General features: G+C 44.8%; 1 protein-coding gene and 1 long non-coding RNA gene across 2 annotated transcripts; one reads left to right on the top strand and one right to left on the bottom strand.

The window, feature by feature from the left end:
- The first annotated feature begins 68506 nt into the window (after positions 1–68506).
- LOC121002840 lies at positions 68507–80425 on the top strand. Its single transcript, XR_005779337.1, has 3 exons — positions 68507–70905; positions 79420–79424; positions 80414–80425. It is a non-coding gene; the product is annotated as an uncharacterized LOC121002840 (long non-coding RNA).
- Positions 71454–119892, bottom strand: LOC121002833 (thyrotroph embryonic factor-like). Its single transcript, XM_040434440.1, has 4 exons — positions 119294–119892; positions 99096–99428; positions 75396–75613; positions 71454–73387 (listed from the first exon to the last, which is right to left on the bottom strand). The coding sequence occupies exons 1-4, from the start codon at positions 119463–119465 to the stop codon at positions 73172–73174; spliced, it is 939 nt and encodes a 312-aa protein (XP_040290374.1). The 5' UTR covers positions 119466–119892; the 3' UTR covers positions 71454–73171.
- Positions 119893–144179: the final 24287 nt, after the last annotated feature.

The following is a 144179-nucleotide window of genomic DNA, read 5'->3' as shown; positions in this document are numbered from 1 at the left end:
AATCAAATCGAATAAAAACAACAGTAGAACTCAGGGCTATGTTTAATAGTGAAAGTAAGAGCATTTCCACACACACAATGCGAAGGGAACTAAAGGGATTAGTACTGAACAGCTGTGTAGTCCTAAGAAAACCACTAATCAGTGAGACAAACCAGAAAAAAAGGCTTCAATTTGCTAGGAAGCATAAAGATTGGACTCTGGAGCAATAGAAGAAGGTCATGTGGTCTGATGAGTCCAGATTTACCCTGTTCCAGAGTGATGGGCGCATCAGGGTAAGAAGAGAGGCAGATGAAGTGATGCACCCATCATACCTAGTGCCTACTGTACAAGCCTGTGGGGGCAGTGCTATGATCTGGGGTTGATGCAGTTGGTCAGGTCTAGGTTCAGCAACAGTATGTGCTCCAAGAATGAGGTCAGCTGACTACCTGAACATACTGAATGACCAGGTTATTCCATCAATGGATTTTTTCTTCCCTGATGGCACAGAAATATTCCAAGATGACAATGCCAGGATTCATCGGGCTCAAATTGTGAAAGAGTGGTTCAGGGAGCATGAGACATCATTTTCACACATGAATTGGCCACCACAGAGTCCAGACCTTAACCCCATTGAGAATCTTTTTTTTTTTTGGTGGCGACTTTTTTTTTGGACAGGCAGTGTATATGTAATAAAACGTGCAGATGTTATGGTTGCTAGATAATCCAGGTTAACTCTTTGTTCTTGACATTTATATGGGATTCGGGTAGACCTAAACTAAAACTTGACACGGTCTAAAAACCTAAAGGGTTAGCAGGCGCTGACGTGCCTGGTTTATTTTTGTATTACTTAGCGGGACAACTCGTTTTAAATCTCTGATTCCTCTTTACCCAATTCTGAACATCACTAGGCACCTTATACCGGTCCTTAGATTAGCTAGACAAGTTTGGTTGCAATCTAAAGTGGAATCTCGCTTCACTGCATATATAACGGCAATTTCTTTATGGTGTAACTCTGGCCTCTCCTATTTAAATAGGATATCAGATATTCACTTTTGGGGATCTTTTGGATTGCTCACGGTGTCTCAAGTGTTCAACTCTACTAGTACTCTTAAAACAATTACGGAACTTAAGGATTAATTTTCGGTATCTGAAAGTGAAGTTTTCAAATGTATTTAGTTACATCATGCCCTTTCTCAGTTCCCACCTCTATTTAAAGACATCTCTTCTTATCCTTTGATTGGTTTACTCCCAAGGTTTGTGGGGTTTAGTGTCTCTCATATACACCTACCTGTTATCTGCCAAATTGTTATATGAACCCTGTATAGCTGAATCTAAATGGAAAACACGGATCCTCTCTCTCTCCTTGGAGCACTGGGTAACGACGCAACAATCTCAACTAGCAGTATTTCCTGCAGCAAATTACAAAATAATACAACTTTATATTATCCATCAGTGTTAGTTAACCCCAATGTGTTTCATATGGGCAGGATTTCTGCTAATGCTTGCCATAGATGTGCCGCAGGTTGTGTGGACTTTGTCCATCTTATTTGGTTATGCCCTTATGTTTCCTCATTTTGGACATAAATACTACAGTTATTACTGGAGATACTGGGTATACTGGTTCCACAATTACCTGAAATCTGCCTTCTTGGTATTATCCCAGAAGATGTGTGGTCCTATAAGGAACAGATCCTATTGTGAGGTGCTTTATTTTGCGCTAGGAAAGCTATTGCTATGAGATGGATGGCAGAAAGGCCTTGATCCTTATCACAATGGAGGAATCTGGTAAATAATATACTTTCATATGAAAGAATAGTTTATGAAAATCATAGACGACTCAATAAATTTCAGCTGGTGTGGGGAATATGGTGCACGTCTTCTTAAACCCTCTTTAATATTCAAAGGTTTAAAAGAATTATCCCATGACTAATGTAAAGAATTAAAATCAGACATCATATAGTACATGACAATCTCTTTCTAATAAAACTAGAACCAGCCCTGTACCTCACATGGACCCCATTCATTGCTTTGCTAGATTTATATCAAGCTGACAGCTCAAGGGGAGTGTCTTTTCTGCTACAGCTCAGGGGGCGTGTCCATGCTCTCCCTATCACAGCTCAGGAGGCAGTGAAACTGAGCATGTGCGGCCATCTCAGTAAGCAGGTCAAAGAAATAAGAAAAAAAAACAGCAGGTGGCGCTATACAAATACATCTTATTGAATAACTCGGTAACTATGCGAATTTTTTTATTAGATGCAACTACAAAATAATTCAGATCCAGGTGCTGGTTTGTAAATTGTAGAATATTTTTTGTGGGACAACCTCCAATGACTTAATGGCGACGATTTCCAATTTTTATTGTATCTCTTAGAAGATAGCATGTCTTGCTTTGCCAACTAGAACTTATGTTAGATGATACTTGTAACGAGCCTCTGCTCGCTCTATTCTGCTCTCACGGCACTCCCTGATGTGACCACAATATCTGCTGGTTCCGCCGATGATAATCCGGCCTCAAACGACCGCTCGTGTCGTTTTAATTCTCACAGAACTAACACCAGTCAGGCTGTATGTGAGTTCAAACTGACCAAATCTTTATTGAATGCATCACATATATTTATAATGACAGTTGGAACACCTCTTTCAATTGGTAAATTGTAAAACCCCCTCTGATTGGCTATGCAAATGAGGTAAGCAGAGATTAGTTCAAGAGCTTGGCTGGGAGGCAGATGGGTGTGGCCATTGTCACAGAGAGATTCAAACCATGACAATACTTGTTTGAACGACATGACAAGACAACGTGGTCTTAAGAGGCAGGAAATGCTCACCCCATATGCAGTTGTGCATCTATACCCGGGGGAGCAAATCCTGCACATGTGGTCTGTTGCTAATGGCGATCCACAGTAAAAAAAATACTTGCAATGGGGGATGCCCGCAGCGGACCACAAGTGCCACAAGGACATCCTACACCAGATAGCAAAATGTAATGTAATTGACTATATGAAAAAAACATTTACAAGAATAAGTGCACTACTGTGGATGATGCAATCAACCAAATCTGACTAAACCCTCACACTGATGTTAGAATGAGACTTTAGTCAATATATCCTTATATTAAGGACATACAGGAGCCCGCGTACCCCGTCAAGGTATCTCAAGTGGCACGGGACCTAACGCTAACCTACCTGTGCCATATGGGCAGTACCAGGGGCCAGTGGGCGAATTACGGGAGCGTAAGGTCCAACTCACAGCAAACAGCTCCCAGTTGCCTCCAGTGCGAAACCACACATACAATGGGAGGAGGGAGGAGGCTGTGAGTCCCACCCATGGCTGACTAATATGACGCAGGCCTCCCAGCTTCACCTAAATGTTGCCTTAAGAAGGAAATCAAGGCACATTCAAATTTGGAGTTTATACCTCTCCAGACATACATATACAAACTACATGAAAAAATAACGTCGTCTTAGGAGCCAGGAAATGCTCAACCCCATATACAGTTGTGCATCTATACCGGGGGGAGCAAATCTTGCACATGTGGTCAGTTGCCAATGGCGATCCCCAGCAAAAAATGCTTGCAATGGGGGATGCCCGCAGTGGACCACAAGTGCCACAAGAACATCCTACACCAGATAACAAAATGTGTGGATGTAATTGACTATATGAAAAAAACATTTACAAGAATAGGTGCACTACTGTGGTGGATGCAATCAACCAAATCTGACTAAACCCTCACACTGATGTTAAAATTTGACTTTAGTCAATATATCCTTATATTAAGGACATACCAGAGCCCGTGCACCCCGTCAAGGTATCTCAAGTTTCACGGGACCTAACGCTAACTTACCTGTGCTGTATGGGCAGTACCAGGGGCCAGTTGCCAGAACTGCCTGCCAGCAATCCGGATGCAAACTGATGGCATTTGTCAGACGGATCCGGATGCGGATCCGTCTGACAAATGCATTGAAATACCGGATCCGTTTCTCCGGTGTCATCCGGAAAAACGGATCCGGTATTAATTTTCTTGCATTTTTAATGCGCAGACCAAATGCGCAGACCAAAAAGCCGAGTCTGTTTTGCCTGAACACTTAATGCCGGATCCGGCACTAATACACTTCAATGGAAATTAATGCAGGATCCGGCATTCCGGCAAGTGATCAGTATTTTTGGCCGGAGAGAAAACTGCAGCATGCGGAGGTATTTTCTCTGTCCAAAAAATGTAAGAGGGACTGAACTGATGCATCCTGATGCATCCTGAACTTAATGCTCTCCATTCAGAATACATTAGGATAAAACTGATCAGTTTTTTTCCAGTATTGAGCTCCTGTGACGCAACTCAATACCGGAAAACAAAAATGCTAGTGTGAAAGTACCCTTAGCTGTAAAAACTATGATATATTGTCCTTTTGTACTTATACAACACCATATTATTGGTTATGGTTTTGTGTTTTTTATTTCCATTTCAGTGCTCCCTCGAGTATATTGCATATTTTTATTCTCTTTTGCTGTGTGGGTTATTTCTATGTTTCACTGCGTTTTTAATAAAATAAGTGTAAAAAAACTAAATATGGTGATCAAGATGGATGAAAAATAGGTAAGTATCAAAGAATTGTGACCATAATGTCTATGAGATGCTAGGGAAAGGAGTGGGATTACTAGTAAATCCTTCAATGGCAGAGAATGATCAAGGTCTCATGCACATGACTGTATTTATTTTGTATTTCATAAAACGTGGATGACGTCCTTGTGATATTTGTGTTGCAACCTTTTTTTTTGCTAACCCATTGATTTCAATGTGTCCGTGGTCTGCACTTTGCGGCCAAGTGTAGGACTTCACATGGATGTCATCCGTATTTTGCAGATCCATGTTTTGCAGACCGCAAGAACATATGGTGGTGTGCATGAGGTCTTAGTGAGTGCTTCAGACTATGTCACGGTGCTTAAAGAGGACCTTTCACTAGTTTAAAAACTAAAAACTAACTATATCAGTGGGCAGAGCGGCGCCCAGGGGTCCCTCTGCACTTACTAGTATGTCTGGGCGCCGCTCCGTTCGCCCGGTATAGTCTCCGGTGTCTGCAGCTCCCTCTGTTGTACTGGGCGGAGTTTTTGTATTAGGGTTGCAGCGCTGGCCAATCGTAGCGCACAGCTCATAGCCTGGGAGTCCCAGGCTATGAGCTGTGCGCTACGATTGGCCAGCGCTGCAGCAAGGGACAACCCTAATACAAAAACTCCGCCCCGTACAACAGAGGGAGCTGCAGACACCGGAGACTATACCGGGCGAACGGAGCGGCGCCCAGACATACTAGTAAGTGCAGGGGGACCCCTGGGCGCCGCTCTGCCCACTGATATAGTTAGTTTTTAGTTTTTAAACTAGTGAAAGGTCCTCTTTAAATTGAAAGCTAATAATATTAACAGTATTGCTGTTATAATCCTGACAGATTAAAAAATGCTGTAGGTTAAAAAAAATAAAAATACTGTAGTTAAAAAAAAAAATGTTTTAAAAGATTTCTTCAGAAAATCCATTAAGCCTATCATGTTTGCAGTTGTAAATTTAGAATATTCCTTCACATCTAATACATCAGGAAATTGTTATATAAATTCTGCATTTGAAGTGATCAAAACAGGAAAATCAGACCCAACAAAATTAATGTAGCAAATATCGTTAGATGGACTTTGGAGTCATTAACTGAGAGATATTGGGGCCTACATACACTGTGATATGCGACACTAAAAAGGGAAAGTCTTAAACAAGCTAGAACTGTGTTTTTGTGAAAAGAGTTCAGATTTTTCATGTTCATTATTTCAATAATCTTGAAAAAGCTTCCAACATCGATGTCAAGGGGAATACACATTTTGGCTACATTCAACAAAAGCAAGAGAAGTGATTTCTGGTATCATTAGAGAGAAGAGATGTGTGGCGGAATAAGAAGAGAGCAGGCACATTGGAGCAGAGACTTCTATCACGAGAATAGTGATCCATTGAAGGGTTTGTGTGGAATCCCAAAAAATGTAATTTAATTGTGTAAACCTTGTCTAATCTACAGATCATAATGGTGTACCTGTCATAGATATAGATGAGCAGCAGCCACCACACTTCCTATAGTTCTGTGTGCTGCAAAATCAGGAACAAATGTAAATGCTTACCACTACATGCTTCCCTGGGTTGAAAACTCCATCCATTACACCCTCCATCATCCCTTTGCTGTCTCCTCCTCCCACATAGCTTTGATATGACAAGCAGTGGACTTCTCCTAACCTGCTTGTGGATTGAGAGCATTGACAACCAAGATCACATGGGTCTGACATCACGACCATTCGGGCAGGGATTCTGACAGAGGGGATCATGGGAGAACTGGTCATGATGTCAAGGAAAATACAGTCTCCACAGAGATCGCAGCAGGGTGGATAAAAATCAATGATTTAAAAAAATAATAAAAAAATCAGATTTTTTTTTATTTAAATCTGATTTTTTTTAATATAAAATGCTTTTTGAGGAAAATATATTACCATCCAAAGGTTATTCCATCATGAAATAAATATTAGTTTTTTAATTATGTAGAATAAGGCTGTATATGGACTCCCATACACTGCGTGCAGAATTATTAGGCAAATTAGTATTTTGACCACATCATCCTCTTTATGCATGTTGTCTTACTCCAAGCTGTATAGGCTCGAAAGCCTACTACCAATTAAGCATATTTGGTGATGTGCATCTCTGTAATGAGAAGGGGTGTGGTCTAATGACATCAACACCCTATATTAGGTGTGCATAATTATTAAGCAACTTCCTTTCCTTTGGCAAAATGGATCAAAAGAAGGACTTGACAGGCTCAGAAAAGTCAAAAATAGTGAGATATCTTGCAGAGGGATGCAGCACTCTTAAAATTGCAAAGCTTCTGAAGCGTGATCATCGAACAATCAAGAATTTCATTCAAAATAGTCAACAGGGTCGCAAGAAGCGTGTGGAAAAACCAAGGCGCAAAATAACTGCCCATGAACTGAGAAAAGTCAAGCGTGCAGCTGCCAAGATGCCACTTGCCACCAGTTTGGCCATATTTCAGAGCTGCAACATCACTGGAGTGCCCAAAAGCACAAGGTGTGCAATACTCAGAGACATGGCCAAGGTAAGAAAGGCTGAAAGACGACCACCACTGAACAAGACACACAAGCTGAAACGTCAAGACTGGGCCAAGAAATATCTCAAGACTGATTTTTCTAAGGTTTTATGGACTGATGAAATGAGAGTGAGTCTTGATGGGCCAGATGGATGGGCCCGTGGCTGGATTGGTAAAGGGCAGAGAGCTCCAGTTCGACTCAGACGCCAGCAAGGTGGAGGTGGAGTACTGGTTTGGGCTGGTATCATCAAAGATGAGCTTGTGGGGCCTTTTCGGGTTGAGGATGGAGTCAAGCTCAACTCCCAGTCCTACTGCCAGTTTCTGGAAGACACCTTCTTCAAGCAGTGGTACAGGAAGAAGTCTGCATCCTTCAAGAAAAACATGATTTTCATGCAGGACAATGCTCCATCACACGTGTCCAAGTACTCCACAGCGTGGCTGGCAAGAAAGGGTATAAAAGAAGAAAATCTAATGACATGGCCTCCTTGTTCACCTGATCTGAACCCCATTGAGAACCTGTGGTCCATCATCAAATGTGAGATTTACAAGGAGGGAAAACAGTACACCTCTCTGAACAGTGTCTGGGAGGCTGTGGTTGCTGCTGCACTCAATGTTGATGGTGAACAGATCAAAACACTGACAGAATCCATGGATGGCAGGCTTTTGAGTGTCCTTGCAAAGAAAGGTGGCTATATTGGTCACTGATTTGTTTTTGTTTTGTTTTTGAATGTCAGAAATGTATATTTGTGAATGTTGAGATGTTATATTGGTTTCACTGGTAAAAATAAATAATTGAAATGGGTATATATTTGTTTTTTGTTAAGTTGCCTAATAATTATGCACAGTAATAGTCACCTGCACACACAGATATCCCCCTAAAATAGCTAAAACTAAAAACAAACTAAAAACTACTTCCAAAAATATTCAGCTTTGATATTAATGAGTTTTTTGGGTTCATTGAGAACATGGTTGTTGTTCAATAATAAAATTAATCCTCAAAAATACAACTTGCCTAATAATTCTGCACTCCCTGTATTGTTGAATGGATTAGGCAGTGGCTGAAGGACAGACAACAGAGGGTTGTAGTCAATGGAGTATATTCAGACCAAGGTCTTGTTACCAGTGAGGTACCTCAGGGATCTGTTCTGGGACCCATATTGTTTAATATCTTTATCAGCGAAATTGCAGAAGGCCTCGATGGTAAGGTGTGTCTTTTTGCTGATGACACAAAGATTTGTAACAGGGTTGATGTTCCTGGAGGGATACACCAAATGGAAAAGGATTTAGGAAAACTAGAGGAATGGTCAAAAATCTGGCAACTAAAATTTAATGTTGATAAGTGCAAGATAATGCACCTGGGGCGTAAAAACCCAGAGCAGAATATAAAATCAGTTATACAGCCCTAACCTCAGTATCTGAGGAAAGGGATTTAGGGATCATTATTTCAGAAAACTTAAAGGTAGGCAGACAATGTCATAGAGCAGCAGGAAATGCTAGCAGAATGCTTGGGTGTATAGGGAGAGGCATTACCAGTAGAAAGAGAGAGGTGCTCATGCCGCTCTGCAGAGCACTAGTGAGACCTCATTTGGAGTATTGTGCTCAGTACTGGAGACCATATCTCCAGAAGGATATTGATACTTTGGAGAGAGTTCAGAGAAGAGCTACTAAACTAGTACATGGATTGCAGGATAAAACTTACCAGGAAAGATTAAAGGACCTTAACATGTATAGCTTGGAAGAAAGACGAGACAGAAGGGATATGATAGAAACTTTTAAATACATAAAGGGAATCAACAAGGTAAAAGAGGAGAGAATATTTAAAAGAAGAAAAACTGCTACAAGAGGACATACGGTAGTTTTAAATTAGAGGGGCAAAGGATTAAAAGTAATATCAGGAAGTATTACTTTACTGAGAGAGTAGTGGATGCATGGAATAGCCTTCCTGCAGAAGTGGTAGCTGCAAATACAGTGAAGGAGTTTAAGCATGCATGGGATAGGCATAAGGCCATCCTTCATATAAGATAGTGCCAGGGGCTATTCATAGTATTCAGTATATTGGGCAGACTAGATGGGCCAAATGGTTCATATCTGCCGACACATTCTATGTTTCTATGTTTCTATATGTGTAATTTTTTTGGTAAATAAATTCCATTAATCCATTCACAATGTCATGCTCTTCCAGAGGTTTTTGTAAGATTATTGGGCAGTTTCTCTGCCTACAAGATATTATCACAGATGCTTGGTTTACTTTTGCAGTTCTAAAAATCTTCATCTACTTGCATATTATAAGTTATACCAGCAAGAATTAGTCTTTATGTAGAAAACTATGATTTAAATTGTGATTTAAATCATTTTGATTTAAATCAAATCCACCCTGGATCGCAGTCACGTGACCACTCTCCATTGTGAGACAGAAAAAGTAGCACAAGTACAGACCTGGCTGGAGAAGCACAGAGAAATGGAAAAATGTATACCCAGATAACCCCTTTAAACCTAAGAATGCAACGAAGGTAAAACTGGGCAGAATCATAAAAATGTGTAACATAGATCTTTTCTACATCATAGAAGTACACAGGGAATAGACAGTTTGGAGGGCATGGCGTCTTATATCATCTATATCATCTGGAGAAGATCTTTATAAGTTGTCTGTTATCCAGAACTGATAGAAGAACCATAGACCAGGAGTCAAAATGTATGGCATTGTTCATTTTTGAGCATGAGGTTGATTTCCTGCTCCCAACTGTATTGGCTGACATTTTTCAGTAGGTCCACCAAGACTGAGTAGACCTGGGAGAGCATGTGACATTTGAACCCAAATTTTAAAAAGATTCATAAGGTGTCTGGGCCCTCTGAAAGTGTGATGCCCAAGAAAGTGAACTGACAATTGAGGAAATGTTGGCGCTGCAAAGAAATTCAGGAATTCGTGTTAACAACAGTAAGATTTAGGGACCGTTTAGTCAAGGAAAGCTGGCAGATTAGCAACAAGCAGTCCTTACTCTACCCCTAGGGATTGGCCATTTTCTGGCTATTGTTAACCAATGTGTACATAAGATGACTGTATGGCACATACTATTATAGCCTATGTTGATATTCTGCACCATTCACTGTATTTCATAAGCCCTTCCCCCTTGTTGGGAAAGTCATTTGTGCTGTCCGCAGAGGAGTCCTGTCCTTAAAATGGCTGCTGATAGAAGGGCAGCATCATACTGTGGGGGACAGGGAGACTGGTCATGGTTGAGGGAAGGCTGAATAGAGCAAAGTACAAAGATATTTTTAATTTTAATGAAAACCTGATCTAGATTGCTCTGGATCTCAGACTGGGCCAAAGGTTCAACTTCCAACCAGACAATTACAATAGGCACACAGCAAAGACAACACAGGAGTGGCTTAGGAACTACTCCGTGAATATCCTTGAGTGGCTAAGCCAGGGCCCTAATCGAACATCTGTGGAGAGATATAAAAAAAGGCTCACATTCAAACTAACAGAACTTGAGAGGATCTGCTGAGAAGAATGGCATAAAATCCCCAAATCCAGGTGTGCAAAACTTGTAGTATCATACTGAAGAAGACTGGAGGCAGTAATCACTGCCACAAGTCCTTCAACTCCTGACTAAAGGGTCTGAATACTTATGTCAAGACAAGATTTTAGTTTTCCCTGTTCAATAAATTAACAAAGATTTCTAACATTCTGTTTTCACTTATTGAGTATTAAGTGCAGAATGCTGGGGAAAATATGTTACTGTTTTTTATTTTAGCACAAGACCGCAACATAACAAAATGTAAAAAAAGAGTCTGAAGACTTTCCGAATATACTGTATTTCTGTATTTCTATAATAATACTTGCATGTTATTTTTCTCAGACCTTCCACTAATATTTGATTCTGGCACTCGCATAGCGCTCATAATTACCAAATAGACATATCATCATCAGAAAGCTGGCACTAACTGACTTACATGTGGGATGACTTATTAAAGCACTGGAAGCCGCAGCCTCAGTGTTGGGCGGGCCTGCTTTGTCCTCCTACATCCTTCTGCATTAATACATACAATACTGAGTTAAGTGAATTATACAATGCCAAGTCTCTGTAGGGTTTATGCTTAGTATTACAGTGCTGTAGTAGGGGAATTATGTTTAACAACTTTCTTCAGAAATTTTTTGCTATTTTACCTTCTTTAGTAGAAACTATGTTTCCTCCATATGAAACACAGAGAGGAAATGCACCAAACAGAAATGCTACTGACTATACTGGGAAGTCATACATGCAGGTATTAAAAGCTGAGACTTTCGCCAATATGTTCCAGTCAGGAAGATATCGGAGCCCATCAATGCACCACGTCACGGTCACTCAGCATGGCAAAGGGTCCTAGCCGCTACTCTAACTATGGTGTGAACATGGTCTGGGGGTGATATAATTCAGCACACAGCCAAGCCTCCACACAAAGGCCCAGCATGAATACTGTGGTAGTACAATGTGAATGAGGCCAGGCCGTGAGCCACACCTATGCCAGACCATGTGATGGAAGTTACCAGGTGCAACAGAGTGTCCAAACACACTCAAATCTAACAAGACAAAAACACAGAAATGAAGTGGCAATTCTGGAGGAGCTGCTCAGCCCCTGACACTGTGGCGTGTCTTTTATTGGGGGAGCAGCCCCACCGCATGTGGACCGCAATAATCGACTAACCCCAGCAAAATATGCATACAATGGAGGACGTCGACGCGGTCCACATGCACCACAAGAGCAAACTACACAGAATGTAGCAAATAAACATATGAAACACAGAGAGGAAATGCACCAAACAGAAATGCTACTGACTATACTGGGAAGTCATACATGCAGGTATTAAAAGCTGAGACTTTCGCCAATATGTTCCAGTCAGGAAGATATCGGAGCCCATCAATGCACCACGTCACGGTCACTCAGCATGGCAAAGGGTCCTAGCCGCTACTCTAACTATGGTGTGAACATGGTCTGGGGGTGATATAATTCAGCACACAGCCAAGCCTCCACACAAAGGCCCAGCATGAATACTGTGGTAGTACAATGTGAATGAGGCCAGGCCGTGAGCCACACCTATGCCAGACCATGTGATGGAAGTTACCAGGTGCAACAGAGTGTCCAAACACACTCAAATCTAACAAGACAAAAACACAGAAATGAAGTGGCAATTCTGGAGGAGCTGCTCAGCCCCTGACACTGTGGCGTGTCTTTTATTGGGGGAGCAGCTCCACCGCATGTGGACCGCAATAATCGACTAACCCCAGCAAAATATGCATACAATGGAGGACGTCGACGCGGTCCACATGCACCACAAGAGCAAACTACACAGAATGTAGCAAATAAACATATGAAACACAGAGAGGAAATGCACCAAACAGAAATGCTACTGACTATACTGGGAAGTCATACATGCAGGTATTAAAAGCTGAGACTTTCGCCAATATGTTCCAGTCAGGAAGATATCGGAGCCCATCAATGCACCACGTCACGGTCACTCAGCATGGCAAAGGGTCCTAGCCGCTACTCTAACTATGGTGTGAACATGGTCTGGGGGTGATATAATTCAGCACACAGCCAAGCCTCCACACAAAGGCCCAGCATGAATACTGTGGTAGTACAATGTGAATGAGGCCAGGCCGTGAGCCACACCTATGCCAGACCATGTGATGGAAGTTACCAGGTGCAACAGAGTGTCCAAACACACTCAAATCTAACAAGACAAAAACACAGAAATGAAGTGGCAATTCTGGAGGAGCTGCTCAGCCCCTGACACTGTGGCGTGTCTTTTATTGGGGGAGCAGCCCCACCGCATGTGGACCGCAATAATCGACTAACCCCAGCAAAATATGCATACAATGGAGGACGTCGACGCGGTCCACATGCACCACAAGAGCAAACTACACAGAATGTAGCAAATAAACATATGAAACACAGAGAGGAAATGCACCAAACAGAAATGCTACTGACTATACTGGGAAGTCATACATGCAGGTATTAAAAGCTGAGACTTTCGCCAATATGTTCCAGTCAGGAAGATATCGGAGCCCATCAATGCACCACGTCACGGTCACTCAGCATGGCAAAGGGTCCTAGCCGCTACTCTAACTATGGTGTGAACATGGTCTGGGGGCTCTCTGTGTTTCATATGTTTATTTGCTACATTCTGTGTAGTTTGCTCTTGTGGTGCATGTGGACCGCGTCGACGTCCTCCATTGTATGCATATTTTGCTGGGGTTAGTCGATTATTGCGGTCCACATGCGGTGGGGCTGCTCCCCCAATAAAAGACACGCCACAGTGTCAGGGGCTGAGCAGCTCCTCCAGAATTGCCACTTCATTTCTGTGTTTTTGTCTTGTTAGATTTGAGTGTGTTTGGACACTCTGTTGCACCTGGTAACTTCCATCACATGGTCTGGCATAGGTGTGGCTCACGGCCTGGCCTCATTCACATTGTACTACCACAGTATTCATGCTGGGCCTTTGTGTGGAGGCTTGGCTGTGTGCTGAATTATATCACCCCCAGACCATGTTCACACCATAGTTAGAGTAGCGGCTAGGACCCTTTGCCATGCTGAGTGACCGTGACGTGGTGCATTGATGGGCTCCGATATCTTCCTGACTGGAACATATTGGCGAAAGTCTCAGCTTTTAATACCTGCATGTATGACTTCCCAGTATAGTCAGTAGCATTTCTGTTTGGTGCATTTCCTCTCTGTGTTTCATATGTTTATTTGCTACATTCTGTGTAGTTTGCTCTTGTGGTGCATGTGGACCGCGTCGACGTCCTCCATTGTATGCATATTTTGCTGGGGTTAGTCGATTATTGCGGTCCACATGCGGTGGGGCTGCTCCCCCAATAAAAGACACGCCACAGTGTCAGGGGCTGAGCAGCTCCTCCAGAATTGCCACTTCATTTCTGTGTTTTTGTCTTGTTAGATTTGAGTGTGTTTGGACACTCTGTTGCACCTGGTAACTTCCATCACATGGTCTGGCATAGGTGTGGCTCACGGCCTGGCCTCATTCACATTGTACTACCACAGTATTCATGCTGGGCCTTTGTGTGGAGGCTTGGCTGTGTGCTGAATTATATCACCCCCAGACCATGTTCACACCATAGTTAGAGTAGCGGCTAGGACCCTTTGCCATGCTGAGTGACCGTGACGTGGTGCATTGATGGGCTCCGATATCTTCCTGACTGGAACATATTGGCGAAAGTCTCAGCTTTTAATACCTGCATGTATGACTTCCCAGTATAGTCAGTAGCATTTCTGTTTGGTGCATTTCCTCTCTGTGTTTCATATGTTTATTTGCTACATTCTGTGTAGTTTGCTCTTGTGGTGCATGTGGACCGCGTCGACGTCCTCCATTGTATGCATATTTTGCTGGGGTTAGTCGATTATTGCGGTCCACATGCGGTGGGGCTGCTCCCCCAATAAAAGACACGCCACAGTGTCAGGGGCTGAGCAGCTCCTCCAGAATTGCCACTTCATTTCTGTGTTTTTGTCTTGTTAGATTTGAGTGTGTTTGGACACTCTGTTGCACCTGGTAACTTCCATCACATGGTCTGGCATAGGTGTGGCTCACGGCCTGGCCTCATTCACATTGTACTACCACAGTATTCATGCTGGGCCTTTGTGTGGAGGCTTGGCTGTGTGCTGAATTATATCACCCCCAGACCATGTTCACACCATAGTTAGAGTAGCGGCTAGGACCCTTTGCCATGCTGAGTGACCGTGACGTGGTGCATTGATGGGCTCCGATATCTTCCTGACTGGAACATATTGGCGAAAGTCTCAGCTTTTAATACCTGCATGTATGACTTCCCAGTATAGTCAATAGCATTTCTGTTTGGTGCATTTCCTCTCTGTGTTTCATATGTTTATTTGCTACATTCTGTGTAGTTTGCTCTTGTGGTGCATGTGGACCGCGTCGACGTCCTCCATTGTATGCATATTTTGCTGGGGTTAGTCGATTATTGCGGTCCACATGCGGTGGGGCTGCTCCCCCAATAAAAGACACGCCACAGTGTCAGGGGCTGAGCAGCTCCTCCAGAATTGCCACTTCATTTCTGTGTTTTTGTCTTGTTAGATTTGAGTGTGTTTGGACACTCTGTTGCACCTGGTAACCTCCATCACATGGTCTGGCATAGATGTGGCTCACGGCCTGGCCTCATTCACATTGTACTACCACAGTATTCATGCTGGGCCTTTGTGTGGAGGCTTGGCTGTGTGCTGAATTATATCACCCCCAGACCATGTTCACACCATAGTTAGAGTAGCGGCTAGGACCCTTTGCCATGCTGAGTGACCGTGACGTGGTGCATTGATGGGCTCCGATATCTTCCTGACTGGAACATATTGGCGAAAGTCTCAGCTTTTAATACCTGCATGTATGACTTCCCAGTATAGTCAGTAGCATTTCTGTTTGGTGCATTTCCTCTCTGTGTTTCATATGTTTATTTGCTACATTCTGTGTAGTTTGCTCTTGTGGTGCATGTGGACCGCGTCGACGTCCTCCATTGTATGCATATTTTGCTGGGGTTAGTCGATTATTGCGGTCCACATGCGGTGGGGCTGCTCCCCCAATAAAAGACACGCCACAGTGTCAGGGGCTGAGCAGCTCCTCCAGAATTGCCACTTCATTTCTGTGTTTTTGTCTTGTTAGATTTGAGTGTGTTTGGACACTCTGTTGCACCTGGTAACTTCCATCACATGGTCTGGCATAGGTGTGGCTCACGGCCTGGCCTCATTCACATTGTACTACCACAGTATTCATGCTGGGCCTTTGTGTGGAGGCTTGGCTGTGTGCTGAATTATATCACCCCCAGACCATGTTCACACCATAGTTAGAGTAGCGGCTAGGACCCTTTGCCATGCTGAGTGACCGTGACGTGGTGCATTGATGGGCTCCGATATCTTCCTGACTGGAACATATTGGCGAAAGTCTCAGCTTTTAATACCTGCATGTATGACTTCCCAGTATAGTCAGTAGCATTTCTGTTTGGTGCATTTCCTCTCTGTGTTTCATATGTTTATTTGCTACATTCTGTGTAGTTTGCTCTTGTGGTGCATGTGGACCGCGTCGACGTCCTCCATTGTATGCATATTTTGCTGGGGTTAGTCGATTATTGCGGTTCACATGCGGTGGGGCTGCTCCCCCAATAAAAGACACGCCACAGTGTCAGGGGCTGAGCAGCTCCTCCAGAATTGCCACTTCATTTCTGTGTTTTTGTCTTGTTAGATTTGAGTGTGTTTGGACACTCTGTTGCACCTGGTAACTTCCATCACATGGTCTGGCATAGGTGTGGCTCACGGCCTGGCCTCATTCACATTGTACTACCACAGTATTCATGCTGGGCCTTTGTGTGGAGGCTTGGCTGTGTGCTGAATTATATCACCCCCAGACCATGTTCACACCATAGTTAGAGTAGCGGCTAGGACCCTTTGCCATGCTGAGTGACCGTGACGTGGTGCATTGATGGGCTCCGATATCTTCCTGACTGGAACATATTGGCGAAAGTCTCAGCTTTTAATACCTGCATGTATGACTTCCCAGTATAGTCAGTAGCATTTCTGTTTGGTGCATTTCCTCTCTGTGTTTCATATGTTTATTTGCTACATTCTGTGTAGTTTGCTCTTGTGGTGCATGTGGACCGCGTCGACGTCCTCCATTGTATGCATATTTTGCTGGGGTTAGTCGATTATTGCGGTCCACATGCGGTGGGGCTGCTCCCCCAATAAAAGACACGCCACAGTGTCAGGGGCTGAGCAGCTCCTCCAGAATTGCCACTTCATTTCTATGTTTCCTCCATGATTTTCTTTGCCTAAGGCCCCTTTCACACGAGCGAGTATTCCGCGCGGATGCGATGCGGGAGGTGAACGCATTACACCCGCACTGAATACTGACCCATTCATTTCTATGGGGCTGTGCACACGAGCTGTGATTTTCACGCATCACTTTTGCGTTGCGTGAAAATCGCAGCATGCTCCTCTTTGTGCGTTTTTCACGTAACGCAGGCCCCATAGAAATAAATGGGGTTGCGTGAAAATCGCAAGCATCCGCAAGCAAGTGCGGATGCGGTGCGATTTTCACGCACGGTTGCTAGGAGACGATCGGGATGGAGACCCGAACCTTATTATTTTCCCTTATAACATGGTTATAAGGGAAAATAATAGCATTCTGAATACAGAATGCATAGTAAAACAGGGCTGGAGGGGTTAAAAAAAATAAAAAATCATTTAACTCACCTTAATCCACTTGCTCGCGATGCCCGTCATCTCCGTCTGACTCTTTTACTGTATAGGACCTGTGGAGAGCATTAACTATAGTTTAAGGACCTGGGATGACGTCACTCCGGTCATCACATGGTACGTCACATGATCTTTTACCATGGTGATTCACCATGGTAAAAGATCATGTGACGTACCATGTGATGACCAGAGTGACGTCATCCCAGGTCCTTAAACTATAGTTAATGCTCTCCACAGGTCCTATACAGTAAAAGAGTCAGACGGAGATGACGGGCATCGCGAGCAAGTGGATTAAGGTGAGTTAAATGATTTTTTTTTTTTTAACCCCTCCAGCCCTGTTTTACTATGCATTCTGTATTCAGAATGCTATTATTTTCCCTTATAACCATGTTATAAGGGAAAATAATACTATTTACAGAACACCGGTACCAAACATGCGCGATTTTTCTCACGCGAGTGCAAAACGCATTACAATGTTTTGCACTCGCGCGGAAAAATCGCGCGTGTTCCCGCAACGCACCCGCACATTTTTCCGCAACGCCCGTGTGAAAGAGGCCTAAGGGGCTCATGCACAAGGTCATTGCATAACCCCGCAATTTGCGGTCGCCAATGCACGGTCAACATCCATGCGGATTCCGCAGATGGATCCAGACCCATTCAACTTGAATGGGTCCGTGATCCATCCACACCGCAAAAAATTGAACATGTTCTACTTTTTTGCAGTGCAGAGGCACAGAGAGAAACACCACGGTAGCACTCCATAGTACTTTCATGGGGTTCAAGTGAATGGGTCTGCATCCTTAATGCGGTGAGCACGCGGTCGGTGCCCAATACAGGCTCGGCTGGGCTCATGCACGTGACTGTGTGTATTTTGTGGTCCGCAAAACACGGATCTGCAAAAAAAAAAAAAGGATGATATCTATGTGATGTCCGTGTTGCATCCGTTGTAACAGTGCCTGTCCTTGTCCACAAAATGGACAAGAATAGCACTATTTTTTTATTTATCTAGAACTGATTTTCAGCGCAGAATTTTCTGGCAGAAAATCTGCCACACGTGAAGACACCCTTAGGCCTCTTTCACACGGGTGTCACGAATTTGGGCCAGATAGGATGCGGGTGCGTCGCCGGAAAATTGCTCGCGGATGCTTGCGATTGTCACGCAACCCCATTCACTTCATGAGGCCTGCGTTGCGTGAAAAATGCACAAAATAGAGCATGCTGCGATTTTCACGCAATGCACAAGTGATGCGTGAAAATCACCGCTCATGTGCACAGCCCCAGAGAAATTAATGGGTCCAGATCCAGTGCGTGTGCAATGCGTTCACCTCACGCATTGCACCCACGCGGAAATCTCTCCCGTGTGAAAGAGGCCTTAGGCTGCAGGCCTGAGCCAGCCTGTGTGCAGTGCGCGACCTGGAACTGAGTGAACGCAGTGTACTCTGTTGCAGGCCGTGCACTGCGTCCATTCCGTCATCACCATTTAGTGAATAATTCAGTGAATGGCGATGGCGGGATTCACACAGTGCGTTGTCTGCGACAGAGTGAATGTCTTCTTCTTTCAGGACCTGCAAAAGGACCTTTGATGACGTAATAGAAAAAGATTTCTATCTTCATTCAGCAGGACCTGCGCTGACGTCACCACGTGATGAGCGCGATTACATCATCAAAGGTCCTTTTGCAGGTCCTGAAAAAAGAAGAAAGAAGACCATGCCGGATGCGCGAACAACAGGATGAGGTGAGTAAATATTTTTTTTATTTTTTAACCCCTTAACATTTTACTACTTAACCATGTTATAAGGGAAAATAAAATATACAGAACACCTAACCCAAACCTGAACTTCAGTGAAGAAGTCCGGGTTTGGGTCTGGGTACCACAGTCAGTTTTTTCTCATGTGCATGCAAAATGCATTGCACTCGCACAGAAAAAACTGAACATCGGAAGGCAATCGCAGTCAAAACTGACTGCAATTGTGTGCCTACTTGCACGGTTTTCCCGCTATGCACACGTGACGCATCTGGAGCAAATCCGAAACACCCGTGTGAAAGAGACCTAAATGTCAGGGAAAAAACTGTGTTTGGTGTCACAGATAGGTTTAATCAGTGTTTTTGAGGGGTTTTGCAGTTTGTGGTGGCTGGGAGTCTATAGGAAATATTAAACTCAAAATAAATAGGTGTTTTTTTTGTATTGGTGTTTTTTAACCTTTAGGCCCATTTTATTGGGGGGGGGGGGTCAATGGCTTTTTTTCTCTTTTATGCCTCATGCACACGGCCGTGTTCCTTGGCCGAGAGCGGTTCGTGGTAACACGGCCTGGATTCCTGTTGAGAGCAGGAGCGCACGGCGTCATTGGTTGCTATGACGCCGTGCGCTTCATGCCGCCGCTGCACTACAGTAATACAATACTATACGAGTGTATTACTGTAGTGCAACGGCGGCATGAAGCGCATGGCGTCATAGCAACCAATGACGCCGTGCGCTCCTGCTCTCAACAGGAATCCAGGCCGTGTTACCACGGACCGCTCTCGGCCGCGGAACACGGCCGTGTGCATGAGGCCTTAAATTGCAGCATGCTCTGGGTGTGACCTTTTTTTCAGGAGACTTTTCTATTGGGGGAAAAAAACATAAATTTCATTAGTTACACTTTTGTGTGACTAAAAAAATGAAAATACTTGTATGAAAAGTCAGATTTTCCTGGCATTTTTTTACAAGCCAAAAAAAGTATAAAAAGACTCATTTGCCTCATTTAGCATGTAGCACAGGAGGTGGTACACATTGTCTCGTGCAGAAATGCAGGGATGAGATCATAGCATTAGCAGTGGATGTGCGATTCATTTCTTTTTTTCTCCCATTATCTATAGTATAAAAAGACTGTCTGGGGGCATCATTATGTTACAGAAAACTTTTTACACTTGATATTAATCTTGATTTTGTAGTTTTTAAATGAGCACATATAAAAAGTAAAGCTGCCAGTAGATGGCAGTGAAAATCATGGATTTATTTAATGGCAAATTTACTTCTCTGTAAGTCATGAACGTTGTGACGTTTTTATCTTTTTTAATATCATTACTCAATAATTTTGTTGCAGCTTTTACCGTAATAACTCTCAGATTTAATTTCTTTTGGTTTAAATGATATTTTATGTTGTATAGCACTTTCATAGGGTGAGTACGCCAGCCTGGCAAAACAACCCAGTAATATTCTACCACAAAAAAGACTAGGTGTTATCAATGTGGTTTATGCACCAGCAGGCACGGTGCTATAATAAGGCAGACCAAGCGGCCGCCTTAGGGCGCTGAGAAGGGAGGGGGGGGGGGGAATTAAACTTTTTCTTTTTTTTTTCATTAATCACTTTCATGCCGCCGGCCTCCTGCGGCTGTTCTCCTCTGTGTGCTGGTCCTCATATATTTTCTCTGGGTCCCAAGTCCTGACAAGTTGTTTGAGGACCTTTCCCACTCTGCCAATCAGTGGCCGCAGCTGTGTCACGTGTCAGGGCAGTGATTTCCCGCTGAGTGGCCAATCACATGACATAGCTGCAGCCACTTATTGGCTGAGTGGGAAAGGTCCTCAAAGTCTTGTCGGGAGCACAAAGAGAAGATACCAGGACCACACAGAGGAGAAGGGGAGCTGCTGCAGACGAACACAGGCCCAGGTGAGGAGCATATATTTTTTTTTACACAACATTAATAGAGGGGGAAAATGTGCCATGGAGGGGGGGGGGGGTGATGTGACATGGGGGGGGGAGAAATGTGCCATGGAGGGGGTTGAAATGTGACATGGGGGAGAAATGTGACACAAAGGGGGTGATGTAAAAAGCAGGGGGTGATGTGACATGGAGGGGGAGAAATGTCACATTTCTCCCCCTCCATGTCCCATCACCCCCCTATGTCACATTTCTCCCCCTCCATGTCACATCACCCCCCTATGTCACATTTCTCCCCCTCCATGTCACATTTCTCCCCCCTCCATGTCACATTTCAACCCCCTTCATGCCACATTTCTCATCCCCCTCCATGTCACTATTCAATCCCCTCCTTGTCACATTTCTCCCCCCTCCATGTCACATTTCTCCCCCCTCCATGTCACATTTCTCCCCCCTCCATGTCACATTTCTCATCCCCCTCCATGTCACATTTCTCATCCCCCTCCATGTCACATTTCTCATCCCCCTCCATGTCACATTTCAAACCCTCCATGTCACATTTCAACCCCCTCCATGTCACATTTCAACCCCCTCCATGTCACATTTCTCCCCCCTCCATGTCACATTTTAACCCCCTCCATGTCATATTTCAGCCCCCTCCATGTCACATTTCTCATCCCCCTCCATGTCACATTTCATCCCCCTCCATGTCACATTTCAACCCCCTCCATGTCACATTTCTCATCCCCCTCCATGTCACATTTCAACCCCCTCCATGTCACATTTCTCCCCCCATGCCACATTTCTCATTCCCCTTCATGTCACATCACGCCCTCCTTTTTACATCACCCCCACCGAGTTGGGGGGGGGGGCACCAAAATGTAGCTTCGCTTGTGTGTGCAAAAATCCTTGCACCGGCCCTGTGCACCAGAAGTATTTTTCACAGTGTGATGTGGGCGGTACCAAGTGGGGGAGGCGAGATGGAAACCGTCTCTTTCAAATTCTCCCCACTGGGCCCTGCACTCAACGGTGTAGCAGAGAGCGGCTCCGGCTACACTAACCTGCGTGTTTGGCTCAGCTGCTCCTGCTTTACCAACCTGTGGCCGGCCACTCCTGCTGTATTCAGCACCCACATCGATGCGGTAAACAGGAATGTACAGTGTGATGTGGGCAATAGTAAGTACAAGGGGGTTCATGCTTAGCGGCTCCTGTGCCAAGCGGATCCTGCTGCCCACTCACGGAGGTAACTTTCGTGAAAATGGATATTTATATATACACAATCTATATACAGATTACAGTCGTTGCCTGGGAACAAGAACTCTGCCCTTAACCTCTCCCGACATCCACTGTACAGGAGCTGCGCCTGCCCAATCAGCGGCAGGGGTCCGGCTGTTCCTAACATGTATTTTAATGCATTACAGAGGGGGTCAGACCTTCAAAAGTCAAAGTCCCACAGTGGGACAAAAATAAAAAGTAAAAAAAAGTGTTTTTCATAATAAAAAAAATAGAAGTTTTCAAGTTAAAAAAAGAAATGCCCCTTTCCCATAATATTTTTTGAAATTGTAAAAAAAAAATTAAGAAAAACATTGCTGCATCCATAATGATCGGCTTTATAAAAATATCACATAATCTACCCCGTCAGATGAACACTGTAAAAAATAAATAAAAGCCAAACAGTGTAGTACCAAGCGATTTAAAAAAGTTCAATATACCCCACAATGATACCACTGAAAATGTCACCTCATCCTGGAAAAAATTAGCCCCTACACAAGACGACTCTTGGAAAATGGCAACACAAAAACAGCATTTAACAAAAAAAAGCTTTAATTTGTAAGATTGCAAACAAAAATAAAAATAAAAAATGCAGTGAAATGCAGTCCTGTCTGGCCCTGTCAATCAACATGATGAGAGTGCAGCTAGAGGAGTGAGAAAGGAGCCTCTAGGATTAGTGGCAACACGCCCATTGCTCCTTGAGGCTCAGATGCATAAAATAAAAGTTCATTTTTCACAAAAAAGAAGGCTCGTAGAAAGAAGGGACAAAGACTGTTAGCTCAACTGACATTAGCACATGTCTAAAATCAACCAGCTTAATAACTATGCTCCTGATGACAGATGCCCTTAAGTGAATATATATAATATACACTGAACAAAAATATAAACGCAACACTTTCGGTTTTGCTCCCATTTTGCATAAGCTGAACTCAAAGATCTGAAACATTTTCTACATACACAAAAGACCCATTACTCTCAAATATTGTTCACAAATCTGTCTAAATCTGTGTTAGTGAGCACTTCTTCTTTGCCGAGATAATCCATCCCACCTCACAGGTGTGGAATATAAAGGTGCTGATTAGACAGCATGAATATTGCACAGGTGTGCCTTAGACTGCCCACAATAAAAGGACACTCTGAAATGTGCACAGTTTTGCCTTACTGGGAGATAGAAAACCAGTCAGTATCTGGTGTGGTCACCATTTGCCTCACTTGCCTCATGCAGTGCAACACATCTCCGTGGCATAGAGTTGATCAGGTTGTTGATTGTGGCCTGTTGAATGTTGGTCCACTCCTCTTCAATAGCTGTGCGAAGTTGCAGAATATTGGCAGGAACCGGATCACGCTGTCATATACGCTGATCCAGAGCATCCCAAACATGCTCAATGGGTGACATGTCTGGTAAGTATGCTGGCCATGCAAGAACTGGGATGTTTTCAGCTTTCAGGAATTCTGTACATATCCTTGCACTATGGGGCTATGCATTATCATGCTGCAACATGAGGTGCTGGTCGTGGATGAATGGCACAACAATGGGCCTCAGGATCTCATCACGTTATCTCTGTGCATTCAAAATGCCATCAATAAAATGCACCTGTGTTCGTTGTCCATAACATACGCCTGCCCATACCATAACCCCACCGCCACCATGGGCTACTCGATCCACAACGTTGGCGTCAGAAAACTGCTCACCCACACGACTCCACACATGCTGTCTGCCATCTGCTATGAGCAGTGAAAACGGGGACTCATCTGTGAACAAAATGCCTCCTCAATGTGTCAAACGCAATTGAATGTGAGGATTTGCCCACTTAATTCGGTTACGACTACGAACTGCAGTCAGATCCAGACGTCGATGAGGACGACGAGCATGTAGATGAGCTTCCCTGAGACGGTTTTGTCACAGATGATGTTGCAGACAGCTGGAAGTTATGAATAAATGTCCGACTGGCTTGATCCCAAACTAAGGAGCATATAGGTGACCCCTATAAAACCCTAAGAGCTCACCCTGACTGCTAAGCACATACAAGGGTCTCAAAGGTAGACGATTGTATGCCCCCGTACCTAGACTGTGTGACACATGAAAACCCTATAATAGTGAGGGGACACGACCACCGGCTCCCTGCACTTCATACGGAGGGAGTCAGGTTCACCTAGAATCAAGCCAGCAAGGAAACACAATACATGAAAGGACTTATCTGAACAAGCAGTAGCAGAAGCCTCCAGCAGTGAACACTTCAATCCAGGAAGTAGTATAAACCGCAAAGTGAGGCAGTATGGGAGGGAATATAAAGGAAAGAGGATTAGTCTAAATAGGTGACACCTGGGAGAAGAAAATGAGATGAGAAAGTGAAACCAAAACAAAGAACATCATGCAAGAGGTAGAGAAGGATGTCTGTCAGACCTTCTCACAGAAGTGGCAGTGACAGTACCCCTCCCTCTACGCGTGGACTCCGGACACTCAGAACCCACCTTCTCAGGATGAGACCTATGGAAAGCCTTGATGAGACGAGTGGCCTTAATGTCCGCCACTGGGACCCACATCCTCTCCTCAGGACCATAACCCTCCCAATGAACAAGGTACTGGAGAGAACCGCGGACAATGCGAGAATCCACAATCCTAGAGACCTGGAATTCAAGATTACCATCAACAAAAATCGGAGGAGGAGGCAAAGAGGAGGGTACAGTGGGTTGGACACAAGGTTTTAATAGGGACCTGTGAAAAACATTATGGATCTTCCAAGTCTGAGGAAGATCAAGATGGAAGGCAACGGGATTGATGACGGACAAGATCTTGTAAGGCCCAATAAACTTAGGACCCAACTTCCAGGAGGGAACCTTCAGTTTGATATTCTTTGTAGACAACAACACCAGATCACCCACATTCAGGTCCGGACCAGGCACACGTCTCTTATCCGCCACACGCTTATATCTCTCACTCATCCTCTTCAGATTACCCTGAATCTTTTGCCAAATAAATGACAAAGACGAGGAAAATCTCTCCTCATCAGGTAAACCAGAAGACCCCTCTCCAGAGAATGTCCTAAATTGTGGATGAAACCCATATGCACCAAAAAATGGTGACTTATCAGAGGACTCCTGGCGACAGTTATTTAAAGCAAACTCAGCAAGGGACAAAAAAAGAATACCAATCCTCCTGATTCTCCGCCACAAAACAGCGCAGATATGTCTCCAGATTCTGATTGACGCGTTCGGTCTGACCATTCGACTGCGGATGAAAAGCAGAAGAAAATGACAACTGAATCCCCAAGAGAGAACAGAAGGCCTTCCAGAATCTGGAAACAAATTGCGTGCCCCTATCAGAAACAATGTCTGAAGGAATGCCATGCAATTTAACAATGTGATCAACAAACGCTTGCGCCAACGTCTTAGCATTGGGTAACCCAGGAAAGGGAATGAAATGCGCCATTTTGCTAAAACGGTCCACTACCACCAGAATCACAGTCTTCCCCGAGGAATGAGACAGGTCCGTAATGAAGTCCATGGACAGATGCGTCCAAGGACGGGAAGGAATGGGTAACGGGAGGAGAGAACCCGATGGCCGTGAATGAGGGACCTTGGCACGAGCGCAGGTCTCGCAGGCTGCCACAAAACCCTCAACCGTCTTACGAAGATCCGGCCACCAGAATCTCCGAGCAATGAGATCTACTGTGGCTCTACTCCCCGGGTGCCCAGCAAGGACAGTATCGTGGTGCTCCTTAAAAACCTTGTGTCGTAAAGCGAGAGGCACAAACAACCTCTTAGGAGGACAAAGATCAGGAGCCTCTGCCTGGGCTGCCTGAACCTCTGCCTCCAAATCAGGATAAAGAGCAGAGACGACCACCCCTTCAGCCAAAAGGTAACCCGGGTCTTCAAAGTTCCCCCCTCCCGGAAAACAACGTGACAGGGCATCCGCCTTCACATTTTTAACCCCAGGGCGGAACGTGACAACAAAATTAAACCTAGAAAAGAACAAAGAGCATCTGGCCTGTCTCGGGTTCAGACGCTTGGCTGATTCCAAGTAGGCCAGATTCTTATGGTCGGTAAACACGGTAATAGGGTGTCTGGCTCCCTCTAACCAATGGCGCCATTCCTCAAAAGCTAATTTGATGGCCAACAACTCCCTATCTCCCACATCGTAATTTCTCTCTGCAGAGGAGAGTTTCCTTGAGAAAAAGGCACACGGTCGCCATTTGGCAGGAGAGGGACCCTGAGATAAGACCGCACCCACACCCACCTCAGAAGTATCCACCTCAACCATAAAAAGTAGAGAGACATCAGGTAGTACCAAAATGGGAGCGGAAGCAAAACTCTCTTTGATACTAGAAAAGGCCTTAAGGGCATCTACCGACCAGGAGGAAAAATCTACCCCCTTTTTAGTCATATCAGTGAGTGGCTTAACAACAAAGGAATAATTCAAAATGAACTTTCTGTAATAATTGGCAAAACCCAAAAACCGCATCAGCGCCTTCTGATTCTCAGGAAGCTCCCAATCAAGCACAGCGAAGACCTTCTCAGGGTCCAAGCGAAAACCAGAAGCGGAGAGAAGAAAACCAAGAAATTGAATCTTCGGAACCGCAAACACACATTTTTCCAGTTTAGCGTACAATTTATTCTCCCGCAGAATGAGCTAGACCTGACGTAGGTGGTCCCTATGAGTTTTGAAATCAGGAGAAAAAATCAAAATGTCATCTAGATACACCAGTACAAATTTCCCCATTAAATGATAAAAAATGCTGTTCACAAAATGTTGGAAGACGGCTGGAGCATTCATCAAACCAAAGGGCATAACCAAATTCTCGAAATGACCCTCAGGGGTATTGAAGGCCGTCTTCCATTCGTCCCCTTCCCTGACCCTGACTAGGTTGTATGCCCCTCTTAAATCCAACTTATAAAAAACTTTAGCCCCATCAATCTGGTTAAACAGGTCCGGGATCAGAGGAAGCGGATATGGGTCACGAATTGTGATACGGTTCAGCTCCCTGAAATCCAAACAAGGTCTTAAAGAACCATCTTTTTTCTTAACAAAAAAAATCCCAGGGGCAACAGGTGACTTCGAGGGTCGGATGTGTCCCTTTCTCAGGCTCTCAGAGATATAAGTACGCATAGCGACTCTTTCAGGTTGGGAGAGATTGTATAAACGTGATTTTGGCAGCTTGGCGACTGGGATGAGATTAATAGGGCAATCCTACTCCTGGTGAGGGGGCAACTCCTGGACACCACTCTCGGAAAACACATCCGAAAATTCAGAGAGGAAAGATGGTACAGTCTTGGTAGAAACCTCTGAAAGAGACGCCGTGAGGCAATTCTCTCTGCAAAAGTCACTCCAACCATTTATTTACCTTGCTTACCAATCAATGGTGGGGTTATGTTTAGTGAGCCAGGGTAGCCCCAACACTAGAGGAGTAGGTAATCCGCTTAGGACGAAACATGACATATTCTCAACATGAGCATCACCCACAGTCAAATGGATATTGTGAACTATGCCCTTTAACGATCTTTGAGAAAGTGGAGAGGAATCGATAGCAACAACAGGTATATCCTTTTCCAAAGTGCATACCTGGAAACCATGCGTTATAGCAAATTGATTATCAATGAGATTGAGAGCTGCTCCACTATCTACAAAAATCTCACAAACAATGTTCTTGCTGTCTAGCACCACCCTGGCAGGTAGGAGAAAACGGGAACTACAAGCAAACGGCAAACCTTCAATTTCCGCATCAACCTTGCCAATAGTAGCAAATAAAAAGTTTTTAGAGGGTTTTATTATTTTTGTCTCTTTTTTATTACCCTCAGAAAACTCCATGAATCTCCTAGATGGGCAAACATTAGCCAAATGATTTATACCCCCACAACAGAAACAAACCCTCCTCTGAGAGCTGAATCCTCTACTATTAGAGGCAAGCAAACCCAGCTGCATGGCCTCCTGCTCAGAGGGGATTGAGAGAGACTGAGACCCCTGCGTACTGAATGAGACAGCCCCACTGTCCTTGGGCAGAATATGACAGGAAGGAGTGGTCTCTCCTCTCTCTCTAAGACGCCTGTCAATACGAACAGCTAGAGACATGGCAGACTCCAACGAGGCAGGTCTCTCATGAAAAGCAAATGCATCTTTCAATCCCTCCGAAAGACCATGGCAAAATTGACTTCAGAGTGCAGCATCGTTCCAACCAGTATCAGCTGCCCATCTCTGAAAATCTGAACAATATATCTCTGCGGACTGTTTACCCTGGCATAAAAGACGCAGTTTAGATTCAGCCAGAGCAATACGATCCGGGTCATCATATATCTGCCCCAAAGGGCTACAAAAAATTTATCCACCGATCGGAGGGGCCTTGCCCCCACCGGCAGCAAAAAGGCCAAAGACTGAGCGTTATCCCTGAGCAGCGAGATGATGATCCCCACCCTCTGCTCCTCATCACCAGAGGAATGGGGAAGTAGGTGAAAATGGAGTTTGCAAGCCTCTCTAAAGCAAACAAAATTCTCACTACCCCCGGAGAACGTATCCGGAAGCGAGATCTTAGGCTCGGAACAAACTCCATGAACGCAAGCAGAACCGGTCACCTGGAACTGAGACACAGTTTTACGGAGATCTTTTACCTCCAGTGAAAGACCCTGCATGCGGTCAATCAAGGCTGAAACCGGATCCATGCTTAAGACGGTAATGGCGATTTATAATGTCACGAATGATGTTGCAGACAGCTGGAAGTTATGAATAAACGTCCGACTGGCTTTATCCCAAACTAAGGAGCATATAGGTGACCCCTATAAAACCCTAAGAGCTCACCCTGACTGCTAAGCACATACAAGGGTCTCAAAGGTAGACGATTGTATGCCCCCGTACCTAGACTGTGTGACACATGAAAACCCTATAATAGTGAGGGGACACGACCACCGGCTCCCTGCACTTCATACGGAGGGAGTCAGGGTCACCTAGAATCAAGCCAGCAAGGAAACACAATACATGAAAGGACTTATCTGAACAAGCAGTAGCAGAAGCCTCCAGCAGTGAACACATCAATCCAGGAAGTAGTATAAACCGCAAAGTGAGGCAGTATGGGAGGGAATATAAAGGAAAGAGGATTAGTCTAAATAGGTGACACCTGGGAGAAGAAAATGAGATGAGAAAGTGAAACCAAAACAAAGAAGTGGCGGTGACAGGTTTCTGACAGTTTGTGCAGAAATTCTTTGGTTATGCAAACCCATTGTTGCTGCAGCTGTCCGGGTGGCTGGTCTCAGACGATCATGGAGGTGAACATGCTGGATGTGAAGGTGCTGGGCTGGTGTGGTTACACGTGGTCTGCGGTTGTGAGGCCATTTGGATGTACAGCCAAATTCTCTGAAACGCTTTTGGAGACGGCTTATAGAAGGGAAATGAACATTCATTGCACGGGCAACAGCTCTGGTAGACATTTCTGCAGTCAGCATGTCAATTGCATGCTCCCTCAAACGTTGCGACATCTGTGGCATTGTGCTGTGTGATCAAACTGCACATTTCAGAGTGTCCTTTTATTGTGGGCAGTCTAAGGCAGACCTGTGCAATATTCATACATTGTATTTATGTATGTAGTGCAGTAAGTCTACTGTGTTATGTGCCACTTGTGTAGGGGGTAGAAGACTAGAGGCCCACCTTGCTCAGGAGCCCACCAGAGGATTCAGCTGTACCCTTGTGGGCCAGTCCGAGCCTGCTCACAGCTGATCGTCCTGTGGGCCAGCTAATCACTGGTGCAGGCCAGTTTCATTTAGGAGGGAGTTCCTGATTGAATATCCTTCTTTTAAATATTGTTGGTCTCTACTGGCTCCTTTGTTTCTCTGACAGATCTTTTGAATCTGCTTGCAAGATTCCAGTTCAGCTCTCCAGTTTGGTATTCTTCTCTAGTTCCTCCTGATGTTCATATTAGGCATATTATTTCAGATGAGGGTTTTCCATAGGGGTATCTTCAGGGATAGTGAGGGTCAGGTTCCAGAGCTGTCACTCAGGGCAGGGCAGAGAAGTTGGGAAGCATTCAATGCAGAGAGCCCAGGGCATTTAACATGACAGGACTACCTCCTGAGCACATGTGGTTACAGTGCCAGGGGGATGAAAATTTTGATTTCTCTGTCATGCAACCTGCATAACCATCACTCTAGACAGGTGGCAGGCTGATGTCCAAGGGGCTGCCCGAGCCCCTCCTACATATAAATTTACTGTATTTCATTTACTTGACCACTGTGCAAAGCAACACATCAACTCTAGAGATGAGCGAATTTCTTAAAAGTTCGATTCAGCTGATTCGCCGAATCTCACCCAAAAAATTTGCTTAGTGACGAATTACTTCATTGTGAAGGGCTTTTTTTGTAAGTAGCAGATGCAATGACAGGATACTGCGATAAGGCCGCCCCCCGTCATTGTACCCCTCAGATGCCGCATTCATACATGATCGCAGCATCTGAGCGTAAAATTAACAGTCGAGATCTTCAAGCAAGATGGCGGAGGCCGGTCCGTCACGAGCAAATGGAGGAGGTAAGTTTGAATTTATTTTTTTTAATGCAATTTCAGGTTAAATCGATTCGCTGACACGAAGCACAAGGAAATTCGACTTCTAGGCGTGGGATTCAATTCGCTCATCTCTAATAAACACATGCCATCATTTTCACAGCATGTACTGTTCGTCATTGTGCTGTCAGTATAAGGCTTCATGCACATGGCAGAGCTGTGTGCAGTACACTTAATGGAAGCACGTGGACTCCCTGTGGAGGGCCTATTGTTGTATGGTGCTTTGTGCTTTTGCTAATACTTGGGGAGAATAGCTCCTTACAACATCCAGTAAAGCATGCCATGATTTTTTTTAAACTATAACTTATAATGATTCTGACAGAAAAACCATCTAATATACAGTGAGGAACAGGGGTATTTGAACACCCTGCGATTTTGCAAGTTCTCACACTTAGAAATCATGGAGGGTTCTGAAATTCACATTGTAGGTGAATTCCCACTCTGAGAGACAGAATAAAAAAAAAAACATTCAGGAAATCACATTGTATGATTTTTAAATAATTTATTTGTCTTACACTGCTGAACATAAGTATTTGAACACCTGAGAAACAGCAAGAATTCTGGCTCTCAAAGACCTGTTACTGTGCCTTTAAAAAGTACACCTGTCTGAGCTCTTTAAAGACCCCTGTCCACCCCACAGTCAGTCAGACGCCAACTACTACCATGGGCATGACCAAAGAGCTGTCAAGAGACACCAGAGACAAAATTGTGGACCTCCACAAGGCTGGAAATGGCTACGGGGCAATTGCCAAGCAGCTTGGTGGAAATAGATCAGCTGTTGGAGCAATTGTTAGAAAATGGAAGAGGCTAAGATGACTGTCAGTCTCCCTCAGACTGGGGCTCCAGGCAAGATCTCACCTCGTGGGGTATCACTGATAATAAGAAAGGTGAGGAATCAGCCCAGAACTACAAGGGAGGAGCTGGTCAATGACATGAAGAGAGCTGGGACCACAGTTTCAAAGGTCACTGTCGGTAGAACACTACGCCGTCATGCAGGGGCGTAGCTAGAAATGCATGGGCCCCATAGCAAAAAAAAATTATGCCCCCCCCCTCTGTGCCATCCACAGATCCCCCTCCCCTAAATAGTGCCATCCACAGATCCCCCTCCCCTAAATAGTGCCATCCACAGATCCCCCTCCCCTAAATAGTGCCATCAACAGATCCCCCTCCCCTAAATAGTGCCATCCACAGATCCCCCTCCCCTAAATAGTGCCATCCACAGATCCCTCTCCCCTAAATAGTGCCATCCACAGATCCCCCCTCCCCTAAATAGTGCCATCCACAGATCCCCCTCCCCTAAATAGTGCCATCCACAGATCCCTCTCCCCTAAATAGTGCCATCCACAGATCCCCCTCCCCTAAATAGTGCCATACACAGATCCCCCCTCCCCTAAATAGTGCCATCCACAGATCCCTCTCCCCTAAATAGTGCCATCCACAGATCCCCCTCCCCTAAATAGTGCCATCCACAGATCCCCCTCCCCTAAATAGTGCCATCCACAGATCCCCCTCCCCTAAATAGTGCCATCCACAGATCCCCTCCCCTAAATAGTGCCATACACAGATCCCCCTCCCCTAAATAGTGCCATCAACAGATCCCCCCTCCCCTAAATAGTCCCATCCACAGATCCCCCTCCCCTAAATAGTGCCATCAACAGATCCCCCTCCCCTAAATAGTGCCATCCACAGATCCCCCCTCCCCTAAATAGTGCCATCAACAGATCCCCCCTCCCCTAAATAGTGCCATCCACAGATCCCTCTCCCCTAAATAGTGCCATCCACAGATCCCCCTCCCCTAAATAGTGCCATACACAGATCCCCCTCCCCTAAATAGTGCCATACACAGATCCCCCTCCCCTAAACAGTGCCATCCACAGTATCAGGTGCCTCTCCCCCCTCCCCCATGTGCCAGTATCAGGTGCCAACCCCCCCCCCCCCCCCCCCAGGTGCCAGTATCAGGTCAGGTGCCAACCCCCCTCCCCCCATGTGCCAGTATCAAGTGCCCCCCGCTCCCCCCATGGCAGTAACAGTCGGGTATTAAAAAAAATAAAGTAAACACTTCTACTTACCTCCATGCAGCCTCTTCCTGTGTCCCTCCCTGTATTGTGTCCCGCCCTGTATGTCCATATATGGAGTCACTGCTTGTATTTCAGAAAAGGTTTCTGCTGGGATTCGAACCCACGACCTTCTGTATCAGAGGCAGAGCACCTAACCTCAAGACCATAACAGCTGCCTTGCTGCTGACTGAAAAATTATGAGACTTCTACTGTTATAGCTGGCTAAGTGTACATCTATACACATGACAGCTGCTCATATATAGAGATATAGCAGAGCTGAGTGTGCTGGGATAGCTGTCATATAGAGATATAGCAGTGTTGGGTGTGTTGGGGCAGCTGTCATGTGTATAGATGTACACTTAGCCAGCTATTACAGTAGAAGTGTCAAATTTTTTCAATCAGTTGCAATGCCTCCTTTATGGCTGTGAGGGTTAATGCTTTGCCTCTGATACAGTGATACATTGGAGGTTGTGGCTGATACTTTAGAATACAGTAAGATTAGAGCACATTAGCGAGGGGGCCTGAACATTAAGACCGCTGCTGTGAAGGGGCCCTGAACAGTAAGACATCGATATTTAAAGGGTTTCTGTCACCCCACTAAAGTGATTTTTTTTTTTTTGGGCTAGTTAAATTAGTTATATAGCGATATCTGAAAATATAATAGTGTTCCTTACTTTGATCCAGCAGTTTAGTCAAAAAACGAAGTTTTATCATATGCAAATTCGGTCTCTACCAGCAAGTAGGGCGTCTACTTGCTGGTAGCTGCTGCAGAAATCCGCCCCCTCCTCTTGTTGATTGACAGGGCCAGCCGGGATCTCCTCCTCCGGCCAGCCCTGTCAGCATTTCAAAAATCGCGCGCCCTTGTTGAATCTGCGCAGGCGCTCTGAGATGAGGAGGCTCGTCTCCTCAGAACTCCCTCAGTGCGCCTGCGCTGATGACGTCTTCTATTTCGATGATGTCATCGGCGCATGTCATTTTTTGACTAAACTGCTGGATCAAAGTAAGGAACACTATTATATTTTCAGATATCGCTATATAACTAATTTAACTAGCCCAAAAAAAAAAAATCACTTTAGTGGGGTGACAGAAACCCTTTAACTAACTTGAAAATAAACTGTCGGCCCCGAAGCAGCTGCTTCCCCGGTAGTTACGCCACCTCCTGGCTGCCTGTGTGTAGTGTCTGTGTGTGTTAATAAAAAAAAAAAAAAAAATTTGAATGCGGTCGGATGGGCCCCCTAGTGGCGTAGGGCCCCATAGCCACTGCTATGGTTGCTATGGCGATCCCTACGCCACTGCCATCATGGTTTCAAATCATGCATTGCACGGAAGGTTTCCCTGCTCAAGTCATCACATGTCCAGGCCCGTCTGAAGTTTGCCAATGACCATCTGGATGATCCAGAGGAGGCATGAGAGAAAGTCATGTGGACAGATGAGACCAAAGTAGAACTTTTTGGTCTAAACTTCACTTGTGTCTGGAGTTGCATCCCAAGAATACCATCCCTACTGTAAAGCCCATTATGGGGGTGGTAACATCATGCTTTGGGGGTGCTTTTCTGCAAAGGGGACAGGAAGACTGCACTTTATTAAGGAGAGGATGAATGCGGCCATTTATTGTTAGATTTTGAGCAACAACCTCCTTGCCTCAGTCAGAGCATTGAAGATGGGTCGTGGCTGGGTCTTCCAACATGACAACGTCCCGAAGCACACAGCCAGGATAACCAAGGAGTGGCGTAAGAAGCATATCAAGGTTCTGGAGTGGCCTAGCCAGTCTCCAGACCTAAATCCAATACAACATCTTTGGAGGGAGCTGAAACTCTGTGTTGCTCAGCGTCAGCGACAGCCCCGAAACCTGACAGATCTAGAGGAGATCTGTGTGGAGGAGTGGGCCAAAATCCCTGTTGCAGTGTCAAGAACTACAGGAAATGTTTGACCTCTGTAATTGCAAACAAAGGCTTCTGTACCAAATATTAACACTGATTTTGTCAGGTGTTAATACTTATGTTCAGCAATGCAAGACAAATACATTCTTTAAAAATCATACAATGTGAGTTCCTGAGTTTTTTGTTAATTCTGTCTCTCAGAGTGGGAATGCACCTCCAATGTGAATTTCAGACCCCTTCATGATTTCTAAGTGGGAGAACTTGCAAAATCGCAGGGTGTTCAAATACTTCTGTTCCTCACTGTATGTGTGTATGTATGTCCGCTAAAGGAATCCGCACCGTTGCATTTACAATGTTAAAATTTGGCACACAGGTACATCAGGTGTTCGGAAAGGTTTTAGACCGGGTCTCAGCTCTTTAGCACGTACCGTTTCTGAGATATTCCCCAAAAATGCATTAGCCAATAGAAGCCTGGTCACATGACCCTTATCAGCCAATACATACACACAGTTTTACACCAGGTTTCCATAACAACCCAGCCATTTTTCTTCACTGCTGTAGGTCAGCTTTAAAGGGGCAGGGCAGTGTGGATGACACTGTTAAGGGAGCAGAGTGCTGTGGAGGTCACAGTTAAAGGGGTTGTCCAGGTTTAGAGCTGAACCCGGACATATCCCCATTTTCACTCAGGCAGCCCCCCTGACTTGAGCATCGGAGCAGTTCATGCTCCGATGCTCTCCTTTGCCCTGTGCTGAATCTGGAGTACCAGTGACGTACCGGGCTCTCCATGGGGCTTCCAGGTGGAGGCTTCCGCCCAGCAGTGAGCCCGGTGACATCACCGGCACTGATGGGCGGGCTTTAGTGCTGCCCTAGCCTGTAAAACAGCTAGGGCAGTGCTAAAGCCCGCCCATCAAAGCCGGTGACGTCTCCGAACACACTGCCGGGCGGAGGCTTCCGCCTGACAGTGTGTTATTGTAAATAAAAAAGCCCTGCGCAGGGCAAAGGAGAGCATCGGAGCATGAAATGCTCCAATGCTAACATCAGGGGGCTACCTGGGTGAAATTATGGGTATGTCCGGGTTCAGCTCTGAACACGGACAACCCCTTTAAGGGGGCAAAAGACTGACTTAAAAACCTGGCCCCCAGGTCTCGCTAAGCTATGCCCCCGATTCGGTTAGGTCAGACCCCCTCCCACTCAGCAACCAATGGGGATTGCAGTGTCCCACTATGTGCTATATGTGGGCACTTTAAATTTTTGCTGCTGTCATATTTAACGTATTGTATTTCCTAATATCAGGCTGGCATTGTCCTTACATCTATTCGCCCCTAGGTGGTGGTGGCGCCACATAATATATATAGCTTGGGGTTTGCTACAGGAAGTTAGTGTTGAGAGAGGAGAAGGAAGTTAATGGAGGAGATGAACAGCAAAAGTCCAAGATGTAGCTGTCTTTCTTTCCTATGGGCCCTGATCAAGCCTGGAGAGGACAGACCAAGTAGTCACAGCAGCCCAGCACAGACAAGTGAGTCTATGTACTAATATAAAGCAAGTCTAGTGAAGATTAGAGCTAAGTCTAGCCAAGGGACTTTACAAGCACCAGTGACCAGGAGGAACGTAATGGTACCTGGACACAACTGGATGATTAGTGCGCAGAATTATCCTTTTCCACTAAATGCCTTCTGGGACATAGTGGACCTGAATATTTCAGGAGAGCATCCTGCTTGAAATAATGTTGCCTTCCATGAGGGAGAACACCCTTATTGGATTGCTCAACATAAGTTGGAAATCATTATATTCAGTACCTGAGTGCTAGAGATTGGACTTAGTGAAAAACTATTTTATCAAGAATTGTCATTCTGCCTGTTAAAGCTAAAGTCTTGAGAGAACTCCTCAACTGACAACGGCCAAACCTGTTATAAGGAATTCCAGTTAAACCAACATCTGGATTATTGCTTTTGCGTATTGATGAACTATAACAACTGCCCTGAGATGATTCATTCAGTAAATGTTCAACTGTTTCCTACTACAACTGACTCCTCATCCTTTCTACTACTCTTAACATTTGCACCTTACTGTGCTGGCGTCACGAACACAGGGGCCCAGCCACCAAAGCACCTTAAACACCTATACCATCAAGGGCACCTCAACTTCCATCTGGCTGGTGTTCCTTGCAATAGAGAATGCCCCGGAGGATTTAGTGCTGTCCTTCCCTCCACTGCACTGCCTGCCCAGTGAGGCTCTGCTAACCGTGAGTAAATGAACTACTACCCCAATCGGCCCATCGTAACTCATGTGTTGCCCCTGCGGACCCGATCGCTGCAGGATTGAAAACATGAAGGTAAAAATCAACTTCTGTCAGCTGCAGGGGTGGAAGGGAGGGTGACTTTCTGCCTGCAGCTCACATTTAGACAGCACAGTGCTGCTGTCTGAGAGTGAGCTGTTCAAAAGGACATCCCTGTGTCTGTCCAGGCCCTGTGCCAGACGGAGGACAGGGAGTCTGAAAGCCGGACTGTCCGGCCTAAAATCAGACCTCTGGCTGCTGTGGAGGTCACAGTTAAGGGGATGGTCCACTATGGAGGTCAGTATTAAAGGGTTTCTGTCACCAGAATTAACCCTATTAAACTAGCTGACATTAGCGATGTGCTATGTCAGCTGAACCTAACTAGTCTATTCCTACTTTTATCTATGCCCCCGTTACTCCAGAAATATAACTTTTATAATATGCTAATTAGCATCTAGGAGCAGGGGGGGTGTTGCCCCTGCTCCTAGAGGCCCCATTCTCCCACCTCTGGCCATGCCCTGCTACACTAGATTGACAGGGCCAGGCAGCGTTGGTCTCCTACTGCCGGCCCTGTCTGCCGTGTAAATCTCGCGCCTGCGCCGTCCTGTTCAGTATTCGGCACAGGCGCAGTGAGTGAAGGGTCGCTCGCCGGCTGCCGGCTTCCTCACTGTGACTGCGCTGTATACTGAATGGCTTGAGATTTCCCCAGCGCACAGGGCCGGCAGTTGGAGGTTAAGGCTGCCTGCCCCTGTCAATCTAGTGTAGCAGGGCGTGGCCAGAGGTGGGAGAATGGCGCCTCTAGGAGCAGGGGCAACGCCCCCCGTGCACCTGGAGGCTAATTAGCATATTATAAAAGTTATATTTCTGGAGTAACGGGGGCATAGATAAAAGTAGGAATAGGCTAGTTAGGTTCAGCTGCTAGCTGCTAGTCTGTAATAAAGCAGAGACATTCTTCTATGGGTTCTGAATTAGAGCTCCATGCAAATCGAAGGTTGTACAGAGCCGTAATACAGCCATGTGCATGAAGCCTAACACTGACTAGGCAGAATATGGCTCTCAGTAGAATTATCTTCTTGGAGCTGGGTATAGTCATATACAAAACACTGTTGCTTAAAGGTTTTTTATAAAACAATTTGTTTCTTTTGACCATTTATTTTGGCATTTTACATTATGCATTTTAAAAAAAAGCCAGAAAATCATCTACAAGTTGTCTGTCATTCCAAAAAGCAATGCTTCTGCATGTTAGTAGGCACCTGTTGTAAGTATAAGTGTTACGGATCAGCAAGTGTGGACCCACCGAGCCAATTAACCAGTTTGGCTTTGGGCTAAACCCTAATTGCGTTATTCCAGCACTCCCCTGGTATTTATCCTTTAACCCCTGTATGGGGATCTGGCCTTCACTGCAGGGAAGCAACCAGACCACCACCTCCTGGGATAATCCTGGTGTAGTTGGCAACTGACCCACAGGATACAGAAAATACAAACAAACAGCACACTTGAAGCACAGATGATGGGAGACCCTTAGCAAGAACACAGACAATTCAGATGGACAGAGTTAAACATAGACAGAACTAAAACTGAAACTGGAGGTGCTGAAACACACAGGCAGGGCAGGTACAAGCTGGAGCATAGACAGGAACACAGGAAAAAGTTGTGTGGGTATCATGACCGCAGGGAGAGCAGGGCAGTGGTGGACATAGCTGGCCTAAAAATAACCAATTCATAAAAGGGTAAATCAACCAATGCACGTGCATGCTATATTAGTAACTTCTTGCATGAAGTCTACCTTGATTAAAAAAAAAAAATTCTTCACAAATCATATAAGGATGCCAAGGTCTCAGCTGCACTAAGGTATGGCTTCTTCAAGTTACATGTATATTTTATATAAGTGGCTATCAAAACTAATGTTGGCTACATACAGGCTCGGACTGGCCCACAGGGGTACAGGTGAATCCCCTGCTGGACCCTGAGCAAGGTGGCCCCTAGTCTCCCACCCCATGCACAAGTGGCATATAACACAGTAGACTTACATACATATATTCACTGTACAGCACCTCAACCAGCCTATGTTTATATAAAAAAACTTGATAGATTATTAACCCCTTAGTGACCAGCCTGTTTTGGGCCTTACTGACCAAGCGTTTTTTCAAGAGCTATAACTTTTTTTTATTTTTCCGTCTATATAGCTTTCTGAGGGCTTGTTTTTTGCGGGACAAGTTTTAGTTTTTAATGGCGCCATTTTGGGGCACACATAACTTTCTAAATATTTTTTATTAACTATTTCTGGGAGGGAGATGGGAAAAACAGCAATACTGCCACTGTGTTTTTACATTATAAATTTTACGACATTCATTTTTCAGTATAAATACCGGTAACATAATATCTTTATTCTCTGGGTCAGTATAATTACAGTAATACCAAATACATATATTTTTTTTTACCTTTTACAACTTTTTTGCAATAAAATCCCTATTTTTTAAAAGAAAAAAATGTTTTTGTATTCCCAAGACCCATACCTTTTTCATTTTTCTTTGTATGGAGTTGTGTAAGGGCTTGATTTTTGCAGGACAATTTGTATTTTTCATTGGTATAATTTTGGAGTAAATGGCTCTTTTTGATTGCTTGTTATTATGTTTTTTTCGATGGCAACTAAGAATAAATTAGCAATTGTGTCTTTTTTTTTTTTTTACGGGTCCAACATAGGGGATAATTTACATTATATTTATGTATTAATCACACAATGGTCTAAAGCACTTCACCATGGGAAGTGCAGTTGTACACTTCTCAGCATACTACCAAAACCCCAAAGTGCAAAAAATATAATTTTATTATTAAAAAGTATTTATCATGACATTACATATTATACCGTGATGGCAGGGAACAACAGCCGCACACAACCTCTGTACCTCCCTCAAAACCAAAGGAAAAAGGGAATATATAGGCCGTACCACAGATAAATAATGAACTGAGCATAACCCCCATCAGCCAATGCAGTGCGGCCAGCACTTACAAGTTTGCTGGGTGCTCATCTAATGCTGCTCTAATGTGCGACCAGACAAATGCCTATAATTCAATAAATAATATCCTAATATATGGTACACATACCTAATGAGAGATTGCAGGCTGGGTCTCCTAGGCAACTGTTAGCGTCTTACAGTGTAAGACACTAACAGTTCAATACAGCACAATACAGATGTATTGTGCTGTATTGAAACAAGGATCAGACCCTGTCCCAAAAAAAAAAAAAGTTTATAAAATTAAAGTTTTACAAAAGAAAATGTCAGTTTCAAGTAAAAAAAAAAGCGTCCTTTTCCAAAAAGAAAGTAAAAAAAATAGGGAAAAGACATATAGACATATTAGGTATCGTCGCGTCCGTATAGACCAGCTCTTTAAACATATCACATGACCTAACCCCTCAGATGAACACCATAAAAAATAAAAAATAAAAACTGTGCTAAATAAACCATTTTTTTGTCACCTTACATCACAAAAAATACAACAGCAAGCGATCAAAAAGGCGTATGCCCACCAAAATAGTACCAATCTAACCGTCACCTCATCCCACAAAAAATGAAACCCTACCTAAGATAATCGGCCAAAAAATGAAAAAACTATGGATTATGTTATTGTGTAAAACTTACATAAATAAAAAAAAAAGTATACATATTAGGTATCGCCGCGTCTGTATCGACCGGCTCTATAAAAATATCACATGACCTAACCCCTCAGGTGAACACCGTAAAAAAAATTAAAAATAAAAACTGTGCTAAATAAACCATTTTTTGTCACCTTACATCACAAAAAGTGTAATAGCAAGCGATCAAAACCGATCAAACCGTCATCTCATCCCGCAAAAAATGAGACCCTACCTAAGATAATCGCCCAAAAACTGAAAAAACTATGGATCTCAGAATATGGAGACACTAAAACATGATTTTTTTTGTTTAAAAAATGATATTACTGTGTAAAACTTACATAAATAAAAAAAAATGTATACATATTAGGTATCGCCGCGTCCGTAACAACCGCCTCTATAAAAATATCACAGGACCTAACCCCTCAGATGAACACCATAAAAAATAAAAACTCTGCTAAATAAACCATTTTTGGTTTCCTTACATCACAAAAAGTGTAATAGCAAGCGATCAAAAAGTCATATGCACCCCAAAATAGTGCCAATCAAACCGTCATCTCATCCCGCAAAAATCATATCCTACCCAAGATAATCGCCCAAAAACTGAAAAAACTATTGCTCTTAGACTATGAAAACACTAAAACATGATTTTTTCTGTTTCAAAAATGAAATCATTGTGTAAAACTTACAAAAATAAAAAAAAGTATACATATTAGGTATCTCCGCATTCGTATCGACCGGCTCTATAAAAATATCACATGACCTAACCTCTCAGGTGAACACCGTAAAAAAATATATATAAAAACGGTGTAAAAAATGCAATTTTTTGTCATCTTACATCACAAAAAGTGTAATAGTAAGCGATCAAAAAGTCATATGCACCCCAAAATAGTGCCAATCAAACCGTCATCTCATCCCACAAAAAATTAGACCCTACCTAAGATAATCGTCCAAAAACTGAAAAAACTATGGCTCTCAGACTATGGAGACACTAAAACATGATTTTTTTTGTTTCAAAAATGAAATCATTGTGTAAAACTTACATAAATAAAAAAAATTGTATATATATTAGGTATTGCCGCGTCCGTGACAACCTGCTCTATAAAAATACCACATGATCTAACCTGTCAGATGAATGTTGTAAATAACAAAAAAGAAAATTTGCCAAAAAAGCTATTTCTTGTTACCTTGCCTCACAAAAAGTGTAATTTAGAGCAACTAAAAATCATATGTACAACAAAACTTCCACCCTATCCCGTAGTTTCTAAAATGGGATCACTTTTTTGGAGTTTCTACTCTACGGGTGCATCAGGGGGGCTTCAATTGGGACATGGTGTCATTGCCAAAAACTCTTGTGGAACACCTAAAGGGTTAACGACGTTTGTAAAATCAGTTTTGAATACCTTGAGGGGTGTAGTTTCTTAGATGGGGTCACTTTTATGGAGTTTCTACTCTAGGGGTGTATCAGGGGGGCTTCAAATGGGACATGGTGTAAAAAAAAACAGTCTAGCAAAATCTGCCTTCCAAAAACCGTATGCCATTCCTTTCCTTCTGCGCCCTGCCGTGTGCCCGTACAGCAGTTTACGACCACATATGGGGTGTTTCTGTAAACTACAGAATCAGGGCCATAAATATTGAGTTTTGTTTGGCTGTTAACCCTTGCTTTGTTACTGGAAAAATTGATTAAAATGGAAAATTTGGCAAAAAATTGAAATTCTGAAATTTTATCTCTATTTGCCAATAACTCTTGTGGAACACCTAAAGGGTTAACGACGTTTGTAAAATCAGTTTTGAATACCTTGAGGGGTGTAGTTTCTTAGATGGGGTCACTTTTATGGAGTTTCTACTCTAGGGGTGCATCAGGGGGGCTTCAAATGGGACATGGTGTAAAAAAAAACAGTCTAGCAAAATCTGCCTTCCAAAAACCGTATGGCATTCCTTTCCTTCTGCGCCCTGCCGTGTGCCTGTACAGCAGTTTACGACCACATATGGGGTGTTTCTGTAAACTACAGAATCAGGGCCATAAATATTGAGTTTTGTTGGGCTGTTAACCCTTGCTTTGTAACTGGAAAAAAACTATTAAAATGGAAAATCTGCCAAAAAAGTGACATTTTGAAATTGTATCTCTATTTTCCATTAATTCTTGTGGAACACCTAAAGGGTTAACAACGTTTGTAAAATCAGTTTTGAATACCTTGAGGGGTTTAGTTTCTAGAATGGGGTCATTTTTGGGTGGTTTCTATCATGTAAGCTTCACAAAGTGACTTCAGACCTGAACTGGTCCTTAAAAAGTTGTTTTTTGAAAATTTCTGAGAAATTTCAAGATTTAAGAAAAATGGCCTGGTCTTGAAGGTGAAAATGAGCCCGGTCCTTAAGGGGTTAAAGCCTGACTACCATATTTAACCATTGCTGCCTGTCCTGACCTTGGACTAGTTTCACAGATGCGCATGAACTGCACCTGCCCTGACCTTGGACTAGTTTCACAGATGCGCATGAACTGCACCTGCCCTGACCTCAGCCTGTTTCTTGATTACAAGTACTGCTTTGCACCAGTGTCTCTTCAACAGGACAATTCCAAGAGGTAGCCACCTGGTGAGTAGTGATGGCCAGTTCATAGTGTTCACTGATGAAAACATGCGATCTGCCATCTTTATTCCCAAGCCCGGCGATGCAGAGGTAAGTCTTTACTTGTGCCTGCACCGCGAGCCGCTCTGAAACACATGCGGTCACCGGGAGCAGGCAGTTCCGAGAACAGCCCGATAAAGGCTGTTCTCGGAACTGCCTGCTCCCGGTGACCGCATGTGTTTCAGAGCGGCTCGCGGCGCAGGCACAGGTAAGGACTTACCTCTGCATTGCCGGGCTTGGGAATAAAGATGGCAGATCGCATGTGTTCGTCGGCGAACACTGCGAACTGGCCATCACTACTGGTGAGTCCTCTACAGCAAAGGCAAGATCCTGCATAGGGCTTAAAGGATGAAAACCAGGAGATCACCAGGATAATGCCCTTAGGACTACCCCAATGTCAAACCGGTTAGTTGGTGCAGTGGGTCTACACCCACTGCTTGTTACAACAGGAAAGATTAAGAAGGTGGATCATATTTTTAAAGAGGTTGCTTGTTGCCACCAGCATGTGCTTACTCAGAATCATACAGATGTAGCAGGGTTAACACACAAACTCTTAAAGGGGCTATCCCATCTTAGACAATGGGGGCATATCGCTAGGATATTCCCCCATTGTTTGCTAGGTGCGGGTCCCACCTCTGGGACCCGCACCGACAAGGAGAACAGAGCGGAGAAAGTTGAGGAGGGCGCACTGCGCATGCGCAGCCACCCTCCATTCATTTCTATGGAGCTGCCGAAAATAGCCGAGCGCTGGCTCGGCTATTTCCTTTCGGTCCCATAGAAATGAATAGAAGCAGTGGCCGCGCATGCGTTGTGCGCTCCCATTCACTTCAATAGGAGAGGCGGGGAGCTGCGCCTGATGGTGGACGGACCCCGGGTTTCCCTCCAGCCAGAACTCTCCCCGGCTCCGTTCTCCTTGTAGGTGCGGGTCCCAGAGGTGGGACCCGCACCTATCAGACAATGGGGGCATATCCTAGCGATATGCCCCATTGCATAAGATGGGATAACCTCTTTAACTCAAATTTCTTAACTTATCATGTTATCTTGAAACAAAAACCATTGAAAAGCAATTGAAGGTGTTTGCTTAAAGGGGTTGTCCGAGTTATGAAAAATAATAATATAGCACTGTAAATCTGATGGGCAGCAATATATAACTAAGCTAAGCACGTTTTAGGTAAAAAAAAAAATTTTTCCTCATTTCCCTGGTTCTGTTCTGGCCCTTTGTTTACTTGCAATAAAAACAATCTTTGCCCCTCCACCTGCTCTACAAAGGGAGTTAATACGTCTGCTCTGAGTGACATGTCTGCCTGCTGGGAGACTCAGCAGCATGTTGTATGTGTAGGACTACAGGTCCCAGCTGTACAATGACACCGCTGATACACACAGGATCTTCCCCCTACCTGTTGTGCAATGCTCTGCAGAACTCCTCTGTGCCCCGTGCCCAGCATTTGTCTCCTCACTGCCTGCAGCTACTCAGTAAAGCCTTCAGCTCTGAGTCTGTGCAGCTGAAGGGGTTAAGAATCCAGGGAGAGAGCAGACAGCAGCAGCCAGCAGTGCACGGGGGGCGTGGCCAGCACAGTATGTCTTGTGTACAGCTCTCTCATGCTTGTGCACGAATCATTATCAGAGCAGAGAGAGAAGCTGACATCACAGGTCATGTGATCCTCAGTGAAATCTGAGAAACCAGCAACTTGAGATAAAGTAAGTGAATTATAAAGTCTTTTCATTTGCCTAGTTGCAAACATGCAAAGAACAAAAAAATAACTCGAACAACCGCTTTAACACATTTAGGTTTAGATAACAGGTCTCAGAAAGCATGTGTGTTAACTCTACTACATCTGTATATGTCGCTGTCACTTTAAGATGACTAATGCTGATTTGACGTTAAAAGCTTGAAATTATTTGCATACAGTCCTAAGAGACCACAGAATATCATCCGCAATTTTTAGGGCAATTGGAGCACTTTAAATTCTGGTTGAATTTATTTAGATATATCAAGGGGAGAAAAACAGAACTGGATCGGACATCCACAACGCTATGCTTTGATCTAATCAAACTCGCTTCTCAGCGCCATCTTAAAGTGTACAGCCCCCTATACTGCATGTTGTATAAGAGGCATTAGTGTACATTTTGATCAAAAGGCATAAGCCCACTCACCACGCCAAGGTCACCTCTTAGAGTGGGACCTACTCTGACAAATAGGCGCAGCACACTGCGGTGACAAAGCGGCACTGCCCTAGTAGGCGGCAGGACCCAGGAGTCAAACAGGAACCCTACTATCTGACAATGCCACCCATGGCATGTACACTTTAATATTGCGCTGAGAAGCGAGTTGAATTAGATCAAAGCATTGTGGATGTGCGATCCAGTTCTGTTTCTCCCCTTGATTTATGAATGTTTAATCTTCCTTCTTTACTACTGGTAGCAGCACTCCTCCCATTCGGCACAGGTGGTTTTCATTCCGCAGAGTCTGCATAGAAGTGGCAATTGACTCGCAGTTCCTGATAGCATTGGACATGTTGTGTTTAGACAACTGTTCACATGGTGCAGTACTGCGTGGTGGCCTTTGTTTTTGTGGCGCTGTGCTGGTGGGTCGGTGGTACCCAGTTCCATGAGTGGCATTGTCAGATAGCAGGGTTGCAGTTTGACTCCTGGGTCCTGCCGCCCACTAGGGCAGTGCCGCTTTGTCACCGCAGTGTGCTGTGCCTATTTGTCAGATTAGGTCCCACTGTAAGAGGTGACCTTGGCGTGGTGAGTGGGCTTATGCCTTTTGATCAAAATGTACACTAATGCCTCTTGTACAGAATGCAGTATGGGGCGCTGTAAACTTTAATATTACGCTGAGAAGCGAGTTGAATTAGATCAAAGCATAGCATTGTGGATGTGCGATTCAGTTCTGTTTCTCCCCTTGATATATGAATTTATTTAGACCTGAATTGAATCTCCTGACTAATTTGGCTGAATGAAATCTGAATCATATTTGAAGAAATTCGCTCATCACTAGCCAGGCTTTTATCTCCAAATAATGGCCCATTAAACAAAAGGAACAGAGTGTGGGATGTTACTCAAGTTGGCTACCAATTCCTTATCTGGTCACTCAGTCGATGAGCATCCCCTACCGCTCGTGTTCCAATGCTTCCTTGATCCCCAGACAGTCTCGGTTCAAGCAATGGTGTATTGACACAACATCTGACTGCTACAGCCAGTGATTGGCTGCAGTGGTGGCATGTGTTGTCATGCCATTGCTGGAGCCTGGTAAACAGAGGCTAACGGGAAGTAGCAGGTGATATGAAAGGCAAGTATTACTTCTTTTGTTTTATTCCATTGTAAGCAGTTTTGTAAAAGAAAACTCATGGGGTTGGACAAACCCTCTAAAGGGAACCTGTCATCATCTTTATGCTGCCCATACTAATGGCAGTATAAAGTACAGAGAGGTGAGATGATTTCAGCGATCTGTCATTTAAAAGTTAAAAATAAGTGGTTGCCGAGAACCAACATCACAATCATTGCAGACTGGGCCTGGAAAAGAGTCACGGCCACCTGAGAAGAGTCAAGGTAATTCATAAATTCCTGCTCTCCCTGCCCACCTGCTGATGACTGACAGTCTTCTACCTAGTTTTCTCCCTTTCTCCCTAGGAGAGAACTGACCATCATCAGCAGATGGGTGAGAGAGCAGGAGATTAGGAATAACCAGGACTCTTCTCAGGTAGATTTGACTCTTTTCAAGGCCTGGGCTGCAATGATTATGATGCTGGTTCTCAGTAACCACTTACTGTAAGCTCATGAGTGACACACCGCTGAGATTAGTATTTCTGTCAATATTTTATGCTGCCCTCAGTGAGGTCAGCATGAAGTTGATGACAGGTTCCCTTTAACTAGAGATGAGTGAAGTTTTCAGAAATTCAATCCGGAAGCTTCACCGAATTTTCCCAAAAACTGTGCTTCATTCCAAGTTAATTTGTCATGAAGCGCGTTAAATCAGCTATAACCTGGCCTGCAGGGAGAGTGTATCTTGGTGTACATCACTGACTTTGCAGCAATATGCATAGCTAGTCCTTTCTGGTAGTGAAACAGTTACTATAATGGACATCCCAATAACAGTAAAATTAGAAAGCTTATTCACCCCAATTTGCGAATCAAGGCCTAATAGAATTGCTTATCTATTAAACAAGGTGGACACGCCAATAACAGTAAAAATAGCTTATTCACCCCAATGTGAGAATCAAGGCTTAATAGAATTGCTTATCTATTAAACAAGGTGGACACTGTTCAATTAGATAGCTTTGTGCCCTACACAGAGATTCATGCAAATAGGGATTGATGTCTCCTATGAATTGCTTCAGATTACAGCCTGCACTGTCCCTGCAGTCTCCCTATGTTCTCCCTATGCTCTCCCTACAGTGTGTAAAAACTCTCTCTATGAGCTCCCTCCACTGTCCCTCCACTCTCCCTATCCATCATTCCACAATTAAAGGCTTCTTGAACACTGTCCCTAGCACTTGTCACGTCTCTCCCTATGCTCAGATCACAGTGAAATCACTAAGATTTTTAGACAGTTTTGGTAAATGATACCAATTGTCTCTATGTACACTAGCCCATCTTAGTCATAGAAAAAATAGAGTAGATTATGCAAAATGTGCAGTGTCTACATTCAAAAATTGTCACTAGTTACAAAGACTTAATATATCAGTAATAACTTCCTGTTCTGTCCACATTCACAAAGGAACTCTTTTTCTACCATGTGGTTTAGTTGTCACTGCGTGTTCAATACAATAAATAATACCCACATCCATGGCACAAAATGCAACCACAATATTTAGCCAAGAACAAGTACTGCTCACAACATTGGACAGTAAAAAAAGTAAAAAATATCCTTAAAGCGCATCTGTTAGCAGATTTGCACCTATGACACTGGCTGACCTGTTACATGTGCACTTGGCAGCTGAAGTCATCTGTGTTGGTCCCATGGTCATATGTGCCCCCATTGCTGAGAAAAATTAAGTTTTAATATATGCAAATGAGCTCTAGGAGCAATGGGGGCGTTGTTGTTACACCTAGAGGCTCTTCTCTCTCTGCACTTTCATTGAATTTAAGAGAAGTCAGGACCAGGTGTGATGACATTTTCACTGCCTGACCTTGTCAATCAAAGTGGATAGAGCGTTGTAGTGGCAGAGAGAGCAGAGCCTCTAGGAGTAACGACAACACCCTCATTGCTCCTAGAGACTCATTTGCATATATTAAAACATAATTTTTCTCAGCAATATGAACATGGGACCAACACATGTCTTCAACTGCCAAGCGCACATGTAACAGGTCAGTCAGTTCCATAGGTACAAATCTGCTGACAGATGCCCTTTAACTTTAATGTAACATCAAAGGAATTGATCTCATCGTTCATTAAATAGAACGTCTAATTTGTAAGTGATGTTAATTTAAGAGGAAAAATCAGGTGAGTAAATGAAGGCTTATGGGGCCAACACAGAAATGTCTATAAATTAACTGAAAGGACATAAAATACTTTTCTTCCAATGGAAATATAAAATCTAGTTGCCTAAAAATATTCTTATTCTCTTTATATATACCTATACATAGACTGTGCCAGTGTGCATGATTGTACCAACCACTGGGTCCTTTCACTGGCACCCCCCCCCCAATACTTTGAAAAGAATTGTACCCGCTCACAGTAGTATCGCTTTAATTGCACAACCTTCACAGTAGTTTTGTCCAGATATGTGTCCCCTCACAGTAGTTATGCTTATATAGTGCCCCCTCACGGTAGTTATGCCCACACTGTGCCCCCTCACAGTATTTATGCCCTCACTGTACAACTTTCACAGTAGTTATGCCCACATTGTGTCCCTTAAAGTACGTATCCCTTCATTGTGCCCCCCTCACAGTAGTTATGCCCTCTCTGTGTCCCTTTCACAGTAGTAATGCCATATCTGTGCCCCCTTCACAGTCGTAATGCCCTGTCTGTGCCCTCATAACAGTAGTAATGCCCTCTGTGCCCCTTCACAGTAGTAATGCCCATTGTGCCCCCTTCACAGTAATTAGGCCTACTCTGTGCCACATAACAGTTATGCCCACCCCCTTCACAGACATCCCCGTGTTCCTGTCATCTACACATTAACTAAAGTTCACAAAAATAGGGAACACCCCCCCGGCAGACCCATTGTCTCTAGGTGTGATTCCATTTTTCAGCCAGGCGCCAAGATGCTCGATAACCTCCTTCGCCCATACGCCCAAAAAGGTGAATCCTACATCCAGGATACCACCGATTTCCTGAATAAAATTCGGGAAATGCATATTGATAAGGATTGCCTCCTCGTCACCATGGATGTCATCAGCCTTTATACGAATGTCCCTACAGAGGAAGGTATTGAATGTGTTAGGGATTCTATACATCAACAGGCTGAATTCTCCACTGATGAACAAGAGCTCATCTTATCCTTGTTATCCTTTGTACTGAAACTGAATAATTTCCTTTTTGAAGATCAATTTTAACTACAAATCTCCGGGACAGCTATGGGTTGTAATGTGGCGCCTACATTTGCTGTCCTGTACATGAATCGTTTTGAAGAACAGATAGTATATCCCAACCAGATGTTCCGCCAACATGTGTAATGCTGGTTTAGATATATTGATGCCATTTTTTGTATTTGGCAGGGCACAAAAGAGGATTTGATCATTTTTCACCAAACCATCAACTTGGGCACGGAATCCATCTCTCTCTCCCTGGACTGCAGTGACACCGAAATCTCCTTTTTGGATGTCCTTGTCAAGGTAAGGGACAACACCCTGGCAACAGATCTATACACCAAACCCACAGTCAAAAATAGCCTTTTAAGATTTAACTCCTTCCACCCTTTAGGTTTAACACGTTCCCTTCCCCACTCACAACTTATGAGGGTGAAATGTATAGTGTCCGACACAAGTGTTATAGACTTTCGATTGTCGGCCATGTCCGACAAATTCCTCGTGAGAGGGTTCCTAATCATGTTCTTCAGGAACATCTTAATAGAACAAAGGATCTCTCCAGATCCGATCTACTGACACCCAGAGTCCGCAAACATGATCACAAGAACACGCGCATCCCATATGTCACTACATTCTCCCACTTGAGTCAGGATATTAAGAATACTGTATATAAACATTGGGGCATCCTGTCAAGTAATTTCCCCAATATCTTTTCTGAGAAACCTCTTATGTCCTATAAAAGGGCAAGAAACATCAGGGACAAACTAGTCAGGTCCAACCTTGGCTCCAACAAAAGGAACACTGTACAAAGCACGATCACGGGTACCATCAACAAGGGTACATACCCATGCCTATCCTGTGCACAATGTGGCAACGTTACCAAAGGCTCCACCGTTTTGAATAAAGGACACTTCTCATGTCTTACCAGTTATGTTATTTACCTAATTAAATATCCATGCGGATTGGGATATGTTGGTGAGACTACCCAAAAAATTAAAGATCGCATCTCCCAACACAAATCCAACATACGGACCCATAAAACAGATGCCCCCTTGGTTCAACATTTTATGGAATACAAACATGCCGTCAGTTAATTGCATTTCCGGATCATTGACTGGATACCCCCCCCAAGACGAGGTGGGAACAGTGAGCTGCAGTTACAGGAGAGAGAGATGTCATGGATCCGTCGTCTGAACACCTTGCAACCCAATGGACTTAAAGGGAACCTGTCATGTGGATATTTGATTATAATCTAACTAATTACATACAATCATTAACTACTAAAAAGTACCTTAGATGTATTCACTTACCGGTGTGACAGATGGTTACCTCATAATATACACACAAAGATGTCACATGCTGCATGCTAATGAGCTGATTGGAGTCCAGCGTGACATCACTAAGTCCAGCGTTTTTTTAATTCAGAGATATAGCCACTCCCCTGCCCACCTGCTGCTGATTCATATGGAAAAAAACTGTCAATCAGCAGCAGGTAGGCAGATTGACTGGGTCAATTAAAGAAAGTGACCCAGCATTTTGCTAAGAGAATCAGTCACTTATTTATGTTGCCCTTAGTTAGGACACCATAAAACTGGTGACAGGTTCCCTTTAACAAGCATTATTGTGTTGATTAATGGGAATTATGCCTAAAAAATCCTTTCCTGTATAACCACCATCTAATGTATTTCTTCTTGTATGACCTTCATCTAATATACATTTTTCAGTTTTTTCCCACAGGGCCTGAGCCGTCTAATAACGGGTGGCGACACCCGTGAAGCATGCCCCATGGTCCATGCATGTTGCTCTGAGAGAATTGTGAATTATATCGCACGAGTACTAACTAAGCCTGTGATATATATAATCAGCATTCTATGTTTGTCACCTATAGGTCACTGACCAGTGATGATATGATCTATCCCATTTTTTAAGGTCCGTCACCTTTATGCCTTTACCCTGGTTCGAGATGTCTTAGTCTTTAGTCCAGCCCTGGTTTGATATGGCTGGCTTCCGCCCTGGTTTGATATGACTTATTCTTTATTCTAGGTTCCCTAACCCGAGCACGTTGCGCGCATCATATTTCTCATTGTGGGCTTTCTTGCCCTAATCCAATATGGCCCCCACGCATGTCCAGTGCCTCATTGCACCCTCGTTTGATATGGCTTATTCCTTATTCTAGGTTCCCTAGCCCGAGTACGCTGCGCGCGTCACATTTCTCATTGTGGGCTTTCTTGCCCTAATCCAATATGGCCCCCACGCATGTCCAGTGCCTCAGTGCGCCTGCGCATATCGCAGGCCTGAGACTTCTGGCCGTACCCGCCTAATCCTCTCTTCTGCCAGTCGATTCGCTGGGCCCCCCAATCTCCGTCCCCGCCCAATGCACGTTCTGCGGGCAGTTATCATAGGGCTATTAATAAAAAATGGAAAAAAAGCGGCTGCTCCTACAAACCAAATGGATCAGGGTGCTCACCTCCCGGTCCACCCAGAACGCATGAGAGACAAAATAGAAATAGCAAAGATGATGAGGGGCACTCCAAATTCGGGAAATGACGACAAGCACTGTATATATCTATCAGATATTTAATATGGTGGACCAATTCATACAATATACAATAAAATCATATACAATAAAACAATGTTTCAGATGGATCTGGACATTAGAAACATATAGACCCAATACCAGATGATTGCAACGGATGACGGTAATGTGGAAGTCAGTCCTTGTCTATGGCCCAGCGGTGGGCTCTAATAGAACCAGATGGAAAAGCACACTGTTTTGACCTCTTGTAGGCAATGCTAAGTCCGCACTTTATAATGTCCCAAACAGCTGGGATACATCCCGTTTCCCCAGCAGGATACTCAGGTAGTCAAGGTAGTGGAGGATATACCTTACCACACTCCGTCACACGCTGGATACTCCGCTCGATTCTCCTGCCGTTCTTACCCAACGCGGCGTCCCACGTGGTATGGGGTCTCCAACGTGACGTCTCACGTGACTCCACGGCTTCACAGCGGTATGATGTCAGATGCTCCCTGCGATCCTGGATTATGTATTCCAGCGCCCCCACTTCGAGGATCCAGCACAGTCCAAAGTGACTTGGATAGTCCATACAGGAGCAATAATCGCAGACACAGACGAATCCCGTGGATAGATCCTGGCAAGTGGGAAAAGGCTCACTGTCCCAACAGAACCAGACGCGTTTCAGGGTATACACCCCTTCCTCAGTGGTGGTAACAGTGAGCACTTAGTAACCTTTTATACCTCTCCAGAGGCGAAGTGTGGGTGGAACTAGGCTAATTGAAACCATGGAACATTCGATCCAGAATCGTGTACTTTTTCCAGTCCACATTCTAACCTAATAGGTATAGACTTGAAAAAAAGGCTTCAATTGCACTTTACATGTTTTTGTGAGCACTTGAATACTTGGGTCAAATCATCATCAAACTAAAATCAACATTAATAAATAACTATCAATAATGATCTGCACATACAAAATACACAAATATATTAAGAATATGTATAAAAATTATATACAAATGTATATATAAAGCATAAGAACATCAAAAATCTAAAAAACGCATCAAAAACACATATGCGTTTTGTCTGCGTTATCGATGCGTTTTTTTTATTAAAAAAGTCCAAATATCATCTAGAGGGTATGAATATCGAGTTTCAAGTTCGCACACACCATACGTCAACCGCCATACCAGAGTTGGACTCCAAATGATAGGGGAGGAGAGCAAGGGAGGGAGGAACAGAGTGCTGTTAAACAGCCGGACTCTGATCCTGCGTCACCACCCGACTCGCCCCCCATACTTCAGAGAAAACCAAATAACTCTAATTCGGCATTGAGGCCCCTTGGAATGAGGGATTCAAAATCAAAAATACGATGGGACTCTTGTCTGGACATGCGCATGCTGCCATTGGCGGCCCTGTGCGCCTGCGCCAATGAGGATCACTCTCTGCCTATTTAACATGGCGCCCAGTATGCCCCACTAGCGCCGTCTCTTCCCTCGGTCCAGTGGACACGTTTCTGGTAAGCCAGTTTTTTATCCCCATCACCACAGGCCTTTCTTATGTAGAATCTTACCTCTCTTTTGTGTCTTGAACCTTTGTTCAAAATTTGCTTTACCTTCTACAAAGCTCTATCCCTCCACTATTGTTTTGTAAATTATGTTTCAGCATCACAGTGCCCCCTGGTGGTCGCTCTTGACTCTGTCAACTAGATGTACTATGTGATAGAGGTATTGTTGAGATTAACCGATCAGATTTAGTGATGAGAATTACTGATGAGAACTATTGATGAAATTATTAATTATTGATGAAATTATTGATGGAATTATTGATGGTATCATTGATGATATTCATTGATGAAATGTATTAATCTATGGATGAACATGTACTCATGAAATGCGGATAAATGCCTACCGGTGAAATCCATTGATGAAATCCATGGATCTATGACATGATCCGTCACGTTGATATGTGTTTTATTACCAATCATGTAAACTGTTGTTAATCATGTTCCTTCAATTGCCGTATATTTACATGTACCTATTTTTCTGTTTTTGTACATCAGCCTGACGAAGGGCATCCTATGTGCCCGAAACGTTGCTTTGTGTACCACCATGTCCGACCAATAAAAACCTATTAAGCATTACCAAAATTGGAGTGCTGTCTGAATTGTTTGACACGAATTGAGTTCCAGGAGGTGGAGCCTCGAACAAACCCCTGACGAGCACCCACACCAGCCAGAATAGACAGAGTGCTGTGATCAACTAGGATTTTCGTATTGCCCCTTCAGAGTAGTTATGCCCTCACTGTGCCCGCATAACAGTAGTAATGCCCTCTGTGCCCCTTCACAGTAGTAATGCCCATTGTGCCCCCTTCACAGTAATAAGGCCCACTTTGTGCCCCATAACAGTTATGCCCACCCCCTTCACAGGAGTAATGCCCGCCATGCCCCTTCACAGGAGTAATGCCCATTGTGCCCCCTTCATAGCAGTAATGCCCATTGTGCCCCCTTCATAGTAGTAATGCCCTCTATGCACCCTTCATAGTCATAATGCCCATTGTGTCCCCTTCTCAGTAGTAATGCCCACTGTGCCCCACATGATATGCTTTGATCTCATAACTGCTACTTAGCAGAAAACAGCGCTACTTAGCGCACATGTACAGCATACTATGCTACTTGCAAACTTGAGGCATTAGTGTACATTTTGATCAAAAGGCAAAGGCCCACTCACCATGCAAAGGTTGCCTCTTAACCCTTAGGCTACCAGCGCCGTACATGTATGTGGCTGGTGCGATGTGTAAACATGACGCCCGCTTGCACGTGCATCAGGTGTTATGGCCGGCAGATCTCTGCTGTTTCGTACAGCAGAGACCTGCGGCTAATTACCATGACCGGCAATAATGCCGATCGCGGTAATGAAATGCTTTAGATGCCATGATCAAGTGAGATCATGGCACCTAAATGCGCAAAAACCCGGAAGCTCGCGCCTCCAGGCTTCCTACCTATGTCCCGTGTGTCCAATCCGGGCATAGGTAGTTGCGTTGAATACTGTAAGCCTTACTGAGTAGACGAACAGTATTTAAACTGCAATTCTTATTTTGGCCCCAGGTGGCAGGCCAGGATAAGAAATGAGCAAAATAAGCTAATAATAAATTCCTGATAAACCAAAATTAAAAAAAAATAAATGAATGTAATAAGCTCATATATGAGGCACATAATGATCACAAAAAATAAAATACATAAAAACATATAAAAAATATATAAAAGTTTAAATCACCCCCCTTTCCGTATAATTAAAAAATAAATACCTAAATAACAATAAATATAAACATTATGGGTATCACTGCGACCAAAAATGCCCATATTATTAAAGTAGAAAAAAAAATTGCAACGCAATGCAGCGAATGGCGTAATGGAAAAAAAGGTCAAAATGGCTGATTTGCCATTTTTTCATTGCTTCTCTTACCCAAAAAAATGTTATAAAATGTGATCAAAAAGTCATGCATACAAAATGGTATCAATTAAAAGTACAGATTGTTCCGCAAAAAATGAGCCCCTAAACAGCTCAGTAGACATAAGTCTAAAAAGTTATGGGGGTCAGAATATAGTGATATAAAAAAAATATAATAATTCTCAAAGTTTACATTTATTTTTACACTATTTAGAAATATACATATGGGGTATTGTTGTAATCGTATTGACTCAGAGAATAAAGGGCATGGGTTCTTTCCAATTCCACCCCATTTGGAATTTTTTTACCGCTTTCCACAACATTTTATGCCATAATTAATGGTGGCATTAGAAAGTACAACTTGTCCCGCAAAAAATAGTCCCTCATACAGCTATGTGACCGGAAAAATAAAAAAGTTATGGCTCACGGAAAATAGGAAAGAAAAATTAAAACGCAAAATTTTGGCGCGACACTGCACGGCGACCGGGGACGCCACAAAGTTAGCATGTAGCATAGGAGGCGGTACACATGCGCAAGGCCGGCGCCACCCATAAGCAGAGTAGGCCACCGTGTAGAGCGCACTCTGCCTGGGGGCGCTGGTGCTTTGGAGTCTGGCCGCCGCCGGCCAGTGGTGTTGCGAGGTGGGTCGGTGCGGCAGGTGCGGGCCGCACCGGGTGACACCAGTCTGATGGGGTGTCACCTGCCGGACCCAACTTAAGTTCCCAATACCACTAGCACCCAGCCGCCCCATACTTGTGTCGCTGATCTGACATCTGATCCTATACTTGCCGGCTGCAAGCATGCGCGGGCATGAGTTCGGTCACATCGGCGCGCATTCCTGCAAGACCTGTGACCTCCCGAGGTGGGTCTCCCAGGATCACGCGCCGCAGGACGGGATTGCGCACCGAAGACACTGAACTTAGTGAACTCATGCTCGCGCAGCCAGCCGGCAAGTACAGACTAGACTGTACAGGATCATCAGTGACACAAGTACGGAGGGGTGGGGGGGCTGGCAAATTACATAATGGAGGGCAGTCTGGGGGAAAGATTACTTAGTGGGGGGCAAATTACATAATGGAGGGCAGTGTGGGGGCAAATTACTTAGTGGCGGGCAAATTACATAATGGAGGGCAGTGTGGGGGCAAATTACTTAGTGGCGGGCAAATTACATAATGGAGGGCAGTGTGGTGGCAAAATTACTTAGGCTAGTTTCACACTAGCGTTCAGGTGTCCGCTCGTGAGCTCCGTTTGAAGGAGCTCACGAGCGGTCCTGAACGCAGCCGCCCGGCCGCAATGCATTCTCAATGGAGGCGGATCCATTGAGAATGCATCCGCCTGCCAGCGCTCAGCCTCCGCTCCGCTCAGTGAGCGGACACCTGAACGCTGCTTGCAGTGTTTGGGTGTCCGCCTGGCCGTGCGGAGGCGAGCGGATCCGTCCAGACTTACAATGTAAGTCAATGGGGACGGATCCGCTTGAAGATGACACCATATGGCTCAATCTTCAAGCGGATCCGTTCCCCATTGACTTACAATGTAAAGTCTGAACGGATCCGCTCAGGCTACTTTCACACTTAGAAAATTTTCTAAGTTTTAATGCAGACGGATCCGTTCTGAACGGTAGTGTGAAAGTAGCCTTAGTGGGGTGAAAATTACATAATGGAGGGCAGTGTGGGGGGCAAACAACATAATGTGGGGCAGTGTGGGGGGCAAATTACTTAATGTGGGGCAGTGTGGGGGGACAAATTACATAATGTGAGATAGTGTGGGGGGCAAATTACTTAATGTGGGGCAGTGTGGGGGGCTAATTACTTAATGTGGGGCAGTGTGGGGGCAAGCAAAGATTGATCAGAGCACTGAAGCAATACAGGCTATGAAAACACTCCGAAGTGACGAGCAGACAATGGGCCCCTACACAGAGGAAGGGGGGAGTATACTTATTTAAAATGTAACTTTTAATATAGTCTAGAAGTGACAGAATAATAGGACTCATTACACATAATAGACATACACGGATAAGACCAACTTAATGGTGCCTAGCTGGTATAGATGAAAAATTCAGCTCCGTCTGTGAGGACGCGAACAGTCTTACCAGACCCTTTGTAGATAATGGGAAAGGTTCCTTGATGACTGGAGGCAGGAGACACTGGGTGTGTGCCGGGCTGGAATAGGTGCTTCTGCTGTGTAGCCGGGTAGGTCAGACAGTAGGATTGGTCCTATATAACCCTATCAAGGTGAAGGGGGCTATTATGCTTCTACCGTGTCTACACAGAGCACTCGCCTTTGAAAAGGCGACCCCGTCCGGTAGCCTCTCCCTGTAGTGGACCTGAACCCTAGAACTACAGATAGTTTACTAGTGATAGATAGATGATGATACTTCCAGTGGTCTCCCGATGTGGCACGTTTCTGCCGTGACTTCTTCAGGGGAACGACTGCAGGAGGTAACAGGATAGCCGCAGGTATCTGACCTTAGGCTGATTAGACACTGGGGAAAAGAACAAGCTGTAGAGGCTTGTGTTCTGCTATCCCAGGGTGGGATGCAGTGTAGCACAGGAGGGGTAGTCCTGTACAAGACGGTCAGAAACGTGCCACGTCGGGAGACCACTGGAAGTATCATCATCTATCTATCACTGGTAAACTATCTGTAGTTCTAGGGTTCAGGTCCACTACAGGGACAGGCTACCGGACGGGGTCGCCTTTTCAAAGGCGAGTGCTCTGTGTAGACAGGTAGAAGCATAATAACCCCCTTCACCTTGATAGGGTTATATAGGACCAATCCTACTGTCTGACCTACCCGGCTACACAGCAGAAGCACCTATTCCCGCCCGGCATACACCCAGTGTCTCCTGCCTCCAGTCATCAAGGAACCTCTCCCATTATCTACAAAGGGTCTGGTAAGACTGTTTGCGTCCTCACAGACGGAGCAGAAGTTTTCATCTATACCTGCTAGGCACCATTAGGTTGGTCTGATCCGTATATGTACTGTATGTCTATTATGTGTAGTGAGTCCTATTATTCTGTCACTTCTAGACTATATTAAAAGTTACATTTTAAATAAGTATACTCCCCCCTTCCTCTGTGTAGGGGCCCATTGTCTCCAGTGTGGGGGCAAATTACATAATGTGGGGCAGTGTGGGGGGCATATGACCTAATGTGGGGCAGTGTGGGGGGCAAATTACTTAATGTGAGGCAGTGTGGGGGCATATTACTTAATGTGGGGCAGTGTAGGGGGCAGTATTACTAATGAGGGCATTCTAGAAGGGATTTACTATTGGTGGGACTTTGAGGAGCACTATTACTATGGGGGCACTATTATTTCTTAATTCTGGAAGATGTGGTTCTCCCCATTATACCTCCTCCCTGCTTAGTGGGAGGGAAATATGTTATTTAAATGGGACTGTATGTTAAAGGGGCCGAAGGGAGGAGGGGAGGGGTGTCAGTTACATAGGACTGTATGTTATAGAAGACTATAAGAAAGATATGTTTTTTACATGGGACTGTATGTTATAGAAGTTATGTTATGATTTATGGGGGCACTACAGAGAAGATTATAACTCCTGGGGGTACGGCAGGAGATATTATAATTACAGGGGGCACTGCAGGGAACATTATAAATACTGTGGGCAGTGGTGGAGGGCATTACTACTACTGAGGGCTCTATAGAAGTGCCTTATAGATTATAAGAGGTGCCCTATAGGGAGGCCTTATTAGTACTGGGGATACTATTTGGGGGTGGCTTCAGCCTGGAAGTGAGCCCGGTGATGTCACTGGCACTAATGGACATGCTTTAGCTCTGTCTTTGCCTGTAAAATGGCTAGGGCAGCGTTAAAGCCACCTATCAGTGCCGGTCTGTGTTGGGCTTATGTTCATACAGTCCTGATCAAAAGTTTAAGATCACTTGAAAATCATATTTAGCATGGCTGGATCTTAACAAGGTTCCAAGTAGAGGTTCAACATGCAACAAGAAGAAATGTGAGTGAGACAAAACATTTTTTGAGCATTCAATTTAATGAAAACAACGAATAAACTGAAACAGGCTGTTTTTCAGCTGATCAAAAGTTTAGGACCACATGCCTTTAAAAGGCCAAATCTGTGCAAAGATGTGGATTCATTGTCATTTTCTGTCAGGTATTCAAAGGCAAAAAAACTCTCCCTTTTTGAACGTGGTCCGGTTGTTGAACTGCATAAGCAGGGTCTCTCAAAGCATGCCATCGCTGCTGAGGTGGGACGCAGTAAGACAGTCATTTAGAATTTCTTAAATTCTTAAATGATCCTGAGGGTTATGGAACAAAAAAGTCAAGTGGAAGACCCCAAAAATTTCATCAGCACTGAGCCGGAGGATCCAATTGGCTGTCCGTCAAGACACTGAACAAACCTTCGACCTAAATTAAGGCCCTTACTGGTGCTGACTGCAGCCCCATAACCATCAGACGGCATCTGATACTGAAGGGCTTCAAAAGCAAAAAAGTCTTCAAAGACCTCGTCTCCTTGAACGCCACAGAACTGCTCGTTTGGACTTTGCAAGAGAGCACCAAACATGGGACATTCAAAGGTGGAAGAAAGTTTTATTCTCTGATGAGAAAAAATGTAACCTTGATGGCCGCTGGCTATGTCCAGATGTTGCAGAGAGCATTCCTCATGACTGAGGGCCCTCGTCTGTGTGGTAACGACTGGGTTTTTCAACAGGACAAGGCTACAGTACACAATGCCCGCAGGACAAGGGACTTCTTCCAGGAGAATAACATCACTCTTTTGGCCCATCCTGCGTGTTCCCCTGATCTAAATCCAATTGAGAACCTTTGGATGGCAAGGGAAGTTTACAAAAATGGACAACAGTTCCAGACTGTAGATGGCCTTTGTGGGGCCGTCTTCACCACTTGGAGAAATGCTCCCACTCACCTCATGGAAACGCTTGCATCAAGCATGCCGAAACAAATTTTTGAAGTGATAAACAATAACGGTGGAGCTACTCATTACTGAGTTCATGTTTGGAAGTTGGATTTCTGTTTTGGGTGGGGTTTATTTTTTTTTTTGGAGGTGTGATCCTAAACTTTTGATCAGCTGAGAAACAGCCTGTTTCAGTTTATTTGTTGTTTTCATTAAATTAAATGCTCAAAAAATGTTTTGTCTCACTCCCATTTCTTCTTGTTGCATGTTGAAGCTCTACTTGGAACCTTGTTAAGATCCAGCCATGCTAAATATGATTTTTTGCCATTTTTCAAGTGGTCCTAAACTTTTGATCAGGACTGTATATGCCTGCATTATTGAGAAAAAAAATGAATATTTCAATATATGATTGAATGATCCTCTAGGAGCAACAAGGGTGTTACCATTACACCTAGAGGCTCTGCTGTCTCTGCAACTACCTCTACCTGTCTACTTTGACAGGGCCTGGCAGTGAAAATGTCATCCCACCGGGCCATGTTAAAGTGCAGAGGGCGCGGCAGTTACAGAGAGAGCAGAGCCTCTAGGTGTAATGGTAACGCCCCTGTTTATATATAATAAAACATCATTTTTCTCAGCAATGCAGGCACATAAGAACATGTGACCAACTCAGATGCCTTCAGCTGCCAAGCGCACATGTAACAGGTCAGTCCTTTAATTGTCCAAGTGTATGAGGGAGTCCTAAGGGATAGCTGAAGGCCTAGGGAGCATTTTACCATCAGCTATGGACTTCATTGGGGGGAGAAAGCTGGCACTAAAGTGCCTAGGGCAGCATCAAATCTAAATATGGACCTGGCTCCATAGCAGGATGTAGTGTCACAGATCACAATGCTGGTCTGTGTAGGAGGAGGAGCGGTGAGGCCGGGAATCTGCTGTGCTCCTCCTCCTACACGACTAGCAGAGCAATGTGCGACACTACATCCTGCTACTGCTGTGGAGCGCCAGCGGCTGAACTGTGATCATGAGGAACTAGGCGAGTATATTTTTTTTAACTTCCTGTATAGGGGGCACATATCTGACCATTACTACTGTGAGGGGGCACATATCTGGACATAACTACTATGAACTGGCACAAAGGGGGAATAATTACTATGTGTGGGCATTAAGGGTACTGGGTGTGTATAGTTATGCTTTGGGCAGAGTTGGAGGCGTGACCTAGTATGAAAAGAATATATATTTATATATGTTTATATTTGTATGTGTGGTTTGGGGGGGGGCAGGTACATCCTTTGCACAGGGGCCCTTTGCTGCCTGTGTCCGCCCCTGCTGCAAACACAGATAAAGTAAATACAGTCATGCCATGCTCACTATATAAAATGTAAAATGCTACGTTATAAATGTGAGACTCTTGGCAAATAGATTTTGTACAAAACTATTTGTGCCTATCCGCCAACGACAAGGCGATCTCTTTAGGACAGGAACCTAACACTAAATACTACCTCCACTGGTACAATATCAGCCTCCATTAAATTAAGGGAACACAGGCCTCACATGCATGCTGAGCCCTCACTATATTATACCTCTTATGGTGCCACAATGGCCTCCATTAAATTCAGGGAATGCAGGTTCCAGATGCATGCTGAGCCCACACTATATTATACCTACATTCCCTGAATTTTACAGAGGCTGATATTGTACCAGTGGAGGTAGTATTTAGTGTTAGGTTCCCTTCCTAAAGAGATCGCCTTGACGCTGGAGGACAGGCACAAATTATTTTGCACAAAATGTATTTGCCAAGAATCTCACATTTATAACATAGCATTATTACATTTCCTATAGTGAGTATGGCACTATTGTATTTGCTTTATTATTTGTGTTTGCAGAGTGCTGTTTGTTTTTTGCTTTTGTGATTCCCCCCATGGCGACATGCACCTGCGCACTGGGATGTGCTGACTAACCCCCAATTTGTTTTTTCTTTCTAGTTTAGGAAGACATGGTATGGCCACCCATAGATGAATGGGGTAGGAGCCACAGGTGTATGCAGGTTAACTAAATAGGATTAATACTTGCTTAAAGGGGTTTTCCGCAATTTCAATGTTGATGGCCTATCCTCAATATGTGATCGGTGGGGGGCTTGGTACCCCCACTAATCAACTGTCTGATGAGACTGTGGTGTTCCAGTGAGTTCTGCAGCCTCCTCACAGTATACTAAGCACAGCTCTGTCCATTGCTGTTGCAACCCAGGCACATTCAGTTAAATGGGATTGAGCTGCCATAGGCCATGTGACCAGTGAATGTCATGTTACTTGATGTGGAAGAAGCTGTGGTGCTCACCAGGACTCTGCATCTCTTCAAACAGCTGATCGCTTGGGTGTCGGGAGCAGGGCTCTCACCAATCAGATATTGATGACCTAGCCTGAGTAATGGCACCATTTACAGTTGCACACCATGTAGTAGGGAGTGGGAAAAAAATTCCAAAAAAACCCCACAATTCTGATAAAGGATTTTTTATTTTTTTACACTGTACACTATGTGGTAAAATTGACCTGGTTTTTTATAACCATATTCTGACCCCTATAACTTTTTTTGTAGCTATGTGTTCGGTGCTGTGTGAGGGCTAATTTTTTGCAGGACGATCTGTTCTTTTCAGTGATACCAATTTTAAGTGTGTGTGACTTTTTGATCACTTTTTATAAACAAATTATTGGGTAGTTGAAGTGACAAAAAATGGCAAATTGGCTGTTTTTATTTTTTTCCCCTGCTACGCCATTTGCCATTAATATTGTTATATGGGCATTTTTGCACGTGGCGATGCCCATGATGTTTATTTTTTTTTATTGGTTAAGTATTTTTATTTTAAGGAAAGGGGGGTGATTTGAACTTTTTTATTTTTTTTATATTTGTAAAAAAAATTTTTAAACTTTTTTAAAGTCACCTTGGGTGACAACAATAACTGGCATTCATTCGATTGCCTATAGCAGGGATGGCCAACCTGAGGCTCTCCAGCTGTTACTAAACTACAACTCCCATCATGCCCTGACAGTCTACAGCTATCAGCCTACAGCAGGGCATGGTGGGAGTTGTAGTTTTACAACAGCTGGAGAGCCGCAGGTTGGCCATGCCTGGCCTATAGTATTCAGTGATGGCTAAATAGTCATCATCATTGAAGACTTCATTTGCACTACATCAATACAAGGCTGCCACCTAGTGGCCTGTATTGATATATACATCTAATTGACTTTGAAGCCGGCTTGAGGTTTTGGTCAATTAGATCGAGGTAACAGGTCCCCCGATCTCAGCTGGGGAATGCCGTTACCGGAAGTACGGTTTCCGGTCTGCGCAGATGCCATGGTCACATTTGACCACGGCATCTGAAAGGTAAGATGTATGCGATCAGCCTTATGGCTGATCGCATACATGTGCCGTGGGATCCTTGCGCTGTGTTTAGGGATCGGACCCATGACGTACAGCTACGTCATGGGTCCTTAAAGGGTTAAACTCAGTTTGTTATTTGTGTATCATGGCTCTAGTAGTATTTTAGTATTAGTAGCAGCAGTAACTGGTATTCTCCAACATCTAACACACATTTTTTAAATTACCAACTCATAGCTTGTCAAAAAGCAGCAGATTACATTTCCTGGAATTGTCACCATGCATGTGCAAGTAGTTATATGAAGCAAATTCTGCTACAAATTTGCAACAGATCCCCCCCCCCCCTTCCCACACACACACACACTATTTACACTACATGTGATGTAGCCTTTGCCTGGAACCACCACTAGGGGGACTCACTGACTATGGATTTATACAGTTCCCATTGAACGGCAATATATAGTAAATCCAAATACAGTGAGCGCCTGCAACTGGTGTTATTTAAAAAAAATATTATTTAAAGGGATGTGTTACAAAATGTATCCTATATTTTTCAAACCAGCACCTGGATCTGAATACTTTTGTAATTGCATAGAATTAAAGATGTAATATAGCCAGCGAGCTATTCGATAAAATGTATCTGTATAGCGCCACCTGCTGTTTCTTCTTTTCCTTATTTATTGTCTATGTCACTGAGCTCGTCGAACGTGTTCAGTTTAAATCTTCAACTCTCACCAGCCATATGTTCTGTTAGAAGCTGTTACAGGGAGAGAGCTGCAGCAGAAAGGACACTCCCCCGGAGCTTTCAGGCTGACGATAATCTAGAACAATTAGAGCAATGAATGTAGAGATATTTGGACCCGTGTGTGGTACAGGACTGGTTCTAGCTTTATTAGAAAGGTATTGTCATGTATTATATGTCTGATTTTCATTTTTTTTTTTTTTTTTTACATCAATCATGACATAACCCCTTTAATTGAGCTTTTCATGACTGGCTTGGGCAAAGGTTTCTAGGTAATAAGAAACCCCCATAGATGCACCCCAACAATGTAAAATGGCCTGTGTTGGATTTTTACAGAAAAACTCTATTTGAATTTGTATAACATTTTAGACATTTGGAGACCTATCAGTCATGGCCATATAATACAGGTTTAATACGGTAAAATGTGGTGTTTATATGTACACAGCTTTGTATGGGGTTTTCAATATCACGTCCCATGATGCTGTCAGAGTCTATAGCTGTTTTTTTAGGAGGCTACAACAAGATTGTGTGGTTAATGTTACAATGACATGTTCTATCCAAAAGGCAAGATTTCATGCTGAACTTAATAGGGCAAAATCATAGTTGAAATATAGATGTCAAAAAACATACAAATAGAATTTTATAGAAAGGAAGCAGAACTCGGAAGAACACAAAACACATAAGCTTTACTATGTATTACAAGGTTGCATTGCAATAATTGGTACAAAATGCTCCATCCACAATATTCTTCTGCAATAACAACAGCAAAGGAAAAAACACAAGACACAAGCACCAAACCATACATCTGTATCTGAAAGGAAAACATGACCCACGTTATCTGTAACCTTTATTGCTTACAAATATAATTCTTGGATGATAAAATAAATATATCTATACATCTATATTATATATCTCTCTATATATATTGTTCTCTTCTCTGAATATATTATCTTGTGCTAAATATAACCGTCATTTGGCAGCTTAGTAAAACAAGAAAAGTAAAAGTGACCCAGGTAACTCTTTACACCTAAAATGTAGAAATCAGTGGTGGGTGAAAGGTGGTGTGATAGCGGGGGCAACATACGACGCAATATCGCTTAGTGAATATGGTAGATACCTGGTGACAACTGAAGGCAGACCGGACTAAGTATGATGGGCTGTCTAGAAATTTAGTTCCTGATGGAGACCTACCAGAGAAGAACCAAAATAAGGTCCTTTATTTTAAAAATTGGACAGGTCCAGAGCCTGAAGGAGTCTCATGTGACAACATGTCCCTTTCTGTCAGAGGTAGTATTCTCATGGAGACTTCAGATGGTTTCATCTCACCGAATAGAGGTGAAGCTCACAAGGTTTTAGGACGCTTCACCAAACTAGGAAACACTAGGGGGGGGGGGGGGGGGATTTATAAAAACTGGTGCAAAGAAAAACTGGCTTAGTTGCCTATAGCAACCAATCAGATTCCACTTTTCATTTTCCTGGCTCCTTTGGGAAATGAAATATGGAATCTGATTGGTTGCTATGGGCAACTAAGCCCGTTCTACTTTGCAACAATTTTAATAAATCTCTCCATAGGCCTCATTCATCAAGACTGTCTATAACAAAAACGGTCTTCGTTGCCCATTGCAACCAGTTAGAGGCCATCTTTTATTTCACTGCTCTGGCACAGTTGTCAACAGTCCTGAATTTGCAAGGACTATCCCTAGTTTTCAGAGCCAGTCTTGACAAATTGGTGTGGCTTATGTAAGCCCTGCCTATAAGTGGGTGGTCCCACTGAGTCTAGGGCGCTCCCACGGCAAGGCTTACAAGACTGGAATTTACCAACTGTAATGTTGGTTAAGTATGCGCTGGTAAAGTGAAAGCGGTGCCGTTTTTTCAGTTAGACAGTTTTGATAAATATGCCTTAAAGGGGTTTTCCGAGATTTTACTACTGATGACCCATCCTTTGGATAGTACAAACCGTACTTCAATACAGAAGATATTAAAATGCTTTTCACAATCACATTATACACTTTTTTTTTACATTTTTCTTCCATTTGGTCATGTTCAAATCATCTCAGTATTTAATTAATATTCCACCCCCTTTTGAAGATCTAGCTATGAGAGCAAGCTGACATTAGGCATGAAGAAAATGACTATACTTGAAGTTAACATCACTGGTGTCCCTGTGCAGAGTGTAATGTGTTCTCGGTTTTTAATGCTTACAATGCAGATACCAAAAAGCAGTATAGCGTATTATGGAGGAGAACTATGCCACCTATGAACTGTCATGGTTTCAAGTACATCAATAGGCATATAGTTTGACATTTCAACAATATCACAATGTGATCATTCAAGGCTTTTTTTTTTGTGGCCCTCAGTTTCCCTGAGAACATTACCCTACTGTCCACAATAGGACACACACAGCTAGCATGCATTTTAACACGTCGGTACCCTAAACCCCAATGTTACCATGTTTCTCTTTTTGATGGGTTCTGAAAACGAATTAGAAATAAAAATAAGAACGTAAAATGATCTTTAAAAGTGTCAAAAATTTTGGGTTACTCTAAAAACTCTGCACCTCAAGCATTTCCCATAATAACAACAGATAAGTAGCTTAAAATGTGATCTACAAATCAGGGCACCTTTGGGAATACTGAGCCTCATCTATAAGGTTATGACCACACAGCGCGGTTGTGATGCGGCCATGCTGCGTTTGATTACCGAGCGTCCCAAAGGCGCACAGCGGGCTCTAAGTAAAATACTGAAGATGGTATTAAAGGTGCCATGTAGATATTAACTATACATACCCACTGAACAGTGGGGTCTTAATAAGAGCCTGCTGTGGACCTTTTGGTGCTCGAACGCAGCATAGCCCCGTCACTGCGACAAGACCATGTGGTCGTACCCTAAAAACTTGTGCAGACCACAACAGTAGCCAATCAGTTGGCTTACTTATGGTAACTTCTCCACCTCACCAGTTTTGATGAGGCCCAGTGCTTTCCTACCGTTTCCAGCAATCAATTGTAAAGTCAAAATGTAATAAAACAAAAAGCTACACAGTGAAGAAAAAAACCTCCCTGTTGCTGCATGGAATCAATTATCAAGCAGAACCTAAAAGTGTCCCTGCAGTTTGAAAAAGCGACATATCAAAGGTTTCATTGGTGGGGGTCTGAGTGCGGAGACCCCTGCTAACATGATGGGAGTGCTCTCTCCCCTCGCTGCAGGAGACGGAGAGAGTGCGTTCTATGTGAGCACTTCTTTCTCCTCATTTTAGCGATCGCCCGAGTCTCAGCACTCAGACCCCCACCGATCAAAACTTCTCAAATGTATGTTTTCTTATGTACAGGGGCATTTTAATTTAGTTAATAGTGAAGTGGGTATTAAGACGCTGAGACAATCAGACCCACAGTATAAAGTACCATATTAAACACATATTGTGAAAAACAGATCCAACAGCTTACTGGTAGTTTCCATTTAGCAGCACAAGATTTTTTTATGGTGAAGAATAGAAAACACATGGAGAAATAAAGCAGAATCTTTTTTAGATGTATTACACATGTGCACAATTTTAGATTTCTTAACTATGTAGCCAGTGTCAATGAAAATGATAGCGAGATTCATGACAAGGCATGCAGTCCCCTTCCTACCTCTCTTTACACCTTCTCCAACCTATTTTCCATTTTGATCAAATACTGTACAAGTTAGGCTCCATTCACACATCCGTAGTGCATTGCGGATCCGCAATACACCCGGCCGGCACCCCTATAGAAATGCCTATTCTTGTCCGCAATTGCGGACAAGAATAGGACATGCTCTATTTTTTTTCCGGACCGGAAGATCGGGGGCGCGCTCCGGAAATGCGGATAGCACACTGTGTGCTGTCCGCATCTCTTCCGGCCCTATAGAGAATGCGGAACGGCCCTATTGCGGAACGGATGCGGACCCATTCTACAGACGTGTGAATGGACCCTAAATCTTAATGGTATATATTTTATATTAAGTGCCATCTGTATTAAAAGGGGTTTCCCAAAGAAACACACGGCATAAGGGTCGCAATGGTGGAAGTCCGGCGGCAGGCTCCCCATTGAACAGGTCCTGGCACTGGGTTTAGTTAGTGAAATCTATGAACGCCTTTCACAATAATCATAGGTGAGGTCAGGCATTTGCATGGTAATAAAGTTGGACTAGAGATTTAAAATATACACGCTCTACTGATAGTGGTTTTGCTTTGTATTGGAAAAATAGAACTTACTTGGCTGGTACCACAGGTAGTGAAGCTGTGTGCTATCAAAGACTAGGGATCGGCCGCCATGAGGTGCTCGTCTATCTCTACTGGCCCCCCATTTTTCTTCCCAGACCTTGCTTTATAGCATGTATTTTTGCTGCATTTTCATCCTGAATGCAGTTTGTATAGGGTGAGAACACATAAAGGTTACTGAAGACTATCATACAATCTGTACCATACAGTAAGGCACCCAGGGTTATGGATTGTTTGGTTATCATAAGTATCAAAAGTAGGGACTTACAGTAAATGTGCAATAAATCTATCCTTTATTATTGCAGTTAATTCCAGTTATCACAAGGGGTAGTCAGCTAGAAGCTTATGGTAGGTTACTTATACTTTGCAATCATTTTCAGATTTGTCACCAAGTAGTTCTCCATGACAATTGCTAATAGTGCATAAGGTGCATCCAATTTACCACGTACAATATTTCTTTAAAAAGTGCCTCTTGCAAAGATAATTTTGGCTTGTCTTAAAGACAAGTACATCTGAGACTTGTGTAAATATAGAAAGCATCTATAAAGTACAAACATCATCATTGTAGAAAAAAATCATGCTCTATATCTGAAAAGTGGAAACACCAACAACTAGAATCATCATTTTGTATCCATTATAAACTAGTGCAAATCACGGATAAAAGCATACAGCCCGCATACACGCAACAAGCTCTCACGGAACGGAATTATTCTTTGCCTTTCAGGAGTGGGAGAGGAGGACCAGTTTTAGGCCAGACTCAAACAGGCTTTAAAAGACAAGGGCAATGTCATGATACGAGTGCAAGGAATAATGTACAAGACGACCAAAAAATAAAAGCAGGGGCAAAAATATTCCGTTTGAAACCTGTGATCCCCATATATAAAAAAATGTTTTAAAGACCATCCGGCCAATGAGAAGCCTTTTCAGATGAATATCAGAGTTGCCAAATCCCAATGTGGGCCTGGACGTGCTATGCAACCATATAATGTTCCAAAGGAATACTCATTATAAGCTACTTTTAAAGTGAATGAAATGAAAGGTAACTTTTTGACTAAAATTCTAGCAATATGGAAAATATCCTTAGAAACCACCTTCTTAGGCTATCTTCACACTGTTGAAATACATGCCAGAAGAATCCAACCAGTATTTGCAGTGGTGTCAGAAATCCAAGGTTGACCCCTGGACTTCTGCCAAGCCATTGATCCACAAGGAGTGACATGACAAGTTTTTTGTTTAAAAAATAAAAAATCTGGTCACAGCCGAAATCAACAGGACACTCAATATGCAAAATAAGTGTCGGAATCGGTAGGACAAATAAACAGTGTGAACATACCCTAAAGTCCAGTCATATGTAGTCTTACACCTGGCGTACAGTTCCAGTTATTCATAGTGTTTACAAGTTAATACTTTTTAATTCAGCAATCGGTGGACCATCCCACAATTTTACAGATGTCCCTCCTCTGTAACTATGGTTGTCGGAAATTGCAGAATGCGGCACCCTCATCCAACGTGAGCGAATCGGACAATACATAAATTGTGGGTTGTGGCGGCACTGCAAGGCAGCGTGGCCTTGAGAAGAAATAAAAGAGCCTCTGATAAGTTTGGCCAGTAAGGCATCATAGTATGCACCATGAGATGTCCACCTTGTGCATGCTGTTCTAAACTCTGTTGGATGCTTCCTAGCAGCAGACTACAACAAGCAACGGGTCGCAAAAGTCTGACGCTATGGAGAAACTGAGGATCTCTATCGAGGAAATGCATTCCCAAGCTTCTTAATGCTCAAGAGTAACTTCTGTGGAATTAACCTTTTTGCTAGATGTAACTATCAATGACATGTTGTAAAATATTTAAGGCAGTATATGTAGAGATGATAGGAAGCCATATCCAAGGGTCTTTCAGAATGACTGCTGGTTGTATACTAAGAATACTTTCTAACCAAATACCTATTAGGTCTGTTATACTATGGAGTTCTCCTAAGGGTTATACCTGTATAAATACAAAAAATAGAAGCTTAGTTCCCATTGCATGGTGACAATGGAGATCACCTGAACTACTAGAAGAGCCCTCTAGCTCAGGGATGCTTAACCTATGGCCCTCCAGCTGTTGCAAAACTACAACTCCCAGCATGCCCGGACAGCTGTTAGGGCATACTGGGAGTTGTAGTTTTGCAACAGCTGGAGGGCCGCAGGTTGAGCATCCCTGCTCTAGCTAGTTGCCGATTTTGCAGTGGCCATGGAGAGGAGAAGCCTTCACAAACTATGGACCCACCTCCGCAGGTTCTGTAGAAGCCAAAAGGATGAATCTATGGTATGCGTGCCCTTGTGTGATCTGGTACTGAACCACATTAGTATTTCATTTGATGATACCTAAAATACCCAACAAACATATAATATGATTTACACAATAAATCATTTCTATGCAACAATATTTGCCCAGTGCATTGATACATACTACTAAAACACAATCCGGTTCAATGCACACAATGTACCACCATACATCATGTACTTTCAGCATTTTATGCCCATTTATAATCCATCAGTTAGGACTGTGTAAACCTTTCTGTGCACGCTACATCTTATAACTGGGGTGTGCTTTTCCACTGAATGTTTATATGATGTTCAATGCAAAAAAATAGTAAGGCTCTATCCACACATGTTTTTGCTGCAATTTTTGATGCATTTTTTTCTTTTTTAATAAATAAAACATCAAAAATAAGCAAAATCAGCATTGAATAAAACCAATACGTGCAGTATGATAACATGAGGCTATACCTGCATTCACCTTATGCTAAAACCATGGACTGAAGATAAACATGCAAAGAAAGGTTCTCCAGGGGCCGAAGGATTGATTGTCTTGTCACTTGGATCATACTGGCCTTTTCAAGCCCGTTTACGGCATGGGCCAAGCATCTAAAGCTCTGTTCACACTTCTGCTGAAACGTCCTATGATGGACACCAATGGCATCCGAAGGACCGCATTGAATCATGAGTCTGTTGAGCTTCTGTCATTGTGTCCATCAGTTCGAAAGAAAGAATAGCTCTGCCCATGACGGAATAGAATTATGAACAGTGCCCTGCGATAGCTTCACACACACAGTATTTTTACAAAAAATGCCACTGCAGTTTTTGTTGCAGCTTTTTTGAGCCAAAACCAGAAGTGAATCCAGCAAGACGGAGAAGTAAAGTCCTTCCTATATACAAGCCTTCTGAATCCACTTCTGGCTTGGGCCCAAGAAACCGCACCAGACAATGCAGCAGCTGAAAGGCTGGTTTCATACACAGCATTTTAGTAAAAGAACAGATTTTGGTAAAATTTATGGCTCTGGAAAATCAATTAGTGAGTTGTCACTAACATGTCTCCCTAGTCATGGTGATCACCTAGAGCAGAAAGAGAGATCAGATCTCCACTGCCCTCGTAAGAGACTCATTCCAAAGGAGAAGGTGCCAGGCTGGCGTACCTGGGAAGAGAATAGTGAATTGGCATGATGGGTATACCCACCACTATCATTTTCGTGCATACAATGAAGCAATGGATAGTGCTCAATTGTCATTTGTCACAGTAGTGGTCAGTGTCTGGCTTATAGAGGTGGATCATGCGGATTGCAATAGCTAAGATGCCGAAGGATTGTCCACCCTCGCTTAAGTAAGATACTAGAATATGAAATCCCTGCAGACCTAACTCAATATTTGTTCGCCCCTTTCCTGCTTGTTTAACTGTAATACCTTTTCATTTAGCATACTCGTTTTACATATTTACATATTTGTACAATGATTTATCATCCATGCTGTATCCATCAAAATGCTCTGACAAAATGATAAAAATGCAATGCTACTGGACAGCTGTGTGCAAGGATTGTCAGACACAAGGAGATTGGCCTTTACGTGGTGGCTGGTGTATTGGATGGTGCCCGTGTTCAGACTCAGCTTTGGCTTCCTTTTCCTCGGGTCCATTTGCCTAACTGCTGGTGAAACCCCATAGTGTCTATTAGTCACTAGAGCACCTTTGTCCTGCAGAAAAGGAGGTCAAGATGGAATGCTGAAGATTGGAGGAAGAAAGCAAGGCAATAAAAGAGCTGTAGAGCGGCCCGCTTCCCATGTGTCCCTCATGCCCTCTAAGTCTTGTGATATTTCTTAGTGAATAAGGGCCATTCTTCGGGAAAGAAAAAAAGGATTGTGGGAGAAGATTCTCGTGAAGTTGTGTTAGTTCGTGCAACCAAGTGGGACAGCTACACATCTTCTCAGTTCTTTACAAGGCTCCGTGCTGAGACTCGTATTTTGACAGAATGTTTCGGTAGCGAGAGAGTTCTTGGCGGATTTTGGCTACCTCTTGGCGCAAAACTGAATTCTCTTTCTCCAAAAAGGCAGCCCGGACCGTGATCTGGTTTTCCTTCAGCCGACGAGCATCTCGTGAACGTTTGGCAGCTTCGTTGTTTTTGTACCGCCGGTTCCAATATTTCTCATCCTAAAAAGGCAAAACATGACATGGGTTGCCATCAATTACAGTACATACTATCATATGTACAATATCATACATATACATACTATATATAGTAAACTAGTAAATTGGTTCCGAAGCTTCCAAAAGCTTGATCCAAAACAGGAAAAAAGGGTGAAACGGCAAAAACCTGGAGGCTATGGTACTCGGTGCGCTCTGGAGTGGGCGCCATCTTTAAAGACTGGGAAGGGGTCACCTCTCGTGACGTCTGTTTTAGCAATAACAATTCTAGAGCATCTATTCTTGAATGAATCCATTCCTCTATTATTCCTACTAGAAGTTTATGAATGACTTGCCAGAAGTCAGCAATAAAGGTTCATCTGGGTGTATATGGAATAGAAATGGTTACTAAAACAGACATGGCAGGAGAGGCGGCAGGTCTTCTTTGATGTGCGTGACAGATAAAGCTCCATTGGCCAGCTTGGCAGCTAGCACTGGATCACTGTTAGCAATGATCCATTTTCTGGACGTTGCTGCCCCCATTAGAGTTAAAAGCATGGCCATCATTTTCAGGGTCACAGGCATAGCAGCTGCTATGGGGCCCATCTCCACTCAGACACGTGTATGGACAATAGAAGAGGGCATTTATTTTTGCATTACTTCTGTACATCCCCTTGCATATTATCATACTATTGTGATATCACTGTGAGCCTTATTACTGTACTGTGACATCACTGTGTGCATTATGCCTGTGATGTGACTTCACTGTGTACATTATCTCACGATTGGGACACTACTGTGTGCATTTCCCTGTTCATTGGTGCAATAGGAAAACCATACATAATCATAAGCTGCTCATGTTCTGAACTTGCTACTGAAGGCGGTCATGAGGGCATGCCTAATTTATTTCATGACACTTGATAATGGTTTAGGGACCAGTATTTTGGGGTCTTGTGGGGATAGGAACTATTTGTTAAGAGGCTGAGAGAACCATATTCCTCTTGAAGGCCGTGTTGTGATCACCTATATGGCCGATAAGTGCATCCAATCTGTCAGTATATTATTTGCAGCCTGCAGAACATTATAGTGCCATAAAAAGTTGACTCTCATGGGACTCTCCTCTGTTACTCCTCCTGGAAATGTATGACTAAATTGACAACTGGCCATTGCCATTCCCCTTGTCAAATGGGTATATCCCTATACAGTCAGCATTGCACAGGTCAGACTTTATGTACAAGGGGAATAGTAACTCCCAGTCGTTCATTTATTTTTTACATTATATTTTCATTTCCCATTAGAATAACAGAGGAGTTGTTATAATCTGTTATTGGATAGAAATGCAAGTATATACTAAAGCTGACAGATCCTTCATATACCAATCGGGACTAGTAACCTTTACAAAGGTTATACAACCCCAATTCCAATAAAAGTTGGGACGCTGTGTAAAATATGAATGCCATGGCTGCAAATCTCAGGTTCTAAAGGAGTTATTTTTGTCATGAAATGGTAAAATGTCTCATTTTCAACATCTGTGATTTACTGTGAATAAAGTACGGGTCTGTGAGATTTGCAATCATTACATTTTGGGGGTCATTTATTAAGCTCAAATATGCAACTTCTCCCCGATCACGCCAGGTCTAACTAAGTGGGCGTGACGTGGGAAGGGGACTGGCCGGAAGGTCCATCTCATCTACCATTTTCTACGTCTTACATTTAGACTGGTGCTGGAGTTATGAAGAGGCCGGCGCCACTTGTCGGATCCTCCGCCAGCTATGGGGCTTTATTAGGACTGGCGTCTGAAACGCCGCTCTTAATAAATGTGCCACTCTGTTCTTACTTGCATTTACTTACATTTACACAGCGGGGACTGGGGGTGCAGTGGGTTACACGGAATGGTGTGGGTCTGTTTTGAGAAATGCATAGACCAGCTGAAGTCTAAAGGGACGTCATGCTCTTTTGTAACCTTCTCCTGTACGTCTTCTAGAAAGCATATTGCATAACAATAGGACAGGAATATTTGGCGGTCTCTTTGTACCTTCTGTTCGTCTGGCACCTGGATTTTTCTTGCTTTTTTCATAATCGGCTGGGGTTTCAGTTCCTCTTCAGAAAACCTATGTTTCCTAGGGTCGAATGTATCATGTCCTGGCACACTGGACAAGGCAAGATCAGCAGGATCTGGGTCAAAGTTCATCATTACTTCCACTGACTCTGGGTCTGGACTTGGACTTTCTCTGGATAAAGGAGTCATTTGACCTATTGAGCAAAACATTATGTTAGTAAGACCATATTTTGCAATTAATGAAAGAAAGAAATGACAGAGAACATTACCCATTTACCAGATTTATCACCCCATTCATCACTCTGGACCAAGGATCAGCAACCGCCGGCACTCCAGTAGTTCTGAAACTACAGCTCCCAGAATGCTTCATTCACTTCTATGGGAGTTAGAAGAACAACCGAGCATGTTGGATGCTAGGAGTTGTAGTTTTACAGCAGCCGCAGTGCCGATCCACAAAGAATTGTCAGAAATAGAATGCGTAAAAAATGGGTAGAGGACACAATTGGCCATCTCCGCTATGGACAGCAATCACTATGAAAAATCTCTTAAAACCAGTTCATCCCATTGTAAGTGGTGGTTGAGTATGTGGGCCTCCATTCCGCTCACATCTACTGGACTGCTGGAGAGAGCCAAGTAGAGTGCTAGATATGAGTGACATGGCAGACGGCACGCACAACTGCATTCCAACCACAATCCTCCTACAGATACGTCTTCTGACTCCGCCAGGAGAACAGCTTATTTTCTGTGGAAGCTCAAACATGGCCAACATGCCCAATCCCTCTATCCCTTTACATGCATGGCCTCCTTAGAATATGTTCACATGTCTGTACCCTCAGGTTTCTGACACAATTTTGTTGCGGCTGTACTGCCGGTGTGCAGCAGATGCGCATGATTGTTAACATTACTGTCATTCAATAGGGCTAATCCTTTAGGTTTCCATCCCAAAAAAGTAACACTTTTTCCATAATTCTGTGCAAAAATTTTCCATTGCATGTGAACAGCATGAAAACCCCATTCACATACATGGGATGCAGAGTTCACATTGATTTTGACACAGAGGGGGACATTTATCAAATTTGCATGGTGCAAAAATATTGGAAGTAGAGGTCGCACTACATTTTTTCCAGAAGAGTAAAAATACTCCTCTTTTGAGGAGTATTTTTAGCCGAGGAGGAGTATAAAAGTTGAAGCAACTCACATATAGAATATGTAGGCCTACATTATGTTAAGAGGTTGCTGTTCATGCAGGGAAGCCATTGCTCGTCTACTCTATAACAAAAATAGACAATTTTACATTTATTCGACATCCTATACTAAACATAGACCGCTGCCGCTACAACAGAGACATATATAGTGCTTCCACAACAGTGCCACCATAACAGAGCCATAGACAGTGCTTCCACAACAGTACCACCATAACAGAGCCATAGACAGTGCTTTCACAACAGTGCCACCATAAGAGAGCCCTATACAGTGCTTCCACAACAGTGCCACCATAACAGAGCCATAGACAATGCTTCCACAACAGTACCACCATAACAGAGCCATAGACAGTGCTTTCACAACAGTGCCACCATAACAGAGCCATATACAGTGCTCCCGCAACAGTGCCACCATAACAGAGCCATAGACCGTGCTTTCACAACAGTGCCACCATAACAGAGCCCTATACAGTGCTTCCACGACAGTGCCACCATAACAGAGCCATATACAGTGCTTCCGCAACAGTGCCACCATAAGAGAGCCCTATACAGTGCTTCCACAACAGTGCCACCATAACAGAGCCATATACAGTGCTTCCACAAAAGTGCTCCAATAACAGAGCTATACAGTGGTTCCACAACAGTGCTGCCACAGCAGAGCTATACAGCTCTTCCACAACAGTGCCACCATAACATAGCCATTTACAGTGCTTCCACAACAGTGCCACCATAACAGAGCCATATACAGTGCTTCTGCAACAGTGCCACCATAACAGAGCCATAGACAATGCTTCCACAACAGTACCACCATAACAGAGCCATAGACAGTGCTTTCACAACAGTGCCACCATAACAGAGCCCTATACAGTGCTTCCACAACAGTGTCACCATAACATAGCCATTTACAGTGCTTCCACGACAGTGCCAGCATAACCAAGCCATATACAGTGCTTCCACAATAGTGCCACCATAACAGAGCCATACACAGTGCTTCTGCAAAACTGCTGCCATGACAGAGCCATATACAGTGCTTCCACAAAAGTGCTCCAATAACAGAGCTATACAGTGGTTCCACAACAGTGCTGCCACAGCAGAGCTATACAGCTCTTCCACAACAGTGCCACCATAACATAGCCATTTACAGTGCTTCCACAACAGTGCCACCATAACATAGCCATTTACAGTGCTTCCACAATAGTGCCACTATAACAGAGCTATACAATGATGCCATAACAGAGCCATACACAGTGTCACCATAACAGAGCTATACATTGCTTCCATAACAGTGCTGCCATAGGAGAGCTATACAGTGCTTCCATAACAGTGCTGCAATAACAGAGCCATACACAGTGCCGCCATAACAGAGCTATACAGTGGTTTCACAACAGAACTATACAGTGCTTCCATAACAGTGCTGCCATAGCAGAGCTATACAGTGCTTCCATAACAGTGCTGCCATAACAGAGCTATACAGTGGTTCCAAAACAGTGCTGCCATAACAGAGCTATACAGTGCTGCAGAGACATTTTTGGTTGTTGATTTTCACTCACTTAAGATAATCCAGTCCCCATCTGCTCTGCCTATCCCTTCTAATTGAGAGAAAGCAGCGCAGAGATTATAAGCAGCTTTAGGTGTGGGTCAGTCTTTACATACAGGCTGATGAGTGTATATAATGTGCTATATATATGGAGTCTGTCCTTGTGTCCCTGCTTCTCTGTACACAGTGATGGTGCCATGCCTCCTCCTACACAGCCCCGGTCCCTACGGTGCTGCCCCCAGACGCCTCTCCTGCCTGTGCCACCGCTTTATCGCTAACATGCTGGCTTGTGACAGCCAGAACAAGCCCCACCAATGCCTCCCCTATCTTACCACATCAAAGAGCTGCTTAACACTACAAGAGAGAGGCTTCCTTCGTCATAACTAAGCTCTCTACTCGCTGACTTCTGCCAGTATGGAGCTTTTTCAGTATTGCTGTGCTTCCCTCGCGGTTCACATTGCGCAGGAGAAGCCTGACGAGTATTAGCACGCCTCAGAGTTTTTTCAAAGTGTAATAGCGTCTGACGCTTGTACAGGCGTTACTGAGACCTCTGATTGCAGGTAATGTCGCATGCAACATTTTGTGCACTTTTAAGCTTTGCTTGGTCAGGAGTATAGATTAGAACGCTTTTAGGTCTCATTTATGATGCGCCACTTTTTAAAAGTTGCATCTCCACGCCAGGCAACCATCTGGCGTTCTTTCACTGACCGTGATGAAACCACATTACAGCTGCGCCAAATTTAATACAACCGAGCGCCATCTTCATAAATTTGGCGCAAGTATTATACTCCAGTATAATAAATAGTCTCAATCACACCTGCAATGATACATTCCTACCAGAATCCGCATGAAATCGAACATGTGTGAACATACCCTTCATTCCACCTGTGGTATTTTTAAGGAATGGCTTTCATCTTTAAATCGTATTTTAGTTTATGGTAATCGGGCAACGGAGCACAAATGGTTAAAAGACTTACGCAGCGGCTTGTGAATATTCTCAGGAACACTACAAGTGAACTGTGAAAAGGGGGGATTTGTGAAGGTGGAACAAATCCTATGGAGAGCAGGCGCACATCGCTGCCATGCAGACGAGCTAGGCTGCAAATGTTCTATGCTTGAGCTCTACTGCAACTATGCTGGTAATTCAAGTGTGCATAATTCAGATAAAGCCCAGAAAATGGAAGACATGTCTATTTTTATTCCCATCGTCTCCTGCTTGAAGCAGAAACTCCCACGCCAACAATACTAAGGAGCTGATGAGCTGGAGTATTACATTGGAGCGTACAGTGCAATCCCAGATCTTAACCCAATGGCTTCCAGAGTCTCTGCATGAAAGCATCCGCACAATATCCAAACCCCTCTATGTGTGCACGCTATTCATCTTCACATCCTGCTTTATTATATATATATTTATTATTTTATTTTTTACAAAAATGGGAGCAGATCCTGGAAAAGGGAAATCGGAAAATATATATATATATATATATATATATTAAAAAAAAATCTTAGATGATTTCCTTCGTTTGGGACCTGCTGTCATTTTTGGTTTAAACGATGGACACGTAATAGGAATGCACAATGCATTCGGAAAATCTTCCCACCCTTTTTTTTTTTTCACCTTTTGTTATGTTGCGGAATGTGGTAAAAATAAAGAAATAATAATTTCATGTTTTTCCCCCATCATTCTTCACTCCATAATGAGAAAGTAAAATCTTTTCTAATTGATTGAAAAAGAAATAACTAAAATCTTGCATTGACGTAAGTATTCAGACTAGGGCTGCAGCGAACGATTATTTGAATAATCGATTAGTTGTCGATAATTTAATCGATTAATCGGGAAAAAACACCAAAATGACAAAACAAAGAGGTTTAAATGATTTTACTTGAAAAATTATGTTCAAAGGCCATATTAAAACAAATTGTGGATGGCACTGTTATGGAGGGGATCTGTGGATGGCACTGTTATGGAGGGGATCTGTGCACTGTTATGGAGGGGATCTGTGAATGGCACTGTTATGGAGGGGATCTGTGGATGGCACTGTTATGGAGGGGATCTGTGGATGGCACTGTTATGGAGGGGATCTGTGGATGGCACTGTTATGGGGAGGGGGATCTGTGCACTGTTATGGGGAGGGGGATCTGTGCACTGTTATGGGGAGGGGAATCTGTGCATGGTTAGGGGGAGGGGGGTCTGTGCACTGTTATGGGGAGGGGGGGATCTGTGGATGACACTACCCTTTACCATTAAGGCTGAGTTCACACGGGCGAGTATTCTGCGCGGGTGCAATGCGTGAGGTGAACGCATGGCACCCGCACTGAATCTGGACCCATTAATTTCTATGGGGCTGTGCACATGAGCGGCGATTTTCACGCATCACTTGCGCGTTGCGTGAAAATCGCAGCATGCTCTATATTGTGCGTTTTCCATGCAACGCAGGCCCCATAGAAGTGAATGGGGCTGCGTGAAAATCGCAAGCATCCGCAAGCAAGTGCGGATGCGGTGCGATTTTCACGCACGGTTGCTAGGAGACGATCAGGATGGAGACCCGATCATTATTATTTTCCCTTATAACATGGTTATAAGGGAAAATAATAGCATTCTGAATACAGAATGCATAGTAAAATAGAGCTGGAGGGGTTAAAAAAATAAATAAAATAATTTAACTCCCCTTAATCCACTTGCTCGCGCAGCCCGGCATCTCTTCTGTCTTCATCTTAGCTGTGTGCAGGAACAGGACCTGTGGTGACGTCATTCCGGTCATCACATGATCCATCACCATGGTAAAAGATCATGTGACGGACCATGTGATGACCGGAGTGACGTCACCACAGGTCCTTTTCCTGCACACAGCTAAGATGAAGACAGAAGAGATGCCGGGCTGCGCGAGCAAGTGGATTAAGGGGAGTTAAATTATTTTATTTATTTTTTTAACCCCTCCAGCTCTATTTTACTATGCATTCTGTATTCAGAATGCTATTATTTTCCCTTATAACCATGTTATAAGGGAAAATGATAGCAATCTACAGAACACCGATCCCAAACATGCGCGATTTTTCTCACGCGAGTGCAAAACGCATTACAATGTTTTGCACTCGCGTAGAAAAATCGTGCATGTTCCCGCAACGCACCCGTACCTTTTCCCGCAACGCCCGTGTGAACTCAGCCTAACAGTGCCATACACAGATCCCCCTCCCCATAACAGTGCATTACACAGATCCCCCTCCCCATAACAGTGCCATACACAGATCTCCCTCCCCATAACAGCCCTGGCCCGCTGCTCACAGCAGACTATTCTGGCAGTAACTTTTACTCAGCACATCTTTATTACCTTACAATGAAGCTCAGGTAACAGGCAGAGCGGGCGGCGGCGTAACGTCACTCACTCACTTGACGCACCTGCTCCGCCCACTTTATGAATGAAGAAGGCGGAGCAGGCGCGTCACGTGACTAAGTGACGTTACGCCGCCGTCTGCTCTGCCTGTTACTGGAGCTTCATTGTAAGGTAAAATAAAGATGCGCTGATTTAAAGTAAACTGCCCGCCCGCATAGCAACGAATCAGCGATTATTCGATAACTGGATTCGTCGACAACTAATCCAGTTTTCGAATATTATCGATAAAGTCGATTAATCGTTGCAGCCCTAATTCAGACCCTTTAGGCTTCATTCACACGTCCGTGGAACACGGTCCGTGAGATACCGGACTGGAATCCTGCTTAGTGCAGAAGCGCCCGGCGTCATTGGTTGCTATGACGCCGTGCGCTTTGTGCCGCCGCAGTACAGTAATTCACTCGTATACGAGTGGTTTACTGTACTGCGGCGGCGGCACAAAGCGCACGGCGTCCTAGCCACCAACGACGCCGGGTGCTCCTGCACTAAGCAGGATGCCAGTCCGGTATCTCACGGACCGTGTTCCACGGACGTGTGAATCAAGCCTTTCTCCGGACTTAGTTGAAGCTCCTCTAGCAGTGATTACAGCCTCCAGTCTTCTTGGGTATGGGGCCAGAGGGTTTGCACACCTGGATTTGGGGCTTTTCTTCTCTCGTCTCTATCAGGTTATATGGGGACCACCTGTGGACAACCATTTTCAGGTCTCTACAGAGGTGTTCATGGCTACAGAGGTGCTCGGGCTGGACCACTCAAGGACATTCACAGACTTGTTGCTAAAGGTTGTATTACACCTGTCGATTTTTTGGCAGATGATAGCTAACTAGCGTTCGTATGAATGCCTGTTAGCGATCATCTTGCAGTGTAATACTGCGGCCCACTGCTCGATGAATGAGCGGCATTGTGATTTTCATGCATGCTTAAAAATCGTTTGCAGGGGGCAGATTGTGGTGTCTAATTCAATCTTCCGCCGGCAAACCACTAGACAGCATGGGGACGAGCTATGGCATTAGTGATCGCTCCTCCCCATGCTGTGGAGTAGATTGCTGCATGTAATAGCAGCATTCTCCGCTAGCAAGTAGGCGATTACTGGGAGGGACTGCTTCCCTCCAGACAATCACTTGTTCAATCGGCCTGTGTAATACAGCCTTAAGCCACTCCTGTGTTGTCTAGCCTGTTTGCTAAGAGTCATTATCTTGTTGGAAGGTGAACCTTCATACCAGTCTGAGGTCCAGAGCAGTCTGGATCAGGTTTCCATTAAGAATATCTCTGCACTTTGCTCTACTCAGCTTTCCCTTGACCATGACCAGCTGCTGCCACCACCACACTTCACTGTAGGGATGGTATTTGGAATCTGGTATCTTCCAGATATGATGCTTAGAATTGAGGCCAAAAAGGTCATCAGACCACAGAATCCTGAGTCCTTGGTGCTCTTTTTTCCCAAACTTTCATGTGTCTTTTACTGAGGAGAGGCTTCTTTCTGGCCACTCCATAAAGCCCAGATTGGTAGTGTGCTGCAGTGATGGTTGATCTTCTGGAAGTTGCTCTCATCTGCACACAGGATCTTTGGAGCTCAGCCAGAGTGACCACCTCTTACCAAAGCCCCTCTCCCCCGATTACTTGGGCTACTTTCACACCAGCGTTTTTACTGGATCCGGCAGGGTTCAGTAAAAATGCTTCCGTTACTGAAATACAACCGTCTGCATCCGTTATGAACGGATCCGGTTGTATTATCTGTAACATTGCCAAGACGGATCCGTCATGAACTCCATTGAAAGTGAATGGGGGACGGATCTGTTTTCTATTGTGGCAGAGAAAACAGATCCGTCCCCATTGACTTGCATTGGGGGTCATGCTATATTGCTCTGCATCCCAGGACGGAAAGCAAACTACAACATGTTGCGATTTGCTCTCCAGTAGGAGAACGCCACTAAACGGAACGGAACCCATTGATAATGAATGGGGACAAAACTGAAGCGTTCCCCCCCCCCGATATTGAGCCCCTATGACGGATCTCAATACGGGACAACTAAAATGCTAGTGTGAAAGTAGCCTTCGTTTGGTGGGGCAGCCAGCTCTCAGAAGGGTCCTGGTTGTTTCAAATATCTGCTTTTGTTTTTCCTTTTATTTCTAAAATACTGTTTTCATTTTGTTAAGAGCAGATGGGCGAAAACTTTATTTTTTTTAGCACAAGGCTGCAACATAAGAAAAATGGAAGGGTGTGAAGACTTTCCGAATGCATTGTAAATACGAACATAACTTAATGCAAGCCTGGTTATCTTATAATTCTGAGCTATTAGCAAGGCGAGACCTAATACTGTCCGTAGTTCAATCCATATGGGTGTTACCTTGGTACATATACTGTAGGCTTCCCTGGCCTGCATGAAATGGCCATGAACGCCTTACAATGCCCCCTGTCTGGGAAGTACACCCAGTGTTCACCATTCCGATGAATTGTAAATCAATGCAATGTAGTTGAAAGTAGGAGCGAGCCAATTGCTGCATTCAGCCGGACAGAGACAATGTACCGCAAACTCCAGTTTGTAAGGGTTTCTATAAGATAGGGCATGCCCACAACCTACATCCTTTGGAGACCACTCCAGCCTGCCCCTAAATAAAGACCTCAGACCAGATTCCCCCATAACACAGACCTGGATCACTGACTCATTACTGTAGATCCCAGAACAGTACAGAAACCTACACCTACTGACAGTCCCCAGACCAGACTCCTCGAAATACAGATTCCAGACCATACTCCCATTTAATACAGACCCCTAGACCACACTCCCCTTTAAAACATATCCCAGATCGGGCTAACCCCTAAATACAGAAGCCTAGACCACACTATAGAGACCCCAGAACAGAATATTTCAGAACTGTCCCGTTGCTTTAATGCTAAAGAAATACTGATAAGAAAAGTGCAGCTATTGGGATGTCCCAACGGGGGGAGAAGGATCGGGCAGTTGGATTTCAACATGTGAGATCCTTTTGTTATCAAGGGAGAGGTGTCTGGCAGTGGTTTATTCACCTTTCCGCATTGTTCTCTGACACAATAGAAAACGGATCCGTCCTCCATTGACTTTCAATGGTGTTCAAGACGGATCCATCTTGGCAATGTTAAAGATAATACAAACGGATCCGTTCTGAACGAATGCAGACGGTTGTATTATCTGAACGGATCCGTCCACAAAACGCGAGTGTGAAAGCAGCCTTACATGTAATGTGCCAGACAAACTCCACATGGACACCTGGTTTGAATGAGCCCTCAATAATTCTGTATTTTTCGGGTCAGCAGGGAGACGATGCAGATGTGGTGACATCGTCTCCCTGCGCGGTGTGTCCCTAATTATAGTCAGTAATCTTATCTATTTCCTTGGTGGATAGAAGGCTTTCCTCCAGTCACTAGATTTGTGCAGCAGCTTGAGTCCTGCACGTTCCATTCCAGCTTCTTTAGTGATTAGCAAGCCTACAGCGTGCAGATGAACAGCTGGAGCGCCGTCATATTACTGGGAGACATGGGCATGCACGTGTGGAGGAGGGCCCAGGATGAGCCGCTCGTGAGCTTACTGTACATTATGCTCCTTCCAGTAAATCCGCACACACCCATACACTAAGGACATTCCCTTCTTGGAGAGACGGCCAGGACTGTACCGTACACGAGTCCAAAAGTACACTGGGTGTGCACAACAGCATGACACAGCAGAAGCACGTTACCGAAAATCACTGCCTGCACAGCAACTGTTGGATTTCTGAAGACATCTGCAGCATGTGAACACACTCTTAGGGTCCATTCACACATCCGTGTGTGTTTTGCAGATCCACGGATCCGCAAAACACGGACAGCGGCAATGTGCATTCCGCATTTTGCGGACCGCACATTGCCAGCACTATTAGAATATGCCTATTCTTGTCCGCTATTGCGGACAAGAATAGGACATGTTCTATTTTTTTCAGGATCAGTATTGCGGACCCGGAAGTGCAAATGAATGGGTCCGCAATTCCGTTCCGCAAAATGCGGAATGGAATTGCGGATGTGTGAATGGAGCCTAAGACTACTCTTTGCGGGCAGTTGGTCCCACTGATCTAAAATAAAATAAAAAATAATAATAATTGGAAAGATCCATTTGGAAATTGTCTGCCACAGATTCAGGTTTTTAAGCCAAAAACCAGAAGTCATATCTGTCCTTAAATGGGTTTTATACTGTTGGCCCGCAGTGATGGCCAGTTCGCCCGCGAACACATGCGGGCTGCCATCTTAAATCACAAGTTGGGCGAGGCACAGGTAAGCCCCTACCTGTGCCTGCGCCGCGAGCCGGTCTGAAACAAATGCAGTTACCGGGAGCAGGCAGTTCCGAGAACAGCCCGATGAAGGCCCCTGGCGGCTGTTCTCGGAACTGCCTGCTCCCGGTGACCGCATTTGTTTCAGACCGGACTTGTGATTTAAGATGGCAGCCCGCATGTGTTCTCGGGCGAACACGGCAAACTGGTCATCAGTATGCGGTCCTGGGACCCCTGAGTGCCATGGCCTTCTCATAGCTCACCAAGCACAGCGCCGCCAATTGGATAATGGCTGTGCTTGGTATCACAGCTCAGCCCCATTGATTTGAAAGCTTAAGCCATCTGACTGATGGACATAATGTCACTGGCACTCCCTGGAGCGCTGCGGCCTCTTCAAAGAGCTAATCGCAGCGGGTGCCGGACCCTTACATCTGTACACGAGGCCGTACCCTTAGGGCTAATGCACACGAACGTATTTTCTTTCTGTGTCCGTTCCTTTTTTTTGCGGACAGTATGCACAACCTATCATTTCAATGGGTCCACGAAAAAAAAAGGGAAGTTACTCCGTGTGCATTTTATTTCCATTCCGGAAAAAAAAAAAAATAACGGACAAGGATAGTACTGTTCTATGAGGGGCCAGCTGTTCCATTCTGTAAAATACGGATTGCACATGGACGTCATTCGTAATTTTTGTGGATCCGTTTTTGCGGACTGCAAAATACATACGGTCGTGTACATGAGCCCTTAAACTTCCATTTCCAGCATCACCCAACTGTTGAGTGGACAAAATATTGTCACTGGGGCATTTAAAGATGTCACAAAAAGGGGTTTGGAACTTTTTTTTTTTACCCCCTAAAACAGGCGTATCGTGCTTCTATCCATATGCAGATATTGAGGGGCATTTATGATCTGAAAACGCCATACACTGCATATGCCCATATGGAGGATGGCATCTGCTCGGCCCTGGCACATCTCATTAGCCCAGCCCGTGAGCGCCCCCTGCCGGACGAGGGCGGCGCTGTCGTGCCATGTGCCGCGTCCTCCCGCCGCCTCCCTCACGGGGCGAGCACATGGCCTCTCCTGCAGCGGCTCCCCGTGAGAGCGGATTTCCCTGGCCGGCCACGCTCTGTCGGAGGCAGGCGGGGAGGGGTTTGTTTGCGGTGAGCACGCACATGGAGCTGGAGTGTGAGGCGGCCCCAGGGAAGGGAATGCAAAGGAGGGAGGGCGGCGCAGGCCGAGGACTCGTACAAAGGGAGCCGGCAGAGCGAGACTAATTGATGTGAAATCCCAAATTCCTGGGGGGGAAATGGGAGGAGGCAGAGCGCTGCTGCGGCCGCCATCCTCGGCTCCTGCGGGGAGAGCTGTGCCCGTGAAGGAATGCCATGTACACGACGGGGGGACTACAACCCTCATTTTCCGGCTTCACATATTGTATAGGCAGTGCAGAGACTACAGAGACGTGCGAGTCTGGCTTCCCCGAGTGCGCCATGCTCTGGGTATGGCGGTTCTTTCTGGACATTTTCCCATAGGCTTCTCTATAGGACTTGATAAACGCCAGGAAACAGGTGTGTGCAAAATGACACCAAGTAAAGACCAAACGTGGCTTAAAATGCCTTATTTCAGACAAAATGAGACCCTGTAAAGTCAGAATGGAGTCTTGTATCCGATTCTGAGAAAGCTGGGTGGCGGCCATGATAGATTCAAAGGGGTTGTCTCATTTTCTCCTCAGGATAGGTCATCAGTATCAGATTAGTGGGGGTCTGACTCCCGGGACCCCCTCCGATCAGCACGCATGCCAGCGCTGGCTTCTCGTCACTGTTTACCGCCACTTGTAGGGAAGCGAGTGGTGTTGAGCGAACTTGTGTCTAAAGTTCGGCTTCGGGTTATCGAAGAATCCCGTTATGGATTCTAAATTCTGTTATGGTCCGTGGTAGCGGAATCCATAGCGGGATTCTTCGATGACGCCGAACTTACAGCACAAGTTCGCTCAACACTAGAAGCGAGCGTTTGCAGTTACGCCCTGCCCTGTTCCAGTGAATAGGATGGGTTGCATTCCGCATTTTCCCGTTCCGAACACCCCGCCGTATGTTAAAAATAGCTATTCTTGTCTGCAAAACGGACACAAATAGGACATGATCTATCTTTTTTGCCGGACGGACCTACGGATGTTGCCTGCACACCGTGTTCTATCTGCATTTTTTTGCGGCTCCATTGAAATAAATGGGTCTGCATCCACAAATAATATGGATCTGATGCAAACCAAAAATACGGTCCGTGTGCATAGGGCTTTAGGCAAGCTTTGCAACCTCAAAGCCCCCTTTTCCTTTGGTAGTACTTTTCACACAGCTTAAAGGGGTTCTCCCATCTCTGACAATGATATGCCCCCATTGTCTCATAGGTGCGGGTCCCACCGCTGGGACCCGCACCTACAATGAGAACAGAGAGGGGAAATGAACGGAGGGCGCACTGCGCATGCGCTGCCACCCTCCATTCATTTCTATGGAGCCGCCGAAAACAGCAGATCGCTGGTTCGGCTATTGCCGTCTGCCACATAGAAATGAATGGGAGCGTGGGCCGCGCACTTCTATGGGAGCAGCGCTTGGTGGTGGACGGACCCTGGGAAATCCGGGGGTCCTCCAGCCACAGCACTCCCCGCTTCGTTCTCGTTGTAGGTGCGGGTCCCAGCGGTGGGACCCGCACCTATCAGACAATGGGGGCATATTCTAGCGATACGCCCCCATTGTCTGAGATGGGAATACCCCTTTAAAGGGATTGTCCCCATTAAGATTTAGGGGGGTTCACTTATTGGCAGGTTAGTACTTATTTTTTAGAGGCTCCTGATAGAAGGCTGCATCAGGTATACATAGTTGTAAATGTGAAGAGGGGCTTGGAATCACACCTTAAGTGAATGATGGATCTGGTAATGCCAGAGGAAGTCGGTAGGAAATGGGAGTCATCGCTACGGATCTGAACAAGGAGTACAAGGTAATGGACATACCTGGGCTCATAAACATCAGGAACCACTCCTACATGTCCTAAGGTACGAACCAGCTATATATAACTACACATTAATTCCATGTGGTGCTGCACCCATTTTATTTATAACCTCCTCGGTCCACCTATTTACCTCCAGCCCATTTCATTTTACCATTGTCTCCACAAACTGAAGGAAGATACTGTCCTTTGCCGTTTCTTTCTTTCTCAAAATGACTGATGTAAAGTCTTTATGCAAGATGGATATATATATATTATAGAAGAATGGCGGCACTGAGAAAAATGGTTAGAAAGGTTGGGTGCACGTTCACTGGGGAATAAGCTGCTTACCCCTTGGTGTGTGTGTGTGTGTATATATATATATATATATATATATATATACACACACACATATACACACACACACACACATACACATATATACGAACAGCACTCCTGGGATCCACAGAAAAGGTTTTTCTTTATTCACCCATGTATTGCAACGTTTCGGCTCTTAGGCTCTAGTTCAGAGCCGAAACGTTGCATCACATGGGTGAATAAAGAAAAACCTTTTCTGTGGATCCCAGGAGTGCTGTTCGTATATACACACACACACACACACATATATACTTATACAGAACACTAATCTGTCATAACACCAGAAAAACAGGTTTGCAAATGTAAAATAAGGAAACTAATATATTCTGATACTTAAAATTCATTAGCTAACCCATCTCCTTTATTGCAGGTGAGAGAGAAGGGTGCTGGCTTAGCTAATGAAATGAGACAAACAGCCCCCTTTTTAGGGGATTCCGAGCTTACAGGAGGACCATGTGTCCACGGGTGAAATGGGTCCATCCGAAAAGTTTGGAAAATGAGAGAATATTAATAGTAATTTCTTTACTTTACATTTCAGAGGCCTTAAGGTTTTTTCCAATGATGGACAACCCCTATAGATCTAATACTCGTAAGCCCAACTTGTGTCACCAAATCAGCTCTGATCCGTTGTGGCATAGATTCTGCATGACATCTGAAGGTGGCCAGCAGTATCTGGCACTAAGGTGTTAGCTGCTGATCGTTGTGCGGTGGTCCCTCCATGGATCAGACCTTTTTTTTTTCAGCACTGATCACAGAAGTTCGAGTGGACTGAGCGATGGGGAACTTGGAGGCCAAGTCAACGCCTTGAACTCTTTGATATTTTCCTCAAATAATTCCTGAACAGTTTTTGCAGAGTAGCACTAAGGAATATTGGCGGTCACCAGGCATATTTGTGGTGCAGATTGCTTCTTTACCCCACTCATGCCAGGTCTAAAAAAAAGTGGGCAGGGAAGGCTTACATTTAGACTGGCGCTGGGGTGCCTCTTCATAACTTTGCGGATCCACCACAGATGTAGCGGTCTAAAATGCCGGTCTTAATAAATTGTTGCCTTGAAGGGACATTCTAGGTTGCTTAGGCAGATGGTACAGGTCAAAGTAATAACCACATGAACGCCAGGTCCCAGGGTTGCCTGGAGCATCACACTGCACTCTGCCAGCTTGCATTCTTCCTGTAATGTGTTCTGGTCCCATTTCTTTCACAGGTAAGTGGCCTTTTTTTTTAATCATAGAAAGCACTAACTTTTTCTGCAGTTTCTGTGTTATTAGAACAGGCAAACTAGTCTTCATTTCCAACAGGCATTAATGAACTTCTCCACAGCGCTACACCATACTATATCCCCTTCTGTTATTCTCAGAGGAGTGAGACAGCAGCGGACACGGGCACCGCATCACTTACCCAGCCTCTTCTCATGCTGTGCTGGTGGTACAGACCCACTTAGCCTCTGCTACCTACAGCCAGCCCAGCTGTTGACATCCCATGTTCTGTCTTTGGTGCAGGCCGCGGCCTGTGCTTCCCTGTCAATCTTTCCTTGTGTGTTTCTAGGGCACGCATGCTCCCCAGCTCTTAAAGGGCAGTGCGCACACTAGTCTTCTCCAGCCAATGGCTGGTTAACTCAGAGTATTTAAAACACCTCCGCCTAGGGGAGGGTGCCTGACCTTTTGGTTTTCTAGCTTGCTGGAAATGTGTGCTGTTCTGTTTGTCTGCCTGTGTACCAACCTTTACCTGTTTACTGATTCTGACCCTGACCTAACCATTGCTTGTTTACCATGACTCTTTGCTGCCTGCTCTGAACTTAAACTAGTTTCACAGATTCATACGTACTATGCCTATTTCCCGACTATGAGCATTGCCTGATCCCTTGGTGCTTTGCACCGGTGCAGCCAATCACAATGAGACTTTTTCAAGAGGTAGCAGCCTGGTGGCTCCCCTGCAGCAAAGACCAGATCCCTGTATAGCCATTAAAGGAGACTGCAAGGATAATGCTGTTAGCACTAGCCCCAAGTCAAACTGCTTGCTTGGTACAGTGGTTCCACACCCACTGCCCGTTACAACTTCCTCATCTCTATCTACCACCCTTACCTATGCTTTTCAGTCTGATTATCATCTAAGACTAACATCCTCCATAATCTGCATTTTGCACTTTTGTCCTCTCTTGTGCTGCACCAGTTCTTTGGAATGCACTACAAAAATGAGCAGAGAAGAAAGATTGATGTAGCTACTGCTAATGTATTACACCTGAATACAGCATACGCACCTTTTAACTATATTAAAGAGGATTCCAAAAGGCTCAAATATCAACGAGGTCACATGACCCGACGAGGGACACATCACTGCTTTGTCCAGACATTGCCTACAGAGGCATATGTGAACCTTGTGCAACTTGATTTTGACAAGTATGCTTCCTTCTGCAAGTCCAGAAGGACTGCAGGTCAGCAAGTCTGGCCAAAAGGCTTCTGAAGGTGGACAACCCCTTTAAATTTGTTGTTGATGTTACCATTTAGGAACTGAAACACAGGGATGAAATTTCAACTAAACTCTTGCAAAGGAAAGTGGGACAGTTGCTCATAGCACTGGGTCTTGAAACATCAACTTGATTGGTTGATATGGGATGCTGCCCCATATTTCTCAACTACAATATAAAAAATAAATAAAAAGCAGGTAAGAACCGCACCAGGCTACAATTTGTCCCACTTCCGTGTTCATGTAAGTGAGGTAAGATATAGGGGCAGCTTTATCATACCCAGGCTATGATAACCAGGTGTGCGTCAGGTTGATGCACCTGATGTATGAAGAGGCGCCTGAACTGCCCCTGGCGGGTGTGGATATCAGTCTTCTTCGACGCCAGAAAACCGCTGTAGATTATCATAAATATGGGGGGGTTGCCGGCCGTGCCCCCTCCCAGCCTTCACCACACCCTTTTTGGGAAAGTGGAGAGGCCATCGGAGTATCAGCACTTACGATTACGATTTTTGAGCAAGTGCCATTGAAAAAGTGGCGTACTAAATGATATATGCGCTCCACAATGTTTGTAAACCTGTCACAAAGAAAAATCAGATAATGAGGTTTCAGGACTTCACCAGTTCTTTTGATATTATGCCACGTTCTCTCACCAGCAAACTCATCAAGTCCAGTAAGGCCTGTTATGTAAAACCACTGCCATATGTTGTTGCTGTTTAACGGCAAGAGTCACTGTCTTCGTCCTCCAGCACTACATAGAACTAGTGGTGACAGATGGTGAATGTTCTACTGGCCAGTAGAAAACTGGAAACCATGGATGAGCAGCCATGGAAACAGTACCTACAACTACCAGAATTGGAAAATGGATTGTTCATTGCCACCGGAAATAAGGGCTGAAAGCTCAGTGTTGAATATTCCACCACCAACAGCCTGGATCAATGATATTCAACATACCATTAATGAACGCTGTCTAGCAGATAAGCTGTTTAGAAGGAACAGAACCAGGTTATCACAGTGAAGAGGCTACAGAGTATTTCAAATATCTATGGAGTTGATGGAGACAGACAAGCACTTTACATGGCTGTCCCCATCAGAACCATAGACCTCCCCATCAACCACTGCTCTATTCAGACTCCTCCTCACGGTCAACATGCATTGAGGAGGAACGGGGAGATTGGATTCCCTATTGTAGTGATGAGTGGGTGTTGGAACAGTGGGCTCCCAGACATGTATCGCCCATCCTGTACATGTTTTCACCTAGTGTTGGAACAAACAAGTACTGGAAGTGAATATAGTAATTAGTATTTCTATATCTTCCATACATTGAATTAATTCCATATCAGTAGACTGTCAGCCTAGCAGTGTCTCTTGCATAACCTGTGTATTCCATCATACATCGCTTCTTTCATTTAGAACAGGGATGGCCAACCTGAGGCTCTCCTGTTGAAAAACTACAACTCCCAGCATGCCCACACTGCCTACAGCTATCAGCCTACAGCAGGGCATGGTGGGAGTTGTAGTTTTACAACAGCTGGAGAGCAGCAGGTTGGCCATCCCTGCTTTAGAACCTTTTCTATTTATGTTACCGATAGTGAATATCCAGAACAAGGCCTCAAGCACACGACCATATGCATTTTGGGGTCCAAAAAAAGCAGATCCGCAAAATATGGATGACATCTACATTTGTGTCCAAGTATAGCACATGGTCTATCATTTATGGTAATATTTATTTTTCATGTTTCACCTTTTGGTTTTGTTTGATGGATGCATGGGGTATGTATATATATATAAAGACCCCATTTTGCTTATATCCGGCTGGTACTTGAAGTGCAATATTATACTGTGTAGGTCATCCTTTATATGGTGTAGACTGCCCGTAAACACTTAGTATAATGTACTTGCTATGTATGTGTGTTCTGCATGGTCTCAATAAAAGAAAATGACTGGAAAGTGGCAAACAACCGATTTCCCCCCGGGGGCACAATGCCAGTCTCACCCATGACCAGAATCTCTCATAACTTGCTTTCCAAACTGTTGATCATTATGCCTGCCAAGTCACCCTGCATCACCTCTGCAAAAGTATTTTCCTATTAAGTAAGCGGCACTGCACCTCAGGCTGGCAGGTAGATACATGCATGGTGCCAAACATGGGCACATTAACTCAGTGTGCAAAAAAAAGTAGACACAGGGCTTAAGCCTCCTGCCATCTGTTCCACCCTGCCATTTTGAGTACAAATGCAGGCGAGGACTGTGTGCATCAGGAGAATGAGTGCTGAGACGGCACGTGGACTGTGCACTCTCGCTGGCAGCAGGAGACTTTTTAGTTCTTCATGTTCCAGACATGAGTTTAAGGAGGAGCCAAGAGAAAGGAATGACAATCAGTAGGTTAAGATAAGGGCTCTTTCACACTTGCGTTATTGTCTTCCGGCATAGAGTTCCGTCGTCGGGGCTCTATGCCGGAAGAATACTGATCAGGATTATCCTAATGCATTCTGAATGGAGAGTAATCCGTTCAGGATGCATCAGGATGTCTTCAGTTCCGGTACGGAACGTTTTTTGGCCGGAGAAAATACCGCAGCATGCTGCGCTTTTTGCTCCGGCCAAAAATCCTGAAGACTTGCCGCAAGGCCGGATCCGGGATCAATGCCCATTGAAAGGCATTGATCCGGATCCGGCCTTAAGCTAAACGTCGTTTCGGCGCATTGCCGGACCCGACGTTTAGCTTTTTCTGAATAGTTACCATGGCTACCGGGACGCTAAAGTCCTGACAGCCATGGTAAGTGTAGCGGGGAGCAGGGGAGCAGCATACTTACCGTCCGTGCGGCTCCCCGGGCGCTCCAGAGTGACGTCAGGGCGCCCCAAGCGCATGGATCACGTGATCACATGGATCACGTCATCCATGCGCATGGGGCGCTCTGACGTCATTCTGGAGCGCCCGGGGAGCCGCACGGACTGTAAGTATACCGCTCCCCCGCTCCCCGCTCCTACTATGGCAACCAGGACTTTAATAGCGTCCTGGGTGCCATAGTAACACTGAAAGCATTTGGAAGACGGTTCCGTCTTCAAATGCTTTCAGTACACTTGCGTTGTTACGGATCCGGCAGGCACCTCCGGCAACGGAAGTGCATGCCGGATCCCAACAACGCAAGTGTGAAAGAGCCCTAAGCCAGTTGATGCCAGCCGTCTTATCTACTAAGATCAGACAGAGTTTCAAATCTATTGATTTAGAATTTTCATTTTTCAATGCTACCAGTATATGAAATAAAAGGAATAAACCGGGAAATGTCATCATGTCTTATTAGCATGTTGATTAAACCCTTAACAACCTGATGGTTTTGCTCCTAAATGACGACACAATTTTTTAGCGATTTTACGCACAAAGGAGAAGATTTATCAAACTGGTGTAAAGTAGAACTGGCTTAGGCTATTTTCCCACCAGCGTTTTTACTGGATTCAGCAAAAACGCTTCCGTTACTGATAATACAACCATCTGCATCCATTATGAACGGATCCGGTTGTATTATCTTTAACATTGCCAAGACGGATCCGTCATGAACTCCACTGAAAGTCAATGGGGGACGGATCCGTTTTCTATTGTGGCCGAGAAAACGGATCTGTCCCTATTGACTTGCATTGTGGGTCATGACAGATCCGCATGCTGCGGTGCGCTCCCTGGTATGAGAACGAAACGGAATACATATATATTTTTTAATTTATAGTTATTTAAATTAGCAAATTCACAGTATAATAATGTGTTAGGGCCTGTTCACAAGGCAGAGTTTACTGTCAAAATTTTGGGGTGGGTCTGCCTGTCATTGTTTTCCATTGGCAGTTTGCGGGCTCGCGGTTTAAAGCCATGACCATTGGAACGTTTATTTTTGGTGCGGAGTCGATATGGACGCTGCAGCGAGTGTCCACTCGTGTTTTATTTTCATTGAATGGAGCTTAGCTGCGATCAGGTCCGCAGCATTCAAAGTGAAGAACTACGGCGGCTTCTGCCACAGAGTATTTGGATGAGGTGAGAACCTATTCTTATGGTATATGCACACAGCAGTGTTTATGTCGTTTTTCTACACTGATTTTTGTGTAGTTTCCGCACCAAATCCACATACGTTACTTGTGGATTTTGTCCCAGATTTTGATGTGCATTGTGGATTTGTATTACAAAGGATGAAATCTGCACTGAAAGTCCACACATTTCCAAGCAGAAAATTTCCTCTTCATGTATATAAAGTTTTATTATTGTATGTGGCGGATTTTCCGCATTAAAATTCCCCATGTAAGACGCTCTGTGTGCATATACCATTAGAATGTGTTCCCCATTTTGTATGGGTTATTTTGATACATAATTTGTACAGTCTCGGGTGAATGGAGCGGCTGTGAGGACATTCTGGGTAGGCATGGGCGGTGCGTTTTGTTTTTGAGGTCATAAAAGACCTATGGGGGGACATTCACTCTTTATGATCTTTTTTTATTTTATTTTTTACTTTGCAGATTTCCACTGTAAATTGAGCATTCTTGGAAGACACTGTCACCCTGTTGTTACATTAGTCACTGGCAGAGCTGATTGGGGTGTGCCAAGACCCAGCAGCTCTGCCATGCTGGGGGAGAACCTGGTGGTATTCGCGCTCTCTGTCACTGAGTGCTATGTGAACTCGGTGACAGAAAAAAAAAGGACCGAGTTGATGATAAACAGCTTTGATCTTCTCCTTAGGGCCCCCAGCTGTCTCTCACAGCCAAACATCCGACCTGCTCTTGCTTGATGGCAGGAGAAGCTTTAATCCGGCGACATTTACAATGGTGTTGGTTTAAAGCCCATTGCTGGCTGACACAACATGGCAAACCGGTTACATGTTTGTGGTTGGGGCGGGTGTCCTCCTGTTAAACTCAAAAGAGAGAGGTTTGGCATCTCTCCTTGTCAGGGGAACAGTGACACACAGTGCATCTTTCACAATGCAACTAGATACAATTATTGGTAACTGTTTCACTTCTATCCTGACCCAGGAGTAAAAAGTTATATGTCTGGTTACAACACATGTTATTTCATTTTTATAGTTTTTAAATAAGCTTAAAACCAAACTTATGTCTAAAATGTTGAGTCAGCTGGTCCCTTAACCTGTGATCAAAGCCATGTGGAAACCATGGTAGTCACAGTGACCTCTCTAGGGGGGAACAGTCAACTTTTCAATGGGAAAATCATTGATCGTGCTATCTAAATAAGGTGAAATGAAGAGTAGAAACTAAATGAATGGGTCATGGAGTGTTCCTTTAAGGTTTTCCCAGCATAGCTGCCCTTCTGACCATCCACCTGTGCAGGGAACTACAGCACAGTCCCTTTCACAGGTCGCTGGCTGGGAATGTGACAGCTAGTAGAGAGGAAACTAGCTAGTAGAGATATGACATATCGCCACGTCCCAAAAAGTGTGAGCTATTAAAAAATATTTCCGCTCGGTGAAGGCCGTAACAGAAAAAAAAAACTCTAAACCACGCAATTTTCCATTTTTAGTCACCTTGTCCCCCAGAAGATGTCCCTGGATGTGAGAGGTATGTGATGCGGTTTTCTCCTATATGTAGTGCTGGCTCACTACTGTCACCTGCGTCTCATCTTCTCAAAGTCCTTTTTTAAAAATTATATGCATTTTAAATTTGGCGACTAAAATATTTAATTTGGCTCCTAAATTTTTTAGTTTAGGAGCCAATGGCTCCTGGTCATTTTTTTTTGTCTGGAGCAGAGTCTGTTTTAGTAACAACTTGTATTCCCAATGATTCTGATGCATCTACTTATAACGCTATGTTGTCCTATTCCTCCTAGAAACGTAATAATCAACTGATGTCTGGGTTTTACCATCCCCCTGGTCCAAAAGACGTGTCTCTACACAATCTAACACTGTCATCACTGATTGGTACCCACTAGGGGTGCACCGAAATTCCGGCAGCCGAAAATATCGGCCGAAAATGTACCTAATCCACTTCGGCCGATATTGTTACATATCGGCCGAAAATATGGGGTGTGGGATTTGTCACCCACCAAGTAGCTCACCATCTGCGGGCGGGCGGTTTACTTTAAGTCACTGCATCTTTATTTTACCTTACAATCGTGACGCTCCAGTAACAACTCTGCAGGCAGAGCGGAGGGCGGCGTAACGTCACTTACTCACTCCTTCATTCATGAAGTGGGCGGAGCAGGTGCGTCACGTGAGTAAGTGACGTTACGCCGCCCTCCGCTCTGCCTGCAGAGTTGTTACTGGAGCGTCACGATTGTAAGGTAAAATAAAGATACAGTGAGTGATGCTGTGAGCAGCAGGGCCGGGGCTGTTATGGGTAGGGGGATCGGTCTATGGCACTGCTATGGGGAGGGGGGATCTGTGCACTGTTATGCCCATAACAGTGCACATATCCCCCCCTCCATAACAGCACCACTCACAGATCCCCCTCTCCATAACAGAGCCACCCACAGATCCCCCTCTCCATAACAGCGCCACCCACAGATCCCCCTCTCCATAACAGAGCCACCCACAGATCCCCCTCTCCATAACAGCGCCACCCACAGATCCCCCTCTCCATAACAGAGCCACCCACAGATCCCCCTCTCCATAACAGAGCCACCCACAGATCCCCCTCTCCATAACAGCGCCACCCACAGATCCCCCTCTCCATAACAGCGCCACCCACAGATCCCCCTCTCCATAACAGCGCCACCCACAGATCCCCCTCTCCATAACAGAGCCACCCACAGATCCCCCTCTTCATAACAGAGCCACCCACAGATCCCCCTCTTCATAACAGAGCCACCCACAGATCCCCCTCTCCATAACAGAGCCACCCACAGATCCCCCTCTCCATAACAGAGCCACCCACAGATCCCCCTCTCCATAACAGCGCCACCCACAGATCCCCCTCTCCATAACAGCGCCACCCACAGATCCCCCTCTCCATAACAGCGCCACCCACAGATCCCCCTCTCCATAACAGCGCCACCCACAGATCCCCCTCTCCATAACAGCGCCACCCACAGATCCCCCTCTCCATAACAGCGCCACCCACAGATCCCCCTCTCCATAACAGAGCCACCCACAGATCCCCCTCTCCATATATAATATGATTTATTAAATTCATGAAAAAGAATTATTAATAAAATCATTAAAAAAAAGTATTTTAAAAGTATTTGGGCAAAAAGGCAGTTTCGGTTTTCGGTCAAGGGCATCCTGAATTTTCGGTTTCGGACCAGAATTTTCATTTCGGTGCACCCCTAGCACCCACCAGCTGGTAACACTCTGTTCTTAATTTTATCATACATATCTAGGAAGAATAACAGAGTAACAGTATGCTTCATAAACCATCCCTAAAATATCCGGCTGCAGAGGTGAGAAAAATGAAATAGGAGACATTTTATCACCAGGTACCTTCTATATATTATTTTATGTAATACAATAAAATAGGCACAGATCATTCACTTAGTAGTACCTGCTTTGCCATTTGGATGTTCGTATTCACTACCCATCATGCTCTGCTCGGGAGAGGAACAAGCAGAGGTAGAAGAGGCGCAGGAGGCTGGTCGACTGAGGTCAACAACTGACTGGTTAGATGGTGGTGGAGTCAAGTTAGCTGGTGAAAAAGGCTGGTGAGGTGGCGTTGAGGGTAAGCCATTTTCTAATAAGAACTCATCCAGATCAACATATTCTATTTCATTGTATGGCAAAGAGCGTTCCCATAGAAGTGATCCAAGAAATGCACAATGAGAAGTACGAGGCGCAGCCATTTCATCTTCCAGTTTTCTCTCCTTTTCTTTTACAATACCTGCAAGAGATGCAAATAAAAAAATAAAATTAGACTGTTCCTAAATCCTAGATAATGCTTTTACAATTTTCAATATATAAAGTTGTATTCACATTACTTGTCTCCTGAGCACCCAAAAATTACAATCTGAATGACCCACTACAACATTTGGGCATGCTGAATGTCCAGTCCTTTTGTTCAGAAGGATACAGGGAGCTGCCAGAAGTGTCTAGCACATCTTCCCATTGAGAACAGGCCTGAGCCATGCATGTGACTGAGTTTTTGGGAAGATTAGCAGTCGGACAAACATTCAGCCAACAGCTATTGAAATGACCACCTTAGGCCTCATGCACACGACCGTTTTGGGTTTTGCGGTCCGCAAATTGCGAATCCGCAAAACACAGATGGCGTCCGAGTGCGTTCGGCAATTTGCAGAACAGCACGGACAGCCATTGATATAACTGCCTATTCTTGTCGGCAAAACGGACAAGAATAGGACAGGTTATATTTTTTTTGCGGACCACATAACGGAGCAATGGATGCGGACAGCACACGGAGTGCTGTCCGCATCTTTTGCGGCCCAATTGAAGTGAATGGGTCCACATCCAAGCCGCAAAAACTGCAGCTCGGATGTGGACCAAAACAACGGTCGTGTGCATGAGGGTATTCTGAAGTAGCTTTGGTGCTGGAAGTACACAGCTCCATCCACTGTGTAGTGCATGGAGGTGGTTATTGCAACGCTGCTCCCATGAAAGTGAATGGGTGCAATGCTGCAGTTACCAATTTCGTTCACTGTACTGTAGATTGAGCTGTGTACAGTCGTGGCCAAAAGTTTTAAGAATGACACAAATATTAGTTTTCACAAAGTTTGCTGCTAAACTGCTTTTAGATCTTTGTTTCAGTTGTTTCTGTGATGTAGTGAAATATAATTACACGCACTTCATACGTTTCAAAGGCTTTTATCGACAATTACATGACATTTATGAAAAGAGTCAGTATTTGCAGTGTTGGCCCTTCTTTTTCAGGACCTCTGCAATTCGACTGGGCATGCTCTCAATCAACTTCTGGGCCAATTCCTGACTGATGGCAACCCATTCTTTCATAATCACTTCTTAGATTTTGTCAGAATTAGTGGGTTTTTGTTTGTCCACCCGCCTCTTGAGGATTGACCACATGTTCTCAATGGGATTAAGATCTGGGGAGTTTCCAGGCCATGGACCCAAAATGTCAACGTTTTGGTCCCCGAGCCACTTAGTTATCACTTTTGCCTTATGGCACGGTGCTCCATCATGCTGGAAAATGCATTGTTCTTCACCAAACTGTTGTTGGATTGTTGGAAAAAGTTGCTGTTGGAGGGTGTTTTGGTACCATTCTTTATTCATGGCTGTGTTTTTGGGCAAAATTGTGAGTGAGCCCACTCCCCTGGATGAGAAGCAACCCCACACATGAATGGTCTCAGGATGCTTTACTGTTGGCATGACACAGGACTGATGGTAGCGCTCACCTTTTCTTCTACGGACAAGCCTTTTTCCAGATGCCCCAAACAATCGGAAAGAGGCTTCATCGGAGAATATGACTTTGCCCCAGTCCTCAGCAGTTCATTCACCATACTTTCTGCAGAAGATCAATCTGTCCCTGATGTTTTTTTTGGAGCGAAATAGCTTCTTTGCTGGCCTTCTTGACACCAGGCCATCTTCCAAAAGTCTTCGCCTCACCGTGCGTGCAGATGCGCTCACACCTGCCTGCTGCCATTCCTGAGCAAGCTCTGCACTGGTGGCACTCCGATCCCGCAGCTGAATCCTCTTTAGGAGACGATCCTGGCGCTTGCTGGACTTTCTTGGATGCCCTGAAGCCTTCTTAACAAGAATTGAACCTCTTTCCTTGAAGTTCTTGATGATCTTATAAATTGTTGATTGAGGTGCAATCTTAGTAGCCACAATATCCTTGCAATGATGGCTGCACGCTTTTCTTTGCAGGTCACCATGGTTAACAATGGAAGAACAATGATTTCAAGCATCACCCTCCTTTTAACATGTCAAGTCTGCCATTTTAACCCAATCAGCCTGACATAATGATCTCCAGCCTTGTGCTCGTCAACATTCTCACCTGAGTTAACAAGACTATTACTGAAATGATCTCAGCAGGTCCTTTAATGACAGCAATGAAATGCAGTGGAAAGGTTTTTTTTGGGATTAAGTTAATTTTCATGGCAAAGAAGGACTATGGAATTCATCTGATCACTCTTCATAACATTCTGGAGTATATGCAAATTGCTATTATAAAAACTTAAGCAGCAACTTTTCCAATTTCCAATATTTATCTAATTCTCAAAACTTTTGGCCACGACTGTAGTTCTGGTACTGACTTCCGGTGCAGAAGCTACTCAAGAACAGCTGATCTTCAGCGGTGCAGAGTGTAGGACCCCTGCCGATCAGATTTTGATGGCCTATCATAAGGATAGGCCATCAATATAAACATACTGGAATACCCCTTAAAGTATGATATCCTAACCACAAATGTCTATTGCAAAACATGCTAAAATCCAACATGGCCGACCTTTCTCTTTACCAACATCTGCTATCGGAGGAGAGTTGGATGGTCGGCTGATCCAGCCGAACACTGCCGGTTTGGCCGACAAACATCTAATGTGTGTGGCCACATTAAGATTTGAAAATTCCAGTCCTTCGATAATATTTAAAAATCAGTACTACATAATGGTTTTAATTTACTTAGATACATGTCAGGTGTTGATCTATTACACTATAATGCAAGAATACCCTTTAACAGATTTCACCCACTCATGGAAATGGGGCTTACAAGCAACCTATTCACTAGCATTGCACTGCACATGTGAACATGCTCTTGTAGTAAGGATAACAGTCCGGACCCTCAGCAACGACCTTCATGTTATGCCACAGATCATTGCTAACCCATGCGATGCCACTGTGTGTAACTGGAGTGATCCCGCTAGGTTTGCAATATTAGAAATCTGGGTCAGGTCAAAGCAGAGCGGTATGATAAGTCTGCAGTCACTTATGAGACAGTTGTTAGAAAAATGCATTTACTGTGACTAGTGACTGGAAACACCAAAGCCTTCCAGCTTTCCTGCTGGTTCATTTTTTCCATGTCGTGGCGCAGTCTCTTCTCAGAGTTCAGTGAAAAGACTCAGTCACCAAACCTTTGAGGCCTTAAAGAGAATCTGGTCATTTTTTTCCCCTACTGTTCGCTGTCCCTCCGCTGTCAGTGCTCAAAGCTGCATTGAAATACACAGCCCAGATGCTGTGCAATGCCAACATGATGGCGGGGACTCTTGTGCACACGCAGCAGTCCTGATAATGGACAGTGCATCCGGAAAGTATTTATCATTTCACTTTTTCACATTTTGTTATATTGTGGCCTTGTGCTAAAGTAAAAAAATAAAAATAAAAAAAAATCAAGTTTTCCCCAATCATTCTGCACTCAATACCCCATAATGAGAAAGTGAAAACAGGATTTTAGAAATTTTTATGCATTTATTAAAAAGGAAGAACAGAAAGTTTACATGGACAAATATTCAGACCCTTTGCTATAGCACTTTAAATGTTACTGTGGGGGCCTCCCATTTCTCTTCATCATCTCTGAGATGTTTCCACACCTTGAATGTGCACTAATGGTAAATTCAGTCGATTGGACATGATTTGGAAAGACACATTTCTGTCTATATAATGTCCCACAGCTGTCAATACACATCAGAGCAAAAACCAAACCATGAGGAAATATCTGCCTGTAGAGCTCAGAGACAGGATTGTGTGAAGGCTCAGATCTGGAGAAGGGTACAAAAATGTCTACTGCACTAAAAGTTCCTAAAAGCACAGTGACCTCCATAATTCTTAAATGCAAGAAGATTCTCTGGCCAGATGAAGGCAAGATTGAACTTTTTGCCCTCAATTCTAAGTGTCTTGTTTGGAGGAACTAGGCACTGATCATCACCTGCCCAATATCATCCCTACAGTGAAGCCTGGTGACGGCAGCATCATGCTGTCGGGGTGTTTATCAGCAGCTATGTGAGGGAGACTGGTCAGGGTTGAGGGAAAGCTGAATAGAGCAAAGTACAGAGATATTATTAATGAAAGTCTGATCCAGACTGCTCTGGACCTTAGACTGGGGAGACCCAAAAATGGCTGTCCACAGACAGTCCCCATCCAACAGAGCTGGAACAAAGAGAATAGCAGAAAATCCTCAAATCTAGGTGTGCAAACCTTGTGGTATCATACCCATCATACTGTGTGATTCTGTGTGGAAAAATTTGAAAGGATCTGGAGACTGTATGTCAGTGCAGAGAGGTAATGGGGGGGCAGTAGGAAATCCTATTGGGGTTCTTCAGGCTACTTATAGTGATGACCTACCCTCAGGATAGGTTGTTACTATCAGACCGGCTGGGGTCCAACACCCGGCAGTTTCAGGCAGAAGCAACACTGGAAACTAACAGTGTACGGACAAAAGAAGAAGATTAGATACATTTTGTAGTTTATGGCCCCAGCTTACTTTAGCCAAGATCCTATTTACTTGAATAGGAGCTGAGCTGCAGTACCCTAGCCTGACCACTGCACTTTGTATGGAGCTGTCATTTCCACAAGCTCATATGATGGAAAGTGAATTTCTTTTTTATATTTATGGTTACAGATCTGCTGCAGAAATTTCTGTGACCGAAAAATTTATTTTGAATGGTATTGGTCCAGCAGCATCTGCACAGACCGCATTAAAATGAATAGGGCAGTGCAAAATATTTGTGCAACAAATCTGCTGAAAGTGAATATACTCTTATTTTCCTGGTCATCACCCTTTTAAGAAAGTGTTCAACATTGGTGTTATCAGACCATAAGCCATTTTCTCAGAAGGTTCAGGTTCAGAGATAAGCTATAGCACCAGTGTTATGAAAGGTGCAGGTCTTTGTTTTGGATTGGGATCAGGAGATTCATGTTACACCGCTAATAAAGTTCTACTACTAATAAATTTATATATATTTTTTAAATGTATAAAAGTTTTTTTTATTCAGATACTAAACTTCCTGCCGATCCATTAATGTTTGTGTATTGTTTTTCAGCCACTTAGCCGATTGCCGGTTAAGCAAGGTTCCCACAGGCAAGTCCAATATGTATATACCATGGGAAAAACTCTATAAAACAAGTAGCATCATCCACCCAAGTTTGAAGATACTATAGCTATTAAGCTATCTCATTGCTTGTTTTGGCAAAATCACGTTGAAAACATTTGTATCTGTGAACGCCTTTGTCTCTGTATCATCTAAGGGCCTTTTAAAAAAGGATTGTGATAAGTGATGAAATCCAGCTCCATTTTTCCCAACAAAAGAAGCCACCAGCTGCCATAGGTGTTCCTCCTGCACTGTTCTCTCTTAGTAAAGACTAATGCAGGAAGTACATACTGCAGTTAGCTATAGGGTACTTTTGAGGGAAGGCCTTCTGCGACTGCTTGCCCTTTTTTTCTTAGCAGTGGAGAGAGGAGACCTTCTGTGACTACTGAAAAGTAGGGGAAAGGGCCTGCTGTGACTACTGGGCGAAGTATGAGGAAAGGGCCTGCTGTGGCTAGTGGGGAAGTAGGGGAAAGGGCCTGCTGTGACCACTGGGGAAAGGGCCTGCTGTGACCACTGGGGAAAGGGCCTGCTGTGGCTACTGGGGAAGTATGGGCAAAAGGCCTGCTGTGGCTACTGGGGAAGTATGGGCAAAAGGCCTGCTGTGGCTAGTGGAGAAGTATGGGCAAAAGGCCTGCTGTGGCTAGTGGGGAAAGTTAGGAGAAGGTCCTGCTTTGATTACTATGGAGGGATGTCGCCTGCTATGCCTACTAGTGAGGACTGAAGGGACATAAATGTTACTACATGACAGGAGAGGTGTGCATGGCTGTAACTACAAGGAAACTCTATTCTAACTACTGGAAGGACAAAGACCTGATGTGTGTGCCCAGGCTCACACAATCCGTTCCAGAAGGTTTACAAGATATTTTTTTAAATATGTATCAGCTGCTTCTCGACCAGGTTGAAAAACTGGGTCCTATAATAAACCTGTGGTTCTGACTCCTTAGCCCAATAAGATTTGTCTTAGGATAAATCTGCCTGCTTTAATCTGGCCTACTGTAAAAGATTAGACTTCCCAGAATGTCAATCTGTACAGGCATTCACCACTCGCCTCCCTCAGGGAATGCTGGGAGAGTACAGCTCTGAAGCCTACAGAACTGTGAATGAACTAGAGCACAGTCTTTAACCCAGGATCATCAAAAGATAATAAAGCAATTGATAAAGTTGTAGAGCTTCTTAATGTACATAGGCCTAAAGCACATGGCCTACCAGGTCATATGGCGTTATATAGAGGTTCAGTCATAGCATGTTCCATCTGATAAGAGCGTTTATCCCCTAGAGGAGAATAGCTTCATACACATGGCACCGACATACTAAGATGTATAGTATCAGATTATTCCTGTTAGGCTGTGTGCACATTTTTCTGCCAAGTGTATATTAATGTGTGATGCATTACTTGAAAAATCAATCCTGCATGCTAAACATGCCCAAGAGTAAAAGTAACAGAGGCATTGTAAAGGTTTTGCTCAGAGGAAAATTGTTAAGTGTCACACTTCTTACTGACTGTTGGGTTAACTAAAGAAGGTACTAGCTAGGGGAAATGTATTAGTTTAGTTAGTTTTTAGTTAGAAATGTATTAGTGTATGATACCTCACAGCAATGTTTAGAAGACTCATTTACACAGACGCATGAAGATATACAGGCTGGGTTCACACCATGTTTGTGGTGATCGTTCTCTATAGACACCAAACATGTCCATGACCTGGGGGTCTTACATATATCAAACGCGTGTTTTTTTCCTCACTGGTGGAGTATTTTAGCATAATTGACGGTTTTTAGCAGGGCACCCTCTGTGAGTCCAGAAAGGATTTAAAGGGGTTCTCCAGGAATTAAGGAAAATACGTAAATATTACTTTATTATAAATATATTACCAATTCCCTTTCATTAGTTATAATGGCTTGTTTTGTCTGGGGAGCAATCATTCGGAGAAATAGAATGGCTGCCATCCTATTAGTACACACAAAACCTGTCCTAATCATACAGCAAGACAAGTTACTTCACAACACTGAACTAAAAAGCTGCCTCATCCTCCACTCTACTTGTCAGGGATTATTATTCTGAATACAGTTTAATATGATCTTCAGCTGAATCTGTGTAGGAATGAAGTTCAAGAGGAAACATGACGTACAGAGGGGAGGTTGGGATGTGGCTAATGAGCAGCAGCTCTTGCATGCAGTGACCACTGTACAATCCCTTTAATCAGTATTCGTTACGATTAGGGATGAGCGAATCGACTTCGGATGAAACATCCGAAGTCGATTCACATAAAACTTTGTTCTAATACTGTATGGAGCAGGAGCTCCGTACAGTATTAGAATGTATTTTCTCCGTACCACCTGGAACCGAACCAGAGTACAAATTAATTTATGAAGTTATTGCACAAAGTCTCGCTCACGAAGCAATAACTCCGGCTCATCGGAGCCAATACATTCTAATACTGTACAGAGTTTTATGCGAATCGACTTCGGATGTTTCATCCAGAGTCGATTTGCTCATCCCTAGTTATGATCAGTAGGAATTTTCCTGCCGTTTTCTCTTCTCCCGTCTATTAATATGTTTGGGGCAGCCGCTATACAACAGTCATCTCACCTGGCAATGTCAATCAAGGAGAGGGCGGGGCTAGAAGAGAAAACATGAGGAGCAAGGGAGCACAGACTGGCTTAGTGCACTTAACTGCTTATTTGCATATGGATTAAAAGTTATTTTTCTCCATAATGAAGCAACAGTAAAAGGTACCATCACATTCAGTGGAGCTAGCCGCACAAGGTATTGTGCTTGGTTAAACAGTGAATTTCCTGGTGACAGATTCTCTTTAAAGGGGTTATCCAATTTCATAAAACAGCCCCCCCCTCCCCCATGTGCCGGGCCCCTCACAGGTAATATACTTACCCCGCTCCCCCGCTGCTGCCTCTCCCTGTACACGGATGAAAACATCCAGGGAGGGGGGAGCAGCCAATGGCAGGCGGGGACGGGGAAAGGCCTCCCTAGCATCGCAGGTGACACTAGGGAGACTCGTCCCCGTCTGCCATTGACTGCTCCCCCACAACACCGGATGTTTATATCCGTGCACAGGAAGAAACAGCAGCAGCGGTGCGGGGACCAGGAGCAGCACAGGGAGTGGGGCAAGTATATTACCTGTGAGGGGCCCAGCACATGGGGAGGCTGTTTGTGGAATTGGATAACCCTTTTAAGAGTCTGGATGTTGTAGTCCCCCCCCCCCCCTTCTCTCCTCCTATACCCCTGTATAGGGATCTGAGTGATGTCATCATCATGTGACCAGTGCAAGAGGAGAGAGCTCAGCAGTGCAGCTCGTGGTCAAGGACCTGGGGGATGTCACAATGTGAGGGGACAGAGCTTCTGTGCTGTGTGTGGAGGAGAGGTCAGTGGTTTCTCTTCCTCTATAAGTTGTCAAATACTAGGAATTGTAGTCCTTTCCTTATACTCAGTCTCTGTAATTTCTTTTAGTCATCCTGGGAGTTGTAGTTCTCTCCTCCTATACCCCTGTCCCTACAATGTCTACTGATGCCCTATAAACAGTTTGATCATGCTGGGAGCTATAGTCCTGTCCCGTTATATCCCTCTCCATGTAATGTCAACTGATGTCCCATAACAGTCTGGACATGCATGGAGTTATAGTTCTCCCCTCTTATACCGTTCTTATAGTGTATGATGCCCTATAATAACAGTACGGTCATGCTGGGTGTCAACTGATGTCCCATAACAGTCTGGACATGCATGGAGTTATAGTTCTCCCCTCTTATACCGTTCTTATAGTGTATGATGCCCTATAATAACAGTACGGTCATGCTGGGTGTCAACTGATGTTCCATAACAGTGTGGACATGCTGGGAGTTGTAGTCCCCCCCTTATATCCTACCTATAATGTCTACTGATCCCCAATAATAACAGTCTGGCCATGCTGGGAGTTGAAGTTCCCTCCTCTTATATATCTTTCCTCTAATGTCTAGATAGCCTTTAATAACATCCTAGAAATGCTGGGAGTCACCTGTGTGGCACGTGACCCATCCATTACTGCTGTGACCAGTCATTGGCTGCAGAGGTCACATCCCCTGCATCAATATGGATGTTGATGCGGGGAGACCAGGGTCCTGCAGAGCTGGCAGTGGAGGCGGAACCCAGTGCTGCAGATCACCTAAGTATGATCACCACTGTGGGTCTGGTCATGAGATGATCGCCCTGGGGTTGCGTGGAAGATGGTGGGGGAATAGTTACTCCCCTGATGACCATCATCCAGTAACATCACCATACTTGTATTGGTGAGGTCCTGTTACCTGCTGAGTAAGACACATGCTTTGTGTGGCTGTTACAAAGTTTGGCCGTAAAGTAAGTCCTGTGGGTATCTGAGCACTAGGAGACCCAGTTAGTACCCGTGAGTCCAGTTCTGATGTCTACAGTCCAGCAAGCATTGTTACAGTATTTCATGCTAAGATACTGCACCAAATTATTTTAACCTATAAATTAACATGCTCTGCGGCACTCGGAAACATCGGTCGCTGACCTATCTGCTCACAAAGGAGCAGATTCAAGTATCTATGTGCTTCCTTCCACCCTCAAGCAATAACGCACGTACGTCTCATTATATTGAAGGAAAGAAAATGGCATCATCATGTTTGTGTCTAGAATATCAGCTTCCCATAGAAACGTTCTTACTGTTATTACTACTATCATTATTTTGTATAAGGCCTGATGCACACGACCGTGTCCGTTTTGCAGTCCGCAAATTGCAAATCTGCAAAACATGTATGCCGGCCGTGTGCGTTCCGCATTTTGTGTAACAGAACATCCAGCCCTTAATAGAGTAGTCCTATCTTTGTCTGTGATACGGACAAGAATAGGATGTCCGAAGCGGACGAGGACGGCACATCTTTTGCGGCCCCATTTAAGTTAATCCTGCATCCGACCTGCAAAATTGGATGCGGACCCAAACCACGGTCGTGTGCATGAGGCCTAAGGCTACATGTGACAGAAATGCTGCAGATTTGCGGTCATGGATTTTCATGCAGCATTGAACAGTACCAGCAAAATGAATGAGATTTCAAGAAACCTCATTCGTAAAAAAAAAACGCAGTGTGAACTGACCTGCAGGGCGGATTTGAAATCTGCAGCACGACAATTTATTGTCCAGATTTCATTCTTTGCAATGGGTGAAAGGGGTGAAATCTACAGCCATTTTTCAGCTGCAATAACACACGCAGCTCTTCACGATATTTTTGCTGTGGAACCGTAACAAAACCGCAGTGGATTTTTGCGCTGTATTTTCAGTCACATATGGACATAGACTTATGGTTATCAGGAGTTTTGTAATTTTTCTGCTCATATTTTAGAGAAGATAATCCAAATACTGTGGCATTTTAATGTAACCAAGCTTTAGGCCAATGTAACTCCGATGACACCTCATCTACTGATATTGTGCAGCACATTACGAGCTTGTTAGCTGCACGCTACTGTACACAGTGCTCAGATTTATCTCATAAGTACATAACAATCACCACATGGTTTGTCCAGTAACTGCCTAGTACTACACGTGACTCTGCAAGTCATCCAGTCAGATGTCAGACGCTCCAGCTTCCTGCCTCACCTGATATGCCCTCTACCTGCGCCCTGCCTTCCACAGCTTATGGGCAGTGCTCCATGGCGTTGTGCAATTCCAGCTCTCCTGTATCCTCCAAACTGATCCATCAAAATGAATATTAAGTAGATGTAGGCTTGCCAAATCCAGAAAGCATATTCTCCAATTATATTATGTAACATTCCAGCTAGAGGGCGAATCCGCAGATAACATGGGCACCTAAGAACTGAGGGGGCACGTTCCACTGTGTGCACTTTCAGCATATCAGTTCATCTGCCTATGGCTTCTTAGATGTCATTGACTCAAATAAAGGAATATTTTATTAAATGCTTAAATTATAAGCAGCAATATGTAGAGGATACGGTCGGCACTGCTGTAGGTGTGGCATTTAATTTGGTGCTGCACTGATGGGAGTAGTGGTGATGCTCAGCATGAAAAACAAGTAGGATTTGCAACAAAGGAGAGAAAAGAAAAAGGAATGCGGCGCTTGTTGCGCTTTTTCAAGCCATCAGTGACTGAATCGGCGTGGTTCATAAATACTCCCACACCTTAGTCACTGATTAAATGAATGACACATGTATGCAGACCAATCAGAAGGCAAGGCAAAAAAACAACAACAACACATACACTACTAATACTATAAAAACACGGCTAGGTCGTTTTTTATCATTTAACCCCATGGCTTATAATCCAGGCTGCTTCTTTCTGGAGTAAAATACTCCCTCTATCACCCCCCCCCCCCCCCCCCCCCCGTGTTAGGGCCTGACAACTTCAACCCCTGCACATTTTAAAACGTTACTATTACCTCCATGTATTTCATGTACGTGATCCCCATTCTTGTCACTATAGATCTCCTGTGTTCTCTGAATCTGATGTACAAACATCTAATGGTTTCACCAATGTAGAACCTCCCACAGCGGCACAAAATTGCATAAACTGCGTTTTTGCAACAGATAAATTGATTGACCCCGCACTCAGTACCTCCTAACTTGAAAAATCTCTTCCTATGCTTGTATTCACACATGGAGCAGTGACCGCATACAAAGTTACCTTTTAGGCTACATGCACGCGACCGTTGTGTGTTTTGCGGTCCGCAAAACACGGATGGCATCCGTGTTCGTTCCGCAATTTGCGGAACGGCACAGACAGCCATTGATATGACTGCCTATTATTGTCCGCAAAACGGACAAGAATAGGACAGGTTATGTTTTTTTTGCGAACCACGGAACGGAGCAACAGATACAGACAGCACACGGTGTGCTGTCCGTATCTTTTGCGGCCCCATTGAAGTGAATGGGTCCGCATCCGAGCCGCAAAAACTGTGGCTCGGATGCGGACCCAAACAACGGTCGCGTGCATGAGGCCTTAGGGGGCATTTTTCTAACCAATTTTGTTCTGGTGTTTGGAAAGGACTCCTCACAATGACATCCCTGATTGTTTTACTTCTCCTAAAGCTGACAATCGGAGACATTATCCTGTGCTAAAATGTGCCAATTGTTAAGAATAGCACTCCTGATGGAGACAGCCATAGGGGAGTAGTCAAATGTGAACACTGCTCTATCCTTATTAGGCCTCATGCACACGGCCGTGTGACGCGGCCGAGAGCGGTCCGTTGTAACCCGGCCGGGATTCCTTCTGACAGCAGGAGCGCACAGCGTCATTGGTTGCTATGACGCCGTGCGCTTCATGCCGCCGCTACTGTACAGTGATACACTTGTATGATCTATACGAGTGTATCACTGTACAGCAGCGGCGGCATGAAGCGCACGGCGTCATAGCAACCAATGACGCCGTGCGCTCCTGCTGTCAGAAGGAATCCCGGCCGGGTTACCACGGACCGCTCTTGGCCGCGGAACACGGCCGTGTGCATGAGGCCTTAAGCTTCAGGCCTAGGGTTAACCTCTTGAGGGCTGGATGCATTTATATACAGTCGTGGCCAAAAGTTTTGAGAATGACAAATATTAGTTTTCAAAGTTTGCTGCTAAACTGCTTTTAGATCTTTGTTTCAGTTGTTTCTGTGATGTAGTGAAATATAATTACACGCACTTCATACGTTTCAAAGGCTTTTATCGACAATTACATTACATTTATGAAAAGAGTCAGTATTTGCAGTGTTGGCCCTTCTTTTTCAGGACCTCTGCAATTCGACTGGGCATGCTCTCAATCAACTTCTGGGCCAATTCCTGACTGATAGCAACCCATTCTTTCATAATCACTTCTTGGAGTTTGTCAGAATTAGTGGGTTTTTGTTTGTCCACCCGCCTCTTGAGGATTGACCACAAGTTCTCAATGGGTTAAGATCTGGGGAGTTTCCAGGCCATGGACCCAAAATTTCAAACGTTTTGATCCCCGAGCCACTTAGTTATCACTTTTGCCTTATGGCACGGTGCTCCATTGTGCTGGAAAATGCATTGTTCTTCACCAAACTATTGTTGGAAGAAGTTGCTGTTGGAGGGTGTTTTGGTACCATTCTTTATTCATGGCTGTGTTTTTGGGCAAAATTGTGAGTGAGCCCACTCCCCTGGATGAGAAGCAACCCCACACATGAATGGTCTCAGGATGCTTTACTGTTGGCATGACACAGGACTGATGGTAGCGCTCACCTTTTCTTCTCCGGACAAGCCTTTTTCCAGATGCCCCAAACAATCGGAAAGAGGCTTCATCGGAGAATATGACTTTGCCCCAGTCCTCAGCAGTCCATTCCCCATAATTTCTGCAGAAGATCAATCTGTCTTTTTTTTTTGGAGAGAAGTGGCTTCTTTGCTGCCCTTCTTGACACCAGGCCATCTTCCAAAAGTCTTTGCCTCACTGTGCGTGCAGATGCGCTCACACCTGCCTGCTGCCATTCCTGAGCAAGCTCTGCACTGGTGGCACTACGATCCCGCAGCTAAATCCTCTTTAGGAGACGATCCTGACACTTGCTGGACTTTCTTGGACGCCCTGAAGCCTTCTTAACAAGAATTGAACCTCTTTCCTTAAAGTTCTTGATGATCCTATAAATTGTTGATTGAGGTGCAATCTTAGTCTGGTGTGGATGGCACTGTTATGGGGGCATAAATGTGTCATCCACAGATCCCCCATAACAGTGTCCCTGTGTGGTGAATGGGGGCCGGCGTCTGGTTTTGTAATGGAAGCGGGGCCCGGTGCAGTCACTGTATTCTACTACACCGGGCCCCGCTCACAGTAGTATCATCATATCTAACTTGCAGGTATGGTTAAACTATTCAAATATCATCTGAAATCCAGCGCTTTACTTACTACTAACTTTGTAGCAGCCAGTCACTACATCACACACCTGCGCCGCTTGCTTCATTCATAAAGTGGGCCGGGCAGGCGCGTGACGTAGTGAGTTACGCTGCCACCCGCCCGGCCTCCTGACTGCTACGAAGTTAGTAGTAAGTAAAGCGCTGGATTTCAGATGATATTTCAATAGTTTAACAATACCTACAAGTTAGATATGATGATACTACTGTGAGCGGGCCCCGGTGTAGTAGAATACAGTGACTGCACCGGTCCAGGAGAGGACATCAGTAGTTGTCTAACAACCGGCACCCCATGCCAACAGAAGACAGTTCCGTCGTGTCACTGCAGAGCTGCTTCCATCCACTTCACTTAATAAAAGGTGGAGAACCCCTTTAATAGCTAGTTCTGGGACAGTAGGCCAGGTTGGTAAATGGTGCGGTCCCTCTCATACAGACCTCCTAGAACTTTTACTTTTGGACAGCAAGTGAGAACTCTGATGCAACAGGAATCGCACATGGAGGTTTGGAAGTTTGAGCCAAAGCCAGCGCTGGATTTAAAATAAGGAGAAGTGTACAGAAAAGACGGCTAGGACTGCTCTCTTCTGGATCTGCTCATGTGGTTGGCACAAAAACTGCAACAAAACTACCTGCTTTCAGCTCAAATATTACATATGAACCTGATCTTCAGCTACAAAAGCACATGCAATTCTTGATGCAAGCAAAAATTAGGAGTGGATCCAGGCAGAAGGAGAAGCCAAAGGCCTCTTTCACACGAGCGTGTCCGGATTAGGTCCGGATGCGCCCTGGTGCATTGCGGCAAACCCGCGCGAGTAGGTACGCAATTGCTGTCAGTTTTGACTGCGATTGCGTTCCGTTGTTCAGTTTTTATCGCGCGGGTGTAATGCGTTTTGCACACGTGTGATAAAAAACTGAATGTGGTACCCAGACCTGAACTTCTTCACAGAAGTTTGGGTTCAAGGTTGTGTAGATTGTATTTTCCCTTATAACATGGTTATAAGGGAAAATAATAGCATTCTGAATACAAAATGCATAGTACAATAGGGCTAGAGGGGTTAAAAATTATTATTTTTTTAACCCCTCCAGCCCTATTGTACTATGCATTCTGTATTCAGAATGCTATTATTTTCCCTTATAACCATGTTATAAGGGAAAATAATAATGATCGGGTCCCCATCCCGATCGTCACCTAGCAACCGTGCGTGAAAATCGCACCACATCCGCACTTGCTTGCGATTTTCACGCAGCCCCATTCACTTCTATGGGGCCTGCGTTGCGTGAAAAACATGCTGCGATTTTCACGCAACGCACAAGTGATGCGTGAAAATCACCGCTCATGTACACAGCCACATAGAAATGAATGGGTCAGGATTCAGTGCGGGTGCAATGAGTTCAACTCGCCCGTGTGAAAGGGGCCTAAGGCCTCTTTCACACGTTCACTATAGAACGTCTCAGGGTCTGGTCAGTGAAAAACTGATGGATTTGCATGCAACAGCGTTTAATATTTCAGCTTTTTTTCACCCAGAGTGCATCCATTTTGCATCCGTTTTTTATGCATATGAAACAAACTGAAGAATACTACAAAACATCTACCAGATGCCTTCTATTTTTCACGCAGCCCATTCATTTCCATGTGGAAAAATGGACAATACAGAACATGCTGTGATTTGTCCTGACTGCAAGGCTGGTCAGTAATAAGCGACGCTCATGTGCACAGTCCCATTGAAACGGATGGGTTAGGATTCAGTCCAAATGCTGTCCGTTCAGATCTAGATGGAAAAAACGTGCGTGTGAAATTAGCCAAGTTCCCTCTTATATTTCCCATTTTGAAAAAAAATGTGCAGTTCTAGCCTTTCGTGTCATTTTGAAAATCTTTGCGTTCTACTGTAGATCGTGTTCAAATAGTTATCCTTTTACTTGCTGTAGGGAGGTGTTCTTGGGGTGCCTTCGCACGCTGCATTCATTTGAATGGGGTGGCAAGCACAGGGATATCTTCTGCAAGCCCCATGGAACGGATTTTCAGTCACAGAAATTTCTACAACAAAATCTGCGACACGTAAGGCACCCTTAGGCCTCATGCACACAACCGTATTTCTAGTCTGCACTTGATCCGCTTTTTTTTGCGGATAAAATGTGGACTAGTGTTGAGCGAACTTGTGTTTTCAAGTTCGGCGCACAAGGTTTGGGTTATCCAAGAATTCCATTATGGATTCCGCTACCGCGTATGGTCTGTGATAGCGGAAAACAATAACGGAATTCTAAGTTAACCCAAACCTTGTCGCCGAACTTGAAAGACACAAGTTCGCTCATCCCTAATGTGGACTCATTCCCATCAATGTCATCGAAGCAGCCATGCTGCAAATTATCAAACATGTCCTCTTCATGTCCGTTTTGCAGACAAGAATAGTCCTTTCTACAATGGGGCCGGCGAAAAGTGCAGCATGCACAAGGACCGCATCTGTAGTTGGTGAATCCACGATTTGCAGATATGGTCGTGTGCAGGAGGCCTTAAAATGAGAGACTTTTCTCCAAGAGGATGACGCTTTTTTCACCTAGAGAAGGACCAGGGCTCAATCCTTCTACAGATCAAATCCTAGTATCCATGGTTAATACTATGGAGAAAAGCACGTCCAGTTCATAGAGAGCTACAGGGTAAGGTCGCATGCACGAGGCCCTGTTATGGCAGCAAACTGTTTTTTTTCTGCTGGATTCAGTATATGTGATACAAATGCACTGTTTTTAGGGGAGAGTAACTCCACCATATGGTGGCCTGTGCCTATGGCTTCCTAGTATGGAGCCTGCAGGTGTGCATGAGGCCTAAGGCGTCGCACACACAGCGGAGGCTTCTGAACAGTCCTAAAGTTCTCCATTATGGAGCCGCAGTAGATTTTAATGGTCTTACTAGCAATCTGGAGAATTCATATCCAATATTTTGTACCGGAGGGGAGTTACACATCAAATGTAGCCGATACCTGCGTGTATCCGTACCCATATAGGTAGTGTTTTGTATTGTAGATCTTGAGGTTAAGCAAAATGAAATGCCAACAGCAACACCAACAGCGGCTTTTCATTTCGCTTAACCGCAAGATCTACAATACAAAACACTACATATATGGGTACGGATACACGCGGGTATCGGCTACATTTGATGTGTAACTTCCCTCCGGTACAAAATATTGGATATGAATTCTCCAGATTGCTAGTAAGACCATTAATCCCAAATATTCTCTTTTATATAATCTTCTTTATGCAATTCTATACATTGGTTTGTTCCATGTTTATATATATTTGTTTTTTATATTTATCTTTTTCACATGAGTTTTTTTCAAAAGAAACGCAGTGAAAACGCACATGCGTTCTCCATTTCATGTATCCCTACAGCCTGGGAGAGATCCAGTTATTTTGAATAGGTTCTTAATGTGATATATACACTTTTATTTAATGTGATATATATGTGAGGTTGCTTCTTGAAGGGATAGGAACCTTTGTAGGGCACCAACCCCTAAGGCACATCCATGAATAGAGACTTTGTAGTTCAAATCCGATCAGGAGCCGATATCCGTATCTTCTGAAAATCCCTCACTGTCCCAGAATACACCGCTTTATTGACAGTTACCATATAAAAGGAAGCCTTCTTACACCCACTGTTCAGCCACTGAGGAAGGGGTGTTCTTAACCCTGAAACGTGTCTGGTACTGAACAGTTAGGGACCAAACGGAATAGAAGCGGTTTTAATATTATTGATTTCTTCAGAGACACTTACTTACATTACTACCTCTCGACATCGAACGGGGACTATTGTTGGATCTGTGGATTCAAAGTACAGGACCAAGTTCCCCCTGCCTCCCGAGTCACATGACACATCACGGGGAAAGCTGCGGACCACGTGGGACGCCTCGTAGGTCCTTGCAGGGTAAAGCAGGAATCTGATCCCGTGTCTCCTAACCAGCTTCCAGCCATGGAGCTTTGAGAAGTGACCTGGAGTGGTAAGACCAACTATATGAATGTGGAAATACTGACATTTATTGTAAATCCGGTACAGTCGAAGCACAGGGACTGGTACAAACTTTGATATAATCCCCGGTCTATGGAAAACAAACATCAGACACTCTGTATCCACTTATACCTTCAAGATTTATGTATCCACCATAACCCTTACTACACCTTCCAACCGACGGGTCTCATATACGAAGTATTAGTGCTTGTGATTGCTCTACAGAGGACTTCTGTTTAGAACAGAAACCGTATCCATTGAGGTCGTGCTTGGATTGTGTTTTATCAATGAGCATGTTTTTGGCCTTCATTATCTGTATGTCCTATACGTGAATCTGGTCATTTGAATCTACTGGGCTGCACGCAGCAAACCCTTTTTTATTTTATAGCTGTGAATAAATTGTTTTTAAATGCAATTCTATTTGTGGCGGGCCATGTGTTGCCAGATATTGCGTGCCCCCCACCTATTCATGTATTCACCCTAAACCTTTCTATACAGCACTGGGGGTGCTGAGGTGTGTGCACCTGTCCATTACCGTATTTGGGCAATTTGGTTGAGCCACTAGTACCACTACTCTTTCTGGATGGTTACATGTTTGAGGCCATGGGCCTTGTGAACATGACCATGTGAATGTCCGCTTCTATTATGGTGCACATGGCGGGACCACATGTTACCATGTTGTGGACCACCTTGTTCTATGCGGAGTGCCATATCTCAGACAGTTTTGCTTCTATTTTTTTATTTTAGATTTTATATATTTGTAGCCAAGTGCATTACCACCATATTCGTGATCCAACTATGTTCAAGCGCTTCGAGGCCTAAAGTGGGATGCGCCCTGAAACTTCACACCCAAGGCTCCACAATGCATGTGAATAGGATTTGGAAAATCTCATACACGTGCTGTGGAAATAAACTGTGGGTTATGTCGCCTTTCCACCATCTCAATGGTCTGAGTCTGCGTGTACAACTGCCTGCCTATTTACTGGACATTTTCTGGACCGTATGACTAGTCTAATTACGCTTCCATGTGCAAATTATGTCATATGGAGAGGAGATGTTCCTGTGGCATTAGGATCAACTCACTTCAACGGTTTTTCTACTTCTGGTTATTATCAGCTACATTGTAACTACTGGCTTCTTCGATGTCCTCATCATGGACATATGGGGCTGTCATCATAAAATGAAGTGTGAAGGAGCGGATACTAGTCACCTAGGCCTGAAATATGGTTGTCTATGGCTAACACCCAACATTACTGATTGTAAAGTCTCGTTCTAGGAGCTGAAATTAACTGAATCCTCAGGAGGGCGATTGCAGAGGAGCCAGGTCTGGTGCAAAGACAATGGCGGCCCTAGATATTTGGTTGGAAGGGGCCATAGACGTTACACTGTCAGCTAGCTAATATCTATGGCCAGGATTAGACAGGATCATATACCGTATATCTTGGGTAACTGGAGCACTTCCAGCTAGTCAATCAGTAAATATGGCCAAATACTACACACATCATAGGCTTTAAAGGCATTTTGAGTTCAATTTTCTGCTTTTCGTCCCCTAAGGTCACCCTACACCCGGATAAGTGTTCGCATACAGCTGGATTCTTCCTATAGCGTTCCAATGGCTGCTCCACACACTGAGCAGGAATGGGAATACTCAACACCGGATGGTTTTCAATAAGGCTAGGATACAGAAAGGACTAAAATAACAAATAAATAAGAAACCTCCCTAAAAACGAACCCGTCACATTCTGAACACTGGCACTTGGCTGGAAGAAATCCAAATCTGATAAATGCACAGAAGTGAGACTGGCAGATCTGCCATACGGATACATGGATAAGCCTTCTACCGAGATTAGATAGAGGGATAGATATGAGATAATAGATATATAGAAGACCACCTATGTATGTGTGGTACTTACAGTTGGACAGATCCTTTGCCCTGCGATCTTGCCCCTTGATGGGCCCTTGCAGCAGGCTCTTCAGGCTCACCATCCCAGCCCCTGGTACCCCAGTAGGGGGCGTGGGATGCAGCTGCTGCTGCTGGCCCTGGAGCTTCTCGTTGCCAGCCAGCTGGGCTGTGGGCCGTGCCATTTCCTCCGGTGCCCCTTCCTGAAGACCACAGATGATAATTCCAGGTACACCAGGTCTCCTGGCCTCCAGATGTGCTGCTGTTAACTGTTCTAAATCAGAAAGACTTGCAAAAAAAAAAAAAAAAGAGAAGGGTGCCAAGGAGCTCCTCCAAGGAGCGGTTCAGCAGGGTCGCAGCTGGCACAGGAGGCGCTGGCAGGGGGGCGAGGACAGGAGTTCCCCCATTTCCTGATCAATGGGAAAGCGCAGGCTTCTTCTCGCCTCTCCCTCTGGAGCGGAGATAACACGGGAGGAGTGTGCGGCGGCTACATCCATGTAACGAGACGGCGCCGGCAGCCAATCAGCGGAGGAGGGAGCCGCGTCTTTCCTGCGCACCATGTATTTCTGGCTGCCGCTCCGCGCTCCGCTCGCTGCCGCCTGCCTCGCTCTGTTTGTGTTTTCCAAGTTTCTCTGGGATAGTCATGTGGCAGTGACATGGGGAGAGGCAGGTGGACCCTGACCTATTTTTATCCAATCACGGCCGAGCCAGGAGGGGCCTGACCCAGTTATAGCCAATGAGGAGCGCGGCTGGGCGGGCGGATGAGGGTTAGCTACACATGGACGGGCATGTGTCTGCTGGCTGTGCTCTCTGGGACGGGAGAGACGATTAGATGTGTGTGTGCAGGCATGTGTGCGCTCCCTTGAAGACCAGCTGCGGGCACATGCAGAGCTCAGCATGGGGCATTGTACCTCCACAAGGTGTGTGCGGGAGGCCTCGCCTCACCCATTAACCCTCTAGCAACCAATGCCTGTTTGCCTTATAGTTGACGTGAATTTGCATCCTAATGCTCAGACGGTTAACCTATGCGGAAATGTGTACAAAATGGCAGCTGTACAGCTCTGGTAGTTAAGGGGTTAATAGAAATCCCCGTCCTTCCTGTTGGGGCTCATGCACACGACCTGCAGAGCCGTTCATTTCAATGTGTTCCATAAGCCCAATACGCGGTCCCACAAGACAAGGATAGGACATTGGTGGCATGCACATGGCCGGGATCCGTGTTTTGTGGACAAGGATACGACATTGGTGGCATGCACACGGCCGGGATCCGTGTTTTGTGGACAAGGATACAACATTGGTGGCATGCACACGGCCGGGATCTGTGTTTTGTGGACAAGGATAGGACATTGGTGGCATGCACACGGCCGGGATCCGTGTTTTGCGGACAAGGATAGGACATTGGTGGCATGCACATGGCCGGGATCCGTGTTTTGCAGACCAGGATAGGACATTGGTGGCATGCACACGGCCGGGATCCGTGTTTTGCAGACAAGGATAGGACATTGGTGGCATGCACATGGCCGGGTTCCGTGTTTTGCAGACAAGGATAGGACATTGGTGGCATGCACACGGCCGGGTTCCGTGTTTTGCAGACAAGGATAGGACATTGGTGGCATGCACACGGCCGGGTTCCGTGTTTTGCAGACAAGGATAGGACATTGGTGGCATGCACACGGCCGGCAGATCCGTAATTTTTGGACCCACAAAAGGGATATGGTCGAGTGCATGAGCCCTTAAGCAGAATTACAGGTGGTTTGGGGTTAAGGGCTCATGCACATGAACGTATTTTATTTCCCTGTCTGTTTTTTTGTTTTTTGCGAACCTTATGCGCAACCAAAAAGAACATGCTCTATCTTTTTGGGGAAAGGAGGGATTGCGGACCCATTCTAGTGAATGGGTCTGCAATCCCCATGCACCTGCCCCACGGAAGGTGCCCATGCATTGCGGACCACAATTTGCGGTTCACAGCACGGGCACGGGACACCAACGGTCGTGTGAACGAGGCCTTATACTGATGACCTGTCCTCTGGATAGGTCATCAGTATCTGAATGGTGGGGGTCCGACATCCGGGACTCCCACCGATCATCAGTATCAAAGTCTCAACAAACCCCTTTAATTGTCATATGACATTTTAGCCATCAATCAGCTCTTAAAGCAATACAACATGCAGAGAGGTCAGCAGACCACCGGTCTCTCGCTCCACATGTCATCTCCATACTCACAACTGTCCGCCAGCTGTGATTTTTATCAGAAAGGAAACAAAACTCACGCTACAATAAAACCGTATAAGGGCTCATGCACATGACTGCTCTGTCTTTTGTGGTCCACAAATTGCAATTTGCGGAACGGGCGGCCCATGATAGAAATGCCTATTCTTGTCTGCAAAACGGACAAGAGTCTGACATGTTTTTTGCAGGGCCACTGAACAGCGCAAGGGATGCGGACAGCACACGGAATGGTGTCCACATCTTTTGTGGCCCCATTGAGGTGAATACGTCCGCATCCGAGCAGCAAAAAATGCAGCTCGAATGCAGACCCAAACTAGTATAACCACTAAGGACTGTTTCAAATGAGTAAGTCCATTGTGGGAACCACGCTCCATGTGTGGGCATGATCCTCCATTTCCGGACTTGCAGGAGTTGCATACACCGCGCAACAATGATTTTGCTACTGAGAGAAAAACGTGATTTATACTAAAATGAGCACGCTGATTCCAAATATGAACTCGGAATTTGCCTGACACGTCTAGATTTTAAGTTATACATGCAAAGCCTATTCAGTTATAGTATTAATGCATGATATTGGAGATATCCCATTGGACATGTCCAGACCCGTCCGGACGCACTCAGGCTGATGTCAGCAGTAAGTATATAAGGCAAGCTGGACAGATTTTAATAAAGTGATCTGTTATAGTGCTATCAGTTTTGAAACTTAAGATGGATAAACGCAAATGTGTTAACGAGCCAGACAATTTCTGCTACATATGTGGCAAATACACTATTTATGATTAGCGCATGAATCTGACAAAGCGAGTGCGTCTTGCAGCTCGGGATGCATTTGTGCTTGTAGTGACAAACTGCAAACTATGCTGAATTTAGTAGACAACATGCTTACAGCATATGAACAGTGATGGTTAGTTCGCAGTGTTCGCCAGCGAACACATGCGGGCTGCCATCTTTAGTAAGGTAGACTCACCCGTCCGGCGATGCACAGGTAAGCCCTTACCTGTGTTGGGAGCCGGTCTGAAATCAAATGCAGTCACCGGGAGCAGGCAGTTCCGAGAACAGCCGCCGGGGGCCTTCATCAGGCTGTTCTCAGAACTGCCTGCTCCCGGTGACTGCATTTAATTTCAGACCGGCTCCAGGCACAGGTAAGGGCTTACCTGTGCATCGCCGGACAGGTGAGTCTACCTTACTAAAGATGGCAGCCCGCATGTGTTCGCTGGCGAACCCTGTGAACTGACCATCACTGCATATGAACAACTTGGCTGCCGAATGTCATTAAATGTGCATTTCTTACATTCCCATCTTGACCTTTTCCCACCCAATTTAGGACATGTAAGTGATGAACATGGAGAGCGGTTCCATATTGATATTTCTACAATGGAGAACAGGTATCAAGGCTGCTGGAATCCCAAGATGATGGGGGACTACTGCTTGTTTTTGCAATGGAAAAATATGACCGTTCACAAACGCAAAAGCAGATGCCTGAAGCACTTTTAAGGCTACTTTCACACTTGCGGCAGTGTGATCCGGTGGGCAGTCCCGTCGTCAGAACTGCCCGCCGGATTTGCCGATCTACATGTGACTGAAAGCATTTGTGAGACGCATCCGGATGCGGATCCATTTCACAAATGCATTGCAAGAGCGGATTCGTCTCTCCGCTTCTCATGCGGACAGACGTATCCGTCTTGTATCTTTTTTCACATTTTTATGCGCAGACCGGAAGGACGGATCCGGCATTCCGGTATTTTGAATGCTGGATCCGGCACTAATACATTCCTATGGGGAAAAATGCCGGATACGGCATTCCGGCAAGTCTTCAGTTTTTTTCGCCGGAGATAAAACCGTAGCATTCTGCGGTTTTATCTTTTGCCTGATCAGTCAAAACGACTGAACTAATTAGGGTACTTTCACACTAGCGTTTTTCTTTTCCAGCGCTGAGTTCTGTCCTAGGGGCTCAAATCCGGAAAAGAACTGATCAGTTTTATCCTAATGCATTCTGAATGGAGAGTAATCCGTTCAGGATGCATCAGGATGTCTTCAGTTCAGTCTTTTTGACTAAACAGGCTTTTCAGAAAACCGTAGCATGTTGTATTTTTACCTCCGGCCAAAAATCCTGAACACTTTGACTGAACGCCGGATCCGGTCTTTTTCCCATTGACTTGCATTAACGCCGGATCCGGCGCCGTGTGTTCAGTCAAGCCGGATCCGGCTTTTGCAAGTCCATAAATGGTTTTTTCCAATGCTTTTTTTCATTGTGATCAAAATCCTGATCATTCAAATTGAATGCCGGATTTAAACAACGCTAGTGTGAAAGTAGCCTAAAGACATCCTAATGCAAACTGAACGGATTACTCTCCTTTCAGAATGCATGGGGATAAGGTCTCATGCACACGACCGTTGTTGGGTTCCGTGTCCGTTGTTCCATTTTCCGTGATTTTCTGCGGACCCATTGACTTTCAATGGGTCCGTTGAAAACTCGGATAATGCACCTTTTGTCATCCGCGTCCGTGATCCGTGTTTGCAGTCCGTCAATAAAATATGACCTGTCCTATTTTTTTCACGAACAACGGTTCGCGGACCCATTCAAATCAATGGGTCCGCGAAAATTGCGGATGCACAACCGTTTGTCATCCGCGTCCGTTTTATTAATCTTTAACATGGCAAAACTGTCTGCCAGATTTGTGCCAAATAAAACAAAAAAATAAAAATTTCAATACAGGAAGGAAGCTGCAGGTCATAGGTTACCTCATAGCAGTTTGCTAGTGACCTGTGGTGATACTGCTTGTGTGGTGTTTGGTGGAGCATTTTCCCAATTTTTTTCATCATGCTAAAATGGAATGTGGAAAAATTAATTACTCTGGTACAAGAGAGGCCAGAGCTTCGGGACAGCAGGCTTAATGTATACCATGACAAGGTCCGCAAGGAGGTCTCATGGGAGAAAGTGGCCCGTTCCATGAGGCGGGTGGAATGGCAAAAAGCCGATGCCAGAGTCCGGGCAGATTTAGGTAAGTGCCAGCAATGTTATTGCACTGTCCTGGCCCCAGTCTTGTCACTTTTGAACTTGCTATTAATTCCATGATGTCTTAACAACTGCTTACGAGCGTGGAACACGGAGGTGAGCGTTCTGCCGTATCCCAGCCTGGCATCCTCTTTTATTGCTATGATGCGGTGTGCTTTGTGTCGACAATGAAGTACAGTCAGACACTGGTATAGATCATACGAGTGTATAATGGTACCGCAGTGGCGGGACTAAGCGCACGGCGTCATAGCAACCAATGATGGTGTGAACTCCTGTTCTCTACAGGATGCTAGGCCGTGTTACGGGGGAACGCTTAGCTCCATGTTCCTAAACTGTATATTTAAATTGTCTGCTTTAATTTATAAACGTCTATATATAGAAATTCCCAAAGAAATGGAAAATATATACCATATACTACTACCATTGGGTGTATTTTAAATGCCTGGCCCTAGCTAGGATACTGTAAACTGTAGTAATGGATACTATGCATGTGCACCTGCTAGTTGGTGGCACTTGTTCGAGTTTTAATTGAGCATACAATTGTTTGTACTTAACGCATATTGTGCCTAAATTTACATACCAACGGCTCGCACAATTTTTCTATGCTTTCATGAACGTATTTCATTAGTATAGCTACACTGGCACTACTGTAGCATGTGGTGTATTTTCATCGATTTTATACTTTTACTCCATTTTCTAAATGTTTTTTTTTCCGTTTAAAAATCTAAACTGGAATTTTTTAATTTTCCCAATAGTAAAGCAGACCAAGACCCGGTGGAACAGCTGCCGGGATCAGTTTAGGCGGGAACTAAATGATCGGGGACGCAGTGGTGAAGGTGGAGCCAGGAAAAGGCCCTATATTTACATGGCCCAATTGGAATTCCTGAAACCAGTCATGGATTTGAGGCCGTAAGTATGTTTATTATGGTGTTTGACTATTGATCATCTCTCACCTCTGTGTAGGTCCAATTTTTGGAAACCCAAATAAACACACCAACGAACACCCACGCTCTTCAGCAGTCTGACGAGTCAACACAAGCACATCACACCTGCCCTGCCCTCTGCCGTCTCTCTTCCTCCTGTGTGGCACTTTATGTTAAATGTAGTCACAGATATTTGATGGAATAGAGTACTATCAGTGCTGGAAATGAGAAGGGAGATGCCACTTGTGCACTGCACGTATTTTCTCTTCATACAGCTGATTGGCATATATTTGTCCAGGAGTTTGTACATCGTCAATATGATAATGTGTACCTTGACATTGGATATCTTCAAAATATGATAAAGATTGTCCAAGGCCTTAGCAAAACTAGGTGCCTGCATAGTGTTCCCATTTTGGTATTGTTCTCTGTATTCCTTTGTTTTTGTACCTAAATGTTTTTTTTTTTTTAAAGAAAAAAGGACCTCGTCGCAATGGATATTTCGTTTTACAGTATTCGCAAGTTTTATTTCTTGGGAAAAATCTGTTTGTGATCAGATAATAATAAAAAGGCACAATACTTTGTACTATTATAGATTGATTAATGATGCACCAACTGCGTTCCTGCTGCACAATTTGATTATAAACTTCCACCATGGTCTTATGAAGCATTACAAATGTTCAGGAAGTTGTATTTTTTTGACTTTAATATACATAAACGAGTGTGACTGTGTACAAACACGTCCAATGCAGATGTACCGAATTTCAGCACTTGGTTAGCTCCTAGAATGTGTCCACCAGTTTTCGTCCAGGACATACCCAAACTACTATCATTGAGCTTCGACTTTGTTTTGAAAATTGGGTTGCTGCTCCCAATAGGAATCCTCGGAGAATTTGTGTTTAGATGGATGTGTTAAATTATCATCTCACGCGGATTTTGCACATTTTATCAATTTAGACTTGTAGACACTACAACTAGAGCCCAACTTATTTTTTTGTTTAGTTTTAAACCTAATGTAAAAGCCAAAATTTGGGAATACATAGATTTAATATATGTTTCTTTCAAATGTTTCCATACAGTACAGTGGACAGCTTGGATGATGATCCAGAGGAATCGGATGTGGGGGGGAGCGACACACCAGCTATTTTCTCCCCAGAAAGTAGCCCCACCCATACACAGGCCGAGGAGACAGAGACGCCAACAGTTGCGCCGCCAACCCTTTCCCAGGGGACCATGGAGACCACACAGCAGCCTCACCTAAGGCGGCGTCGAAGTGTCCCCCAGGCTTCCTCGGGCCAAGAAACTCGTGAGCAAATTGACTCTCGAGTCATAGAATTTCTGGCCAAGAGGAGGAGTGAGGGACCGGAAGAAGCAGTGGTGAGGGGCCTGGGTCCTTTACTAAGGGGCGTCCCTGCCCACAGATTGAGCCCTTGTGTGGCAGGGCTTGCGATGATTATAGAATTGTTTTCCTCCCCCTACGAGGAAGACATTGTCTCGGAAATCTATAATGTGAGGCGCAACATTCTGGCAGCGTGGTCACACCAGGCTTCGATGCCAAGACAACCACAACCCCAACACCATGGCCCACCTGTACCTGGCCCATCTTACCAGGTGGCACAGGAACCCAGCCGACAACCATCACATTTTTATCCGCAGGCTGCCACCTATGCCACTGCCCCACAGCAACAGCCTCAGGTTAGGCCAGGGAGTTCTTTCCAGCCTTGTCCCTTTACCAGGAATTTATTTGAGCTTTAGAGTTCTAATTATGTTTAAGTTTATGTTGTGTTTATTATTGTTTTATTGCCTTTTTTGGCCCATCCTACATTCGGTCTAATCTCTATGGAGACCTTGTGTTTCCTATGTTAAAAAATTTACTCCAACACAATGTGTCTTGTTTTTTTTTTTACAAGCAAAAACAATTGGGACTGAAAACTAAACCAAAATAACTATGTGATGTGGCTTTACAACCAACTTAACCTTTGGATGGTGTAGTAGCAAAACAAATTATATAGGGCAGTGATGGCAAACCTTGGCACTCCAGCTGTGGTCAAATTACAACACCCAGCATGATCCATTTATTTGTAACGGGTTTGGAAAGCAGCGAAGCAAGGGGGGCATCTTGGGAGTTGTAGTTTTAACACAGCTGGAGTGCCAAGGTTAGCCATCACTGTGATAGACCATTTGAATTGGTGTTCGTCCCAACATCAGTTTGTATGGGGAGCAATGGAAACTAATAATAGTTGAGAGTAGAAGGCACAAATGCACAAACCTCCCTTTGATTTCGATTTGGTTGGTTGAGAAATATAATATTATTCTAATAGTTGTACTGAAATCCTATTGGATATGTGATTTTTCAAACAAACAACACTTACTATTGAGTGTTTGTGTGCCAAAAAAACATATCATGATTATATACATGGAATACATGTAGAATGTGATAGTGTTAATTGATAAATTACAGCTTGATATGAAATCTATAACATTCCAATCTAATAAGACACTTCCAAAAGACACAAACAATACTTGTAGTAGTAAACAAAGTTTATTTTACATGGTGTGGCCCACTTTCAAAAAGCGAATTCTAGAGGTATTAGAAGGTTTTTAGAAACATAGAGCAAATCCTTTAATGATGTTTCAATATTTAAAAACAGAAACATCTTTTTTTGGATAAAATAGATTGAATAACTTTTAGTTCCAAAAAACCTCAGCCCGCAAGCCCACGTCAAGGGTCCTCATTGTCTTGCGAGTCCCTACACTCAACTATGTCTGAAATTATAGAAGCTATCTAGAAAAAAAATAGCGAGCACAGAAGAAATCAAACACTGCCACGAATCGCGTCCCTCTGCCATGGCAAGGACCCCTCTGGGCTTAAAAAGTAGTCTGCATAGAGTTCTCGAACTGCAATGCCTGCAGTCCCAGGTCGTCTATATGCAGGGTCCTTTCCAAACCCAAATCTGATGACGTAGAAAGATCTTCCATGTCAACAGAAGAGGAAGCCTCGTGAATCCTGGTGAAGTTGTGTAGAACAATACAAGCTTGAATCACCAGGGTAGCATTCTCCGGATCCATCTGTATGGATGACAAAAACACCCTCCATTTGCTAGAGAGTATCCCGAAAGCGCACTCAACATACCGACGGGCACGAGTCAACCGGTAGTTGAAAATACGCCTCCTGACATCCAAACCACGCTTTGGAAAGGGCCGCATAACATGGTGAGTCAATGCAAACCCTTCATCCGCCACGATAACAAATGGAGCCGGCGGACCAGCAGATCCGGGCAGTCTTCTGGACTCGGGCAGGGCAAGCTGGTTGGCACGAAGCCGCTCACCCATTCTAGAAGAACTAAAGATGCGAGCATCAGCAGTACTTCCATAGGCCCCGATATCAACCATTATAAACCGGTAGTTACTGTCAGCAACAGCCATCAGCACTACCGAAAAATATTGCTTATAATTGAAGAATCGGGACCCTGAGTGAGGAGGCTTCTTCACACGGATGTGCTTGCCATCCATTGCCCCGAGGCAGTTTGGAAACTGCGCAGAAATTTGGAAGCCCTCAGCAATCCGAAGCCAATCGTCCACCTTGGGCTGCGGCATCACCATCTCTCGGAGTTGCTGCCAGATGACCTGGCAAGTGTGTCGTACAATTTGCGAGATCGTCGAGGTTCCCAAAAGAAACTCAAAATGCAGGGATGCAAAAGAGTTCCCCGTTGCAAGGAATCTGTTGAAAAATGGAAACAAAGAAAATCAGACAACAGCAAATCAAAGGGAACATCAGATACATGAATGACGTATAATGTTGTACACAAGATATGATTTGAAACACCCTATGTCCATTGTGGACTTATCCAAAATGTTACGAAATAATTTGGGGTCAAGGAGCAAAACACTACCAGCTAATGGGGTGTGGGCAGTACGACCACAACTAAGTTACAACTACTGTCTTTAGCACCTTGGAAATGGTGTAAGGTATTGGTGACTTCAAAATTATGGGAACATTATGCATGATGAGGACGAAAGTTGAAAAACACAGGGTTTTTCAAACACCACAATCCCACAAAAGAGGGTACAGACCGGTATATAGGCTTCAAGCAGGGTGTTGCAGGGTGATCCTGAGTGAGGGTACCAAAGCTTCAGCACACTCCAATAATCCGATGCACTCCACAATAGTTTGTTTCAAAATTTATATTTAGTCACTCACACAGCCAGGATACAGGCTGCTGTAACCTGGCTGCCTGACTGACTAAAAACTCCATTTTGTCGCAAAATACAGGCAAGTGCTGTGGATTAGTGGAGTGTCTGGAGGACGTTAGCTTAAGCCAATTTTGAAACTTGCACAAAAGAATAGACAACCTTCAATATTTGGATATGTGGCAGGGATTGACGGTTATTCAATCCCAAAACAAACAATTAAATAGCACAAAACATTAGGGCCAAAGAAAGGTTACTTCAGCAAATAGAAGCACATGTCTAACAGCAGCCATTTTAAAAGACATGTTCCTCCTGACAGAAGCAGTGTACATTACTGCTGAAGCTTGACAAATTAAATATTGCTTACCTCAACGTGACGATGAGCCTTTCCACAGGAGAAATGCTGCGCCTCATATTGGTGTCCATAAAAGTAAGGACAGTACGTAGAGACGACAGCAAACGAGCAAATGTATTGACTGTCATCCTGCAGAAGGATAAAAACTTCTCTGGATGCAGCCGCAGATCTTTGTAGAGGGTATGAAAGTGTCCTTTCCGGTAACGTTGAGAAACAATCGGATGGACCCAAAATCTACGCCTTCTACTAGGTTCCTCAGGCAACAAAGGAGTGCGCGGTCCCCATCGCCGAGAAACAAGCCAATGCATTAAGACCTCGTCCTCACATGCATCATCCATGGTGAAACAGCAAAGACAAGCAACCAAAATAACCTCTGTACTCTGTGAAGACTCCAGAAAATGGCCACAAAACCAAACTCAGGTGAACTTCATTCATACCAGTATCCTGGGTGGAGTTAGTAAAAATTAATTTTTAACACCATTCCTTCTTTAATGACGGTCTGCAAAAAAAAAACGGAAACACAACGGAAGCAAAAACGGATCACGGAACAACGGAAGCCCGTTTTGCTGGCCGCGAAAAAATACTGTCGTGTGCATGAGGCCTAAAACTGATCAGTTCTTTTCGGGTATTGAGCCCCTGTGACGGAACTCAATGCCGGAAAAGAAAAACGCTAGTGTGAAAGTACCCTAACAGGACTGGGCCTTGCTCAAGTAAGATTTCTAAACTTAAAAACAAGACTTTTTGAAATGTTATTCCATTACATTTTCATACACTGTTCACTACGCAAACTTTGATGTCGATCAGGTAATTGTTGGAGTAAAACTCATTCTATTTAAAATTATTCAATGCTTTCCAAGTGCTTAATTCATTTAGGCATACTTGTGGATAGCAAAATTTTGTGACTAGTTACAATTCTGACTTCGGATTTGTAATCCGCACACTCGATTTAGTATAGGACAAATGGTTTTTGCCCAGTAGCAGACGAATTATTATTTTTTTGTTGCGTGGTGAATAGAACAGTCCCAACCTTGCCCATAATACGGACAAAAATAGGACGTGTTGTATATTTTGTGGATGCAATGGAACGAACATAAGTATGCGGATAGAAGACGGTGTCCGTATCTTTTGCAGCCCCAGTGAAGTAAAGGGTCCGCATCCAACCCGCAAAAAATGTGGATCAGATGTGGACCAAAAAAAAACAAAGTTCGCACTTCAGTTTCTTGGCCAGTTATTTCTATCAGTTAGGCCTCATGCACGAGGCAGTTGTGCGGCCGTTCCTTGCATTGGGGACCTCAATTTGAGGTCCCCAATGCAACGGGCAACGTCTGTGCGGCGGCAGGGACAGATGGAGACCCATTCAACTTGAATGGGTCCGTGATCTATCCGCACCGCAAACAAATTTAACATGTTCTATTTTTTTGCGGTGCGGACAGATCATGGATCCATTCAAGTTGAATGGGTCTCGATCCGTCCCGGCCGCCGCACAGGCGTTGCCCGTTGCATTCAAGTCGATGGGTCCACATCCGTGATGCGGGGAGCACACGGCTGGTACCCGCATATTGCAGACCCGCTGTTTGCAGGTCCCCAATATGGCCATGGCCGGGCAACGGCTGTGTGCATGAGGCCTTATTGTCAGCCAAAACTAGGTGTGGGTCAAAAACACAGGTGCAGATGAAATCATTACACCTGAACTCTAAGTAAACTTCACTACTCCAGTTTCCAGTCCTGGTTTTGGCTCACAATAGCTGATGGAAATAACTGACCAAATAACCGAAATGTGAACTCAGCCTTAGGGCTCATGCACACAACCGTATGCCCTCTGAGACATACGGTTCGTGAGTGGGCCATATGTCCCGGAGCGGCATACATTGTGCGAACGGGAGCACACAGAATCATAGGTTACTATGATACTGTGCGCATCAGGCCGCCCGCGGGACTATTGTCCTGCACTCATATGATCATATGAGTGCAGGACAATGGCTCTGTGGGGGCGGCCCGATGCGCACAGTATCATAGTAACCTATGATGCTGTGCGCTCCCGTGCGCACAATGTATGCCGCTCCGGGACATATGGCCCGCTCACGGACCGTATTTCTGGGAGGGCATACGATCGTGTGCTTGAGCACTTAGGCTACTTTCAAACTAGCGTTTTTTGAGGATTCGCCATGGATCTGCAAAAATGCTTCAGTTACAATAATACAACCGCATGCATCCCTTATGAACAGATTCGGTTGTATTATGTCTTCTATAGCCATGACGGATCCATTGAACACCATTGAAAGTCAACGGGGGACGGATCCATTTTCTATTGTGTCAGAGAAAACGGATCCGTCCCCATTGACTTACATTATGTGTCAGGACGGATCCGCCTTGCTCCGCACCACATCGTGGACAGAAAAACGCTGCTTGCAGCGTTATTCTGTCTGCGATGGGGACGCAACTAAACGGAACGGAATGCATTTTGGTGCATTCCAATTCATTCAGTTCAGTTTTGTCCCCATTGACAATGAATGGGGACAAAACTGAAGTGTTTTCTTCCGCTATTGAGATCCTATGACGGATTACAATAGCAGAATTGAAAACGTTAGTGTGAAAGTAGCCTTATTCACACGTCCGTGCTCAAATCTGTAAGCAGGTTGTCAGTGATGTATCCGTGAAGGATCTGTGTTGGGTCTGTGTTTTATTGACACTTAACAGGTGAAAAGTAATTTTCCCCACGCCTCTACAATGGCACTTCCTGGAGGTGGCACGCCTTCTCAGGGACAGGAAACAATAGCAAGATCAGCCAATAAAGGGCCCCCTCCCTCTTACTTCTCCTGTTGTTTCCTGTCCCTCAGAAGGTCGGGATTGCGGATCAGCAGCTCGCGCGGCCTTTCTTCTGGTGAGTAGTCCCGGCTGTGCCGGAGGGCCGTTGCAGGAGGAGGGTCCGCGGGACGCAGCCATACTGTCCCTCCCTCCTCTCGGTGTAAATCCGGCGGACGCCGGTAACCCCGGGCTTCTACCCCCCGCGTCCTGTGGTACTGGACCGGCAGATCTGTGGGCAGCAGGTGGCGTTCCTGGGCCTGGGAACACTCCCCCACGTGACTCCTCCGTGCGCTGTGCTGACTGAGTAAATCACGTCGGCACGGCGGTACGCACGGGGGAGGGGCTATGACATCACCGGAACCAGGAAGTGAAATACAGAGCGGGCTGCCGGCGTTCCTAGCAGCTATCGAGCTTTGTCTTCTGAGCAGCATGTCCTTGCAAGCTGGATCCGAGTCCCTTAGAAAGTCCACAGATGCTCCCAGGCCCTCAAGCCGGGTAAGCCTCCTCGCCTTTGATTATTGGGATAACCTTAGGGCACACTCTGGGTGTTTTTTGTATTACCTTACACCTCTCTTTGGTGGCGGTTCCAAAGTTTTTTTAAGTACTTACAGTGTCATCCTAAATTGTGTCTCCTAGGGGAGAGACGTCTCAAAAAGGGAACCGTCCCCCAAAAAGAAATGTGCTATCTGCAAAAAAAGCGCTTTCTAGTTCTTACAAGAAGCCTCTATGTCAGAAGTGCTGTGACAAAGTGGTCTCGGATGAATCCCCTGCACTAATTGAAAGCCTAAGAACCATTATTAAAGAGGAAGTTGGGGCTGCTGTAGAAGCAAAAAATGTCTACTGTCCCGTCCAAACCCTCTACGTCAAGTGCCTCTGTTATCAAACAAGACTCGGATGTAGATGAAGGGGAAATCACTTCCGACTCAGACTCGTCTGTTTCTGAGGACGTCTATAGGAAGCCTCTTTGCTGAATCAAAGAGACAGATTCATTACTAAAAACCATCCGTGCCACAATAAATTTAGAGGAACCCAAAGAACCACTATCGGTCCAAGATCAGATATTTGCAGGTTTGGCAGACAAGAAAAAAACTTGTTTTTCCAGTCCACAGCAGTATTAAAACCTTAATTCTCAACGAGTGGAAAGATCCTGAAAAAAGACAGGCGGCATCACCTTTTTCGGAAGAGAATTCAGTCACATGGGACAAGACCCCTAGGGTGGATGCACCAGGAGGGGGATAGAGTGTTCGGCTCAGCACTTGATGATATTTTGGAGAAAGCTTGAGATAGAAAAAAAGGCTTTCCCACGGAATCAAAGTTTTATCATCAGAGATGATCCTTTAGGCCCCAAAGACTTAGACCTGATCAGAAGAAAAAAGAATCAGGAACGTCTTGGCAGTCATCCAGAGGAAAAGGGAAAGGCCTCCTATTTAATCCCGAAAAGTCTTCCAGGCCCACTACCCAATGACGCCAGAGGAGCAGTAGGGGGAAGGCTCATGCATTTTTACTCAGCTTGGGTAAATATTCAGGCCTCCCCTTGGGTGCTGGGGGTGATAAAAGAAGGCTACAGTCTGGAATTCATCCGCCTCCCCCCAGACCGTTACATGGAAAACTCCAGACTAAGGGGAAAAAATCAGGAAGCGATGGACCAACAAATATCGCTCCTGTTAGAGAAGAGAGCCATCATTCCGGTACCAGTAGGGGAACAAAAGAAGGGTTTCTATTCTCCTATATTTCTGGTGAAAAAAACAAACGGTACTTTCAGGGCGATAATAAATTTAAAGACCCTAAACAAATACGTTTACAAAAAATTCAAAATGGAGACTGTAAGATCTGTGGTCAATCTTCTACAAAAAAATTGCTATATGATAACAGTAGACCTGGTGGATGCCTACTATCAAATCCCAATCCAGAAGAGAGACCAGAAGTTTCTGAGGATAGCGGTTTGGTTCCAGGGATCTCTCTGCCACTATCAATCTCAAGTTCTACCATTCGGCCTCAGTTCAGCCCCAAAACTATTCACAAAGGTCATGACGGAAGTAGCAAAATTCCTTCTTCTAGCAGGAATTTCCTTTATACCGTACCTAGACGATTTTTTAATCCCAGCCCCGTCAGAAAATCTTCTTCTGTGTCACCTTCAGACAATTCTTTTAACCCTAGCCGACCTGGGTTGGATAATAAACCAACAGAAGTCTTGTCTTCTCCCCTCACAGGAAAAAATCTTTCTAGGCGTTCTACTGGACTCGCGCCTTATGACTTCCTTTCTGCCGGAGCAGAAACAACAGAATTTAATTTCCAGTATCAAGAATTTCCAAAGACAAAGGATAGCCTCCTTCAGGGAAATAATGGTAATCTTGGGACTCATGACGTCAACAATTTTGTGTGTAAAGTGGGCTCAGCACCACTCAAGGACACTTCAAGCCTTCCTTTTGGAAAACTGGGACAAAAATCTGTCATCTCTAAACAAAAAGATAAAAATCCCATCGTATCTGAAAATGACCCTATCCTGGTGGACAAACCAGTCAAATTTATCCTGGTGGGTGGAGTGGAGACAGACGGACCAGTTAATCATCACAACCGATGACAGTCAGCAAGGCTGGGGGGCCCACATGGATGGGAAGAGATGACACAGGGGTTTAGGAAGACACAGCTACAACAAGCTTCATCGAATATGAGGGAAATAAGTGCGGTCTGGGAAGCCATAAAAAAGTTTTCTCCCTACATCTATCTGAAAAATATAAAAATCCTTTCGGACAATTCTACTACAGTAGCCTACCTAAACAAACAGGGGGGAACAAGAAGCCGCTCCCTGTCTTTAGTCACGAGGAAGATCCTAGATTGGGCCGAGAAAAACCTATGCTCTCTATCAGCAGCCCACGTAAGAGGGGAAGAAAATCAAGTGGCGGACTTCCTGAGCAGGGATCGACTAAAGCCGGGAGAATGGATCCTGAATCATCAGATCTTTGCTCAAATTTGTACCAGATGGGGCACTCCAAAGATCAACCTATTTGCCACAAGGAAAAACAGGCAAGTCGCAGGCTTTTTTTCCCTATCCTCTCTAGACCGGCCCCTAAGAGTGGACGCCCTGTCATCGCCCTGGCCTCAGGAACTTCTTTATGCGTTCCCGGCTTTTCCTCTAATACCGAGGGTCATTTCCAAGATCCTGGAAGAGAAAGCTCAAATTCTCCTAATCACACCCTCCTGTCCCAGGAGAACATGGTTTCAACACTGAAAAACCTAGCAGGAGAAGAATACTGGATGTTGCCGCCCCGACCAGATCTACTTCTCCAGGGACCAGTAAGGCAGAGTCAACCAGCTTCATTTGAATATAGTCAATAGATTCCTTAAAGGGGCAAGTAGAATTCGCCCTAGGCTTAGATCTTCTGTCCCTCCTTGGGACTTAAATCTGGTCCTATCCAGGCTAATGCATCCGCCTTTTGAACCCCTCGGAGAGATCTCCTTGAGAACATTAACACTCAAAACAGTATTCTTATTAGCTATCACCACTGCAAGAAGAATAGGAGAAATCCAGGCTCTCTCTATTTTACCTCCCAATCTTACGGTTTTAGAAGATAGAATTATATTAAAGCATGCTCCTGAGTTCCTTCCCAAGGTAGTGTCCAGGTTCCACTGTCAGCAGGAAATCACTCTTCCCTCCTTTTGTTCCCAGGTGACATCAGATAAGGAAAAGTTGTTCCATAACCTAGATGTTAGAAGGTGCGTTCTACAGTACTTGGAAGCAACCAAGAATCTGAGAAAGTCAAACCAGTTGCTAATACAATATCTGGGGCTTCACCCAGGCAAAGCAGCCAGCAAGACCTCCATCTCCAGATGGATAAAGGCCTGCATTACTTTAGCCTATGAGACTGAGGGGATTGCTCCGCCTCCTTCACTGAATGCTCATTCCACCAGAGCATTGTCAGCATCCTGGGCTGAGGGTGCCTCCGCTTCATTGGAAGATATCTGTCGAGCAGCCACATGGTCCAACCCTTGTACCTTTTTTAAGCATTACAAGCTGGACGTTTCTACCAATAGAGACTTGTCTTTTGGCCGCAGAGTCTTATCTGCGGTGGTCCCACCCTAGTCATGTCTCCTATGTTATTCCTCCAGGTAGTGCCATTGTGGAGGCGTGGGGAAAATACATAAATTACTCTTACCGGTAATTGGATTTTCCTTTAGCCTCCACAACGGTACGGGATTCCCACCCAAAAAAAAAAAAAAAAGTGTGTGGGGAGGGGGGGGGGGGGGGGGGGGGGGGGGGGTATATAGATATATATTTCCACATGTATTTACTTTCAAATACCTTTTTGTTACGTATTATGAGCCATTGCCTTTTTTTGCGGCACACTATTGAGTTTGAAGAACCTTATTTCAAGTGATATTACCTCTGTTGTTTATGTTTATGCCTTATTATTAAATTGCTCCTTGTTTCATGCCTATTCTGAGTCTTAGGTTAATAACTTGAGAGGTAAGAGGGAGGGGGCCCTTTATTGGCTGATCTCGCTATTGTTTCCTGTCCCTGAGAAGGCGGGCCAACCTCCAGGTAGTGCCGTTGTGGAATAGAAGAAATGGAGTGCGCTGCAGGAGAGTATACTAAAATAATAATAATAATAAAGTCCAAAAATATATTTTCTTTCTTATGTAGATCTTCGGTCAAATGGGTTCATCCATATACATCAAACATAACTGCGGTGTAGAAATCTGGAAAAATAGAAACCGCACAATGGTGTAGTACTTCTGGAAAGGAGTATCACCTGGCCGCAGGTTATACTTACAAAACTCAGATGGTAATAAGCGTAGAAAACCGGCTCAGCACTTTCATCCACCCAGGAGCTGCACACCTCAGATGCCGTTCAATAAGCCACACAAACGAACAAGATCTTAGCCGCTTGTAGGAAATCTTGCACAGGCACAGGTTAGATCTCAAATTGGTAGGATGTCACCACCTTTGCACTCTTCAGGGTAAAAACAGCAAGTTTAGGAGCAATTTAAAACAAGTACAAAGTGCCCGACCCGGGTTTCGCCATGATGCTTCGTCTGGGGCGTATCATACGCCCCAGACGAAGCATCACGGCGGAGCGCAGCGCGCAGTCATAGAGGCTGGGTATGGGATATGGCCAGCACCCGCAGCCTGCGTTTGTATTAAGCATAAACGATATTCATTGGTGGTGCAGTGTGCCCCCAACCCCCCCCCCCTTATGTATTATCATTGGTTGTGCAGTGAGCTCCCAACCCCCCATCCCCCAATTATTGGTGGCAGTGGCATCCTGGGGTTCCGATCGGTTACCATGGCAGCCAGGACGCTACTCAAGCCATGGCTGCCATAGTCGGCTGGCTCCCTGCTGCTGTGTGCAGAAAGCACAGAGCAGCAGGGACAGTGTGAGGTCCTATTCACCCTGATAGAGATCTATCAGGGTGAATAGGACAAGGTATGAAAAATCCCAGGCTCTAGCCCCTAAGGGGGTAAATAGGTATTAACCACCTCCGGACCGCCTAACGCAGGATCGCGTTCCGGAGGTGGCAGCGCTGCGCACAATCACGCATCTACGCGTCATCTCGCGAGACGCGAGATTTCCTGTGAACGCGCGCACACAGGCGCGCGCGCTCACAGGAACGGAAGGTAAGAGAGTTGATCTCCAGCCTGCCAGCGGCGATCGTTCGCTGGCAGGCTGGAGATGTGTTTTTTTTAACCCCTAACAGGTATATTAGACGCTGTTTTGATAACAGCGTCTAATATACCTGCTACCTGGTCCTCTGGTGGTCCCCTTTGTTTGGATCGACCACCAGAGGACACAGGTGTCACGGCTGTATGTGAGCAACAATAGAAATACACAGTACAGAGCAACTGACTGGACCCAGAACTAGGGAGGATAAAGGGTGACCCCTGTCCGACCCTCAACGCTCTCCCTATTCTGCTAAAGCACATGCCCGGATCCCAATGGCGGAACGAGGCATGCCCACGTGCCTAAGACTAATGACCACTGTAACCCCTACAATAGTGGAAGGGGCACGGCCACCAGTGCCCTACTCAGTATATGGAGGGAACCGTGGCCACCTCAGATCCAGTCAGAAAACAAACAGGAACACAACAATGTCTGCAGACTTAGCTGAAGGTGTTGCAGCCACAGAGAAGACGGATCCAAGGACAGGCTGGCAATATCCGGAGTGCTAGCTGCAGCAGAACACAGGTCCAGTGAACTGATAGCTACAAGTGAAGAAACTAAAGCAAGAGCTACAACTGAAGTGAGAACTATAATCCACATCCTATCATAGGAGGAGGGGTGATATAAAGAGAGGGAAATCAAACACATGAAGAACAGCTGTGGTGAAAGAAACCAAAAGTAAACAGAGTAGTGAGAACTCCTCCCAGCTCTAGTAGTGACATCATCACAGGGGTGGAGAAACAGAGCTGTGAGAACGTCCCAAAGCTCTGGTAGTGACAGTACCCCCCCCTCTACGGGTGGACTCCGGACACCCAGGACCCACCTTCTCAGGATGAGCCCTATGAAATGCCCTGATGAGGCGAGTGGCTTTAATGTCCGACACCGGAACCCACATCCTCTCCTCAGGACCATAACCCTTCCAATGAACGAGGTACTGAAGAGAACCACGGACAATGCGAGAGTCCACAATTCTGGAAACCTCAAACTCCAGATTGCCATCAACCAAAATCGGAGGAGGAGGGCAAAGAGGAGGGTACCGTGGGGCTGGACATATGGTTTTAAGAGAGATCTGTGAAATACATTATGTATCTTCCAAACCCGCGGAAGATCAAGACGGAAGGCAACAGGATTGATGACTGACAAGATTTTATAAGGCCCAATAAAACTTGGGACCCCAATTTCCAGGAGGGAACCTTCAACTTAATGTTTCTAGTAGACAACCACACCAGATCACCCACATTCAGGTCCGGACCAGGCACACGTCTCTTATCAGCCACACGCTTATACTTCTCACTCATTTTTTTAAGATTACTCTGAATCTTTTGCCAAATGGTAGACAAAGACGAGGAAAATCTCTCCTCCTCAGGTAAACCAGAAAGAGCCCCTCCCGAGAATGTCCCAAACTGCGGATGGAACCCATATGCACCAAAGAATGGTGACTTATCAGAAGATTCCTGACGACGGTTGTTCAGAGCAAACTCAGCAAGAGGGAGAAATGAACACCAATCCTCCTGGTTCTCTGCCACAAAACAGCGCAAATATGTCTCCAGATTCTGATTGAGGCGCTCAGTCTGACCATTCGACTGCGGATGAAAAGCAGAAGAGAAGGACAGCCGAACCCCCAGGCGAGAACAGAAAGCCTTCCAGAACCTGGACACAAACTGCGTGCCTCTATCGGAAACAATATCAGAGGGAATGCCGTGCAATTTAACAATATGGTCGACAAAAGCTTGCGCCAACGTTTTAGCATTGGGTAAACCAGGGAAAGGTACGAAATGAGCCATCTTGCTAAAACGGTCCACCACCACCAGGATCACCGACTTCCCCGAGGAACGAGGAAGATCCGTGATAAAGTCCATGGACAGGTGTGTCCAAGGATGGGAAGGAATGGGTAACGGGAGAAGGGAACCTGAAGGCCGTGAACGAGGGACCTTAGCGCGAGCGCACGTCTCACAAGCAGCCACAAAACCCTCCACCGACTTACGAAGAGCCGGCCACCAAAATCTCTGAGCAATAAGATCTACCGTGGCTCTACTCCCGGGGTGACCAGCAAGAACCGTATCATGATGCTCCTTAAAGAGTTTGTGACGTAGCTCAGGAGGCACGAACAACTTCCCAGAAGGACAACGGGCAGGTGTCTCAGTCTGGGGCAGCCTGGACCTCGGCCTCCAAATCGGAATAAAGAGCAGAAACAACTACCCCCTCCGCCAAAATGGGACCCGGGTCCTCGGAGTTTCCTCCTCCCGGAAAACAGCGAGAGAGAGCATCAGCCTTCACATTTTTTATCCCAGGTCGGAATGTAACAACAAAATAGAATCTGGAGAAGAACAGAGACCATCTGGCCTGTCTCGGATTCATACGCCTGGCCGACTCCAAGTATGCCAGATTCTTATGGTCGGTAAAAATGGTGATAGGGTGCCTGGCCCCCTCCAACCAATGGCGCCATTCCTCGAAAGCCAACTTGATGGCCAACAACTCCCTATCTCCCACATCATAGTTTCTCTCTGCCGGGGAGAGTTTTTTAGAGAAAAAGGCACAGGGTCGCCACTTGGCAGGGGAAGGGCCCTGGGACAAAACCGCACCCACACCCACCTCGAAGCATCCACCTCAACAATAAAAGGTAAGGAAACATCTGGATGCACCAAGACGGGAGCAGACGCAAAATTCTCTTTAATCTTAGAAAAGGCTGTAAGCGCCCTCCTCCGACCAAGAGGAAAAAAATCCGCCCCCTTTTTTGTCATGTCAGTGAGGGGTTTGACAACAGAGGAATAATTCAAAATGAACTTTCTGTAATAGTTCGCAAAACCCAGAAAGCGCATCAATGCCTTCTGATTCTCAGGAAGCTCCCACTCAAGTACAGCACGGACCTTCTCGGGATCCATGCGAAAACCAGAAGCAGAGAGGAGAAAACCCAGAAATGGAATCTCCGATACCATAAAAAGACATTTCTCCAGCTTGGCGTACAATTTATTTTCCTGCAGAATCTGCAGAACCTGAAAAAGATGATCCTGATGGGTCTGAACATCAGGGGAAAAAATCAAATATCATCAAGATACACCAATACAAATTTCCCCATTAAATGATAGAAAATACTATTAACAAAATGCTGAAAGACGGCCGGAGCATTCATCAGGCCGAAAGGCATAACGAGATTCTCGAAATGCCCGTCAGGGTATTAAAGGCCGTTTTCCATTCATCCCCCTCTCTGACCCTGACCAGGTTGTACGCGCCTCTCAAATCCAATTTGGAAAACACCTTGGCCCCAACAATTTGATTGAAGAGGTCCGGGATCAGAGGAAGGGGATAGGGATCGCGAATCGTGATACGGTTCAGCTCCCTAAAATCTAGGCAAGGTCTCAGAGAGCCATCTTTCTTTTTAACAAAAAAAAACCCCGCGGCCACAGGTGACTTTGAGGGACGAATATGCCCCTTTCGAGACTCTCGGAGATGTAAGTTCGCATAGCGATTCTTTCCGGTTGTGAGAGATTGTAGAGGCGTGCTTTTGGCAGCTTGGCGCCGGGAATGAGGTTAATGGGACAGTCAAACTCCCGGTGAGGAGGTAGCTCCTGAACACCGCTCTCGGAAAACACGTCCGAGAAATCAGAGAGAAATTATGGCACCGTTTTAGTAGACACCTCTGCAAAAGTCGCTGTGAGACAATTCTCTCTACAAAAATCACTCCACTCATTTATTTGCCTTCCTTGCCAATCAATAGTGGGGTTATGTCTAGTGAGCCAGGGTAACCCCAAAACTAGAGGAGACGGCAATCCGTTAAGGACAAAACAAGATATATCCTCCACATGAGTGTCACCTACAGCTAGCCGGATATTGTGAACAATGCCCTTCAGAGATCTCTGTGAGAGTGGAGCAGAGTCAATAGCAAAAACAGGTATATCTTTATCTAATGTGCAAACCTGAAAACCATGCATGGCTACAAATTGAGTGTCAATAAGATTGACGGCCGCTCCACTATCGACAAAAATCTCACAAGAAATGACTTTGCTCTCTAGCAGGAGAAAACGGGAACTGCAGGTCAGAGGAAAAGCATCAAATCCTACATCAACTTTGCCCAAAGTAGCAGATGAAGCAGAACCTGATGATTCACCTTTTGAGATTTTTCTCTTATTATCGCTCTTAGTACGGTTCAAGAATCTCCTAGAGGGACAAACATTTGCCAAATGACCTATGCCCCCACAACAAAAACAGACCATACTCTGAGGACTAAATCCTCTTTTATCAGGGGCAAGTCGAGCTAGCTGCATGGGCTCCTCCTCAGAGGGGAGCGAGACAGGATGAGGCCGCTGCACACTGAATGAGTCCGCACCACTGCCCCTAGACTGACAATGGTTGGACAGAGAGGTCTCGTTTCTTTCTCTTAGACGCCTGTCAAGGCGTACCGCCAATGACATGGCAGACTCTAAGGACGTTGGTCTCTCATGGAAAGCAAACGCATCTTTTAATCTCTCCGAGAGACCATGACAGAACTGACTCCGGAGTGCAGCATCATTCCAACCCGAATCAGCTGCCCATCTCCGAAATTCAGAACAATAAAGCTCCGCAGACCGTTTGTTCTGGCATAAAACACGTAGGTTAGATTCGGCCAGAGCAACACGATCCGGGTCATCATAAATCTGCCCCAGGGCCACAAAAAATCCCTCCACGGATCGAAGGGAGGGATCCCCTGATGGCAGCGAAAAAGCCCAAGTCTGAGCATTACCCCTGAGCAGGGAAATGACAATCCTCACCCTCTGCTCCTGATTACCAGAAGAGTGAGAACACAAGCAAAAATTGAGTTTGCATGCCTCTCTGAAACGAACAAAATTCTCACTGCCCCCGGAGAACGTCTCCGGAAGTGAGACCTTTGGCTCGCAACAGACTCCATGAGCCGGAGCAGGGCCCAATGCTTTAAGCTGGGTCATAGATTGACGGAGATCCGCTACTTCCAAAGAAAGACCCTGCATGCGGTCAACCAGGTCAGAAAGCGGATCCATGTCAAAAAAGGACGGTTTTGGTGGATTATAATGTCACGGCTGTATGTGAGCAACAATAGAAATACACAGTACAGAGCAACTGACTGGACCCAGAACTAGGGAGGATAAAGGGTGACCCCTGTCCGACCCTCAACGCTCTCCCTATTCTGCTAAAGCACATGCCCGGATCCCAATGGCGGAACGAGGCATGCCCACGTGCCTAAGACTAATGACCACTGTAACCCCTACAATAGTGGAAGGGGCACGGCCACCAGTGCCCTACTCAGTATATGGAGGGAACCGTGGCCACCTCAGATCCAGTCAGAAAACAAACAGGAACACAACAATGTCTGCAGACTTAGCTGAAGGTGTTGCAGCCACAGAGAAGACGGATCCAAGGACAGGCTGGCAATATCCAGAGTGCTAGCTGCAGCAGAACACAGGTCCAGTGAACTGATAGCTACAAGTGAAGAAACTAAAGCAAGAGCTACAACTGAAGTGAGAACTATAATCCACATCCTATCATAGGAGGAGGGGTGATATAAAGAGAGGGAAATCAAACACATGAAGAACAGCTGTGGTGAAAGAAACCAAAAGTAAACAGAGTAGTGAGAACTCCTCCCAGCTCTAGTAGTGACATCATCACAGGGGTGGAGAAACAGAGCTGTGAGAACGTCCCAAAGCTCTGGTAGTGACAACAGGTAGCTCAGTAAAGTAGCACCAAGCACCACTATACCCCCCCCCCCCGTCACT

This window comes from Bufo bufo, chromosome 1 (genome assembly GCF_905171765.1).
Source record: "Bufo bufo chromosome 1, aBufBuf1.1, whole genome shotgun sequence".
Taxonomy (NCBI): domain Eukaryota; kingdom Metazoa; phylum Chordata; class Amphibia; order Anura; family Bufonidae; genus Bufo; species Bufo bufo.
Note: the sequence above shows the minus strand (reverse complement) of the source record. Positions and strands in the feature narration are given on the sequence as shown.

Bases quoted from the DNA above. Each gene is read 5' to 3' on its own strand.
- LOC121002833 (XM_040434440.1), bottom strand. From the start codon at position 119,465: ATGGCACGGCCCACAGCCCAGCTGGCTGGCAACGAGAAGCTCCAGGGC. The intron at 99,429-119,293 runs GTAAGTACCACA...CATCTCTTGCAG, and splicing joins GGCAAAGGATCTGTCCAACT to GTATTGTAAAAGAAAAGGAG. The intron at 75,614-99,095 runs GTACTACTAAGT...TTTGCTCAATAG, and splicing joins ACATCCAAATGGCAAAGCAG to GTCAAATGACTCCTTTATCC.